Below are 144,179 nucleotides of genomic sequence, written 5' to 3' on the forward strand. Positions count from 1 at the left end.
TCAATTACATCTTATGTTATTCCCTAATATAAGTTTAACCTCTTGAATAATTGAGTCACGACTGTGGCATGACAAACTCAATATTCTAAGTCAAGTCTAACCCAACATTTCGTACAATTGAATCAGTCTCCAACGGCCCACGGCTGTAGCACGTACCGATCTTTAGATTCTAATTAAATGTACACATCTCTATGTAATAGGCAAGTATTTCTTATTTCGAAATCAAAGCCCTCAGCTGTAGCATGAAACGACAATAATTTAAAAATAAGAACCACTTTTTACCATGTTGGAAGGCTATGACCGACACAAGCCCGTTGTGTCATTGGCCAATTACTACTTGATATTATTTAATTTTAGTGGGATTATATTACGTTACAATCATAATCATATTATAAAGAGATTCTTCCTTTTAAATTAAATATTTCAAATCAATAATCGATAATCAGATGATTCCCAGATCGGGTGGAGCATTGTCAAGAGGCGTCACTTAATAACCCTTTCTTATAGATAGAAATCTGTTGTTGACAGAATCATCCTTTCTCTCAATATTGAAAATCATATTCAATTACGTGTTTCATAAACACAAGAATCTCATGATCGTATTCATAATATTTATTGTTAAGTCAAGAAACGATTCCTATTCTAGATTTTCTAGAGCACGCCTTATATTGATTTAAGTTCACCTAAATCTATCATCGCATGGTAAACATAGGCATATAACTCATATATAAAATTAAATAAACAAGTAAATGTAAAGTGCAATAAAGTAAATGTGTTTGGTTATGGCCCCATCCTATGTGATCTTTATCAAGCTCATGATAAAGATCAAGGTCAATCTAATATCGTGATTGAAATAAATACAACTACTTATTACATAAGTCTTCTTCTTTGTTTAGACTTCTTGTATGCCTCGTCTTCTTCTTTGTATCACCTCCATTGGATAGCCTTCTTGAGTCTTCAATTACATTACATGATTGAAAGTAAAACTAATCTAATGAACTTACAAGAATAACTCGAGTTACATTCGAGATTTATGATTACAAAGATTGACGACATGCAAGTCGTATTTGAAACCAAAACCAAAACCAAAACCATTACACTAAGGTCGAAAGGCCATAACCATCCACCATGCTCATAAAACATATATAAGCATGTTAAAACACATAATCTGATCTTAACATATCATATTATCCATGATCTAATCATAAAAAGAAAATATGACAAAAATCAGAAAAATCAGAAAAACAAGAATCACTGTTTACGGGCAGTAAACAACATCAAACGCCTTACAGACGAGTCGTTGATAGCTTTTGCTATCAGTTTTGTTCAGACGCTCGTTTACCTATGGAATAGGGTATTCGTTTGCGTAAATCGGACACCAGACCCAGATTTCAGCAAATCTGCAGCATCCAATTCAGAATCCGTATCTAATATGATTCTCATAATTAGAACAAACATAAATCATGTATATATCAATATATATACAGATTACATAATCATCTTATGATTATACAACTTACATGAATATCATATATTCAAAACCATACATATATAAGCATATTATATCAACATCAAATCATGGCGAATCACGTACATGCTCATATATCGAAAACAGTTAAACACATAAACGAATTAAAAACTTTTTGCAAGTAGCTCTGATGCCATTGAAGGGTTTTTAGCACATAAACGCAGCGAAAACGTAAATTTAATCTTAAAAAAAACTGAAACCCTCTGCAGGATCCATGCAAAAAAATAATATTTAATTCGTAGTTCAGTATGTTTACCTTAAGAAGCTTTACGTTAATGGAAAGGTGGAGGTCTTTAATAGCGATCCAAGAATGATGAACGGAGATCCTTAGCAGCTGCTCCTCAAGTGTGAAGCACTCCACCGGTATCCACCAAGAAAACGATGTAATGAAGGAGGAGGAGATGGAGAGAATTAGGGTTTTGTAAATCTTTTTGGTTGAGGCAAAAATAGGGTTTATAATAGTATATTTATAGGCAAAATTTTCAGCTGAAAATTTTCCCATAAAATATTATTATTATTAACCCTTTATTATTCTCACTAATAATTAAAACACCTTTTAATTATTAATCCTTTTTCTAAACTCTTTAGAAATAATTCTCTCACTTGATTTAATTTCCAAAAATTAAATTCTTAATTAATAATATTAAGAACCTTTTCTTAATTAATTTATAATCAATTAAATCTCATTTAATCAATTATTAAATTTTCCAATTAATTATTTATTTCATAAATAAATAATTATCAGCCATTATTAATTAATTCCTCCACCATTAAATCATTCTCTTTTATGGTGTGACCCTGTAGGTTCAATATTAAGCCGGTAGTAGAAATAAATAATAATAAAACTATTTTATCATTATTTATATAAATTCTCTAATTCATTAAATATGATTAATTAATTAATCATATTTATTCTACATCGTGAGGGATACTTCTCAGCATATCGCGACTATCCGGATAATACGAATTCACTGCTTAGAATACCAAGAACCTATTCATTGAGTAGTTACCGTACAATTAATTCCTTTTACCCTGCAATGTCACGATTAAATACTGTAAGGCATATGTCATAGCCTATTTGTTTATTCGAGGATTTAACTCAACTGAAATAAGAATGTAACAAGTAAATAGTGGATCTACTGTTAAAGAGATCTCATAAAGTAACATTTGTCAAAGGATTCAGAAACAAGGTTCATCTACAGACTTGATGAATTAATTCACTGGAAGAAGTTCAAGAAATTGTTCAAGCCTCAGTGATATAAATCAAGATTGTGGATTTAATCAAGTGACAGAGATCTCGTCAGGGTATCAATTAATTACAGGGATTTAATCTGAAATCAAAGTCAAGACATGAAGAAACGTCACGGAAGTTAGTCACTCATGAACCAGACAGTACATCGAGTGTCAACATTGAAGTGGTGGAATTGATTCATAATATTCAGTGATTTTCAGAAGATATTCAGAAGAATGGTTGCTGCTCAAGATTAATATTAATTCTCTATTATTTAATTAAGTCATATAATTTAATTAAGAAAATAAATTATATCTGCAAAGATTAATTTATTTATTAATTGAATTAATTGATTAATTAATTCATAATTAATATTAAGGATTTTCAGAATTTAAATTGGATTAAAATCTATTTAAATTCAACAAGATAATCTGATTGTACTAATATGACAATCGGTATGACAATCAATAGTCATACCGAAAGTCATGCTAGTACAAATATTTGTCTTGCCGAAAGTTACACTGGAAGAGGATTGTCTTGCTAGTACAAACAATAGTCATATCGAAAGTCTCTCCAGTTCAACAGATTGTCTTGCTAGTACAATTGGATTGTCTCACCTATTGTCACTCCAGTTCATTCAAGTCTGTTGATTAGTTTAAAAAGAAGAGAAGCAGTAGAAGTCATACTATCTATTTTTCAAAAAAACAGAAGTCAAGAACACAGCAAAAAGAAAAGAAGCAGAAGCAATACTTCATTTTCTCTGCTAATTCAAGATCATCCATTTCTAGTTTGTAAAATTAAATCCAATCAACTAGAAATCATTCTCTTGTTCTTGTGTAACTATCTAGCGGATCAAAATCCCTAGAACTTAATCTCAAATTGCGTTTAGCATTTGAATCTTTTTATTACAAAATAGAAAAAATTCATGTCGAATTTATTCTAGATTTGTGATAATTAATTTGAGATTAATTCCTTGTAATCGATACAGTTGTTGTAACACCTTTCAAGTTTAATAATATTCTTATTTAACTTGAATTTTGTTTCACTTTTTTATTCCGCATTTAATTTGATTATTCGGTACTGTTTGTATTCAACCCCCCCTTCTACAAACACATTGGGACCTAACAATTGGTATCTGAGCCTTCTGATTAACGAACAAATCAAGATCCTAGACTTTTGTGATTTTTCAATTCTTGAATTTTTATTTATTCAAAAATTCATAATGACTTCACAAAAAGTTGGAACCGTTAAAATTCCACTATTTGATAAAGAAAATTATATCATGTGGAAGAAGAAGATGCTCTTGTTTTTACAAGTTGCAAATCCCAAATATCTGAACTTGTTAAAGAAGGGTCCAACAACTCCAATGGTTATTAAACCAGAGGTGATAGTAGATGCTGTTGTGATTACCAAAGCTAGAACCTATCCAAAAGAGCCTGAAGATTTTACTCCTGCTGAAAAGGAAGAAGCCTCCCTGGATGCCAGCCTTCAATTAATATTAATTGATTCCCTTGATCCCTTGATGAACAGACATGTGATGAACTGTAAAAATTCCAAACACTTGTGGGAAACTATTGAGGTGATTAATGAAGGCACAGAGGAAGTTAGGGAGAACAAGTTGGAGATCCTAACCTCTGAGTATGAACACTTTAAATCCAATCCAGGAGAAGGAATTACTGAAGTGTTTGAGAGGTACAATGCGTTGATCAACAACCTGAACATAAATGGAAAATATTATTCAATCAGGGAGGTCAACAAAAAGTTCCCTTTAACACTGCCAACTCATCTTGAACATAGAATCACGGCCATTAGAGAAACTAGAGATCCGAGTGAGATTTCTTTGGATAGACTCTATGGTGTGTTAAAAACCTATGAGTTGGAGCAGATTCAGCAGAAGGAAGTCTACGGGAAAGATAGAATGGTCAGCACATCTACTGCTTTTGTAGCTGAAGGTCAACAACAACAACAATCTCAACAGTCGGAAAGAATGGTATAGTATTCCAAGGCTGAGGAAAATATATTAGTAGCAGAATATGATCCTCCTACTACAAATCAATCCAGTGATGATTTTTATTCCTTGGAAGAGCTGGAGCAATTGGAAGATGAGTCAATGGCCCAAATTGTCAAGAGATTCTCCAATGTCAGATTCAAGAGAAATCTCAAGTTCAAGTACAAGTCCAACTACAACAAATTCCACAAAGGTGGATCTTCATCCTCTAACACCAACAGTGGTGGATACAAAACAGGGATGGTTGATCGGAGCACCATCAGATGCTATAACTGCAATGAGTTGGGACACTTTGCCACAAAATGTAGGAAGCCAAAACAAGTAAGGAAGAACTTATGATTCAAATCAGAAGAGTAACTCTGAAAGGGCTTATCTGGAAAAGGGAAGAAGCTTGGATGATACTGACAGTGAAGATGAAGAAGAAGGGAATCTTGCTCTTATGGCTATTGATGGAAAAGCTTCATCGTCAAGAAAAGAGGTAAAATATATTGATGCTGAATTAGTTTATCATCTAGGAGGTAACTTAGATTGTGCTCATCGTGATAATGAACTGTTAAGTTTACAGATCAAAGACCTTGAGAAAGAGGTCAATGAATTAAGACTTGTGCACATTAATCAAGACAAGTTAAAAGAACAAGTGTCTTTTCTAGAGAATAGAGTTGACTGTTATAGAAAACTCGAAACTATTCTTAAAGACAAGATCACCGGTCTTGAGACTTAGGTTAGAGCCTACTTCAATTCTTGTTCGAAGGCTAAAGAGTTCTACAGTAAGCAAGCTGTTAATCAAACATCTGGAATAGGTTATGATTACAATGTTGCTATTGGAGAATTAGGCATAAACTCTCCTCCTCATGTCTGTGCTAAAGGGAGGGAAGTACCACATGTGCTTAAGGGTGTTGATGAACCCCTCTATAAAGCATCAATTGCTGAACCATTTGATGCGACCTCTTCTGTTATTCAAGAAGAAATACGTGCTGAAGATCTTGCTAATGAGAAGGTTGTTTCCAAGTCGAGTGTGTCGAAAGTTCCAGTCAAAGTTGTGAAAGCAACTGAGACTAACTCAGACACACATGAGTTGGATAACAAAAATTTCATGTCTACCATGCATAAATTGCCTGTTGTTAATATCTCTCATAAAGCATGTGGTGTTTCTAATTGTATGTCTTGTGCTTTTAATATGATGTATGCTTATTTTAATGGTAAGCATGTTTCTAATGATAAGACTACTCCTCGTCAGCATGTGAATAACAAGAAGCATGATAGGTCTAAGACTGCTAGTCCTTCTAAGGCTAGAAAGGAGACATTTGTGCCTAAGCCTAAACAGAAAATTGTTAAGGCTGCTTACAAGGTCAAATGTTCAGTCATTGAGGATGTTGAGACCATTAAAATTAAAAATGTTGTTTTGCCTGACAAACGGTATGCCGGGCCCAACCAAGTTTGGGTTCCGAAGAAGGTCTAATCCATTTGAAGTGCATGGCAGTATACATGTGTAACCGGTAGTGTGGATTCTTGACAAGTGGATCATCAAGACATATGACCGGAGATAGAGCCCTGCTATCAAATATGGATTGAGAAAGCTGGCCCCCTGGTTACCTTTGGAGATAACAGCAAAGGTTTATCTGAGGGATATGGCTGTTTGTAAGCTGGTAATGTTATCATTGAACTCAAACTTCTTTCTACATTAGTGATTTCTTATTTCATGTAAAATTCTTTGAAATCACTATTTTACATCATTTCTCTCTAAAGATTAAATGTATAATTTTCATTCATTATAGATCTTAAGTACATTTTATCTCTATATTGCCATATGTTCTATGATACAGGTTCAGTCTCCAATGACTTTCTTTCATTGACAGTCATGAGGTTGAAAACCCATAATTTCTATCCCAGACTGTAAAGACAAACACAGAAATAGAACCAACCATCACTCTCTTACCACTAAATGTAGTATGAATGAGCGTGAGGGAGATAGTGCCTTAGTGCACCACATAAGGAAGGTTCTGAAGTCAACCCAGTAGCCCTGTCTTCTACATAGATAAGTAGTATTTAAACCGAGACAACTGCTAGCCCCCATACATCTTCTCAAAAAGATGTAATGGCTGAAAAGGCTAAAAAAAATTACTAGATTCATCCTCTAAACATGGTGCGTCTATTGAAATTTGCCTGTCGGCCAGGGTATCCGATGTAGTGTCACCACTTCAAACATAAACAATTCTTGATGCACAAGGAAATGTTACACACATAAAGGATGAGTTGACATGAACAAGAGTTTCGACCATTTTAAGGTCAGATTCGATTGTTCAAGGTTCGTTAATGGACCAATTGCCTTTACAGGTGTTAGGAGGGGATACTGATCCAAAAGCCATATGTAAGTGGTCAGTGTCTACCTCCCCAGGCTTAAATCCCCTGGATGCATCTGCGGATAGTGGATCTAACATAGGTGCAGATCGGTAACTTGTTGACAATGATTCAGATATTACCTGATGAGTCACAAGGAAATGTCTTCACAGACATTAGAAGGGAACTTTGATCTTTATGCTAAATTCGTTGGATCATTGTTTACCTTCCCAGAATTCAAATCTGGAACCCTAAAAGGGAAACTAACAACGTGTAGATTATGACTCAGATTCATCTGACGAGTTTAACAAGGATGGGGATTTGTGAACTCCCATTGCACCACCTGTGACCTCCTTAAGGATGACTAAGGTGATTTTTCTTGCAGGTACAGCTGAATGTTGGAGCTATGAGAGAAGAGTGATACACTTGTGAAAATGAGTGTAAACACGAGTAGAGAAAAGAGTAAAACACATGTGAGGTACACTAAACAGAATCACACACTCACAGTGAGGAAGAAAGAGAAACTACTTGTTATTTCTTTTCCAACCAAGTGAAATATGAGAACTCCTTCAGACGACGACATACATTCCTTCTTTAAGGGGGAGATAAAAGTTTAAGTAATAGTTTGGAGGATTCCTCAACTAAGGGGGAGAAATAGCAGGGAGGAAGAAAAAGATCCTACATATGTACACTACACCACACCATTGTTGTTTGTAACTACGGATCCTATTGTACGAGAGAGGTGGTAAACACAAGGTGATTTTCTAGTAAGGGAAGAAGCTGTTAGGGGAGTACTATTGGTTTTTATCTGCGGATCCTATTGTACGGGAGAGGTGGTAAACGAAGGTAATTTTCTTTAATCAGTTGATTCTCATAGGGGGAGAAGCAAGAGAGATATGGGCTTCTCAACAGGAAATGTGATTGTACAAATAAAGATGAAACTACTTGAAGATATGTTCAGTCTAGAGGAACATCTATTTGGAATCTGGAAAAGGTTAAATGTTATCCAAAACTTTTCTGCTATTTACTTTATATTTCTGGTTATATATTTTTTCTTATTTGTTAGTTGAGTTATCCTCTAGAAACAGGCATATTCTAGATTATTACCTATTTTTTTATTAATTTTAATTTTTATTTGAGGTATTTGAAATTCAAGTTAGTAATAGATGTTGCGATATTATAAACTTATTTTTGTGTTATATTCATAGAAAATTCCCAGCGTGACTATATTATTGTCGACTTACCGGTAAAGATTTAATAAAACATAACATATTATTTATGTTGTATTAGTTTCTTGTACTCTATTGATATAAATTTTGTTCAAGATACGTGCATGGTGTAAATGCGATTATATTATTGTCAAATTGTTACTAAATATTTGATACTGCATGGTAAGTTTTTTGTATTGTATTGTTCATAATTTTCCGTAAAACAAGATGCGACAATTACATTATTTATGTTTTAAGCAATTATTTGATATTTCATAATTTTAACGAATAATCATACTACATATTAAATAATTTTAAAAAATATTACTCAAAATAATTTTGTAAGTGTATTTTAAATTAGGCAGTGATGATTTCTTTTCATCAGTCACTTAAACCAAAATTAATTTGATATGAAATTGTGTCATGTCATTTAAAAATTTAATATAATAAAATTATGTTATATTTCATTATCTCTAATTTTTAATTATATTTTATTACTTTTTAAATGATGCATATAACTTAAAATGACATATGTATAAATATATGGGTAGGTGTATGTTTATATATATGTCTAATTATTTTAAAGTTTGACTATCAATGAGTACTAAATATGAGATAAATAGGATAAAAGTTTCATATATAGGATATGAGTTAAATGTAATTATAGTGCTTGGAGTGTATAATATTCATTTTATCTTGATTAAATTGTCTCACTCAACCCCCACTTCCTCTATTATATATATAATAGATTTATATTTCACCTAATAATAACAATAATAGGATTATCATTGATCCATTATCATAACAACTAGGTTTGTAAATTGATCGGCACTATCCGGTATCTCGGCTTGTATCGGTTCAAAAATATGATACATGTTTCATATCTGTTTTTATATGATCCAAATCTCGAGGAAAAATCATACCTGAATAAAATATGATCCCGGATACAAGCACTTATGTACCCGCTCAATCATTTCTCCTATTTTTTCTTTAAAGTGATCTTACCCGAATATGATCAGTGGTCCGTATTTGGTTAAAACCCGAATATGAACTATAATTTTAACTCATTAAATTTCTAAGTAAATATCAATTTTATACTTTCTTAATACCTTATATAAATGTAATTTATTATAAAATATGATTTATCTACCCTTAAAATGAAAAAAAGTATAATGGCACATATGTAGTACATCATATATTTAATTTTTAATTTTTTTATTATTTAGTATATTTATAATATTATATTTATTTTAGAATAAATAATTATTATATAATAAAAATTAAAAATATTTTATATTATTAGTAGATCATCATTTGACCTAGATCTGATGGATCACAAACTATACGGTTTAAAAAAGAAAATATGATACTGGCTCATCTCCGGTTTGGATCCGAACATCTAATACTCGGGATCGTCTTTTATCCGAATAAAATAATACCGGAGAAAAATATGAACGCTATAAAAATAAAATGATTCGAAACTTGAGCAAACAAATACCCGATATTGTCCCCGATCATTTTACACTCCAAGTAGCTACCTACAAACATAAAGTCTTAAATTCAAATATAGGCCCTTTAATTAGGGCCAACCAAAGTTCAAAGGTTAAATGGACATTATTACGTAAACCGCAGGGACATCAAGCTCGGGATTTTCAGAAAAAAAAGAAGAAAAATGAATCCAACTCTAGCTCCAGGTCCGTCTGTTATTACTTTCTTAAACTTCGTAAGCATGTAAACAATAAAATCAATACACTTCTGACTAGTGCTGCATATGGGTTGAGCAAACTGATCAAATCGACCCAACCCAATTCTTTTTTAACCTGAAAAACCCAACCCAACATAAACTGAATAATAGATGAGTTGTTACTTGGTCAACCCAATATAAATGGGTTGGATACGGGTTACAAATATTTTTACCCTAACCCAACCAAACCCGATTCATTAATACATCACCCATAATTATATATATTTTTTAAGTTTGAAATGTATTTACACATCTTCTCATATATTTTCATGTAACTACTACAACATCTTAAATGGATTTTATATCATCGTTTTTTCTGATCTACAATATCTTATAATGATTCTTAATTAATATGATAGAATTTTTTTTGTTCAATTTATAGTTGCATATTCATTGTTGTTTACATATATATGGTTACTTTCTTTGGGTGTGTCTATGATTTACGATATGATATGCATTACTAAAATTATAATATTAATCAAAATTAAAAAAAGTACTATAATTCTAAGTTATACATATTTTATTTTTCTTTAAATTTTCAAAATGAGCCGATAATATATAGTATTGAAACTTTTTTTATAAGATCATTCAACTCATCCAAACCAACCCAACCCAATCCAAACCGATGTATGACGTGTATGGTTGGATTACGAACTTATATTTTACAGATTGGGTTAAAAAATTTCAAATCAATTTAATTGGGTCGGGTTGTAAAATTGCCTCCACCCGGTCTAACCGGACCCATGTGCAGCCCTACTTCTGACAAGCTTTTAACATGAATAACATAAGAATTATTGTACACTTGCGTGCAAAACACGAGCTAGCTATACAAATTATTTATTAAATAATTTGTTAATTTGATTAATTATTGTTAATTAAGAGTATAAATTAAAATGCATTGTCAAATTTACTATTATTTATAGACGTAAAATTTTTGGAAAAGTATAATTATTATTGGACAGAACGAAAAAGCAGCATTACTTTTGTGTTATTAGTATGTTTTAGTTATATTCTGGCTGGGCACCTTTAAAATTCTACTAATATATCCCGTGCAATGCACGGTTTTTTTAACATTATATATTATAAATTATATTAAATAAATTATAATTTTAATATATTGCTGACTTGATTCGAACTTTATACTTCTTAAACAATACTAATTATTCAGACTAAATCTAACGATTGTCGTCGATTTGATTTAACGGCTTGGATTAAGTGATGAGAGGAGTAACAACAAATTTTTTAATATTTATCTTTAATATAATAATATAAATTCTGTCATGATTATTTTTAGGGCATTTTATAGATTCAGGATGCATCAGAATGTACGGTCTACTTGTAGATTTATAGATTTTACCCAGTGAAAAAGGGCATTTTCATTAGTTCTACGAGGAATAAACAAAAATTCAAAAAACATAAAACAAAAATTGGAATCCAAATGTTAGGTGCATGCACAACTTTGATAACTCTATCATCTCTATGATTCCCTTTTCTACCTACCTTTATTTTATGATTCATCATCAGAGCACTGATTCTTTAACCTTTTCTCCCTTTATGTTTTGTTCAACACCATTATATTTACTTTTGCTAGTGAGAACACTATTCCTCAAGGAACTACAATGAAAGAGCCAACCAAAAAGTTACCATAATTTGTTTTTAGTATACCAAACAGTAATTGGCTATCCTACCTAAATTGGTGCCATAATTTATAGATGGTATGTTGTCATCACTTCTTTTTACATTAATACCAAGCCAAGTCTCTCCCTAGTTTTCTCTGTTAGAAAAATGTGGATAATAGTCCCACATTATGAAGTCAATTTGAGTCATAATTTGACTGGACGAATGTTGCTTGCACGTAAGGAGTGACATTTGGACTGTGTTCTTCTCCGAAAGAGTTTTCCGAGACAATTTGAATCACTCAAAATGACTACAGATGGATGAGATATGATCATCCAAAGTTAGTGGAAATTTGTGGAAAAAATAAAAGTTCCACATTGATTTTGCAAAGGAGCATACATAGTTTTAGATAGCAAAATACTTATATAGTGTTCAAATGTGTTACTTATTTATTGCTCCAACACCTACGTTCGCGTGCAGGGGTGCAAAATTTGGGCTTTCGAGGGAAAATATGAGGCTTGTGAAACCTTCGAGTTTACTCGCGTGTGCGACATGCGGACATGAATGTAGTAGAAAATTGGCTCGAATAATCACGAACTAGTTTTGCTAAATTTAATTTCCACTGGGCTTGGGCTTTTAATTTCCACTAATTAATTAATGCGTTTATTTAATCATGCGTGGAGCAGCGCACATGTTACCTCAAGGCTATATAATATCGTATCAGGCTTAATGTTATTCATCCATTCGATATACAACACACAGCCGTCTCCTAAACACAAATCCTACATCTGTTCCGGTGATAGTTTCTTGCTCTGTTCTAGTTCGTCAAAGGTACTGGTCGCATAACATCACCGTCTTCTCGTTTTATCATGGGAGGCTAACGACTCGCAGATACAGTGAGGGTCGTAATAGTTTTAGGAGACAGTTATACGACTGGACTCGATAACTTCTCCATAATATCCTTTTTGTTGGTTTCCGTTATTCGCACATTCTTAATTTATATGTATTAATCGCAGATTATGATAACAATCTTAAAGCTATTATTATTTATTATCTGTGAATACATCTGTCTCTGCCCGTTTGTTGAGTAACAGAACTATAGAGAATAACACTGTGAACAATACGATGAACACGACGGCTGATCCCAATGCACAGATCGCTGCATCTGATGGGGGTCACTAGAAGGTGCCTAACCCTAATGCACAGATCGCAGTATCTGATGGGGGTCAGACACCTATTGGACATGTGCCTGTGGGATACACTATCATTGGACATTTTAGTGTGCCTTTGGGATAAACGTTGGCATGATTCGTTCTTTCGATTGTACATGCGGTGCCTACTGGTGTACATACACCTGTAGTACAGACGCACGTACTGAATATCACATCCACAGTGCCTGTTGCACCTGTTATGCCAAATGTGCCTGCTGCACACACTAATAAACCTGAGGAGTTCAACGGAATGAACTTCAAACATTGGCATTAAAAGATGCACTTTTATCTGACCACGTTGCACCTGGATCACTTCCTCAAGGAAGAGGTACCATTGCTCACTAGTGAGAGCAACATGCAGACTCTGTATGTTGTGTATGCTTGGAAGCACTCCGACTACATATGTCGCAATTATGTGCTAAATTATTTGGCTGACTCGTTGTATAACGTGTATAGCTTGAAGCCAACAACTAAGGCCTTATGAGAGTCACTTGACCATAAGTATAAAACCGAGGACGTTGGGGAAAAAATGGATTATTGGCTGCTTTATTGACTATAAAATGGCAGATTCTGAGACTGCGGTCAGTCAAATGCAAGATTTGCAAGTGATCATTCATGAAATTCATGCTGAGGGAATGGTCATTAGTGAACCTTTCCAAGTTTCTACTGTGATTGAAATGCTGCCACCTGCATGGAAAATGTTCAAGAACTACCTTAAGCACAAGCGAAAGGAGATGACCATGGAGGATCTGATTCTCAAATTTGTATTGAAGAAGAGAATAAAGGATCTAAGAAGAAAATGAATGTTGCTACTGAGAAGGAAAACATGGTAGAATATGTTGAAAGTTCCAAGGCCAAGAAGACCACTTCTGGTAAAGGGAAAAAACTGGTACCCAAGGGAGGAATTTCGAAGTCGAAATTTTGAGGGAAGTGCTACAATTGTGATAAAGTAGGTCAAAAGTCTTTTGATTGCAAGAAGCCAAAAAAGGCCAACAAGAAGAAACAAACAAATATGGTCGATCATGTTAGGAAATAAATAACACACAGGGGGGTGAATGTGTTTTACTGTTTTTGAGCTTTTCTTGGATCTTTTATGGCTGAACAAAGTAAATTAAATCTTGTAGTAAAAATGTGTTCATGCAGAAATTAAGCTTGCTGAAAAAAAAGAACACAAATCTTCAAAACTCACTTAATTTTATATTAAAATTAAGAATGTTTTGCTATAAAAATTTTAGGCTCTTTGTTGAGAAAGAGCTTAGCTTCTTCTTGAGAGAGTTACAAGATTTTCTATCTAAAATTATCACTCCTGACTAAAGGACCAGTGTTAACTTTATAACTCAATTAACTGCTAGTTTACACCGTGTACAATAAGATATGCTATTAACTTTACTAAACTGTTACTTGTCATTTCTATTTATAGAAAAGTAAATCTTCCAATTCTTGCTTAGCATATATTCAGCATCCTGTGATTATCTCGATATTCCTTTGTCAGTTAATCTTCACCATTGATCTTGCACATTCTTCAAGATGCTTTTTGTAGACTTGTCAATCCAGCTGTTTGGATTGTTTGTTGATTGTTAATCTTGGATATTGAACTGATCTGCAATTCTGTAATTTAAGATTTTACCTCGAGATCTCCATTTGGTCTATAGAGAACTTGACATCTCGATAAGTATATTGGCTTATCGAGATCTCTAATGCTCCATAGTAAATTTGACTTGTAGAGGTCTCTGAGTTCTCTATAAGAAAATTTAGCTTGTAGAGATCTCTAGTCTTCATATCTTCACTTTGACTTATCGATATCTCTGAGTTCTCTAATGGTTTATTGACTTATCGATAACTCAGAGTTTTCTAGTCAAATTTAACTTGTCAACAACTCAAAGTTCTCTAGTGAAATTTGGCTTATCTATATCTCTGAGTTCTCTAGTGGAATTTGACTTATCGATAACTCAGAGTTCTCTAATGAATGTTGACTTGTTGATAACTCTGAGTTCTTTAGTGAAGAAATGACTTGTCGATATCTTCAATCTCCATGTCTTCAATTTGGCTTATCAATATCTCTGTGAGTTCTCTAGTGCCTTTCTTGACTTCTCGATAAGTCATTTTGAGTTCTCGAATGACTTCTCTATAACACTAAATATGAGACTAGTAGAGATCTTGACTTTGAATGTTTTTCCTAAAACAGATTTATTCAACTCCAAGCTTCTTCATAATTCTTCTTAGGCATGATCTTTTTGATCTTCTTCCAGATAGAATTCTTAAGCTTGACACTGTTTATAGAAAAAGATTTCAGTCTGCTCTTTTGACATTTTTACAGACTATAAGTGTTACAAGTACAAAATACAAATTAAGATAACAATACAACTTACTTAGGGTTGACAAATTGTCTTAGTCTTTTTAAAGTACAGGCATGTCTTGCACAACAATCTCCCCCAATTTGTGAGAAGATTACTTAACACAAATTCATGCCTGTTAACAAGACTAACCCCAAGTTTAAAATGGTGAAATTTAAATTGATACACAAAGCTTGATCAAATTACAACTCTTTATACATTAGGAAATTTATAGAGTTTAATGGTTACAAGTGTCAGTTAAAGACAGTTTTTGTATCAGCTTCTTCTCTTTGTAGATCCTTTAGGAAATCAAGAATTTTAAGTTCTTCTATAATAGGTGTCCCACTTAGATCTTCTATGAATTCCTGTCTTGCCGCTTTTGAGTAACCTTTGCCCAGTAAATCAATCCTGAATCTTAAAAATTGACCAGCTTTAATATTGAGAAATTTTCCATCTCTGGAGATTCTACTCATTCTTTTTGCTTTCAACTCTTCAGATCTTTTTATGTACATCTCTATTTCTTCATCAGACTTCCTCCTTCTCTCTTCAGCTTCAGCCTCATCTCTTTTCTTTGTTTCCTCCCTTTCAATCAACCATTCAGCTAGAACTGATCTCCATGCTCTTGTAGAAGTATCCTTGTCTTTTAGCAAACTTATCACACTCTTAATTTCTGAGGTTGAAAGAGAGTCCATTAATCTACTACTAAGAAAGGTGAATGAACCATCTTCATAGAAAATTATGACTTCCCTAAGAGATACAATCCAAACTCTGACTATTTCCTCAGCAAGTTGTTGAAAATGGTCTTCATCTGAGATGCACCACTTTAGTGGTAGAAAGTCAGATTGCTTGAAACAGTTCTAGATGGCCCTTTCAGTGACTTACACTTTCTTCGTAGGCTTGAGTTTCTTAGGCTTTCTCCCAACAGATTTGTTCTTGAATTTTAGTGAAGGTTTGGCTAAAGGTAGGTTTGTCATTTTCTTAAGATTTTTCTGGCTTGTGGTGATTGGAATTTTTATAAGGGAGTTGGTTGTTTATTTGTACAGAAACTTTGGCTTTGAGATTTGAGGTGGTTTGATGTTTGAGATAGTTTATGTTTTAGGTTGAGCTGAGGTTTGGGCTGGTTGTGTTTGGATTTTTAGGGTTTGGTATGTTTCTGAGCTATCATGAGCCTTTTTAGTTCTCCTCTCACTTCCCTTTTTCTTCTCATCATTTTTCTTCTCCTCCTGCTTCTTGTCTTTGCTGCCAGTTGCCGTGGATTGACTTGGATTTGAGCCAGAAGGTTTTTGATCATCTTTCTGCTCATCATCATCCTCATATTTCCTTAGATTGTACTTAATAGCTGGCAACATGTTGTCATAATATCTCAGGTATCTTTCCAAGATTTTTATCATCTCAACATCTTCATCTTTCTTGTTCTTCTTGATCTTCAAATCAGATTGTAGAGTCATGAGCAACCTTAAATTTGTTCCTGACACAATGCTTAGGAATATAGAGATGCTTGACTTGCTTGGTGGATGGGCAGACATAAACAATTTCCTTGTTTGGAGATAGATAGGCTTCTGTAAAAGCTGCTACCTGTAACTTTTTAAGCTCATGTAAAAGTTGAGTGTCTTCAGGAATTACTTGGTGGACTTTGTCAATCATAACATCCAATTCAGATGCCCTCAATGTCTGAAGGCATTCCAAGGTACCCTGAAGACATCTGTCTACCCCACCATCATTGATGTTCATCACAATTCTCTTCTATAGAAAGTTGTCAATCTTCACCACCACTGCTCTTACAAAATTTCTATTTTTGCCTAAAGTTTTCTTATAACTCTCGTAGTTTTGTTGGAGAGGCACTTTTAGTGCTTCTAGAAGATCATTGAATTCATGATCTTGGTTAGGTCCTTCTACAGCTCTCAGTAGTCTTTCTTTGCCCACATCAACTTGATTATGTGAACTTTGTCCCTCTTGAACAGACTTTTGAGATTTTGGAGCATTCCTGGATTGTGCAATTCTAGCCTCAATCTCCTCCTTAGTCTTGGAAACAGGCATGAGAAGAGGAGATGGAATTTCTGGTCTAATCTGTTCAAGTAAGGCAGGCAGTGCAATGTTGAGCTTCCCCATGATGGCACCCAAGGAAACTGAGTTGCAGACCCAAGGCAACTGAGTTTTGCATCTGAAGATGCCTATGAGAGTCCACCAGGGTCTGGATGTCAGTCTGTTGGCTCTTGACTAGAGAAGTAAAGGCCTGGACTTGTTGAGTGAGAGAAGAATTGGAGTCTTGCAATGTTGTTACTTGACCTTCTAGAGACTGAATCTGTAGATTTGTTAAAGTAGATGCAGGTTGATGGGAGCTTGATGTAGAGACAACAGTAAATGACCCCAATGTAGCTTGCACAAATTTATGAATCTCATCCATGACCAAAGAAGAAGGAGTGTATCTTGCATTGTGCATCTGATCCAACTTCAACCTTGTGTCATTAGATTTAGTGATATGAGTCTGAACTTGATTGTGCAAGGCAACAAAGGAATCCTTGAGTTGTGTCATGCTTTTATCTACACCACTGAGATCATATCTAGAAATTTGGTCTGAGAAGTGTTTGAATTGATTTTTGATCTCAATTTGAGAGGGAATGAGTTCATCCATCTTTTCCCTCACCATCTTCGTGATCATGTCTTCATGACCAGTCAATTTGACTTCAAGAGCTTTACCAAAAAGGTGAAAAGCCTTTAGTTGAGCTTTATGCACTTCTGTGACTGCATCATATACTTCTTATGGAGTCAAGGCCTTTGCATTGCTTCCAAGAATAGTAACATACTCTTCCCTGAATATGACCAATACTTGATCCATCTCCAACACAAAGTCTTGAGATAGCCATGCATCCACATTGTCATCTTGTTCTTCATCATTTACAATCTTCTCCTTCTATTTCTCCACATCTTCACTGTAGGTGAGCATGATGGCCTGATAGTCCTGATTGTTCATATCATAGGTGAGTAGAGGTTGAGAGATGTTTGCCAATCCAGAAATCTGCTCCACTAATAGATCATCTACAGATGTGGGTTGAGAGAAAGATTCTTGAAGCCAGTTGGTGAGAATGTGAGGTTCTTGGGTTGTGAGGTTGATAGCTCAGAAACACTTGTGACTGAAGTCATAGTTTGACTCATAGATTGCTTTGTGGTGTTGGCTAGTTATTGTTCCTCACTAAGTGTGAGAACCTCCAATTGAATTGGAGGGGATTTAGGTAGCTCCCCCTCAGGAGTACTACCCCAAACCTTTCAGTCTGTGAAGACTATTTTGTACATGAAGGTGCATTAGAAGCATCCATGGGGTCTTCAGTAAAAACTGATAAAACCCCCATGGTTTTGATGGTGTCATTAAGGTCTACCCCAACATGTAGCCTCTCACCATCTAAATTTGGTGTCTGGGTGGTGAGCAAAGCTTCTTGAGCTAAGTCACTTGATTTTTGTTGCACTTGAGAAGTGGATTCAAGTGGAATTGAAATAGAAGAAATATTAGTTATAAGAATTTGTTGCTCAGTTGTGACTGTTGGCAGCTCCCCCTGAATGAATGAGGGAGCTTCAAGAGATGTGTCCTCATAGTGTGTGCCTTCCTTATTTCTCCTACCATACACTTGAATTACTTCTTGTGCAGGCTGTGCAGACTCACTACTGGTTGCTTTTACAACTGTATCCTGTTGGGAGGATACAGAGGAGGCTAGAGTGGTCAGCTCAGTTTGCTTACTCCTTTTGGATCTTTTGACCAGAGGTGACTCTTTTTAAGGTATATCCTCACCATTCTCAGTTACTACAGTCAAGGTTGCCCCTTTTCTCTTCTTTTTACTCACCTCATCCTTTTGAAAAGATGAGGTGGTTGGTTTCCTAGCTTCTAAAGATTTTGAAGAAATGGTTGCAGCTTGGGAAGATCCCTGTGGGTGTTTCTGTGTTTGTACTTCCACAAGTTCAGGGATTATAGCTTTGCTAGATTGATTACCAATACTTCTCATGCCTGGCATAGAATAAGGATAAGCCTTAAATCTTTCAATCATGAAAGGTGTTAACTTAAGATTTAATGGAACCTTTTTCTTAGTAAGAAGTGATCCAAATAGAATTTTTGATACTTGCTTACAATTTCCAATTAGTGTCCCATTTACACCTTCTATTATATATATGTCATTTACTTTATAATTTAAAGCTGACTTAATAAATCTAGGCAGAAAGATCCCCTTACCTCTTGATTCCAATGGCATTGTCAACCTGGTGCTCAGCTCCTCTAATATGTAGTGTCCTACATTTATCTTTTTATTATGAGCCATGGAGTAGACCAGCTTCTGGACAACACTGGATATGTTGTCAAATCCTGACTTCCTGCAAGTGATGCCTTTATTACAGAGTCAAATAGGAATGACCATTCCCTCCTCAGATATTTCTTGTTCATGCTGGCCATATTAATCCTCTCAGAATAATTTATGAAGTCCCTGAACTCATGCAGCTCATCCTGAGTTGGAGCCTCCACCAGATTGTCAGTAGGAATGCCCAAAGCCTTGTTGACATCATCCTCAAGAATCTCCACTTGATGTCCCTTAATTGTGCAGTTTATCACTATAGTTGCAGTTTGATTCTCATGCACAACTGTCCCGTTGTTGCTGTGTTCCAGAAATTACCTAACACATCTAAATACAACACAGGATTAGCAGTTAGAGCACCTACAAAGTAGGTCTCAGAAAGAAACTTAACAAAGCACTGAAAAACTTCAGGTGCTTGATTTGCATCCAGAAATGCAAGAAAGTTGGTTTCCTTGGGGAGAAAGGGTACAAGATTGTTGGCTGCCATTGATATGAGTATGAAGTTTAGTGGGTAAAAGAGATTTGTGAGAAAGAAGGAAAAACTAGAGAGAAATCGGTTTTGGATTGAAAGCTAGGTCACTTAAGATCTTGAAAGTTGTAAGTAGGTGTATGCATCGAGAAGCCTGGGTATTTATAGTAAAAGCAAATGACTTGTCGAGAATTTGAAAATAGACGTTTGGAATTTGCCTATCGAGAAGTCATTTATAAGAATTGAAATACATATCGAGAAGTCATTTTAAATTACTCTTATAGAGAACTAAAAATTGACTTATCAAGATATCAAATAAATACCCAGTTTGTCCAAAAATGGATTGAATTAATTCCAACATTTATTTGAATAAATTCAAAATAAAATTAGAGTAAATTTTCCAAAAGTATTTTACCAAAATAATTATTCTTAAATTATTTCAGTTTTGAGTTATTGATAAGTCAAAAATTGTACTTATAGAGAACTCTATGAATTAACACTACTAGAGAACTCTACAAGGACTTATCGATAAGTCATTTTTAAGCCTATCAAGAAGTCACTCGAGAAGTCAGTAAATTGACTTGTCGAGAACTCACTCGAGATGTCCTAAAATGACTTGTCGAGAAGTCAATTAGACTTATCGAGAACTCAGTTCTCTATAACTTTTGATTTCTGTAATTCTGCCTTGTGTTAATTTTACATATTAAGAATGTAAATTAACAACTGAGCAGTTTACTTAGAATTTGAAAAATTCCAAGTTGAATTTTGAATTTTGAAAAATAAATATGCAGAGATTTCTAAAATATTTATAATTCATATTCCAGTTAATTTCCAATCAAATCAAATTAATTTTGACTCACTGGAAATTAATCTACTGCAACACATTAGCTGAGTTCTTGCCTTAGGATGAAGAATTTAGCATTACAATTTCACCTACAAGTCTAGTGACAGTTGCTTCATCCAAAGGTTTAGTAAAAATGTCAAATAATTATTTTTCTGTTGGAACAAAAATGAGCTCAATGGTACCATTTGTAGCATGTTCTTTAATAAAATGGTACCTTACATCAATGTGCTTTGTTCTAGAATGATTAACTGGATTTGCCACTATAGATATAGCACTAGTATTGTCACACATGATAGGAATTTTGTGTAACACTAGGCCATAGTCCATTAGCTAATTTCTAATCCAAAGCACTTGAGCACAATAACTTCTTGTAGCTATGTATTCAGCCTCAACTGTGGAAGTTGATACCGATTGTTATCTCTTGCTATACCATGATACAAGTCTTTGTCCAAGAAATTGATAGCTTCCACTAGTACTCTTCCTGTCAACCCTGCATCCAGCAAAGTCTGCATCTGTGTAACCAACAGCTTCAAAACCAGTTCCCTTAGGATATCATAATCCCAAGTTTGGAGTTCCCTTCAAATATCTGAAAATCCTCTTTACAACCATCAAATGTGATTCTTTTGGATTTGCTTGAAATCTTGTACATAGACATGTTGCAAATATGATGTCTGGTCTACTTGTTGTTAAATAAAGCAATGATCCAATAATCCCTCTATAGGTTGAGATATCTACACTCTTGCCCTTTTTATCTTTATCCTACTTTGTTGCAGTAGACATAGGTGTAGATGCAGGGGAACAGTCAACCATACCAAACTTTTTCAATAGATCCTTGACATACTTAGTTTGGCTGATGAAGATATCATCACTTCTTTGACTGACTTGAAGTCCAAGAAATTAACTAAATTCCCCCATCATACTCATTTCATATTCACTTTGCATAAGCTTGGAGAATTTTTGGCAAAGCTTCTCATTAGTAGAACCAAAGATGATATCACCCACATAGATCTGAACTAGGATCATATCTTCACCATATTTCTTGTAAAAGAGAGTCTTATCTATGGTACCTCTAGTAAAACCATGCTTTAGGAGGAATTCTAACAGTGTGTCATACCAAGCTCTAGGTGCCTGTTTTAGTCCACAAAGAGCTTTGAGTAACTTGTACACAAAATTTGGAAATTCTGGATCTTCAAAGTCAGGTGGCTGTTGCACATAAACTTCTTCTTCTAATTCACCATTCAAGAAGGCACTCTTGACATCCATTTGATACACTTTAAAATTTGAATGTGTAGCAAATGCTAGAAAAATTCTTATTGCTTCAAGTCTTGTAACTGAAGCAAAAGTTTCATCATAATCAATTTCTTCTTCTTGTGAGTAGCCTTTTGCAACCAACCTTGCTTTGTTTCTGGTAACTATACCATTTTCATCCATCTTGTTTCTAAATACCTATTTTGTTCCAATTATGCTTCTATTCTTTGGTGCAGGAACCAATTTCCAAACTTTTTTTCTTTCAAACTGATTCAGCTCTTCCAATCAGGATCCAGTAAAGCTTCATCAATTTTCTAAGGCTCTACTTGAGACAGAAAACATGCATGTAGGCACTCATTAGCAGTTGCACTTCTAGTCCTCACACCAGCCGTAGGATCACTAATAATTGCTTCTCTAGTGTGACTTCTATCCCACTTCCTTGTATGAGTTTGTTGACTTGTTCCTTCATTATTTTCTTCATTATGGGTATGACCGCTAGATCCTTCTTCTCTTTCTCCCCCTGAGTTCGTGCTATCAAATTCAGGTGTTTGGGATGAGCTTCCACTTCCATGATTTTCTTGTTGAGTAGTCTCTTCATTTAACATCTGTTGTGCATCAACTTCATCTTCCCCATCAGAATCACTATCGATGTTGAGGTTTTCGAATGCAAGGGCTTCAACTTCATTATCATCAAGGCACTTCAAGTCTGGACACTTGTCATCATCAAAAGTCACATCTGTGCTTTCCATTATCTTCTTTTGATCAATCACATAAACTTTATAGGCTGTTCTTTCAAGTGAATATCCCAGAAAAATTGCTTCAAAGACTTTTGAGTCAAATTTTCCCACATATTCAGTGTTGTCTTTCAAAATGTAACACTTGCTTCCAAACACATGAAGATGCTTCATAATAGGCTTTTTTTAGACAGAATTGAGTAAGGTGATTTACCATGTGCCTTTTTAATGAGATATCTGTTCTGAGTGTAACATGCAGTGTTAACAGCCTCTTCCCAGAAACTTATTGGCAACTTGGCATCTGGCAACATTGTTCTAGCAGCTTCAACTAATGTTCTATTCTTCCTTTCTACAACTCCATTTTGTTGAGGTGTTCTAGCAGCTGAAATTTTTTGAACAATGCCTTTACTTTTGCAGAATTCACTCAATGTTGCATTTCTGAATTTTGTTCCATTATCACTTCTCAATCTTTTTACACAGTTGTAATCTTCAGCCTATTTTTCTATCTTCTTGATGTGCTCAATAATGATGTGTGAAGTTTTATCTTTAGAGGGCATGAACTCTACCCAAGTGTATTTTGAGAAATCATACACCATCACAAGTGCATATTTGTTCCTTGAAATAGATAAGACATTTACTGGTCTAAACAAGTCCTTGTGATTTAGTTGCAAAGGAGAACTTATAGAATTCATAGTTTTTTACTTGTGTCTTGATCTTTTCATTTTTTCTTTCTGACAAGCTTCACAAACTTCAACTTGAGCAAACTCCAGTTGAGGCATATCTCTTACTAACTCCTTTTTGACCAATGTGTTAATTGCCTTGAAATTCAAGTGAGATAGCTTTATATGCCATAGCTTGCTTTGTTCTTCTGATGCCTTGGTATAGAAGCAACAAATACCATCCTTATTTTTTGAGTCAAAATCTGCAACAAACAAGCTTCCTTTCCTTGCTCCTTTCAAAGCAACTTCACCAGTTTTCTTGCTGATAAAAGTACATTCTTCTTTGTTGAATAAAACTTCAAAGCCTTTTTCTGCAAATTGGCTAACACTGAGAAGATTCATTTCAAGACCAGCTACCAGTACTACATCATCAATGACAACATATTCAGAAATAATCTTGCCATATCCCATTATGAATCTTTTGCTGTTGTCTCTAAAGGTCACCAAAGGGTCAGATTTCTCCTCAAACTGTGATAACAGAGCTTTATCACCTGTCCTATGCCTGGAACATCCACTGTCTATGATCCAGATGACTTTCTTCACTTTGCCCTGCACACAATGAGTTTTAAGTGTGTTTAACAACCCAAGCAGTGTTGGGTACTTTCTTCTGTTAACTGATTTAGCAGAAGTAGAATGAGTAGTTTCAGATAAAATAGAGTTCATTGACTATTGATCATTTTCCCTTTCTGTTGTAGATTCAATTCTTGTTTCCTTGAGGTCTACTCTCAGTTTGTGGCAACTTTTCATCACTTTTAAGTTAAAAGGAATGCAGTCAAACTTGTCACAGAAGGAGCAGGGATCACTTACATTTGCTTCATTGTATTTTCAGGCTCCTTCAGTTGGCTTGCTAACTGCCTTTTTACAAAGGTGAGTTAGGTGATTCACAGAGCCACATTTTTCACATTTCTTTCTTGGAGCATGTGCAACATAAGCAAAATTGTTGCTTTTGTTTATCCCTATTTTCCCATTTCTATTTTTTTTTTCTTTCTTGCATCTTCATTTTTGGTTTCTTTAACAGGTGTCTTGAGACTTTGTTTGTCCATGAGCTTCTCTTCAGTATTGGAAGACTGAGTTGATTCTGCAATTTTCTTCTCTTTGTCCTCATCAGCAATTTCTTGCTTGATAATCAATTCTTCTTCACTGAAGTTGACTTCACATGCTTTGAATATAGGTGCATTAACCTCTTTCAAAAAGGTTGGAGTATATTCAGTTTTTTTTGCTTTCCCTTTGTCACCTACAGTCTTATTTTTGTCATTCAAAGCATCATAGTCAAGGCCAATAACAATGTTTGCACATGGCTTATTTTCTCATGGTATTGTCCAACCAGTTCAGATGCATTTTTGAAAGATTTCAGCTTCATTACATTCTTTTCCAGCTTCTCCCTTAGCACTGCTTTAATTTCACTTGCACACTTAAGCTTGTTCTTTAGATATGCATTTTCTTATTTTAAAGCTTCAATTTCCACCAATAATAATTCAGTTTCTTGCTTCTCACTTTCAAGCTTCTCATTTATCTTTGTTAATATGCTAACTTCTTCATTAGCAGCAACCATGCTTGTGTGGATGTAAAACATTTATGTGCTCATCTTCTCTACAGTTTCCTTATATTGATTCACATTTAAATCAATTGTGGTAAGAGTTGGTACCTGTGATTTAGATGAGGATGATTCTCCTTGCTCCAAGGCCATGAGTGCATAATTTCCAAATTCTTCATCTTCATCATTTTCAGAGTCATCTCAACTTTTACCCTCTGCAATATAAGCTTTGCTTTGCTGTTTCTTCAGAAGAGCTTCATACTTTTCTTCAAGTTCAAGATAAGCTTTATCCTTCTTTGCTTTCTTGGGTTTCCTGCATTCTGTAGAAAAATGGCCCAACTCATCACAGTTGTAGCACCTTATCTTAGATCTGTCAACAAATCATGTTTTGTCGCCAGTTTTGCTTTCAGAAGTGTACTTCCCTTTTCCTTTCCAGCTGCTGTCTTTGTTGAAAGATTGTCATTTACCCTTGAAGTATCTTGGCTTCTTTACTCTAATGTTAGAGAATTTTCTAGCCAGATAGGCCATTGACTGATCTAGCTCATCTAGTTCATTAAGAGTGTAGAACTCATCTTCTTCTAATTTCAGAATGACTTGTTCATGTGAATTATTTGTTCTTTGCTCACTAGTTGAGGCCACTGGAGTTTGAGATCTTGGCTCATCAATAGGTGTTTGTCTTTCATGGACAATTAAGGCACTTGAGCCATCTACAACATGTCTTTGACCAGATCTCAATGATTTCCTTTGAATCATTTCTAGTTCATATGTTTTGAGAATTCCATATAGAACTTCCAGTGTTATTCTGCTCAGATCTCTCCCTTCCCTGATTGCTGAGATTTTCTGTTTCAAATGATCAGGGTGAGTAAGCAAGAACTTCAGGTTCACTTCTTCAGCTTTATAGTATTTGTGATGAAGCTGCAAATCATTTATAAGCTTGTTAAATCTTTTAAACACATAAGTTATACTTTCCTTTGGCTTGGCCATGAAACCCTCATACTGTGAAATCAGTATCCTTCTTTGATTAGATCTAACTTCCTCAGTTCCCTCACGGAGTATCTCAATCTTTTCCCATATTTTCTTGGCAGTGTCACAGTTGACAGTGTTGTTATGCATCATATTGTCAAGTGACTCAATCAATATCAGTTGCAAGCCACTATCCAGGGAAACTTTCTCTTTTTCAGGCTCAAATTACTCAGAAGGATCTTTTGGAGCATAATGAGCTGGAATGACCATATCACCATCTGTTGATTTTTTAACTCTAACTATAGGAGTGAATGGCCCATTCTTGAGGATCTGAATGTAGAGTGGATTGGCCATCTTGATAAACAACATCATTTTCTTTTTCTAAAGAGTGTAGTTAGCTTTGTCAAAGGTAGGAATTTTGATGCTACTAATTTTCAGTGTATTCATTCTTCCAAGATTTTGAATCTGTTTACTTTTAGATTTTGCTCTGATACCACTTGTTAGAAAATGAATAATACAGCGGGGGTGGTGAATGTGTTTTACTATTTTTGAGCTTTTCTTGAATCTTTTATAGTTGACCAAAGTAAATTAAATCTTGTAGTAAAAATGCGTTCATGCAGAAGTTAAGCTTGCAGAAAATAAAGAACACAAATCTTCAAAACTCACTTAATTTTATATTAAAATTAAGAATGTTTTGCTAAAAAATTTCTAGGCTCTTTGTTGATAAAGAGCTTAGCTTCTTCTTGAGAGAGTTACAAGATTTTCTATCTAAAATTGTCACTCCTGACTAAAGGACCAGTGTTAACTTTATAACTCAGTTAACTGCTGGTTTACACAGTGTACAATTAGACATGCTATTAACTTTACTAAACCGTCACTTGTCATTTCTATTTATAAAAAAGTAAATCTTCAAATTCTGGCTTAACATATCTTTAGCATCATGTAATTATCTTGATCTTCCTTTATCAGTTAATCTTCACCATTGATCTTGCACATTTTTCAAGCTGCTTTTTGTAGACTTGTCAATCCAGCTGTTTGGATTGTTTGTTGATTTTTAATCTTGGATATTGAACTGATCTGCAATTATGTACTTTGAGATTTTACCTCGAGATCTCCATTTGGTCTATAGAGAACTTGACATCTCGATAAGTATATTGGCTTATCGAGATCTCTAATGCTCCATAGTAAATTTGACTTGTAGAGGTCTCTGAGGTCTCTATAAGAAAATTTGGCTTGTAGAGATCTCTAGTCTTCATATCTTCACTTTAATTTATCGATATCTCTGAGTCCTCTAATGGTTTATTGAGTTATCGATAACTCAGAGTTCTCTAGTCAAATTTGACTTGTCGACAACTCATAGTTCTCTAGTGAATTTTGGCTTATCAATATCTCTGAGTTCTCTAGTGAAATTTGACTTATCGATAACTCAGAGTTCTCTAATAAATGTTGACTTGTCGATAACTTTGAGTTCTCTATTGAAGAAATGACTTGTCGATATCTCCAAGCTCCATGTCTTTAATTTGGCTTTTTGATATCTATGTGAGATTTCTATTGCCTTTCCTGACTTCTCGATAAGTCATTTTGAGTTCTCGAATGACTTCTCTATAACACTAAATCTGTGACTAGTAGAGATCTTGACTTAGAATGTTTTTCCTAAAACAGATTTATTCAACTCCAAGCTTCTTCATAATTCTTCTGAGGCATGATCTTCTTGATCTTCTTCTAGATAGAATTCTTGACACTGTTTATAGAAAAAGACTCTAGTCTGCTCTTTTGAAATTTTTACAGACTATAAGTGTTATAAGTACAAAATACAAATTAAGATAACAATACAACTTACTTAGGGTTGACAAATTGTCTTAGTCTTGTTAAGGTACATGCATGTCTTGCATAACAGATCATATCTCCAAGAAGATGGGTGACATAGACCTCTGTGCTATGGTCTTTGAAGAGAACCTGGTCGGCTCTAATCCGCGTGAGTGGTGGATTGATACTTGTGCTACTAGGCATGTTTGCTCAGACAAGGAAATTTTCTCTAGCCTTAAAGTTTTTGATGGTGGTGAGAAGCTTTACATGGGGAATTCAGCGACTTCTACCATTGAAGGTGAAGTGTTAGATATATTTGATAATGTCATGGCTAATATAATTTATGTTTAGATTTCAGATCTTACTTAACAGGACAAATCAGTACTTAACTGTTGATCAGTACTTATACCGGAAGGCAGGACTTAAGGATATCAGTACTTATATTATCAGGAGATAATCATCAGAAGTTAGATATCAGAACTTAAGTGCTGAAGGACGATCAGATAAGGAAAGTAGCTGATTAAAGGAAAGAAGATCGAGATAAACATAAGAAGAGATATGCATGAAGAAGGAGTTCCGTGAAGAATGGAATACTTGGAAGAAAAGATATCTGATTGATATATTTTAGGAAGTAGAATTATATTCCATATCAATTAGCGATTATCTTGTAACTGTGTAGTATATAAACACAGACATAGGGTTTACACTAAAAGTGTTATAATAATTGAGCATATTATTCATTGTAACCCTAGCAGCTCTCGTGATATTTGTTCATCACTGAGAGGTAACAGTTCCATACTGTAACAGAGTTTATTGTTTCAATAAAGTTTGTTTTCTGATTACTTAATATATTAAAGTTCGATTTGATTGTATTTTACACTGTATTCACCCCTTCTACAGTGTGTGTGATCTAACAAGTGGTATCAGAGCCGATCTGTTAACACACATACAGTTAAAGATCCAAACACAATCATGTCTGACACAGAAACTCCAACTAAGCCTACCAAAATTGAAGAACCTCCAAAGACACAAATTCAAAGTCGATATGAGACTATCAGAGTTCCCATACTGAGACCATCTGAATATCCCATATGGAAGGTAAGGATGACCATGTTCCTGGAAGCAACAGATCCAGAATACCTTGATAGAATCAAGGAAGGACCTCACAAACCAACCAAGCTCGCTGTTGCAGTTGCAGGTGAAGCAGCAAAGACCGTACCAAAGGAGAAGAGTGATTATACTGCTGAAGATATAGCATCAATTGCTAAGGATGCTAAGGTACGACACTTACTGCATAGTGCCATTAATAATGTAATGTCAAACAGAGTAATCAACTGCAAGACTGCTAAGGAGATATGGGATGCCCTGGAAACAAGGTGTCAGGGAACTGACACAATTAAGAAGAACAGAAAGACAATACTCACTCAAGAGTATGAACATTTTGACTCAAAGACTAATGAGTCATTGAATGATTTATATGATAGATTTGTCAAACTTTTGAATGATTTGTCATTGGTTGATAAAGAGTATGATCTTGAAGATTCAAACCTTAAATTCCTGTTAGCTCTTCCTGAATGCTGAGATTTGAAGGCAACGACAATAAGAGACAACTACAATCTTGATGAAACAACTCTTGATGAAATCTATGGAATGCTCAAGACTCATGAACTTGAGATGGAACAAAGAAGCAAGAGGAAAGGAGGAAAGTCAAGGACAGTTGCTCTTAAGGCTGAAGAAGAATCCCCCAAAGCAGCTTCCTCAAGGAAAGACAAGGGTAAAGCTCTTTTCATAAAGTCTGAAACTGAGTCATCAAGTTCTGAAAGTAATGATGACTCAGATTCTGAAAGCTTGCCTGAGACTGATGCTGATGAGGAGATGATGAAGCTGTGTGCTCTTATGGTGAAAGGAATCACAAATATTGCATACAGGAAGTTCAGGAAGGGAAAGAAGTTTTCCAGGAAAGGCATAAGTTCTGATAAGAAGAATTTCAGAAGATCTAAAGGCAAAGGAGGAAAGTCTGACAGAGGAGATTATACCAATGTTAAATGCTATAACTGTGGTGAGAAAGGCCACATATCTCCTGATTGCAAGAAGGCAAAGGGTGACAAAGGCAAGGCTCTTGTCACAAAGCAGAAAAGCTGGACAGACTCCTCAGACTCTGAAAGTGAGGAGAACTATGCATTGATGGCAAATGCTGATAAAGAAAGTGCTGAGAGCAGTTCTGAAGCTGCTGAAACAAAGGTACCTCAGACTACTTATGCTTTTCATACTGATGATATTAATGAGTTGAGAAGATATCTTAAAACCATGTTTGTTAGTTATCGAGATCAAACTTTAACATGTGAAAGATTAACTTCTAAAAATCTTGCTTTTAAGAAAAGAAATGATTTCTTAAAAAAAGAGTTAGTCATGTTCCATCAAACTCAGAAGGATAGAGATGATGCTTTTTATGTTAGGGATGAAGTGCTAAAAATGAATGAATCTCTAAAAACTGAGTTAGAAAAGGAAAGAGAGATTATCAGGACTTGGACTAACTCTGGCAAAACAACTCAAAATTTGCTAAGTAGTGGAAACTAGAAAGAGGGCTTAGGTTATGGAGAAGATAAGAATGATAAAGGAACTGAAGAAATTAAGCCTGTTGTTAAGCAAAAGCCAAAGTTAAAACCTGTTAAGTTTGTAACTGTAAAGCCTAAAAATGAGAAATCAGAAGTTAAAGAGGAATTAACTTCTGACAAACTAAAACAGGAAAAGACAGCTGAAGTGAACATAGGCTTAATGACAAAGAAGCAGCTTAAGCATAAGCTGAAAGATGTTAAGAATGCAAACAAGGTAAAATCACCTAGGAAAAATAGGAATGGAAAGGATGGTGTGAATAAAAGCAATGATTATAAACCTGTTCCTGATGCTCCTAGGAAAACATGTCATAACTGTGGAAGTTCTAACCATCTGGCTTCTTTTTGCAGGAAGAATAAAAATATTAACTCCTTACCTTCCAAATCAGGAGTTAAGAGTCATTCTGTTAGATACAAACCACAGAATCCTTGTTTTCATTGTGGTAGTTTATGGCATTCCATTTATACTTGTAAGGAATATCATAGTTTGTACTATGATTATTATCAAATAAAACCTTCTTTGAAGAAAGTTTCCATTATTCCTTCTAGTGTAAATTCTGATTCAAAGTCTGATAGTGTAAGTTCTGATAAGAAAAATGTTAACATAAACTCTGATGCTAAATCCGCTGCAAATGTTAACAAACTTAATAAGGCCAAAGGATCCAAGCAAGTCTGGGTCCTTAAAACTAATAATTAGTGGTCTTTGTGATTGCAGGGCAACAGGAAAAATATTCTAGTTCTGGACAGTGGATGTTCAGGACATATGACTGGAAATAAGGCCCTGCTATCAGACTTTGTGGAGAAAGCTGGCCCAAGTGTTTCTTATGCAGATGGCAACATTGGAAAAACATTGGGATATGGCAATATCAATCTTGGAAATGTCATAATTAAAGAAATAGCTCTGGTCTCAGGACTTAAACACAATCTACTGAGTATAAGTCAAATATGTGACAGAGGTTATCATGTTGATTTCTTTGAAGAACACTGTGAAATTGTGAGTAAATCTAAAGGCAAACTTGTTCTGAAAGGATACAGGCGTGGTAACATTTATGAAGCTAAGCTTTCAACAAGTACTGATGGTTCTGCAATCTGTCTGATGAGTAGAGCATCAATTGAAGAAAGCTGGAATTGGCACAAGAAACTCTCTCATTTAAATTTCAACAATATAAATGAACTGGTCAAGAAAAATCTTGTGAGAGGACTGCCAAAGTCAGTATTTGCTCCTGATGGCCTTTGTGATTCATGTCAGAAGGCCAAACAAAGAAAATCTTCATTCAAGAGCAAGACTGAATCATCAATTCTTGAGCCTTATCATCTACTACATGTTGATCTATTTGGTCTAGTAAATGTCATGTTTATTGCAAAGAAGAAGTATGCGTTGGTCATAGTGGATGAGTTCACCAGATACACATGGGTGTATTTCTTGCACACAAAAAGTGAAACTACATCTATCTTGATTGATCATGTCAAATATTTGGATAAAATGGACAAAGATTCTGTGAAAATTTTAAGGAGTGATAATGGCACTGAGTTCAAGAATTTAATAATGGAAGAGTTCTGCAAAAACCATGGAATAAAGCAGGAATTTTCTGCTCCTGGAACTCCACAGCAAAATGGAGTTGTTGAAAGGAAGAATAGAACTCTCATTGAAGCTGCACATACAATGCTTGAAGAAGCAAAGCTTCCAACCTATTTCTGGGCTGAAGCTGTGCAAACTGCTTGTTTTACTCAAAATGCAACACTTATTAACAAGCATGGAAAAACACCATATGAGATGGTGAAGAAAAAGAAGCCAAATCTGAAATACTTTCATGTATTTGGATGCAAGTGTTTTGTTCTCAAGACTCATCCTGAACAGCTATCCAAGTTTGATTTAAAAGCAAATGAAGGAATCTTTGTTGGATATCCACTTTCCACAAAAGCCTTCAGAGTCTATAATTTGAGAACAAAAGTGGTCATGGAATCCATCGATGTCTCTTTTGATGACAAGAAGATTACTGGTCTTGAAGATTTTATTGACCATGATCAGCTGAGATTTGAAAATGAAGACTCAAACTCTGATACTGAAAATCCTGATAGTCTAAGTCCTGATACTGTAAATTCTGATGGATTAAACTCTGATGTTATTGAAACTGTGGTGACTACGTCAAAGGAAGATGCACCTATACAGGAGGAGCATATTCAAGATCCTACCACATCTCAAGAAACATCAGAACATACATCTGGCTCTTCAAGTTCTGATTCGTCAAGTTCTGATAAACCAAGTTCCGATAGTGCTGAAAATCTAAATACTGAAGAATCCAACTCATAGAGCATAGTTTCAGGGGGAGCATCAGAAAATGAAAATGAAGACTGCATGGATCATGGGGGAGCATCCAGTTCTAGAGAAAACTTTTCATCTGCAAGGAAGTGGACAAAATCACATACACCTGATTTGATAATTGGAAATCCTAATGCAGGTGTCAGAACTAGAACAGGTACTTCAAATGAATGTCTCTACAATTCTTTTCTCTCTCAGACTGAGCCAAAGAAAGTGGAAGAAGCTCTTCAAGATGCTGATTGGGTGCAAGCAATGCAGGAAGAGTTAAATGAATTTGAAAGAAACAAAGTCTGGACCCAAGTGCCAAGACCAAAGAATAGATCTGTTGTTGGTACAAAGTGGGTATTCAGAAACAAAACTGACAGTGATGGCATAATTACAAGGAATAAGGCAAGGCTGGTTGCAAAAGGATATTCTCAACAGGAGGGAATTGATTATGATGAAACATTTGCACCAGTTGCTAGGTTAGAAGCCATAAGGATATTTTTGGCTTATGCTGCTCACAAAAAGTTTACTGTCTTTCAAATGGATGTGAAAAGTGCTTTTCTCAATGGAGAATTGGAGGAGGAGGTATATGTTGAACAACCTCCAGGCTTTGTAGATCCCAAACATTCAGATTATGTCTACAGGCTTGATAAAGCACTTTATGGATTTAAGCAAGCTCCTAGAGCATGGTATGAGACTTTAGCTCAGTTTCTTCTAGAAAGTGGATTCAACAGAGGAACAATAGACAAAACACTGTTCTACCTCAACCATGGAAAGGACTTACTTCTGGTCCAGATTTATGTTGATGATATCATTTTTGGGTCTACAAATGACAAACTTTGCAAGAAGTTTGCCACACTAATGCAGTCAAAATATCAGATGAGTATGATGGGGAACTTAGCTATTTTCTGGGCCTTCAAGTCAAGCAGAATGAAGAAGGCACTTTTATTTGTCAAACAAAGTACACTAGAAACTTGCTGAAGAAATTTGGAATACAAGATTGTTCAAGTGCATCCACTCCCATGGCCACTGCAACAAAACTGGATAAGGATACTGGTAAATCAGTAGATATTACTGACTACAGAGGTATGATTGGCTCTCTACTCTATCTAACTGCTAGTAGGCCTGATATCATGTATGCTACCTGTCTTTGTGCAAGATTTCAAGCAGATCCAAGAGAACCTCACTTAACAGCTGTGAAAAGAATCTTTAAGTATCTTAAAGGAACAGCTGATCTAGGATTGTGGTATTCTAGAAAATCAGATTTTAAACTAATAGGCTACTCAGATGCAGATTTTGCAGGTTGCAAAATTGACAGGAAAAACACAAGTGGAAGCTGCCAATTCCTTGGAGGCAGATTGGTTTCTTGGTTCAGCAAGAAACAAAAGTCAATTTCCACATCAACTGCTGAAGCAGAGTATATTGCTGCAGGAAGCTGTTGTGCACAGATTCTTTGGATGAAGAATCAGTTACTGGATTATGGGTTAACATATTTCAAAATCCCTATTTACTGTGATAATCAAAGTGCTATTGCTATTGCAGGTAATCCAGTTCAACACTCTATGACAAAGCACATCAGCATCAGGTACCACTTCATAAGGGAACATGTGGATGAAGGTACAGTGGAATTGCACTTTATTCCAACAGATCAACAACTAGCAGATATCTTCACAAAACCACTGTGTGAAGCCACTTTTACAAGATTGGTAAATAAACTTGGAATGATTTCAGGTTCTTTCTCTAAATCTGCTTAGTCTTGTTCTGTATTATCAGACTTTATGATCAGTATTTACAGAATTTAATCTCTTTGTGTATTCTGTGATTAATTGACAAATGTTTTTAAGTACTGACTGCTGTCTGATATATGGTTCTAAACTCTGATAAGTGATATGTCTGTCTAAGTAACCATTCAATCCTATGAGGATAACTGTGCTAGATACTGACTTACTAGTCTTCAATAAACAAATGATCCCATGTAAGAAGTAATTATTTCTGTGGAAATCTTATGACACTAGCAAATTCTGATAATTGAGCTTAGTTAAGTTTACTTTGTTTATCTTATTACTAAGTCATAAATTAGAATAATGTTACTCATCTATTAAGTTCTGATACTAGTAAAACTGCTGAATGTACTAAGTGCTGATAAACCTCACTTATAAAAAGAAAAATCAAAAGGTTCAAAGAATAAAATCAGGTACTCCTTTGAGATCTAGAGTAAAAATGTGGAAGGGAAGACCCAAGTGCATTGCTGGTATTAAGTAAATATGCATTAGAAAAGCAAAATATTTTTACTTGGTGACTTTTCACACTCTATGATTACTGGAGAAATACTCTGATAATAGCATAAATTCTGATAAGCAGTCGTGACTCACTTACATTGAGGAGCCACTGTAAAATAGAATTTAAAAAGATGCATAAAATTAGCACAAAACAGTTGAGGTGGACTCAAGCATGAACTCATTCATCAGTAGGTTTCAGGATAATGACAGCTCTTTAGCAAAATTTTAGTTATGCCTTATTTCTAAGATATACTGAAGTGAATCAGACTTTACTCTTTGTCTGCTATTTAGCTTGATGCACACACTAATCACTCCATCTGAATGATGAAAATTACTGTGGTGGTCTATGTTGTTTTAGATAAACAGTCATTGTGTCATTTTGCACTAACTCTGAGGCCAAGTTCTGGTTGCATATTCTGACGATTAAGTTCTGAAGAGTATAACTCAGCACTTGTATGAGGATTTACTTAGATAGGCATTCCTTTTTCGAGTTAAGAAATTATGTTCTGATGACTGTTAAGTTCTGAAATAAGTCTAAGTTCTGATATTACAGTCTAAATTCTTTACTTGACTTATCTGTGGATAAAATTTGATAACAGTCTCGGTACAAACTAGAACATGTGAAGTGGAAGATTAATGGTCACTATGGTTAGGATTCATGGTACTCGTACTTAAACAGTCAACTTTTACTTGTGTCTTGTGCGCATTCAACCATGTTTTCTCTTTCCAATGAATGTTATTCTTTTTCCAAGTCTGGGGAAACGAGGTAGAATTAATTCTACCCATCAGCATTAAATACTTTTACGTCTCCTGGCATTCTCTTGCCTATATAAGCAGCCACTTCACATCAGCTTTCCCATCACACTCTTTCTCACAAACTTACCTTCATACTTTTTCTTTCAAAAACACAATGGTCAGATACAACATGTTTTTGAACTACCAAAACTTCAATATGGAGCTAAGCTGTGCCGACTGGCAGCAGGAATGGCACGTCACGGCCATTCCTGAGGAGATATTGGACTCTGTCCCACAGGAGGTACTGACCCAACTCCTATTCTTCTATATGGACTACCATCGCCATCTAGAGCGATTGGAGGAGGAAAGGCTGGAAGCTCTCCGCCAGCAAGAGCGAATCATCCGACTCGCCATTCTGTTTGTCGAGAGTAGGAAGAAGAAGAAATGATTTAATCTTGTCTTCTTCCTGTTTTTCTTCATCATCAGCTTTGTCAGGCTTCTTAGCTAGGACTAAAGCTGTTGATGTAAGGTTTAGTAGCTTAGGGAAATCTTGTATAAGTACTGATGTAATTTCCATTTCATGAATGTATTCTCTTGATATATTAATGAAATCTGTTTTTATTTCAAGATTTTGTCTCTAAGTTATTTTGTAATGTATTGATAAATCCTGATTGATATTCTGATGACCATATAAATTCTGTTTTATTTTAAGTTCTGACTTTCCTTTATCAGTACTTAATCATATGATTTATCTTGGTCATTTTCACTTGATTTCTTTTCAGAATATTAATGATGCAGTGAAAAATAATTAAATCAGTGGGAACGGTTTCAATTTTGAATTAAAATGGTTTCACCTTGATTAATGGAATATCTGGGTAAATGGAACGGTTTTTCCTTGACAACAGGCAAGTGGTTTTTCCTTGAAAACAGGCAAGTGGGCAAGTAATGATTACTATTTTCTCGCGCCCAGTAACTATCCGTTATTACTGCATGTCTGACAGGTGTCCAACGGTAACATTTTTTTTAGAGTATAAGTACGACAGAGAAAGGATTTCTTTAATCTTTTATTTCCTTCATACTTTTTCTCTCTACTTGCTTTTACTCTCTCTTTCTCTCACGTTGGTTTTTCATACAGACATTTTATCAAACACCTAACAGGCACTTTTAAATCTCAATTTTTCACATGGCACCTAAGGTTTTAATCATTGATGGAGCTAAGTTTGTTCCAAACAACTATGCTGCAATTCTTGATCATGCTGAAGTTCCATCTGAATTGCATTTTGTGCAAGATCTTCTTGCACACAGTGAGATTGGGTATGCACTTACCCAACCTTCAGTCTTTTTGAGCCAACAAGTTCTGACGTTTTGGCGGACTGGGCACTTTGATGATGGTGGTAAACAAGGCACTCCCAGTATTATTTTCGAAGTGGGTGATTCATCTTATGCAGTTACTCCTGGTACAATACGCAGGGCTCTACATCTCCCAGAAGATTGTACTTTTTCAACTCCAGAGGAATCATCACTTCAGGAGTTAATGGCTGATTTGGGATATGAAAAGAGTTTGGCAAAGCTTGGGCAGTTAAAAAGGGCTAATATCAGAAGAGAATGGAGTTTCTTCTTCAACTGCATCACCAAAGCTTTTGGGAACAAATGTTCGAATTTTGATGCTATCCCAATTCTGAGTCAGCACATAGGGTATGCTATTATCCATCAAACTCATTTTGATTTTGCAACTGGTATAATTGGTTTTATTGGGGATAGGATGACAGAGGATATGAATGTTGTCTATTTTCCTAGATTCTGTCAACTTATATATATTTTTTGTACTGATGAACCTCAATTAGTCAGTTCCTCAACCCCACCTTTTAGAGTTGCAAAACGATACTTTAATGACCTGGTAAATGCTGACACTAAGAAATCAGTGGTTAGACCATTACAGATTCCTCAGTCTGTAAAAAAGATCTTAGTTAATGCTGATCCTCATACTTATAGATCTGTTTACTCTGATGTTCAACCAACCACAAACACCCAAAAACCATCATCCTCAACACCTACCACTCATACTACTCAACCTACCCTCAGGACATATCTCAAATCCTATCTCTCCACTTCACAGACTGTTCAATCCTCATCCTCCAAGCCAAAGAGGACAAAGACTGTTCCTCAAATACCTCAAAAGAGAAGGAGGACTGTACTGAGAGATGAATCTGATACTGAGGAACAGGTTCCTTCTTCAGAACCTGTTGTAGGTGAAGCTGAGAAAGAGACTTCTCAGAAGGATTCTGGAATTGGGGGATCTAGGCTTCTCAAAAGGCTTAGAAGAATGACAGTTCCTGAAACTCCCAAGGAATCCAAATCAACAAAGAGATACAAGAAACAGAGGGCAAAAAGGCCAGTTTCAGATGATGAAGAGGAAGCAGCTAAGGAAGGGGATCAGGAATCTCTGATCTCACAAGCCAAGGAATTTGCTCCAGTCACTTTTTCTCCATCAACTCCATCTCAGGAAGCTGTTTCTGAAAAGGCTAACACACCTTCTGTGTCTCCTGTTGATCCAGGCACAAGTGCTGATATTGATGTTCAAAACTTGGTTGTGCCTGAAGTAATTCTTTTAGAAGCTCCAACAACAAATAATCCTTCCACAACACCTATTACTGATGCTGTTCAAACTCTAGAGTTATCAACAACACCTTCTCTGCATCAAGATGCTGATGATCAGAATTTAGGTGAGCATCAGGATATGGCTGTTGATCAAAACTTAGCACAAGATCAGCAATTAGAGGATGTGGAAGCCTCCATTGCTACTCACACTGTTGTGTTATCAGAAGATACTGATTCTTTAAGTTCTGATGCTGCAAATGCTGGAGATACTGGTGATGCTGCTCCAACTGCAGATGCTGATACAGCAGGTCCTTCAGGACATGCTTCTCAACAGACTATTCTAAAGTCTGAACTAGTTAAGAAGTTTATTACCAGAGAAGCAACAGTACCTTGGAGTGAAACTCCTGCAGGTCAGGAGTGGACTAAGGAATGGAACTCAGTTTCATGTGTTCCAACTGAAAAGCATCTTGCTGAGCACTTGACTAAAGCTGATGAAATGTTAAATTCTGATGATTTCAAAACCCAGCTTAGAGTCACTGCATTGAGTACTAAACATCTACAAGGTCTTCATTCAACTACTCATGCAGAGCTACACAAGATTCAGGAGAACTTTATCAAACAGGAACAAGTTTGGAAAATTGATAAGAAAAAGTTCTTCCAACCTACCATTGACAGGATTGCTTATATTGAGAAGACTCAAGATCATCAACAAACTCAGATTGATGAAATTCTGAAAAATCAACCTTCTCAGCAATCACAACTAACTGACATCCAATCCTCAGTGGAATTGCTTATCTCTCTTCTACTACCTGCTGATGCCAAAAAGGGGGAGAAAGTAATTAAGTCCAAATGCAAGACTGACAAGACACTGACAGGAAAGGATAATGAAAAAGATGATCAAGGAAACTCTGGAATGGGTAGAGGTCATAGTCAAGGTAGAGGATTCACATCAAGACAAGCTAGTCACAGGACAAGTTCTGATACTGGGAAGAGAATAAGTTCTGCTACTTGTAAAAGGATAAGTTCTGATGAACTTTTAGATCTTGATGAGGAAATGTCAAGACAGTTATTTCTTCAGGAAAATCCAGGAATGGACTTGGAGAGTTTAATGAAAGAAGAAGCCAGGCTTAAATCAGAGAAAGTTACATCTAAATCTGAAGCTTCTGGCCACTTCCAAAACTCAAAGGCATTGTGATCAAAGAAAGGACACTTACTGAAGCAACATTGGCTAGATCACAACCGCAGATAGATCCAAGATCCAAGGGTAAAGAAAAAGTTGGTGAACCTATCAAGGTTTATGTGCCTCCTGAGGATGAAGAAATTACTGATGAAAAGGATGATCTTGCTCTGACTTCAAGAAAAGTTCTTAAAACAACCTCTGACATGGCTCAAGTTGTTCAGAGTCAAGAAATTGTAAGTTCTGATATTCAGAAGAAGCAAGTAACCTCTGACATAGCTCAAGTTAACTTGATATCAGAAGATGGACCAAAGACACTCCTACCAGGATTCACTAGCAAAACAGACTCAACCTTTGAAGACTACTGCAAGTGGTTTTGAAGTAAGAGTAGTTACTGGAAAGGAAGCTAGAGATAAGACTGGATTGGGAAGTGCTGATGAAAGAAGAATACATAACACTACCAATGATCCAACTTCCTTGAGTGAACCAGGTATTGGAGCAACTCCTGAGAGATTGAATCAACTGGAATCTGTACAGATGGTTTACCATACCTACTTGAAAGAATACATCATGTTGTATTTCATGACAGATGGTAGGGTTTATCATATAAGACAAAATGCTATTCCATTGAAGTATTTTGAAGAATTGGAGCATGTACTTTTCTTACTTCAAGTGGATGACATAATAACAGGAACTGCTGCAAGCTACTTAAAAGAACAGATTCAGAGACAAAAAAGGCTTTATTCTGTTAAGTCTGACAGCACATATGTTCCAAAGTACAGAGATCACAATGGTGATATTGTTGATATGAAGCCTAATACTGCACAGATCAGAACATATCTTGGTATTAAGGGACTTGAATTCAATCTGGAGTCTGACAAAGCCTATGTCATAAGACTAGATCAGGAGTTGAGAAAAGCAAAGATCAATGATCTCAGAGCTGCAATCTTTCAAACTGGTGAAGATACTGCAGAGCTTAAAGATGCCAAAAGGAGAATGATTGAAGAACTCAGATATGCTGAGAAATGTTTGTTGAAGAACTATCTCAGAACAACTCCTGACATCAGAGAGATCAGATGATGAAGCCAAGTTGAAGATCTACAACTGCTTAAATTCTGATATTTGTACAGACTGAAGTTGTTATCAGAAGTTGAATATTGGTAAAGCTTTAAGGACTGTAAGTTGTAGCAATCTAGTCTAATTCTCATGCATTTGTACTTAATGTTTTTGACATCATCAAATATCTGTTAAACTTGTATATTATGCTAATTTACAAGTTGGGGGAGATTGTTAGATATATTTGATAATGTCATGGCTAATATAATTTATGTTTAGATTTCAGATCTTACTTAACAGGACAAATCAGTACTTAACTGTTGATCAGTACTTATACTGGAAGTCAGGACTTAAGGATATCAGTACTTATATTATCAGGAGATAATCATCAGAAGTTAGATATTAGAACTTAAGTGCTGAAGGACGATCAGATAAGGAAAGTAGCTGATTAAAGGAAAGAAGATCGAGATAAACATAAGAAGAGATATGCATGAAGATGGAGTTCCGTGAAGAATGGAATACTTGGAAGAAAAGATATCTGATTGATATATTTTAGGAAGCAGAATTATATTCCATATCAATTAGCGATTATCTTGTAACTGTGTAGTATATAAACACAGACATAGGGTTTACACTAAAAGTGTTATAATAATCGAGCATATTATTCATTGTAACCCTAGCAGCTCTCGTGATATTTATTCATCACTGAGAGGTAACAGTTCCATACTATAACAGAGTTTATTGTTTCAATAAAATTTGTTTTCTGATTACTTAATATATTAAAGTTCGATTTGATTGTATTTTATACTGTATTCACCCCCTCTACAGTGTGTGTGACCTAACATGAAGGCACGGTGATTTTTAAGATGACCTCTTGGAAGAATCTGACTTTGATGAATGTACTGTATGTGCCTCATATTCGTAAGAACCTTGTGTCTGGTTCTTTGTTGAATAAGAACGAATTTCGTATTATAATTGAGTCAGATAAAGTTATTTTGTCTAAGAGTGGTATGTTTGTAGGCAAGGGCTATGTAACCAATGGGCTTTTTAAGCTCAATGTTATGTCCATTAAGAACGATAATGAAATGAAGAATTCTTCTGCTTACTTACTTGAGTCTCCTAATTTATGGAATGCTGGATTATAACATGTTAATTATGACACTTTACGAAGGTTAAATGTAAAAGGATACAAACCAAAATTAACAATTGATTCAAAACATAAGTATCAGACTTGTGTTAAGGCAAAATTAACAAGATCATCATTGAAACGTGTGGAAAGAAACACCAAAGTGCTAGACCTAATACATAGCGATATATGTGATTTAAAATTCGCTCCAACAAGAGGAGAAAACAAGTATTTTATTAAATTCATAGATGAATATACAAAATACTGCTATGTATATTTACTGAAAATCTAAGACGAAGCTATAGATAAATTTAAAATTTTATAGAGAAGAAGTTGAGACACAACAAACTGAGAAAATTTAAAAGATTCGAAGTGATCGTGGAGGTGAATATGTTGAAAGCTTTTGGGAATTCTGTTCACAACATGATATAATCAATAAGGTCACTGCACCATATTCCCCTCATTCAAATGGAGTGGCTGAGAGGAAGAATCGCACTCTAAAATAGATGATGAATATGATGTTTTTAAGCTCTGGACTTCCGCAGTCGATGTGGAACCATCTTAAGCGAGAATAATATTTTAAATCTTACTATGCGCAAGAATAAGGATGCAAGTCCTTACGAAAAGTTAAAGAAAAAGAAACCAAGTTACCAACACCTGAAAGTATGGGGATGCCTGACACATGTCTGATCCCTACACCTAAGAAGGTGAAGATTGGTCCAAAGACTGTGGATTGTATCTTCATCGGATATTCACCACATAGCACTGCATATCGGTTTCTCGTATATGATTCCGAAATTCCTGACATTTAGAAGAATACGATTATGAAATCTAGGAATGCCTCATTCTTTGAGACAACGTTTCCTTATAATCAAGGAAACGAACCTCCTACAACGTCTAAACGAGCTCGAGTCTATAGATGACAATAATGAGAGTGAAGAAAGTGAAGATGCGAGTGTGGGGTAGTGAAAAGGAGCAAAAGATAACGTACAAAGAAATCCTATGGGTCTGGCTTTATGACCTATTTTCTCGAGGAAGGTGACCCAAAAACCTATAAGAAAGCGATTACCTCACCTGATGGCCCCATGTGGAAAGAGGCCATTAAAAATGAAGTTGATTCAATTCTGCAGAATAATACTTGGGAATTAGTTGATTTGCCAAATGGTTACAAACTGTTAGGAAGCAAGTGGATTTTCAAGAAGAAGATGAAAAATGATGGTACTATCGACAAGTACAAGTAAAGACTTGTAATTAAAGGATACAAGTTGATTACTTTGACATATATTCTCTAGTAACGATAATAACGTCTATAAGGATGATGTTGCTACCGCTGCAATGCGAAATTAGCAGTACATCAAATGGATGTGAAAACAGCTGTCCTAAATGGAGATATAGATGAAGACATCTATATGGAACAACCTGAAGGCTTCGTTTTCCCTGGACAAGAGATGAAAGTCTGTAGACTAGTGAAGTCACTGTATGGCTTGAAGCAAGCGCTATGAAATGGCATGAGAAATTTAATGAGGTCGTGCTGGCCAATGGCTTCAAGATCAATGAATGTGATAGTTGTTCCTATTACAAGGATAACGAAAGTAGTTATGTCAAGAAAAATGACAATGGTTATGTCATGATGACATTGTATGTAGACGATCTACTTATTGCCGGAAGCAATGATAAAGTGATCATCTATAATAGACATGTCGAAGGAAAAATTTGACAAGAAAGATATGGGACTAGCAAACGTGATTGTAGGAATCCAAATTTCTAAAATATCAGAAGGACTCGCATTGAGTCAAACTCATTATGTTGACAAGATCCTTGAGAAGTTTCTTAAGGATAACTTTGAGAAAGCTAGGACACCTGTGGATATGACTTTACATATATCCAAGAACAAAGGTGTAGCCGTTTCCCAGTTGGAATACTCGAGGATAATTGGGAGTCTGATGTACCTAATGAGTTGTACAAGACCAGACATTGCATACTCAATCAGCAAGTTGAGTAGATTTATGAGTAATCCGGGAGCTGATCACTGGAAAGCGATCATAAAGGTACAGAGGTACTTGAGAGGAACTCGAGACTATGAATTACACTATGGAAGATATTCAGTAGTATTAGAGGGATATACTGACGCGAATTGGATATCTAGCAAGAAGGCTCTAAAGTCTACGAGTGGCTATGTGTTTACACTAGCAGGCACGAAAATTTCATGGAAATCCATAAAGCAAACTGTGATAACTCATCCCACGATGGAAGATGAGTTTGTGGCACTAGATAAATGCGCCAAAGAGGCTGAATTGTTGGGTTTCGAGCACATAAACGCAACGGAATCAGTAATTAAAAATGTAAAAAATCATAATTTTGAAACCCATCGCAGGATCCATGCGAAAAACATATATTTAATTCGTAGATCAGATTGTTTACCTTCAGAAGCTTTACCAATTGGTTGACTAATGGAGATCCAAAGCTTGTTCAATCACCACGCATCCCGCTCTCACGTTCTACGCTCTATCGGTATCCACACGAATGCTTGAACTCAAGGATTGGATGTGTAAAAGCACAAACCCGTTTCTTCTTGCTCTCTCCATCTTCTCTCTTGGTGGCTAGCGTTTTAGTAAAAGTCTTGCACGCAAAATCAGCCACACAAGAGATATTATATACAGAGTAGAAATACGAATTATAACTCTTAACTAATTAGGAGTTATTATTAATTCGAAATTCCTATTTGTATTATAATTAAGTCTCAATTATTTAACAAATAAATTTTATAATTAATATTAGTATATTCGAATATCAAAATTTATCTAATTAATTAAGTCATACTTAATTAATATTATAAATAATTCAAATTACTTTAATATAATTTAAATCCAATTTAAATTAAATAATCCTTCAAGCATTCTTAGTGTGTGACCCTATAGGTTATTATTACGTTGGCAACGAATTTTAAATCTAATTTAAAATCATAAATAATGAGCGGTATCTAGTAATACATCATTGCTACCCAAGTAATAATAATTGAATCGGTGATCGATTAAACCTTTTGTGAATAATGTACAATATAATATAATCCTTTTAACTAAATATTATAGATTAAACTAGAGGCATGTAATGTGTCATCCTCATCATAGTTTAATCCAAGTTTCCTTGATCAATGAGTAGACTATCATATCAAATCAAAATTTGAGCGTGGCCACGCATTTCATAGTCTAGCTCACACAAGAGGCCAATAATATCACTCCTAAAATAGGAAGGTTAAATCCCATCTAGATCATTCATATTTCTCATATTATTCATAATATACCCAATGTCCACTTTTATCATTACCCGGTCAAGAATAACTTTTAATATAATCAATGTATATTAATTCTCGTTTAGAAATATAATGACTTCAGGTCTAAGGACCGTTACATCTTTATCACTGTGAGAATTACTTATGACACAATAGACATGTAGAATCTCACATTGGGTCTGTCCAGCATCATGTACATATACATCTGCCTATATTTTTGACTTTAGTATCATCATGCCTATGATCAATGAGATGTGATCATTAGTCAACAAACACAACAGTCTTAGTGCATTATTATTGTCCCTTAATAATAATACTCGACTAGGGACCTTTAGGAATATTGATACTATGCTCATAATCTCATTTCTAAGTCACGTACTTAGAGATATAGAATTACATATCATATTCCAAGGACATTTATTAATCTAACATTTATATCGCAGTAAATTAAGAATTAATAAATTATAAAGGGAATAATCGATAGAACATAAATATTCATAATCCAAATGTCTTTAACTAAAACATTATAGTGTTGTCTCTAGGGCACAAATAATAACAATCTCCCACTTGCATTAGAGCCAATCACCCATGTATCTAATACTAATGAAACTAGTATGACCATCGTGCTTCTACTGCAATAAAGCCTTAGTCAGTGGGTACACAACATTATCATTACTATGCATTTTACATTTATATCACCTTGCGAAAAACATATATTTAATTCATAGACCAGAATGTTTACCTTAAGAAGCTTTACCAATTGGTTGACTAATGGATATCCAAAGCTTGTTCAATCACCACGCATCCCGCTCTCGCGATCTATGCTTTATCGGAATCCACACGAATGCTTGAACTCAAGAATTGGATGTATACTAGCACAAACCCGTTTCTTCTTGCTTTCTCCATCTTTTCTCTTGGTGGCTAGGGTTTTAGTAAAAGTCTTGCACGCAAAATCAGCCACACAAGAGATATTATATAGAGAGTAGAAAAATGAATTATAACTCTTAACTAATTAGGATTTATTATTAATTCAAAATTCCTATTTATATTATAATTAAGTCTCAATTATTTAATAAATAAATTTCATAATTAATATTAGTAAATTCGAATATCAATATTTATCTAATTAATTAAGTCATACTTAATTAATATTATAAATAATTTGAATTACTTTAATATAATTTAAATCCAATTTAAATTAAATAATTCTTCAAGTATTCTTAGTGTGTGACCCTATAGGTTATTATTACGTTGGCAATAAATTTTAAATCTAGCTTAAAATCGTAAACAATGAGCGGCATCTAGTAATATATCATTGCTACCTAAGTATTAATAATTGAATCGGTGATTGATTTAAACCTTTTGTGAATAATGTGCAATGTAATATAATCCTTTTAACAAAATATTATAGATTAAACTAGAGGCATGTAATGTGTCATCCTCATCATAGTTTAATCCAAGTTTCCTTGATCAATGAGTAGACTATCATATCAAATAAACATTTAAGCGTGGCCACGCATTTCATAGTCTAGCTCACACAAGAGGCCAATAATATCACTCCTAAAATAGGACGGTTAAATCTCATCTAGATCATTCATATTTCTTATACGATTCATAATATGCTCAATGTCCACTTTTATCATTACCCGTCAAGAATAACTTTTAATGGAACAATGTATATTAATTCTCGTATAGAAATATAATGACTTCAGGTTTAAGGACCATTACATCATTATCACTATGAGAATTACTTATGACACAACAGACATGTAGAATCTCACATTGGGTCTGTCCAGCACCATGTACATATACATCTGCCTGTGTTTTTGACTTTAATATCATCATACCTATGATCAATGAGATGTGATCATTAGTCAACAAACATACTAGTCTTAATGCATTATTATTGTCCTTTAATAAAAATAATCGACTAGGGACCTTTAGGAATATTGATACTATTCTCATAATCTCATATCTAAGTCGCGTACTTAGAGATATAGAATTTCATATCATATTCCAAGGACATTTATTAATCTAACATTTATATCGTAGTAAATTAAGAATTAATAAATTATAAAGGGAATAATCGATAGAATATAAATATTAATAATCCAAATGTCTTTAACTAAAACATCATGGTGTTGTCTCTTGGGCACAAACACTAACATGAATATCTATGCCAATTTTTAGAGAATATTCCAATGGCCAAAGCCTGTGACTGCAATAGGAATACACTGTGACAGTCAATCCGCTATTCGTAGAGCATAGAACACGATGTATAAAGGAAAGTCTCGTCACATATGACGACGACATAGTTCCATTAGACAATTGATCTTAACTAGAATTATCACTACTGACTATATAACGTCAAATGATAATATCACGGATCCGCTAACCAAAGGGTTGTCAAGAGAAGTGGTTGAGAAATTATCGAGAGGGATGGGCCTTAAGCCTATTGCTTAACAGCGTCATGGTGGACAACTAGAGATTCCAAGAACTTGGTTCAATGGGCCAACTAAATCATGATGACCAAATCACTGTGGGGAAAACCCCTGGTCTGTTCCTATGATGAGGAAACAGTATGACCCGTATGGTACAAAGTTAAGCTTTTGAGCTTTTAATGATCTTTTGGCGAATGCATGGAGTTCAGGAGTGAATGCATGGACTTCAGTTGAGTAAACGCGGGTTACTCTATAAGATATAGATCACCTATGTGGGATAAAAGTGGGGTCGCTTCAAAGTAGAATTACGAGGAAAAATTATTTAGACACTTCTGCAGAACCATGGACGATGTTTCATGGCCAAAATGCACATACTCATGAGAACTGAACGAGTCAGATAAGATATAGTAATAAGTATATCATCGTTTACACAAACGGTCGAACAGTTCAAGGACAAACACGTCTACTGTATACCAGTAAAGTCGGAATGCTTATTCGAGCAAGGTTCAAGGAGCATTCTCTACCTATCGTATGCTATATCTGATCGAAGAAACTATCACCAAGTCAAACTCTGTGTCTGTCTATCTGGTGTGTAGTACTGAAACGTCAATCTCATCCATGTGGGGGATTGTTGAAAAATGTGGGTAGTAGTCCCACATTGTCATGTCAATTTGAGCTATAATTTGAGTGGACGAATGTTGCGTGCACGTAACGAGTGACACTTGGAATGCGTTCTCCTCCGAGAAAACTTTCCGAGGTACTTTGAATCACTTAACATGACTAAGAGATGGATGAGAATGATCATCCAAAGTTAGTCTCTTTGTAGTGGAAATTTGTGAAAAAAATGAAAGTCCCACATTGATTTTGCAAAGGAGCCTACATAGCTTTATATAGCAAAACACTTATATAGTGTTCAAATGTGTTACTTATGTATTGCTCAAACACCTACGTGCGCACGTAGGGGGAATCTTGGGCTTTCGAGGGCCAATCTGAGGCTTGCGAAGCCTTCGAGCTTGCCCGCGTGTGCGACATACGAACGCGAATGTAGCGGAAAATTGGACCGAATAATCACGGACTAGTTTTGCTAAATTTAATTTCCACCGGGCTTGGATTTTTAAATTATAATTCATTTTGAATATGGATTATTATAATTGATTTGACGTAATAATAATCTGATTCAATTTTGGATTTGATTTATTAACCAAATGATTAATTAACGTGTTTAATTAATCACACGTGGAGTAGCCACGCGTTTCCTCGAGCCTATATAATATCGTATGGTTATTCATTCATTCGATATACAACACACAGGCGCCTCCTAAACACAAACCCTGCATCTGTTCTGGAGATAGTTTCTTGCTCTGTTCTAGTGCGTCGAAGGTGTTATTCGCTTAACATCGCATATACGGTGAGGGCCGTAATAATTTTAAGGAGACATTTATATGACTGAACTCGAGATCTTTTCCTTCGTATCTTTTTGTTGGTTTCTGTTATTCGCACACTCTTATTTTATACGTATTAATCACGGACTGTGATAACATTTTTTTCCGTAAATACTCCAGTACTACTGTTTACACACACGCACACATAACTTAACCCTCATGCAACTTGTTCTTGATATCTAAAAACCCTTTTGTTCAATAGTCTGATTCATTTGCACTTCATTTAGCCCATAGGTACAAGTAGATTGTACAGAAATCACCTTTGTTTGGTTTTAAATGCCCTGCTTACCTTTCAAGGCATCGATAAAAGGCCATTAGTTGTTGCCCGTTTCCTTGTATCTCGATCTATAATCATTGAATTTATTTATTAACAAAACTTCAAAAATGGAAGAGGAATTTATGGGGATGATGGGGAGTACCAGTGGTGGAATTGGTAGTATAGGTGACAAATTTTCAGGGGAGCAACAACTAAGGGAGGAGATAGCAAATCATCCATTATATGAACAAGTTTTAGCAGCCCATGTTTCATGTCTCAGAGTGGCAACGCCAATTGATCAGTTGCCAAATATTGATGCTCAGCTCAATCAATCACGTCATATTCTTCAATCTTCTCTATTACAACATATTACTAATAACCATCCCAATGAGATCGACAACTTCTTGGTAAGATGTTCTTCTCAGAATACGATCGAATAGTAAGATTTTTTCCACATCATGTTGTTAAATGTCTGGTAGTGATTAAATTTGGATGTGTGTTATTGCTACAGGCACAGTATTTGTTAGCTTTGTGTTCATTCAAAGAACAATTGCAGCAACATGTCAGAGTTCATGCTGTTGAAGCTGTCAACGCCTGCCGACAAATTGAACATGACTTGCAATCTTTAACTGGTACACTTTTCTTCTGCCGATCCTAATTAATTTTTGTGATACCATTAAATGATTTTAAACATTTAGAGCAAAATTAGGATTCAAATTCGAGTTACACGTCCTTTGTAAATATTAGAATTGGATTGAATAGTGAAATAGCCAGCTTTAATGAGCGTCCCCTGTCACTAAACTATTAATAACTCTTCTATGATCATTCTGTGAGTTTTTGAATGCAATAATTCTATCTCAATCAGTCTAATCAAATTCAGCAACCGAATACACCTAAAAGTTTGATCTCATTGGAATCGACTCAGACTAAATAAAACTTGAGCCAACTTGAACTCGAACTTGAGCCGTGTAGTTTATATGGATATGGATGGTTAATTGATGCGTTCGGAAGGAAAGATAAGCCGGAAACTAAGAAAGTATAGAAGGGAAAGTTTGTGTGAACTGCAGTACAAAGGGAGGTGGGTGCAATTGGCCTACCCAAGAAAATTTAGTTGATGGTTGTGAGAGCGGGTGGGGCGTTGGGTGTTAGTTAGGTCTATAACTCAGGGAACAAAGTCACCACATCATTAACCATTAAGTACACCAACTGATATAGTGTCAGTTTAGGGTTCATAAAAAAATGTAATTTATGATTTAAATTTAGTTGAAAAATATCGTATAAGTGATATGAGTATCGTAAATAAATTAAAATTTGAAAACTTGGAAAAAAGCATAAAAGCCGGACTATATAAATTCAAACACAATGCTATTATCATATATCAATATTCATCAACGAGATGCGTAATTAATAGTTATCGGGTTTTAAAATAATGATAGAATAATAAAAAACTGAATGAGCTCAATAGTAAATAGCTTGCGGAGAATGTGAGAATGAGAAGTATATGGTCATGTACTTTCTATATATTAACATATATGGAGTGATGAGCTCATTTAGTAATATTACGCAAACAGTCGGTGTAAATTGAAATGGGTTTTGAACGGGAATGAGCGTACTCAAATTTAGAGTTACAAATGAACAAAGTCGTTCTTGAACAAAACTCGGGATTGACTCGTTTAAGTGAACATGGCTCGGCTTGTTTTTTTAAACGAGTCTATTATGTACAAAAAAATAAGATCGGTTAATTAAACAAGCCGAGCCGAATTTTTTATATGTTCGGCTCAGACTCGACTCATTTAGCTCGAACTCGGCTCAGACTCGGCTCGAACTCGATAACTTGGCTCGGCTAGGATAATTTTTTTAAATATAACATATAATAAATATTTACTAATCACTTTTATAAAGATTTTAAATTTTTTTAATTAAAATTTAATATTAATTTTAAAGTAAAATGATTAATATAATAAAAATCTAATACATATTTTAAAAATAAATAATTTAATTAATTTCATACATATCACTAGAGGTTGATTATTTTAACAAATAATTTCTAATTAAACTTAACCCTAAATTTCACCTCACACTTTTATTAGAGGGGCCTATGATAAAATTGACCAAAATTACAATTTCAAATAAATTAAATTAGTGAGTTATTAAAATAAATTATAACATTATAATATTTTTAAGAAAAACATAAAATAATTTTTAATAATTATATTTCTCAACCACTCAAAGGGGCTTGCTTCCTTTATTTTATTTTATATGTCGTTTCTAATCTAAACCAATTTAACTAGAAATATCAAAATTTACTAAATATTTGACAATCGACATCAACAATTTAAAAGTAATATATGATTTTTAAAGTTATGAATGTCTCATTAATTTAAAATAAAAATGATTTTGTTTTTAAAACTTGACTTATGAAAAAAATTGATAAAATTATATGGATTATGAAATAAGTGTAGAGTGTGCCGATATAATTATAAGATGAAATTAGTATTTGATCACCATATAACTTATATATTTATAAATTATACCTTAAGCTTAGTCGATTAAAAAATATATATGAACTATTAGTGAATAACTCGGCTCGAGTTCGGCTCGACTCGGTTATTCGTGAGCAAACTCGTGTCCGACTAGGCTCAAACGAGCTGATCGTGAACATTTTTTTCGGCTCGATTTTATAGACTCCACTCGGCTCAGTTTGATTCGTTTTAAAAGAAATTATGCTCGACTCGGCTCATACAGAACTCAATTAGGTTCTGTTCGTTTGCAACTCTACTTAAATGGTTGCCCAAATAGGCCCATATTGCCTGTATTTTCTATTTGATAATTGAGCTCTTTATGATTAATGTATTATTGTGAAGATTTACTTGCACGTTTTTGCTACAATCAAGTTTCCTCCATCTAGCTTATTAATCTATTAAAGATCACAATTATTGTATTTGTGTAATTTGTGATTGATCACAATCACTACACCCTAAATATGATGGTTTGAGGACGGCAACTGATGGTAGAGAAACAGGGTCGTTAAGAACGTATCTCGACCGGTTAACAGAGCTGATTAAGCATTATCTCGACCGGTTAACAGAGCTGATTAAGCATTAAGCAACATTGCAAGTGAATCTTAATAGAGATCTCTTTTTTTTGCTAAATAAAAGAGATCTCTTTTTAACAAAATTTTCTACTACGTAATTTTTAGAATAATAATAATAAAAGGATATTAGAAAAAAAGGATTAAAATTGGATTGAGATTAGGATTTTAAATTTAATTGGACTAATGGACCTAAAATTTGAATTAGAATTAATAGTTTGAAAGTGCGGGTTGTTATCTGAATTTACTTTTTTTGACCCTCTAAACGATGTTATCTTGAAAAACATTAACACGAAAGTTGTAAAGAACGAAAAGATCTTTCCGAAAAATCCAGAATCAACGAATTCCGATTTACGATTAATTTTATACGAATTTTACAAGATTGCTGATTTTTGAGAGAAAAGCTCCTACGAATTTTAATAATAAAGACGAGGAAAACGAATAAGATATATTTATAACGATACAAAACCCTATATCTTAACCTTATCCATATTAGAATCTGATCCAAATTTTAAGCACATTAATCTAATTAAATTTTAAATCTTAATTATAATCCAATTTTAATCTTTTTTTCTCATATCCTACTATTATTATTGTTCTAAAAGTTACCGGATATTACATCTACTAACGTCTTAAAATTTTTAACATAGTTGATTAAGCATTAAGCAACATTGCAAATAAATCTTAGAAGATATCTCTTTTTGTTACTCCTACGTGAGATTATGACTGGTGAATGGTAATGTGATTGTGCTTCTTAGTGAGGGAATTACGATGCTTGTGACTCGTGAGAAAACTTTTAAGAATTAACGATTCATAAACGGTATTACAAACAAAGTAGTGGTTTTGCGTACGAGCACAAGACACGGGCAGTTCACCCTTTACAAGACCTAACTATCTGTCTGAAATTTATAGCAGCTTAAAAAAATTCTACTAGTACACATGGATTTGCAATTAATATGAATCTGTTAATGAGATAACAGTCAGAGCTGTTCTAATTATCAATCAAATTTGAACTGAATCCTGAAGAATTATCCGCAAACTGAAAACAAGTAATTTCGCAAATTCTAAGGGTCTGCTTATGTACGAGCTTATAAGTTACTTATAGCTAATAAGTTCGTAAGTACTTATTTCGGATTGTTTGTCGATCCAATTTATAAGTCGAATTTATAACTTATAACTTATAAGCTGATAAGTTAAATGTTAGTAACGATATACGTTCTCTCAACTTATTTTGATTTTTCACGTTTTTATTAATTTTAGTTTTTAAATATATGTTTTTAAATGTTAAGTTAATTTAAAATTCATGAATTAAGATAATAATATTTAAAAATGATTTATTTTAGTTCATTTAAGTAAAAAAAAAAATTTACTTATAAGGAAAATTAACCAAACACTTAGATAACTTATAAGTATTCATTTACTTATTAATTTTCAGTCATTTATTAATTTTAAGTCATAAATTACTTATTTTGAGATTTCCCAAACGACACTTGGACACTAATAGTGGAGACGAATTGTGGCTACAATAAAATATCTTTAGTTCCTACTAATCTTCTGTAGACAACAGCAATATATGTTTCCTACATGTAGCTTTCTTTGCATCCTACAGTTTCTGGTGATGACACTTGACACCGTTGGCTTATAAAGGTTGGCGGAAAAATTGATGCTATTAACATACCCGTATACCACTCCTATGCATACAACACAACAAACAAATTCATGGATGCCTTTCATACAGTAAAGTTAAAAAGTAATTTCAGAACAGAGGTAAGATGTCACTGCAACTTAAGTTCAATTGACCCATCTTAATTTATATGGTTATTATTTGAATTTCAAAAACAAAGTTATCTATGGAAAAAATTAAATTCAAATCAAATCATGCATGATTTGCTCCAATCTGTTACTATATTTACACATCCAATTGGTTTTTTGAAATTCAAATTTCTTTAATTATCTTCATATCAATATAAGGACCTAAGATGTCACATTGGTTTTTTGAAATTCAAATATCTTTAATTATCTTCATATTAATATAAGGACCTAAGATGTCACTGCAGCTTTCTCTTTGATCATTCTCATCCTGCTATAGCTTGAACCATTACCTCAGTCATGTTTGCATTTCATGTCAAAGATGGTTCTTTTCCATCCTTACAAATTGTGCTATAAAGGAACCACATCCATGTTCCAATTCTATGAAGTAACCACAAACGAATCCGCGATAGATTCTTGTACCTGTCAAGTAAAAGGGACCACAACCATGGATTTAGTCCTATACCTGTTTGGTGACTTGGTGAATCCAGGCTGTTGGCAAACTGAACACCGATAAATTTTGACATTTCTCACTTTTTAATTTCCAAAATTTATTGATAGAACAATAAGCAGTAAGAATTCAAGATAGATTCCAAAATTGTAGTACACAAATATGTAACTTAAAGAGGCCGCTAGTAAACTAATGCCTATGAAAAATAAAATGGTCCAAAATCTTGATTTTTTTATATAAATCCAAAGTTTTCTCCAACTTTATATACACAAACAGCTTTGTCCATGCACTTGCAAACCAAAGATCAAAAAGCAAGATATAATATCTATAAATCATATGCTGCTTATGAACACATAGGATTAAGCTTTTACATACAACTCACTACGAACATCAGTATATGTGGCGCCCTCCAAACCCGGTTCAGAAGTTTGGGGTCCACACACATACACCTTATTTATAACCTGCTTATAACAATAATAAAGATAATAATAATATCCAGTGACCCTACTTACCAACTACCATGGATCGCAACAGGTTAAAGTATGCACGCAAGCCAAACACACTAATATATTACATACCGATCAAATCCCATCTATTCAAACTCGAAACTGAGTATTAAACATTATTACAAATTTATACAAACTCAAATTATTCAAAAGAAGCCTGCTAGCTGAACTCGATCAACCATAACCCCTAGCTTTCGTGCTGGACCGGGGATCCTTGCTACCAACTGGTTCCTTTTTAACTGGAAAGAATATAAACAACATCGCACAAATGAGCTAACTAGCTCAGCAAGTCACAATGACAAAACTGAGAATAATGATCATCAGGTGAATATGGTTATGAAATCAAGTGAACAATGGATTATGGTTTAGAATTAAATATTATACTTTTATTTTAAAAACCAAGGTTAGGCTGCTGATCAGTCACGCACTAACCCCGAGCAAAGCACACAACATTGCTCTAACTACTGGATCCAAGGCACACATTGGCCTAATTTGACCATTATATGGTCTGACCACGAATCTGGTCCACAATTTTATAAAAACAATCCAATTCTAACATAATAACAGAATAAGCAATAATAGAAATAAACAGAATCATTAACAACATTGGATGCTCCATAATGAAATGGTTTTAGGATTCATAAGAATCAATATGGCAGCTTCAAGGCTTAGTTGTTGGGTAATGAAAGAATTGAATAACAAAGGAATTAGTGTTTTAAGGTTTCAAGGATTTTGCCTTCCAAAGCATAGGATGCAATGGTTTGAGTCTGTGGGTAATTCGATTCAGTGTTCGGTATTTAGTTTGTATGTATTTGTGGAGTAGTATCGTATATTTGAGGTTCATATTTGGGTATGCAATAATCAATGGCTTAGAAAGAATAAGGTTCATGGCTCAAGATCAAAACTGGAATCAGGGTTTAGGTTTCTGCGCTTCAAAGCACTTGCAAGATTAACAAAACTATCAAGTACTATAATATCACGAGAAAGTTCAGAACACTTGCCTGGTATTAGCTTACTATCCTGCACTCGCTTCCAATCTCAACCGTCTTACTTCTCAACTACCTGTTTCCCTTTCCTACGTCTTGCCTCTTCTGCTCACATATCATAAACATCTATCAATAATCAACTCATACGATTCTATTCAACACATACTTCTATCTACCCTTCGTTTCACCCAAATCCGATTAACGGATTGAAGGTTACGCAATAATCAAGTAAACACCGAATATATACACCGATAGTCAATCAGCAAGTCACGTATAACACATAATATATCACGTAATCAATGATATATCATTTATAAAGAAGTCTCGGGTTATAAATAAGCTTTTGGTTATTTAAAATAATTTTTAAAATATTTTTTGGAATTAAAACGGGTCGTTGGATCAATTTCGGGTAAATAAACAGGGTTCGATTAGCCAATTCTGGCTTCGAAACAATTTTATAATAATTATCGAGCCTTGAAAATAATTTAGAATAATATTTTAAAGCTCGAAACTATTTTTTGGAATTTTTACATCATTTTTAAATAATTAAATCTAATTATTTAATTAATTAAAATCAATTAATAATTAATTAAATCAATTAATCAATTAATTTTTGAATTAATTGACCAATTAATCAAATAAAAATTAACTGAAATTTATTAACTAATTAATTCAGATTTATTTTTGAATTAAAAATAATTTTCGGAATTAAAATACAATTTTTTTTAGAATTTTCAGAAATTAAAAATGAATTTTTATAATAAAAATAAATAGGAAATATGATTTTTAAACATTTTTAAAACAGGAATCCAATTTTTGCAAAGTCTTGAAACTTCAGGGACCTAACTTCATCATCTCCAAAAGTACAGGGGCCTGTTTGCAATTTTGCAAACTCCCACCGTCGACTCGCCGGAGTGTGGCCGGAGAACACGATTCCGGCCACCTCAGGCCACCAAACTGTCCAGAATTAATCTACAGGTTACCAGCAACTTATACATACAATCAAAATTCAATAATCATCCCTGTCCTGGCCGGAAAATGGCCAAGAACATCGCCGGTTTCCGGCGAACATCGTAAAACTTAAAAACACAACTCCCTTCAATTCACTAATCCTCTGTTAACGAGCTATATACCAATCGATTGCAAATTTCATAAGGAACACAATCCCCTATAAATCAACAGCTAATAACCCCTGAATCAAAAACCCCCAAATTTCAATTGAAAACATTCATACGGGTTATAAACCCTAATTTTGAAATTCGAAAATCAAACTCAAATTTGAACATGTTATTGAACTCCAAATCAGACGTATAATATATCAAAATCATCAGGAAAACAAGCTCTACAACATGCAATCATCAAATCATACAAACAACCATCCGAACAAAAATTCATATTTTTAATCAAAATAATTCGAAAATAATTAAAAATATATAAAATCAACCTTTGATTCTGCAGTAAAATAGGTTATGGAATCTGATAGAGCTCTTCAAGACCTTCAAATCTGGTACTCGAGCTTTTCAAACAAAGATCAATAACACCTTCAAAAGTTGGTTTGATTCTTGGAACAGTTTATGAATATATGATTTTTCTCTGTAAAATTATATAATTATCTGTCTGTAAATGATTTTGATACGAAATAAAATACGGTAAAAGGCTATTTCCCGTTGGATCATTTCGGATATAAAACGGTATGTTTATTTATAAAAACTGATCCAAACGGTATCTGTTTTGGGGCAATTATCCAAATCAATACAATTTGTACTGCGGTCTTGGTCTCAGCACCTGGTTACACGTACTACGAAGTGATAATTGTGGTAGTTTAATAAAAAGCTCCAGTTTATCGAAAATACGAGTTTTATTGATTTACCGAAACGAATATTGTATCGAAAATGTTACGCCGGGACCCGCGCAGGACAAACCGTACGCCGGATCGAAAAAGTCGAAACATGGAAAATGCTGGGAATATTACAATTAGGTTAGGAAGGAGTTCTCGGAAGAGTTTTGGGTTCCAAAACTGTAACAACGGGTGACGTCGATTGGTTCCTGTTTTTATAAAATAAATTTTAAATACCCGGAAAAAGATTTTATAAATTTCATATGATTCTTTTAAATTCATGAATCAACATAAAAATAATTAGGAAGATATGACAATTATCTATATTTTATTTTGGACATATAAAAATTAAAATACTCAATTAATATTATTTTTGAATATCCAAATACAGATAACACTTAACAATTAATTCACAGAATAGATACTGGACACGTATAATAATTATTTAATAGCAAAATAATTAGACGATATATCCCGGATATTACATCCTTCTCCCCTTAAAAGGATTCTGTCCTCAGAATCTCTTAAGAAAATAAATGAGGGTACTTTTCTCTCATATCACTTTCTAATTCCCAGGTTGACTCTTCAACCTTTGGGTTTCTCCACAATACTCTTACTAACTTTACCACTTTATTTCTCAATACTTTCTCTCTCTCCTCTAGAATCTCTATCGGACTTTCTACATATGACAAATCCGCCTGAGCTCTATTGGTTCATATTCTATTACATGCCTGGAGTCTGGATTGTACTTCTTAAGCATTGATACATGAAAAACATTGTGAATGTGCTCCATGTGCGGTGGTAACGCCAACTCGTAAGCTACTTTGCCAACGCACTTTAGGATCTCAAAAGGTCCAACATATCTTGGACTTAACTTCCCTTTCTTCCCAAATCTTGTTAGTCCTTTCCACGGTGATACTTTCAGTAATACCAAGCTTCCTTCTTCAAATTCCATGTCTTTCCTTGACTGGTCTACGTATTTCCTCTGACGATCTTGTGCGGCTATCAATCTCTTCTGGATAATTTCAACAACTTCCTTTGTCTGCTGTACCAGTTCAGGTCCAAATATCTTGCGTTCTCCTACTTCATCCCAATATACTGGAGATCTGCATTTGCGTCCATAAAGGGCTTCATAGGGTGGCATACCAATACCTGCGTGATAACTGTTGTTATAAGCAAACTCTACCAGGGGTAAATGCTCGTCCCAATTTCCTTTGAAATCAATAGCACAAACGCGTAACATGTCCTCGATTGTCTAGATCGTTCTTTCACTTTGGCCGTCCGTCTGGGGGTGATAGGCCGTACTCATATTCAGTCTTGTTCCCAAACATTCTTGAAAACTCTTCCAAAATCTCGAGTTAAATCTTGGATCTCGATCAGATACGATAGACACAGGAACTCCATGACGAACTACGATTTCCTTCAGGTACATATGGACTAACTTGTCGAGCGAAAAATCTTTCATTTAAAGGCAGAAAATGAGCTGACTTGGTAAGTCTATCCACTATAATCCAAATGGCATCATGATTAGCCCTTGTCCTTGGTAATCCAACTATAAAATCCATGGCAATATGTTCCCACTTCCACTCTGGAATCTCCAATGGTTGTAGCAATCCGCTTGGTCTCTGATGCTCTGCTTTAACTCTCTGACAGGTAAAACATTTGCTAACCCATTCCGCAATTTCCCTCTTCATGTCTGGCCACCAATAATTTTCCTTTAAATCTCTATACATATTGGTACTTCCCGGATGGATGGAATATCTTGAACTATGCGCTTCTTGCAAAATTTCATTCTTCAGCTCCGTTACTGGTGGAATCCAAATTCTATAAGAAAACCTCAAAATACCTTGATCATCCTTTTGTGTGCATAATTCTTCACCTACCAAACGATTTATATCTTGGTCCATTACATCTTCCTGGCATTTCTTTATGTTCTCCAGCAACTCCGGCTGGAAAGTTATACTGTACACTTTCACTTCTTCAGGCTTGCAAACTCTAATCTCCAATTCCAATCTCCGAAATTCCTTATATATCTCTTCATGTACTGATAACTCATTTAACCTTTCCTTCCGACTTAACGCGTCCGCTACAACGTTAGCTTTACCGTGATGATAATTAATCGAGCAATCATAATCTTTGATCAATTCTAACCATCTCCTTTGCCTCATATTAAGTTCCTTCTGGGTGAATATATACTTCAAACTTTTGTGATCCGTATAAATCTCACACTTCTCTCCATAAAGGTAATGTCTCCAGATCTTTAAAGCAAACACTATGGCTGCTAGCTCCACATCATGAGTAGGATACTTCTGTTCGTATGGTTTCAATTGCCTTAACGCATACGCAATCACCTTGTCGTGTTGCATTAGAACACATCATAATCCTTTGTGAGAAGCATCGCTATAAATTACAAAATTCCCTTGATCGTCTAGAAGTGACAAAACAGGTGCCGTGATTAATCGTCGCTTCAACTCCTGAAAACTTTCTTCGCACTTGTCGTTCCATATAAACTTTTCATTCTTCCGTGTAAGCTTTGTCAATGGTGTTGCAATTCTTGAGAAATTCTGGACGAATCGTCGATAATATCCTGCCAATCCCAAGAAACTTCTTACCTCGGTGGGTGTTCTCGGTCTCTCCCAATTCGTAATTGCCTCGATCTTTGCCGGATCCACTTTGATCCCTTTATTACTAACTATGTGTCCTAAGAACTGAACTTCCTGTAGCCAAAACTCACACTTCGAGAATTTAGCATATAACTTCTTTTTCCTTAAAATCTCCAAAGCTGTCCTTAAATGTTCCGCATGATCATCTTCCATCTTTGAATATATCAAAATATCGTCTATAAATACAATAACGAACTTGTCCAAATATTCCTTGAAAATTCTGTTAATCAGGTCCATAAATGTTGCCGGGGCATTGGTCAATCCAAAAGACATTACTAAAAATTCATAATGTTCGTACCTTGTTCGGAAAGCTGTCTTTGGTATATCTTCTGGCTTGATCTTCAGTTGATGATATCCCCATCTTAAATCAATTTTGGAGAAATACTTGGCTCCCTTCAATTGGTCAAACAAATCGTCGATTCTAGGTAACGGATACTTGTTCTTGATTGTAAGCTTATTGAGCTCCCTATAGTCAATGCACAGTCTCATGCTTCCATCTTTCTTCTTGACAAATAATACCGGTGCTCCCCACGGGGATACACTGGGTCTGATTACTCCTTTCTCTAACAACTCCTGTAATTGCTTCGCTAGCTCTTTCATCTCAACAGGCGCCATTCTGTACGGGGCCTTGGATACTGGTTCTGTTCCAGGTGCTAAGTCGATCGCAAATTCAATTTCTCTATCTGGAGGAAGTCCTGGTAATTCATCGGGAAACACATCTAGAAATTCATTCACTACTGGAATATCTTCAAGTTTTGCTGGCTCATGATTTCTGTCAATCACATATGCTACGAAATGCTCGCATCCTTGCCGTAATAACTTCTTAGCTTGAATCATTGTTAAGAACTTCTTTACTTGCTTCTGGCCCTTGAACGTTACTATTCTTTCGTCCGGTGTCTTCACCATTACCTTCTTATCTCGACAATCTATCTGGGCATCGTGCTTAGATAACCAATCCATTCCTAATATAACATCAAACTCCCCTAACTTAAATGGTATCAAATCTACGCAAAACTTACTACCAGAAATCTCAATCTCACAATTCCCACAAACTTGGTTAACAGATACACGTTCTTGATTTGCTAATTCCACAGTCATTATTTCATTTAAACACTCAACTGGACAATTTAACTTGCTAACAAAATCTTGTGAAACAAACGATCGGGTTGCTCCCGAATCTATTAACACTTTGGCACATAAAGAATTCACATTAAGCGTACCTGCCACGACATTCGTATCCTGGATAGCATCCTTCACAAACATATCAAAAACTCTAGCCCTTGGAGTCTCATTCACTATTGGGGTAGATCCCATAATCTTTAATGCATTACTGACTGGGGCTAGTGTCTTGCAATCCCTGGCCATATGTCCTGGCTTTCCATATTTGAAGCACGTAAATCCAATGGCCGGAACCTTCACTGCTGGATTCCGGATAGGCTGATCCTTATTTGCTAGTTCTCTTGCTGGCTGATTTCGGCACTCCCTCGAATAGTGCCCTTTCTGGTTGCATTTAAAACAAACTACATTCAACTTATTACAAACTCCCCCATACTTCTTTCCACATACTTGATAATCTGGAAAAGTTAATCTCAATTGATTCGGCTGATTCGCATTAACTGGACAGTTGCCCTAGCCTCCGTCGCTTGCATTTTGTCTCCTGAAATTAAAATTCCTCCCAGGCTGAAACTTGCCCTTCTTAAAATTTGGAAACTTCCCTAGTTGTGACTGGCCCTCATTCCCTTCAAATTTCCTCTTCTTGCTTTCCTTTTCCTTCTGGAACATCTCACTCTCTGTCTCTGCAATCATAGCCTTCTGTACCACTCCTGCATAGGTATCCAATTTAAAAATGGCTACCTTCCCTCTGATCCATGGTTTCAAACCTTGCTGGAATCTTTTAGCCTTCTTCTTGTCAGTATCCACATACGACGGCACATACCTTGACAATTCTTCAAACTTACTCTCATAATCTGTTACCGACATGTTCCCTTGCTTTAATTCTAAAAACTTCAGCTCCATTTGATCTTGGACAAACTGAGGAAAATACTTTTCTAAAAACAATTCCTTAAACCTCTCCCAAGTAATAACATTTGTACCTTCCAATATCTTCACCATCTCCCACCAATAGGTGGCCTCATTCTTCAAATAGTAACTTGCAAACTCAACCTTCTGTTCTTCCTTTACTTTTACTAAGGCAAATGCCTTCTCTATTTCCTTTAACCAAACATTTGCTTCAATCGGCTCTAGGAAACCCTTGAATTCTGGTGGGTTTACTGCCTGAAAAGTTTTGAAAGTTACTTGGGGATTGGTCTGTCTTTGTTGTTGTTGTGCCAGGTGAACTGTTTGTTGGGCCAAGATTTGAAGAATCTGGGCTATTGCTGGGTCTATGGGTCCTGGGTTCACATTTGGGTTCGTATCATCTTGGTTGTTATTTTTGTTGGTTTCTTCATTCTGGGTGTTGGTGCGGGTATTTCTTCTAGGAGGCATTTTCTGTAAAGAATCAAACAACTTATTCAGCTTTTGAATAAAATCTTTGTATAAAAGAAAAGTTTTGTAAAACAGAAATATCTCTTTTTGAAAATAGTTGTAACTAAGTAAATTGCATGCTTCTTTACAGAATATAAGCAATTATGGAAAACAGGGTACATGGTATTACAGGGTATAACTGGTGCAATAAATAAGGTAAAGTAAAACAGGTACAATAAAGGAAATGACAGCAATGGAAAGAAAAAGGTACTGATATATATAGATCAAAAGTTTTGGGTGGTACAAGCGTAAAGACGCTTCGAAAGTAAAAGAAAAAGGGTACAACAACCTACTCACTAGTCAACATAGCTAGTCTATAAACACAACTCAAAAGCTTACTGATACACACTACACACTACTGTACATACTACACAACCATACAACACTGCTCAACATCTCTATCTCTGGATCTCTGACTCATGGTAGGTCTGGACCTCCAATCTCCTCAAGCTCTTCTAGAACCCACTTAGCCCACTCCACTACGAAATTAGGGGTAATTTCCTCATGTGTAGCCTCAACAATCCTCACTGCAGATGTCCTACGAAATGCCTGTAGCCTCTCTCTGAGTCACCTCTCACCACTCCCAACCTCTCTGGTACGCATAATATGTAGTAACTCCTGAATCTGACCCTGAAGGAACCGCTGCTCCATAAGGCAGGCCTCAAACTGATGATATGTGACAGGACAAGAAGAGAACTGGAAAGATACTCCTGACTGAATGACCAGTAAAGCCTGAATCAGCAGGTGGGGGTCCTCTAACAGGGGGCCTCATGCCTCGGGGTGGAATAGCCTGCAGTGGTACGGGCTGCAACACAGGTGGAGGTAGAATAGCCAATACTGGTAGAATAACAGGACGTGGATCCGATGATGGCGCTCTAACTGAAAGCTCTGACTGATCAGCTGATACGGGAATAAATGAGTTGGCCATCGCTGCTATCTGAAATTATATCGTAATATAAGAATCTCGAACCATAACGCGAATTATACTAATACCGGTTATATCGTAACACTCAACCTCTCGACGTTCTATCATTCTATTCCTTACTTACTAATCCTAACCCTCTACCCATTCCCGTCAACCTAAGCTTGTGTCAGTGACTTATAACCTGTAGCTCCGATACCAAACCTGTGGCGCCCTCCAAACCCGGGTCAGAAGTTTGGGGTCCACACACACACACCTTATTTATAACCTGCTTATAGCAATAATAAAGATAATAATAATATGCAGTGACCCTACTTACCAACTACCATGGATCACAACAGGTTAAAGTATGCACGCAAGCCAAACACACTAATATATTACATACCGATCAAATCCCATATATTCAAACTCGAAACTGAGTATTAAACATTATTACAAACTTTTACAAACTCAAATTATTCAAAAGAAGCCTGCTAGCTTAACTCGATCAACCATAACCCCTAGCTCTCGCGCTAGACCGGGGATCCTTGCTACCAACTGGTTCCTTTTTAACTGAAAAGAATATAAACAATATCGCACAAATGAGCTAACTAGCTCAGCAAGTCACAATGACAAAACTGAGAATAATGATCATCAGGTGAATATGGTTATAAAATCAAGTGAACAATGGATTATGGTTTAGAATTGGATATTATACTTTTATTTTAAAAACCAAGGTTAGGCTGCTGATCAGTCACGCACTAACCCCGAGCAAAGCATACAGCATTGCTCTAACTACTGGATCCAAGGCACACATTGGCCTAATTTGACAATTATATGGTCTGACCACGAATCTGGTCCACAATTTTATAAAAACAATCCAATTCTAACAAAATAACAGAATAAGCAATAATAGAAATAAAAAGAATCATTAACAACATTGGATGCTCCATAATGAAATGGTTTCAGGATTCATGAGAATCAATATGGCAGCTTCAAGGCTTAGTTGTTGAGTAATGAAAGAATTGAATAACAAAGGAATCAGTGTTTCAAGGTTTCAAGGATTTTGCCTTCCAAAGCATAGGATGCAATGGTTTCAGTGTGTGGGTAATTCGATTCAGTGTTCGGTATTTAGTTTGTATGTATTTGTGGAGTAGTATCGTATATTTGAGGTTCATATTTGGGTATGCAATAATCAATGGCTTAGAAAGAATAAGGTTCCTGGCTCAAGATCAAAACAGGAATCATGGTTTAGGTTTCTGTGCTTCAAAGCACTTGCAAGATCAACAAAACTATCAAGTACTATAATATCTCGAGAAAGTTCAGAACACTTGCCTGGTATTAGCTTACTATCCTGCACTCGCTTCCAATCTCAACTGTCTTACTTCTCAACTACCTGTTTCCCTTTCCTATGTCTTGCCTCTTCTGCTCACATATCATAAGCATCTATCAATAATCAACTCATACGATTCTATTCAACACATACTTCTATCTACCCTTCGTTTCACCCAAATCCGATTAACGGATTGAAGGTTACGCAATAATCAAGTAAACACCGAATATATAGACCGATAGTCAATCAGCATGTCACGTATAACACATAATACATCACGTAATCAATGATATATCATTTATAAAGAAGTCTCGGGTCATAAATAAGCTTTTGATTATTTAAAATGATTTTTAAAACATTTTTCGGAATTAAAACGGGTCGTTGGATCAATTTCGGGTAAATAAACAGGGTTCGATTAGCCAATTCCGGCTTCAAAACAATTTTATAATAATTATCGAGCCTTGAAAATAATTTCGAATAATATTTTAAAGCTCGAAACTATTTTTCGGAATTTTTACATCATTTTTAAATAATTAAATCTAATTAAATAATTAAGTAAAATCAATTAATAATTAATTAAATCAATTAATCAATTAATTTTTGAATAAATTGACCAATTAATCAATTAAAAATTAACTGAAATTAATAAACTATTTAATTCAGATTTATTTTTGAATTAAAAATAATATTCGGAATTAAAATACAAATTTTTTTTAGAATTTTCAGAAATTAAAAATGAATTTTTATAATAAAAATAAATAGAAAATATGATTTTTAAATATTTTTAAAACAGGAATCCAATTTTTGCAAAGTCTGGAAACTTCAGGGACCTAACTTCATCATCTCCAAAAGTACTGGGGCTTGTTTGCAATTTTGCAAACTCCCACCGTCGACTCGCCGGAGTGTGGCCGGAGAACACGATTCCGGCCACCTCAGGCCACCAAACTGTCCAGAATTAATCTACAGGTTACCAGCAACTTATACATGCAATCAAAATTCAATAATCATCCCTGTCCTGGCCGGAAAATGGCCAAGAACATCGCCGGTTTTCGGCGAACATCGTAAAACTTAAAAACACAACTCCCTTCAATTCACTAATCCTCTGTTAACGAGCTATATACCAATCGATTGCAAATTTCATAAGGAACACAATCCACTATAAATCAACAGCTAATAACCCCTGAATCAAAAAACCCCCAAATTTCAATTGAAAACATTCATACGGATTATAAACCCTAATTTTGAAATTCGAAAATCAAACTCAAATTTGAACATGTTATTGAACTCAAAATCAAACGTATAATATCTCAAAATCATCAGGAAAACAAGCTCTACAACATGCAATCATCAAATCATACAAACAACCATCCGAACAAAAATTCATATTTTTGATCAAAATAATTCAAAAATAATTAAAAATATATAAAATCAACCTTTGATTCTGCAGTAAAATAGGTTATGGAATCTGATAGAGCTCTTCAAGACCTTCAAATCTGGTACTCGAGCTTTTCAAACAAAGATCAATAACACCTTCAAAAGTTGGTTTGATTCTTGGAACAGTTTATGAATATATGATTTTTCTCTGTAAAATTATATAATTATCTGTCTGCAAATGATTTTGATACGAAATAAAATACGGTAAAAGGCTATTTATATTTACGGAAAATTAGTATCCCGTTGGATCATTCCGGATATAAAACGGTACATTTATTTATAAAAACTGATCCAAACGGTATCGGTTTTCGGGATAATTCTCCAAATCAGTACAATTTGTACTGCGGTCTTGGTCTCAGCGCCTGGTTACACGTACTACAAAGTGATAATTATGGTAGTTTAATAAAAAGCTCCTGTTTATCGAAAATACGAGTTTTATTGATTTACCGAAATGAATATTGTATCGAAAATATTGCGCCGGGACCCGTGCAGGACAAACCGTACGCCGGATCGAAAAAGTCAAAACATGGAAAATGCTCGGAATATTACAATTAGGTTAGGAAGGAGTTCTCGGAAGAGTTTCGGGTTCCAAAAACATAACAACGGGTGACGTCAGTTGGTTTCCGTTTTTATAAAATAGATTTTAAATACCCGAAAAAAGATTTTATAAATTTCATATGATTCTTATAAATTCATAAATCAACATAAAAATAATTAGGAAGATATGACAATTATCTATATTTTATTTTGGATATATAAAAATTAAAATACTCAATTAATATTATTTTTGAATATCCAAATACAGATAACACTTAACAATTAATTCACAGAATAGATACTGGACACGTATAATAATTATTTAATAGCAAAATAATTACACGATATATCCCGGATATTACAGTATACATGATATTGGTATACTTCTACCATATGGGCTACAATATACAGCAGTCCCCATGTGTGTACTTAGCAGAAAAGCCTATATGAAAACTTACCTCTTGGCCCTCCAGATGGGAGCAGCTCTTTTGTTGAAACTGGCTGCCCGACCTGCTATGTATCTGCAAAGGTAAATGCAAGTGAAAGCGAGAGAGCTGCAGATGCATCTTCCTCCGACGTAATAACTGTCCTACTAGGAGGCTGATCCTGGTCATGGTTTTCTGTTTGTGTGTATGCCCCTAAAGCAAGATTAAGATTTGGGAACTTATCTTTACGGGGTTCCTCATCCACTGACAATGTTGTCTTTCCAAGTAAGGAACTACTACCAAAATCATTGTCCTTCACATGATTAGGATCTACTGGGGAAAAGTACCTTTCAGGATTTGCTGGTGTCCAGCTGAGCAATATCTCATTAAAACCCTAATCATATCTCTTCTTCATAAAACTGGATGTTGAATATGGTATCTGTGAATCATTCTCTTGAAGAACTTGTACGATCACTTAAGCCATACAAATCACTGAAGTCCAATTTTTATTTTTGATTATTATCTTTGTTATCAAATCTTCATTTTTGGTTAATCCCATGAAAAGCTAGATTTGAGCCAATAAAAGTGGCTTCTGATTCTGATACTGGATGATCAAATCATTTTCTGTGAGATAAAGGACGGTTGTGGAGTTTCTCGGTAGAGTTGTACTTGAGAATCTCACCGCCACCCTCTCCGTCATAGCTTCCGCTTCCAATTGTCCCTCAAATTTAAAAATTTTCCGAATCTGTTGCTCTTCATTATTCACTTCCCCAGCACATTGTGGAAGTCAAAGAAAGCATATCAAATCTGGTACTTTGGTGACCCGTCTTCTTTTCATCAGAAGTATTAGAATAGCTAAATCTACTGGCAACTTGGACTGATAATTTGGGTTCTTTGACCACTTTGCAATCCTGATCGACTGGTCCTTCCTACAGGAAGAAGAAACATCATTAAGAGACCTCCAAACTCCAATCTTCATTCATATCGAATTTAAATATCTCCAGATTATTAAGAGATTATTCACAAAAACTGATTACATTGTGACTCATTAACATTCATAACCACCTTTTCAGAAGACTTGGGAGTCAAGATTCAAGCTTTCTACCCTCATCAAACCATCACTATTAAAAAGTAAAGTTGTACATTAGCTTAGCTTATTTTTATCCTATGGACTGACTTTATCTGATAGCAAGCTTTAGTCCATCATGATAAACCTGCCTGATGGGATGAAAAATGTCAAATGTCAGAACTTGACAAGTCCCACCACAAAGCTACAAATGAATAAGGGAGAGAAACAAACCTTGTAGCGAACAACTAAAAGATGAATCTTTCCACAAAATCACCTTAAAATTATGTATAAGTCTTGACCAGCTTTTATAAAAAGTGTTAAGCAAAACAGTAAAAACAATAATGTTCATTCAAACATGAAGTTCAACATATCCCAAAAATGAAATTCTGTAATCTTTTAGAACATGGGATACTTGATACAACAACAGAGACATACATCTCCCTGTGTAGATCGTCAAAGTAATTATCTCCGAATTCATATCCTTATAAGCATTAACCAAATGAGCTAATAAATGTATTTTTTGTTTCCCTTCAGATCTCAGGTTTTGCTTGCAGCTCGTAACTAATGTTTACTTTATTGGCTAAAACTTGTGATACAACTACAATTATTTTCTGTTTAAATCTTGACAAAGAATAGCTTGCCTTGTCCAACACCTTTAACACTATGATGTATTCACATTTCTTGTTTATTAGCGACTCTGACAGTGTTTTAAATGTCAAACCAAAAATTACTTCTAGGAAAGCTCCTTCAATATGACATGAACCAAATGCACCTGGACTTATAGCTAATTGAACTTTAATCGGAGAATGTAGATAACGCTCTGATTACTACCAAGCTCTACCAAATTACCTGATTCCTATACTAAACTAATTATAATTTGATTAACTCTTATTATTACAAAAGGTATGTACATCTTTCAATAGAAATAATTAGGAGCAATTAATTTTATGTCAAGTAGTATATCCTGAAACACAAAAACACTTATTTTAATAACATAGATACAAAATAGAAAAGGTTTGATCTAGATGGGAAATCAGACTAATTTAACGGTTTGACATATCTCATATGCACACTATATTTTTACCTTGCCTATAAGTTATACTTGTGTAGCTAATGCAGAAGTTGAATCCTTCTTTTCTTAGAAAATATTTTCCACCAGTATGCCTCATAGAAGTAACATTTCTTCCACTCCAAAAGTCTAAAAGCCAACAATTCAGCCGAGTCAGCATATGACAACTTCTAATACAGTCTTTTGGTAATTGAACTTACCCCATTTCTTGAAGTGATGTCCACCTTTACAACCGTAAGCAAAGCACTATATTAAAATCAACTTTTATACCTTAAAAAGTTAGAGAAAGACTTGATAAAACATCATTTATTGACTCAATGCCTTTATCCAAAGTCTAAGAAGTCACCTGATCCTCCCTCAAGAAAAGAGAGAAACTACTGATTTGGAGATATAGACTGAACCAAAATAGAAGAGCAAATGAGATTGTCAAGATAAATTTTAGAGAATAAATCATTGTTAAATTAATATAAAATGCACGTATCTGAAAACTAAAATACAGTGGCACCATAAAAAACACCATGTAAAAGTCTTGAGGGGTAATCATTGCTATATTAACATAAAAACACACCTATTTCCAACTGATTCCAATGACATCGTCAAGAACACATGTCACAGTCCTAAGGGGTAGTATCCAAAATAAATACTAACAGATAAAATTATGATAATAATTATGTTACTTTTATATAAAATGATCATAAGTGAACCCATTACAAATGCAATACAACCTAAATTATTAAACTATTCATTCAAAAAATAGTAAAACTGACTTAAATAAACTGATTGCCTCCTGAGACTGAGAGAATAACCTTCAAGTGCATATCTGCCTTTTATTTTCATCTTTGCTCAGTTGGTTGCATTAAGTGTAGTGCTAAGTTCACCTTGAAGATCACTCATTTAGCCAGGAATTAAAGAAGTGCTGAGAAGAGGAACTTAAAATATTACCTGCATAAAAATAAAGAAAGAAGTTGTACAGGAAGAAAAAAATACTTTATTAATATAACATAATAAAAAGTACTTTCTTAGTAAAACACTAAGTAACACATGCACTTTGATTCTTTTAAGAGTTCACTTATCATGAATTCAAATGAATTTCAAAGAGATAATAGATATAAGATATTTTCACTAATATACTCTCTCAATCAGTATAATATCCAATATAACTCCAATCATTGCTCAAAGCAAGTAATGTCTGCACACAGTGTTCATCCTGGAATCAAATATGTTAAATTTGTATTTTCTAATAATTATAGCTCAATTTGGATGAGACAAATTAGAAGGTTTAAACTTTTATGTACCATCTTCTCAACTAAAAAAATCGAACCTCAATTTCAAACCAAGGCTTCCCCTAAGAAGTCCTGCATTTCAAAATATTTATAATTTAGAAAAGAAACAGAATAGGAAAATAGAAAAGAGTCTTACTTAGCTTAGCAAAGTAATACACATATTATTCTGAATAGTAAAGTCACATTCTGAATACCACGTGGGTGGAAATAGTAAAGCCACATTTCAATTACCACATCTGCTAAAAAGTGATACACATACTTAAAATTCATTGCAATAAGACACTTCAATTTTGTATAACAATATATTATGGGCAGTTACATTATCTCACTACATGAATTTACAAACTATTTGTGCAAATCTGATCAGATGGAAACATACCGCTTTGGCAACATTAAGCCAATGAAAGAAACACAAGAAAGCATCGTCTTGTGATGAAAGACCGTGATTCCAGAATGTTATATTTTAAAATTTCACATTCGTCTCCCAACTAGCTGAATCTTCCTCAAACTTATCAGAAGCTTTTCTCTTGCCTAGCTTCTTCTTTACAATGACAAATCCTGTAAGTAAAAGGATGAAACAGATAGGCGAACATAATATAATCTTAAACATTAACTATAGTATACAGAATTTCAAAACCTATTAAAGATTTCCTCAAAACTTGCAATTGCCTATGCATGTTCAAAACGCATAAGTACATAATTAAGCTGTGAGCAGAGGCATAACTATCAATTGTCAAGGGGTACCGGCAACGTACCCTTGTAATGAATATAAACATGGAATTAAACTTCACACAGAAGCGTCTCGTTGACTCCCTAACATCTCATTATTTGGAAAGAAAAGAAGATTAATCGATATTTACATTACAAATACATTACATGACTTCTTAATACTGTCTGATTTAGCAAAATACACATGTGAATCACACTTGGAGCCGTTGGTAAATATTAGCAAGTAATAAACCAACAACGTATCATTTAAGTCATGCATAGATAAATACGCAATAAGTAAAGATTAACACAATTAATATATGGCTATGAAATGCAACATGGAGATATAATCTTTTTTTTATTATATATTGGTATTCACTAACTCTGAAACTGCACGCAGGAAAGTAAATAAGATATAAAAATATGTATTTCTGCTCCATCCAATATCGCAAACCAAATATAAATATCTATACGCCAAGTCTAAAAATCTGAGAATTTAATATATGCTTGCATCTAGCAAGGACCAGAGTTAATAAAGTAAAGAGGTTAAAAGTCAATACACCTCATCACTGAAGTTACTGAAGGTCAACAAATGATCAATAAAGAGTAATCACAAAAACTTAGAGTATGTATGAATTGTTGGAGATATCCAACATACACAGGAAATGTAATCTCCATTACAAAGAAAGAATGATACATTTATATTTCCTATTCTTTTTTCTCAGACTTTATCGTTCCGTTTTAGAAGAAGTGACCACAATCCATATAAGTGAGTGCAAACACAAACCCAAAATCTTGAAATCAAATCTAAGAAACAATTATACCTAATTCGTTAAATCTTTCATGATCAAGAATAGTTGTAGACTCAATCCTTGCCATGGTGGCTAATTCTGTTAAACAAACTCAATGCAACATTATATCAAACCAAAATAGGTAATAGATAGAATAGTTTTACAAAAAATAGACATAACAACAGACAAAAATCTTGAGCTATTATCCTCAAAACTTTACATACGAAACCAACCCATCAAATGAACTGGTTGTAGAAAAAATATAAATTAACTAAATTCATAAGATGAGACTCACTAATTAACGCATAAAAATGGAGGAACAGTTTAGATATACTAACCAACAATTCGTTCAAACTAAAGTAGGCGATGAAAAAATTATATTATCTTCCTGGACACTATAATACAATAGTTACGTGTAAAATTGAGTTGAGCAATGAATTGTACATTAAGATAATTTTAGAAAATATAAATCTACAAATATAAAACAAAGTCACTGGTAAACAACAAATATAAAATACTAATATACATTAAAACACGTACAAATAGTTAACAAAATCCTAAAGTAATTTAATCAAACACCTGGACTACGAACCGTGTGTACTCCTAAAATAAAGTAATTTACGTGATTTTTCTTTATTTAAGATTCATCATTCTGGAAAAAAAAGAGAGGATTAAATTAGATCATTTGAGAATAGTCTAATAAATATAAGTATATTTGTGAATCAAATACATGATATGCGAGTGTTGGTATAGATTTATGAACCTGTTATATTGCACAAATGAAAGCTGATTAAGATTCACAGAACACATAACCTGCAAAAATAATTAGAGAAGAGTGAGATTTCAAGAAGAAAGAGAGAAAAATGAGAATATAAAACTAATGGTATTATGCATTTGAAATTATGATCCAATTTAGGACGATTTGTAAATGCTCATAAATTTGAAATCATGAATTTTGAATTTGGCATGATATTAGTAAATTGCTTGATTAATTGCTTAAATAGTGGATCTGGAATAAGTAGAGTAGTGTGCACACTTGGTTAGTAAATGGGTTATTGGTGGATAATCCATGGATCTCTACTTTTATATGTAAAATGGGTCATGGGTAAATTTTTTTACCCATTGGGTAAATTAAGGAGTAGTCATTAAGATTAGGTCATGCTTGCAAATAATGAGAGAGAATAAGGAAACCAATAATTAACATTGAATTAGTGTTGTAACAGATGTGAGAAAATCATACAAATCTTTCCTTAGATAAGATTTTTAAATTTTAAAATTCAAAAAATTTCCATGTTTAGTGTGTCGATGGGTAAAAATATGGATAAACTTATATGGATATATCCATGGATATATAGATTTTATACTTAATATGGGTCATGGATAAATTTATTTACCCATTGAGTAAATTTTGTGGATATATCCATGGATCTAGTGATTTTATACTTAATATGGGTTATGGGTAATTTCTTTTACCCATTTAGAAAATGGGTAAATTAAAGAGTACACTTTAAGAATATATAGATATTATAAATCATTAAAAATTTAGTAGCAGGTGATTGGTAGTTGTGAAATTACTTAATTATCATTAATTAATTATTCTAATTGGTCAGTTAGTCGATCCATCAATTACAATTTTAATTGATATTGGAGCCAACTTACTCTATCAATTTAAATTTTATTTAATATCCAACTCTATATTATTATTAATTGATATTAAAGTGAACTTATTCTACCAATTTTAAATTCTAATTCATATTTAGTTCTATATTAGTCTAATTAGTTGAATTTAGTTGATATAACGTATCACGGGTTAAGACAAAATATTAAATTCTACTAATTCGGCTAAAACTTTATACTATTGTATTGAACTAGGATAAACATAATAATATATACTAGTCATCCAAGATAATTAAAATAAAATTCAATCAACTAAAACAAAATCATATATATTAATTAGCCGGAGTAAAACAAAATTATCGTATTGATCCAGACATAAAAAAATTAAATTAAACTAAATTTATTTAGTTGAATTTGGTCATAGTAATGGGTCTCGGGCTAAAATAAAATAATATAAAACGGTATAAATTTAATTAATATTAGATTAAGTATAAACATAATTAACTTTTAACTTTTAACTAAACATAATAATTATTATTTTAAAACATACATAAAATGATTAATAAAATTATATCTAATAAGTACTATTGTCTTTTTCAAATAACTCTTATAATTTATCGATTAAGTAATAAACTCTCTAAAATATTACTTTTGTTAAGGTTATAACATAATAGAGACATTGTATTTTTATTCCCAAAAAACTATAAAATCGCTATAATAATATTTTTTTTAAAAAAACTATGAACATATATGTGTATTAATATATAAGTTAAATGCAACTTGTGTACCTCAAGTTTGTCATTGGTGCAACTTGTGTACCTCAACTATGAAAACTGCAGAATGTGCATGCGGACTTATAAAATTTGTGCATAACGTGTACAAACGTTAAGACAGCTGTTAAGATCGTTAACATGCTATACAAAAAGAGTGAAAACAAGCGACCTTTCTGCACTGTGTCAATACATAATAAGGTTTTTTGGAATGTTAACCATATGCCCTCCAGCCACACAATCTAATACCAGCACAACTAATCCTTTAAAATTGGTTGCAGCAGCTGCGGCCACGGCAGCAGCTGCGACCGCAATATGAAAGTATCCGGCTTCTCTTCGTAGGGCATTCTCCATTCTCCCCCGTTTGGTGTACAATCGATAGTAAATTCTCATCAGCTACTGCTTGTTGGAGTTTTCTATGGTCACAACAACATTCCTGTTGTGGTCCAGATGAAGCCAGCGGAGTAGAAACAGCTAGCGGAGCAGAAACAATCAGCTGGCGAGTACTTCTCTTTAATGAAATCCCCACGACTATGTAAATATATATAAGATTAAGTTATATATGAAAGAAAAAAATAATACTTTACCAGGAACCAGTAATTTACATTCATGCTGGCACCCTGAGAAGAAATAATAAAAGATACACTATGTTGTTGGAGCTTAGACTTATCTTCCATAGAGAATGGAGTGTCCTTTACGAACTAGCAACCTACAATTTTAGGAAAGTTGAATGGGGGAAATGATCTACAGGCGGATGGGTTGGACATGAAGTATAGGCGGTTAAGTATGTGCCCCTTTGTGCACAAGCTCTTCTTTTAATCTGACAGGTTGATAATGCTTTCGTGGTACTAAATGATCGTGATTAAGTAGCAAGGTGACGATGTATAATGGGAGAAAAGTCCCCAGCGATGTGCATAATAGATATTTAAATAAAGATTAGCAGCAAAATTGATGAATAAGTCATCTTCCTTCCATATACTTTGCAAAGTTTTTGTTTATTCTTATATCGTTAATTATTACTACCATGAAAGATGAAGAAGTTTAGATTTGACACATATATTGTTAGGTCTGTAATACAACTGTAGAGGGGAGTGAATACAGTTTATGCAATCAATTCGATAAAACTCAACAGAATCAATAGTTTTATATTAATCAGATAAAAACTATTACAAAAGTACTCTCTTAACGGATGAACAATTATCCTCAAGAGCTTCTAGGTTATCTGAGAGATATATCATTCGTAACACCTATAGTGTAAACCTAATATGTGCTTATATAGTGCACAATTACACAATCAATAAGGAATCCTATTCTATTACAATAAGGAAACCTAATACATATCTATGTATGATTGTTCTGTTAAGTAAAGTCTTTCACCGCCTTGAATTTTGTAATCTCTTTCCTTCTTTGATGTCTACTAATATGATAAGTACTGATCATCAAATGCTGATCATAAAATACTGATAGACAAGTACTGATGACGTCACCTTCGGTAAATCCTGATATCAAATACTGATAATAAATTCAGATAGTTTATATACTGATATCATCAATTCTCTTAACAATGTCCCCAAACTTGTGCATTATGTAATTATGTACTAGTTCTAATTGATGATGTCAAAAAATATCTAAATGCAAAAATCAAATATATATAATCTTACAATCAGTGATTATCAGACTTTATCTTCAATTCTAAACTCTAACATAGTCTTCAGCTTCTTCAAGGAACTTTGTCAATAGATTGTCTTCCATAACATCCAAGTACCATAGCATCCTCTCATTAATATCTTTTAGCTCATCAGTAGATTTATCATTTTGGTAGATGGCTGCCCTGAGGTCATGTAGCTTTGAATTTCCAAGTGATAGATCATCGAGTTCCAGAAATCTAATTGTCTTTCCATCAGGATTAAAAGTAAAAACTTCCCTTTCCAGAGACATAATCACTTTACCTCCTCCAATAGGCATATCAACAATATATTTTATTTCATCAATGTACTTTGGAATGTAGTTTGACTTGTAAGTCAATCCTCTCTGCTTCAACTGTATTGGGTTCTTTAAAAATGTAGACAATCTGGAAGTTACAGAGTTGTGTACTTTGAGAATTGTAGCAACAAATTCCAACTCCTGTCATGATTTATCTTTCATCTGTTCTCGTGTCAACCTCAACTTCTTCCCAGACTCCAGAAAATATATCATCTTTTCTCCAACATGATCAATAACAATTTATACTGATATAATCTTCTGCAACTCTTCAAGCATCACATTATCTCCAATTTCTATCAGATTTCCATGCTTCCTTAGAATCAAAGCATCAGCTATAAATGGATCAACACTTAACCTACCCAGACCACTTGTAATTCCAGGTTTTCTAGCATGAGAACTCCCACAGTAAATGTTCTTTAATATTTTAGAGGAATCTCTTCTAGGTGCAGGCTTCTTGCTTCCCCATAACAACTTCATTTTCTCTTCAGAAGTAAGCTTTGACACATCAGAGTTTATGTTGTCAGAATTAGGATTTGTTGTGTCAGCTTGAATTGGGTTTAAAGTATCAATAACTTGAGTAGTATCAGAGGTTGTAATTGGTTGAACATCAGCATTTGTCTCCTCATTAACTTGAGCATTGTCAGAGGTTAATTTCATTTTTTCATCCCAATTGGCTCCATGAATCTTTCTTCTTTTCTGAGCTTGATTGACTTCTTCTTCATCTCTTTCTTCAGTATCAAAAGCTTGACCTACTGTATAGACCAGATCTATCAGTATTTGAGGTTTAGATGCCTTAGATACTGACTTCCTCTTAACAACTTTTGCTTTAGGCTTTCGCTTGGACTTCTCTCTTATCTTCTCTTTCCCCTTATGTGTCATGTCAGCATTTAAATTAGCTTGGGACCTAAGAGGCCTTTCAGCATCTGCTTGACTCACCTCCCTTATGACTATCTCTTTGGATCGTCTGTTTAATGGATAATCTTCATAAGGTAATTGATAGATAGTAGCATCAGTATTTTCCGTCTTCATGGATTTAAATTCTTCCTCCAATTGCCTAAGTTGTTCAAGATCAACTCCAAGATTTTCTTTCTCAAAGATTCCTCTACTCAACTCAGAATCAAATGCTTGAATCTTTGGGTCTTTTTAGAAAAGAGTTGTCTTCTTAACTTTAACTTTCAGAGTCTGTAAATACTGACTTGCTTCTGCACCAGCTTCTATCTCCAGAATTCCTTAGTCATCATCAGCATTTGTGACTTTCAGAGGTTGTTGAGTTGTAGTAGTAGTCACAGTCAGTTCTCTTGATTAAATTCTCCTTTAACTCTTCTTACTTCCTCCACCTTGTCTAGATTGAGACCTAGTGACCTTTGATGAACCACTAGTCCCAACTAGCTCTTCACCTCCTTCTCCTTATAAATTCCTTCTTTTTCGACTTCCATCAGGATTTTCATCATCAACATATTTCATTGTTAGCTGTTTGTATTTAGATTTAGTAACTTTCTCCCCCGTTTTGGCATCATCACCAAGCAAAAGGAAAAGAATTAGCTCCATTGAATTTTGTACCTCGGTAAGTTGCTCATACATCTGTTTCAGATTTGCCTCCAATTTAGCCTGATTGGCTTCAGTTTGAGATTGTCTGTCAACAATAGGTGCAACCTGAATCTGAATTTGCTTATTTGTAGTTAGATTTGTAGAAATAAAAGAATCTTTGAGTTGATTGATTTGAGAAGTGGTAGATTCTTAAGCAGTATGTAAAGATCTGACCAAAAGAGTAGAAGCTTTGAAATGATGTAACACATCAGGATTTGGAATGGTCTTTTCAGTTGTTTAGAGATGATTGACATCACTGATCTTGGATATAGGATATTCACCATCCTTCCATTTTGCATTCCAGACCTCATCAAAGAATTCCTGCTTGTCTTTGTCATTTCTCTCCTTCAACTTCTGTTGCCTTACATGGGTGGGCATTTCTTCAGGGAAGAATAGTTCATCTAGATTCTACTCAGGATCTATAATAACATTAAGATTTGAATTTTCAATTTCTTCACCATCATTATATTCTATCTCATGAACAGATCCTTTATCAGCAACTGGTTCTGGAATTATCTGCTGAACTTCAACTCCAGCTTCATCATTTAAGATATAATCAAATATTGGTGTTATATGTGATCCAGCTGCCTTAAAAATTGCCATGTCATCGGAATTTAACTCCACATGTGGAGTGCTGTGGTGACCCTACAATGAATGGATCTTCTGGAATGGAATGTTGTGCTTCTATATCTTCAGCAACAACAGGAAGAGTAATAGGTGATGGATTGATAGAGTGAGTGGACTATAGGAAACTATCAGTACTTAGACCTGTAAGGAGATTATCAGCACTTGGTATATCAGAGTTTAACTGAGGGTCTACAGACTGTTGTTCAGCAACTGTTTCTTTTGTACTCTGTGCACCTGCAAAATATAACAAGAAACACGTAATCTCTATATTCTTTTAAAGTAGTCTCACAACTCTTCACACCACACAGCTCATAACTTTTAGTAGTTAGAGTTTCCTCAAAAGGATCACTAAATCCTAACTCTCATCTACCTCTTCTTTTGCCAGGAAGGATCCTCCATCTCTGTTTTTACTCTAAATCATTTCATACAACTCATAGAAAAGGCTCAGATAAATTTGTCCTACAGAAATAAGAGGTGACTAAAGAAAGGTTGTCTATGATCATGCAACTAGAGGTAGTCCTTAAATAAAGGTCCAAAAATATAATCATACCAACAGGATTTATAACATGATAGATAAATGCTGATAAAAAAAAACTAGTATTAAAATAAATGCTGATAAAGTGAAATAAGTATTTATACCTTGTGATTCTGAAGACTCAGCTTCTTTGAAGACATCCAGTGGTGGTACTAATAAGATATCAGTAGATGGTGGTGATGTATGAATTCTGCCTTAAGTATCTATCACCAATATCACAACATTAGGAATTAAGCCTTTATTGTAACTTTGATGCAATGGTTCTTGTGGGGCTGTAGATTCAGGAGTTGCTGGATGACTTTGACATTCAGGTTCTTGTGTACTCCTCTCCTTAGATTAAATTTCAAACTCCTGGGTTTTTCCATGTTGAAAACCAGCTCTTTGCTTTGAAGTGTGCTTCTTAATAGAATGAAAAATGTCTTTAACTCTTGAAACTTCAGCCGATATCCTTGCAGTTTCTGCATCATGCCATTGTTGAATGGACTTTGCAGCAAGAGGCTCAATTACTTCAATATCTCCTACACTACTTTGAAGTGCAGGTTCTTGTGTGATTGGATCAGTATTTGCTTCTATATCCCTTTGAGATACAAGTTCTTACGTGCTTGATCCAGGAAAAAAGACCTTCCCTCTATAGCCTCTTGACACTTTTCTCTACTTGCTCATGAGTAATCTCTATTACTCTTTTCCTTGGTTGCTTCATTGGAGAATCAGACAGTTTTATGGGTGCATCAGCATTTGTCAGAATTTTAGGATTTATTGGAGTAGATGCACTCTGTGTCTCCTCAGCAATTTCTTTCTTTATCTTGATCAAGTTCTGAGCATAGTAGGCTTTGGCTAGCTTCCTTTTCTTTGGCCTTGGGCTTGTACCAGTTTTATCAGTACTTCTAGCACTTTGAACAACATCAGTAGTTGTTCCCTCATCAGTTGATAGAACAACTGGTCTTGGAGAAGAATCCGGATTTAAGCTTGGAAATTTTGAAGATAAGGTGGCATTATCCTCATCATAATATGATTCTAATCCTGCAAGCACAAGCTTCCTCCTGACATATTCTTAAGGTTTAGAAGATTGAGGAACTTGCGTTGCATCAGCTTTTGATTTGGCTACATCAGTACTTATAGCGACTGATTTCCTACCTTTCTGGGGTTTCTCAATTGGAGCCTCAACCCTGGCAGCCAACTTCAGTTTCTTTCTCTTTATAATTGGTGTCTTTTGAGAATCACCTGAGGTGGTTTGTGTTTTTGTTTGTGTTTGTGTTTGAGTTGTTGTGTTGAGGTGAGCTACAGGGGGGTTCTCAATGGTGATTTTCTGCAGCTTAGCATTCTACTTATTAGGCAAACCATAAGTCACATGGAGCCTTGCAATGAGCAAGTTCCTATCAACTACTAACAACCTCAAAGGAACTAAATCCTCTCTCTTTTCATCTTGTGAGATGAGATTAGAAAAAGCCCTTTTGGTAAGCTTAAATACTGACACAGTTTGATTAATGGGGATAGGGATATCAGGAAAACAAATGTTGAAAATTAACTGACATAATCTAGCATAATATATAGTATTCCTATCAGAAGTTAATCTATCACCTATAAATGATAAAACTACTCTACCAAAATCATAATTTGTACCATGAATTAGAGATTACCCTATCTGTTGTGTCATAATGGGAAGAGCATCAAAGTTGGAAGATTTGTTGTTGAAGGCCTTTGTGATGCAATCGAAAAAGAAACTCCATTCCTTCCTGAGCCCATTCCTCTTCAACTGACCAAGGTTCTTCAAATCCTTGTCATAGCCTATCTCTGTAAAAAACCTCCTCATTTCAGCATCTCCCACAAAAATAGTGTAGAAGTTATGATCAACCAACTATAATGCATCCCTTATAGTTTGAGAAGTTACAACCTTTGTCTTGTTGTCAAACTCAAATACTAGATTTGGATTCCCATTGGCATCTCCATCATCATAAACACTAGATCACCAGATGGCTAGTACCTGGTCACCTGAGAATGTCGATGGAGATGTGGGAGCAAATTCAATCTCACTGGATCTCAAAAAGTCCTGAAATATATGAAAATCAACATTGACACTGTTGTTGTCTAGTATAACCGAGTAACTGTTTGTAACAAAATTGGCACCTCCATAACTGAAAGGTTTAAAAGTAGCTGGTGAAGTCATCACGAATTTGCAAGGAAAAATTTCAAAAAGAGATCAGGGTTTCAGAATTTACGGGTGAGAGAGAGAAAGAATTAGCAGAGAAGAAGATAACAGAGATTAGATAAAGTGTTAATTTGAAATCAAAAACTGATTTTGTTTAACACATCACTCCACTAACTCAGAAATGTTTCAATTTACTGGGACACATGGCAGTCTGCTATTGATTGTAAAAACAATCATGTAAACGTAAAATAAAGACAGTTACTGCGCGCATGATTTCCCAGAATAATGTCTTGTGAATACTCAAACATTTTTCATATCTTCACGCCATCAGTAAACAACTTTAATCATGCAAAAATTACCCACTTGCATATTACTTTACTTCTTTAATTAAAAACCTAATTAAAACAATATTTGAATAAATTCAAAAATTATCATCAGAATATAATGGTCAATCAGAGTTTGACCAACATCAATATTTAATCAACTACTATCAGGATTTATCAGTCAACACAAGTTTGACCAATATCAGAACTTATAATCAACTACTAGCAAGATTTATCAATTACACAAGTTTGACCAATATCAGAGTTTATACAGATAATCAAAGTTTAACATACAGTTACTGGCTGGGATTGATAGATACTAATTACATTCTTTCATGGCATCATAGTTTAACACTATAATAAGTATTTAACAAGTATTGATACATATTAATAATAATAAGATACCACACTCTAATTATCAATAGTTATTCCAAATTATCGGAGTTTGAGATATGTCCTGATTTCATTACCAATTCATTCACCAATCTTGTAAAGATAGCTTCACAGAGAGGCTTGGTGAATATATCTTCTAATTGCTGATCTGTTGAAACAAAGTTCAATTCCACTGTACCTTCCATCACATGCTCCCTTATGAAATGGTACCTAATACTAATGTGTTTAGTCATTGAATGTTGTACTAGATTTCCTGTCATTGCAATAGCACTTTGATATTCACAATATATAGGAATTTTAGAATACTCTAACCCATAATCCAGTAACTGATTCTTCATCCATAGAATTTGAGCACAACATCTTCCTGCAATAATATATTCAGCTTTTGTAGTTGATGTGGAAATTGACTTTTGTTTTTTGCTAAACCTAGAAACCAACATGCCATCAAGAAATCAGCATCTGAGTATCCAATAAGCTTAAAGTCTGAATCTCTAGGATACCATAATCCAAGATTCATGGTGCCTTTGAGATACTTCAAAATTCTTTACATAGCTAACCGATATGGTTCCCTTAGATCAGCTTGGAACCTTGCATAGAGACCAATATCATACTTGATATCAGGTCTACTAGCAGTCAAATATATGAGTGAGCCAATCATACCTCTGTAGTTAGTTATATCTACTGATGAACCAGTATTTAAATATAACTTGGTTGCAGTAGCCATTGGATTTTTTGTAGTTGAATTATCTTGCATTTCAAATCTTTTGAGCAAATTCCTGGTGTATTTGGATTGATTTATGAAGATTCCTTCTTCCGTCTGTTTTACTTGTTAACCCAGAAAGTAACTCAATTCTCCCATCATACTCATTTGATATCTTGACTGCATTAACTTTACAAACCTCTTACAGAGTTTACCATGGTATTTATAAAATAAAGTTTTGTTAATTCTACCTCTTGTGAAACCACTTTCTAATAAAAACAGAGAAAGTGTTTCATACCAGACCCTTGGAGCTTGTTTTAGTCTATAGAGTGTTTATCCAGTTTATAGACATGATCTGGATATTTTAGATCAATGAACCTTGGAGGCTGTTCAACATAAACTTCCTCTTCAAGTTTACCATTCTATTAAGCATTTTTCACATCCATTTGGAACACTTTAAACTTCATGTGAGCAACATAGGCTAGAAAAATTCTGATTTCCACAAGTCGTGCAATTGGAGCAAAAGTCTGATTAAAATCAATGCCTTCTTGCTGATAATAGCCCTTTGCAACCAGTCTTGCTTTATTTCTTGTTATGATTCCCTCACTATCAGTTTTGTTTATGAACACCTACTTTGTACCGACGACTGATCTGTTCTTTGGTCTTGGCACAAGAGTCCATACTTTGTTCCTTTCAAATTCATTAAGTTCTTCTTGCATTATTGTAACCAGTCAACATCTTGAAGAGCTTCTTCCACTTTTATTGGTTCCGTTTGGGATAGAAAAGAATGGTAGAGACATTCATTTTGAGTGGCTTTTCTGGTTCTTACACCACTATCAGGATTTCCAATAATTATGTCAGGTGTGTATGACTTAGACCATTTTATTGCAGATGGGAGTTGACTCCTTGAAGCAAAACCTCCCCTTGATCCATGAACTTTCTAGTATCTCTTTGACTTGTACCACTATCATCTCCTGATGCTCCCCTTGAATCAGTATTTCCAGTGCTATCAGTATTTGATCCATCAATATTTAAGGAATTAGAGTCTAATGAATTATTTAATGATGTTCCTCGAGTTGAATCACTTATAGAAGACTCTTGATGTGAATCATATTGCTCCCCCTCAACATGTGATTCAATATTTGCAGAATTTCCACTTACATGTGGATCATTAGAGTTTTGAGTGATATCAGGATTTTCTGTATTAGGATTTGTCAGTATATTAGGATTTAACTGTTCATCATATGGTACTTCATTTTCAAATCTCAACTCATCATGGTCATCTGCATCTTCTAGACCTGTGATTTTCTTGTCACCAAAAGATACATGTATAGACTCCATGAATGTCTTTATTCTCAAATTATACAATCTGAAAGCTTTTGTTGACAATGGATAGCCAACAAAAATGCCTTCATCAGCTTTTAGATCAAATTTAGTAAGCTGTTTTGGATCAATTTTGAGAACAAAACACTTGCAGCAAAAAATATGAAAGTATTTCAAATTTGGCTTCTTTCCCTTCACCATCTCGAATGGTGTTTTTCCATGATTGTTGATCAATGTTACATTTTATGTGAAGCAAGCAGTTTGCACAGACTCAGCCCAGAAGTAGGTAGGCAGTATTGCTTCCTCTAGCATGGTTCTTGCAGCTTCTATGATAGTTCTATTTTTTCTTTCAACAACTTCATTTTGTTGTGGAGTTCCAGGGGCAAAAAATTCTTTTTTTATCCCCTTATATTTGCAGAACTCTTTCATAGTATTGTTCTTGAATTCAATTCCATTATCACTTCTAATGATCATCACTTTGTATGTTGATCCTTTTTTAGTTATTTCACAAGAGCAAGTAGGATGGATGGAGATTCATCCTTGGTGTGCATAAAATATACCCATTTTTATCTTGTGTATTTATCAACAATTACAAGTGCATACCTCTTCTTGGTAATTGACATTACATTGACTGGACCAAAGAGATCGATATGAAGTAGATGATATGGTTCAAGAATAGAGGATTCAGTCTTACTCTTGAAAGATGTTATCCTTTGCTTTTCGTTCCGGGAAGAGTCATATAAGCTATCATGAGTAAATACTGCATTAGGAAATCCTCTTACAAGATCTTTTCTCACAAATTCATTGATGTTGTTGAAATTGAGATGAAAAAGTCTTTCATGCCAGTTCGAGCTGTCTTCCACAGATGCTCTACTTAGTAGACAAACTTATGATCCATTATTATTTATGGAGACCATGACTTCATATAATTTCCATGTATTACACCAGTCATCGCAATATTTCCATCAGACTTACTGATAATTGCACAATGTTCTTCATAGAAATTCACATTGTAACCTCTGTCATAGATCTGACTCATACTGATCAAATTATGCTTGAGTCCTGCAACCAGAGCTATATTTTCTATGATGATATTCCCAAGTTTGATTTTTCCATATCCCAAGATATTTCCTAAGTTGTCATCTCCATAAGAAACATTTGGGCCAACCTTCTCCTTAAACTCTGATAACAGGGATTTATAACCAGTCATGTGTTCTGAACATCCACTATCCAAGACTAGAGAATTTACTCTGTTACCCTGTAATCAACATATAAATCAATTAGTGTTTTTAAGGATCCAGACTTTCTTGGATCCTTTGGCCTCTTAAGTTTGTTAACATATTCAGTAGAAGAGCTCATAGCAGAGTTTATGTTAACATTATTATTATCACTATTTACACATGCAGAGTCAGTTTTTGCTTTATTTAAAGAGGGTTTCAGTTCATAATAATTAAAATATAAAATGTGATACTCTTTACATGTATAAATAGAGTGCCACTATTAAGTGGTATTTATGTCCACTTAGAACGCTTCGTAAAGGCTCGAATTGGTGTTTTGTACTCAAGTTGTTTGTGTTTTTGATGTGTTTTTATAGTGTTTTGCATTTCAGGGCATAATTGGAAGCAAGAATGGTTTTAAATTATTTTTATTTTAGAAGAGGGTTAGGATGGAGCCTCGGTTGATTGCGCGGAAGAAGCCATCAATTGCAGTCAAGAAAAGAAGAAAAATCAAGTTTTTCCAGAAGGTCAGGGCGACCGCGCTACACTTGGGAGTGGCCGTGCCATACTCAGAGCGGCCGCACTGTACTTGAGGGTGGCCGCGCTGGGTCGTTTTCCAGAATCCTGATTCTTCTCTGATTTTGAGATTTTGAAGCCTAGCTCGATTCTGAAGCCTATATAACTCCTAAATAAGACGTATTTCATAACGAAGAGTAAGGAGATAACAACAAGAAGACCTAATAGCACAATTCAAAAAAGTAGAAGATGATCTTGTTTTTACTTGAGATTCTTTGCTTAAGTTGTAATCTTGGATGCTTATTGTAACACCCCCAGATCCGGGGTCGGGGATCCGAGTCGTCACGGTCTTTCATTCCACAATACCACTTCACTTACTTAATAAAAATAACCTTATGCTGTGACCCCACACTAACACACACCACAACCCGTTATAGTCTCAGAGATGAACATCAAAAAAATATAACCACAAGTAATTATATTCCACAATTATCTGCCAATACACCTTAAAAGGTTTTCTGAATAGATTTACATTTTATTTGCCATTATTACAATTCATATTATACATAAGTCTGGTACATCAAAAGTTGAAAGCCTAGCCTATTGGTAGTTCCTACCTCAGCTACAGCAGCATCAACGCTTCCAGAAGACTGCCGAACGTTTTCTAACCTCTTGCGAATCGGGAGCTTGGTCCGGTTCATCTTGTCTATCTGATGTTGTGTGATGAAAGAAGAAAGCAAGGGTGAGCAGCAAGCCCACCAAAATAATATGCATAATTATTTACAGTATATGAGTCTACTCATAATACTCATGAAAGTCTTGGTCAAAAGAAATGAACCAAGTTGATAACTTAATGCGATGAAGTCGCAAAATATTCAGTATATATATATACATATATACTTTTCAAAATATTGGAAGTCCTCTTCCATGCATAATATACACAAAGTCCCAGTGTATAAAAATATCGTTGCAAGGTGATCTCATATATCTAACCTTGTCTCAACGTTTTTCTGAAAATCTTTGTCATTCATAAGACAATTATTAATTAGATATAAGTTTAAAGGATGAAGTTACCAAATACTTCACTACACTTATATCATTCCCAAATACTACTTGAACTACCACCGTTCAAGTTATAATCAATTTCAAAAGTTCATCCCACTGATGAGACCACAAGATAAGACTTGAATAGATTCAATCTTTGAAATATTATTGAATGAAAAAGTTATGAGATACTTTATTTAGCCCCGATATATATATCCACATATATATATCCCTTTAAACATTTCCTGGAACCTCTGTTATGCAAAGTATGAACAGAGTTTGAAACATCCAATGAATTTTGGAAAGGAAAAGAATTTTGGCATAAACCCGATATCTCGCTGATCAGGCAAAGATACCAATAAGTAACCTTTTCTACTAGTAGATGGACGAATTCCCCACTGGTCATCACCCTGGTCATAATTAAGACCTATGCTGGACTGCCACTCAGCCACCTATGCATTTGATGGACTCCCACTGAGCCACTTACACAATAATAGACCGTACCTCGGCCTGTCGCTTATGCCGACTCAATGAGAGGGGCTTACTTCCCGAACTTTGGGCAAGTAATCAATTCATTTACCAAATCTGCAACCTTGTTGCGAATATAAAATACACCACAGAGCCGGATTTCCCAGGTTTTGAGCGGGTATTTAAATCCCCTTTAAAAAGGAAGATCTTAAATATAAAAATGAGTTTTGGGATCCGCTCTGACTTTTAAAAACCATTTTGAAGACTCGAAAACACTTTAAAGAGTGTTTGGAGTAAGGCTGATTTAATGAAGTAAATCAGTCCCCAGAATATTAGAAAATATCTGAATATTATTAATTAAATAATATTCCCATGAAGAATAGTCTTTATAAAAATAATTGAAGTAGAAGTATTAAAATTTATACTTGAAACGAGTATTAAATAACCAAAGATATACTTATATGAAAGTATTATCTTTATTTGAATAATCGAAAATAAGTTTGATTATTAACACCTTATTCTTTAATAAAATAAAGAATATATTTCAGCAAATAATCGGAGTCATAGATCCTCAAATGAATATTCAATTAATATTCAATAAATAATATAAACTGAGTCATAAGCCTTCGAATGAATATTCAAATAATATTCAATAAATAATATAAAAGAGTCATAAGCCCTCGAATGAATATTCAAATAATATTCAAATAAATAAATAAAAGGAGTCATACGCCTTCGAATAATATTCGAAATAATATTCAATAATAAAATAAAGTTAAAGTTATCGAATAAACCTTATTCGATTAATAGTTTGGAAAAACTATAACCATATATATATATATAAATATATATATATATATATATATATATCCATATCCATATAAACTCTACTCGGGATCCTCGACTCCCGGTTTTAGAAAATATTTTCACCTTTGGGTCCCTATACTAAGGGTGTATGCAAAATACCGCTATCCTCTAGCATAGGTATTATCAACTGAACCAACAGATATATATTCCAAGAATATGAAACAGGCATGCATACATACTATATCACATGCTACAATATATCGCATCATTTGCTAATTATCCAACATGCATCTATCGCAAGATAATGCAAATACATATATTCATCACAACAACAGTATAACGGATAGAATACTTGCCTGAGCGACTTGGGGGTGAGAAAGGCTCGGGACGAGTCTGATAACCTATAAACAACAAGTACGTTGGAATTAAACCAAAATCACTTGTAAACCTATACCTTAACTAACTTAGACTCTAACGCTTGTTTTGCGCTCACTGGTTTGCTTAAGTCACTCGGGTACCCTCGGCTCCGCCATTTTTAATAATTTAACCTTTACGAGTATAGGGACCCAAAGGTGTTTCATGCATTAATTAACCCTTTTTGGTCTTTAACCTACATTTCAAAGTAAGGCGAGGGAAAAAGTTTCGTTCGCGAAACGCCGTTACTTGAAACGGTCGTTTCTCCTAAACCGTAAATCGGAATCGAACGAACTACATATCAAAACGAAGCTCGTAATATGAGCTATCTAAACATGGCAGTGGTCACAATCTAGCAGGGGGTTCTCGGGTCCTAATGCTATGCACAAAAACAGTCCAAAGAAAATCGGACATTACGACGGCTATGTTTACGCGATTACCAATATTTATACCACTCCAATTCTTTACCAATTCACTACAAACCACCCAACCATCATCAATACATCAAACACAACTTATATCAAGGCAAAGTCAGTCCATAATCTCAAGGTTTTCCAACTTATTCAACCACAAACATGATCTACTAATCCATAACTTAAGATTCATTAACCATTAACCAAGATTCATATCCAAAATCACCACAAATCCAACCCAACTATCTAACATACATGGATCTTGCTATACATACATGGATATTTCTATATAGACATTAATCCATCCATAAACTCATCAAAACTCAAAGTTCAAACTATAAGTTAAAGGTGAAAGTTGTTTATACCTCCTTGAAGCTTCCTAACACAACCCAAGAGCTTTGAATGCCTAAAAGAACCTTGATCCTTGCTTGTATAACCTTAATCTTTCATAAAAATCCAAGAAAACTAAAGTTATTTCTTGAAGGTTACTATTCACCATCTTTTTCCTTGATTTATAGAAAAAGATTGGCTTGGAATTAGAAGCTTAAACTTATAGGAAGTATGTAACTTAACTAGGAGAAGCTAGGATAATTACCTTGCTAAATAATAAGTGGTGGAGCTTGGATCTTCAAATTTTAAGAAATGGGCCGAGAGCTAGCTTGGGAAGAATGATATTTTTGTGTTTTGTTTGATGAAAATGAAATGATTTGCTTGGTTGGTTGATTTTTGTGTTGTTTTTTGGTTAATGACTTAATTAACCTTTTATTTGTGTGGTTATAAACCAACCACACCTCCTCCTTCCCTATGTCATGCTTGTGTCACCTTGCACATGTCATTATGCTCCCACTTGTCCACACCTTGTGGTTTGATGATGTCACAATCCCTGGCTTCTTGTACAAGCTTGTCTCTTGGTCACTTATTTGTTTTACGGTTCGCTTATCTTTCGTTCTCGTTTATCGTTTGAGGGATCATACCCGGGATCTTATTACTTAGGTTCCCTTAACCTTTCTCAATATATTATATTCCTTTTATGATCCTCTCTTATAATCCTTTAATTTAAATCCTTTTTATCCTGTTACCTTATACTCAATTCTCTCCGTATATTGTGGATTTCCGGGAAAAATCAAAGTGTTCGGAATTGGATTCTGACGATCTTTACATACACTTATATACCACATAGAGTACTAATAATATCCCATAAGATCAATAACAGAACCCCTACATAGCGTGGCATGAAAAGTTTTCTCATTCAGCAAAAACACTATTCATAAGGGTTTCAAAAATTCCCAAAAATTGGGGTTATTACAGTCTCCCCTCCTTAAAAGGATTCCGTCCCGGAATCAGATTGAAAATGAATAGGGATACCTTCCTAGCATTGCACCTTCTAACTCTTAAGTAAATTTTTCCACATTGTGGTCCTACCACCAAACTCTGCCTAGTTTAATAATCCTTCTCCTAAGCACTTGTTCTTTTTCACTCTATAACCCTTCCTGGTTGCTCCATATAGGTTACGTCGGGTTGCATATCTATGCGCTCATATGCCTCTATTTATCTGGCATCTAAATTACACTTCCTTAACATTGATACGTGAAACACGTTACGACCTGCTACATGTTCGGGGTTAGGGCTAGCTCATATGCTAACTTCCCAAACGTCTTAATATATCCAAGGGTCCAACAAATTGTAGACTTAGCTTTCCTTCCTTTCCGAACCTCATCAATCCCTTCCAAGGGATACCTATAACATTATAGGTCCCCTATTTCATACTCTTTGTCCTTTCGTGTCAAATCAACATACTTATCATGTCTATCTTGGGCTACTACCAGCCGTCCTCTGATTAGATCTATCATACCCTTGGTCCTTTAGACTACTGCGGGTCCGAGCATCTTGCGCTCTACAACTTCATCCTAACATAAGGGAGATCGACATTGTCTTCCTTCAAGGATCTCATAAGGCGACATCTCGATAATGACATATGATCTATTGTCGTAAGATAACTCAATCCGAATTAAGTGATCATTCCAAATTCTTTCAAGTCTATTACACAGACTCTCATCATAGCTTCCAATCATTAGAGCTCTTGCTTCTCAATACCCATTCTTTTCCAGTTCGTAATCGCTATCACCTTTCGTTCCTAATATTATACTGGTTATACTTTTGCTCGTTAGCGTTCTATAACCTTTTAATAACCACGTCAACCTTAGTATCACGAATGTGTTCCCATTCCGCATACTACCACCACTTCATTACTCCTTTTTCAGTTGTTTCTATTTTCCGGAATTTGATCAATCAAATAGAAGTAAAGGAATTTGTTGAGAGATCACTATGATCACGAACACTTGTCCTATTGCATAGTTAGTACAGAAGGTGGCCAGCCTTTAGTACTTGACAAGCAATTAAACAATAGATGGTATCCTACTAGGCTTCTATCACACAGATAGATAGTCATTCGGCAATACCTCCCCTTCTGGAAGGGTTGTCCTTCTCAGATTACATGAAATGAAAAGAAGAGAAAAGAACGAATTGAAGAGAATTGTATATTCATAAAAATTTTATTGCCATAAAATATCTGGCTTGGAATCTACCTCTGAACTATAGAGGTTTGTCATAGAAGAACAAAATATATATGTATTTATATCCGCATCAAGTATTATAGCATCGCATTTCACGTGCCTAAATATTTTCGCTATCCCGTCCATCATTCTATGGACCCATGCTCTTCCTCGAGCTTATACACAATTACCTTTGAAACTCCCTCGACATCGAAAATCGAATCTGGGATCTCATTCTAGACATCATCGTTACTAGAATTCTATGCTTGCACCGCAACCTTCCTCGTATAATAATACGACTATCTATTGATAAGAAAGAATAATTATTCACCAGGTAGATACTCTACTTAATTAGTCTATCAATGATAACTTATACACTACCACGACCCGATTAGTGGTACTCAATCTCAACACCCATTCCAATACAACTCTCACGGTTGTAATCAGCTCACTACTCGCAGAATCATTGCTGCCTTACTATGGTCCACCACTGACCCACTGTCATCATTCACTTTCCATAAAATCTTAACAGCTAACCATACGGAGTCCATACATGTCGTATCAAATCCTTCTAAGGAGGTAACATAATCACCATTTCTGATTCATGAAGAACACTCCTAATCCTGACATACATACCTGACATGAAGCAGATAAAATTTGCAGAAGAGTTTCGCTCAAAGCAACGATAGCATGTTAATACCATTCTAAATCATATGCCTTAAATAGAAGACTTACTCAAAGGTTCGTCTAGTCCTTTTGGAAACATGGTCCTGGCTTATCCCAAGATAGGACCTCCTAAGATAGATAGCCCGTTCATGGCGATTACACGAATTAAACCTTTACCAACTACTATTACGGTTGGGTATTGCACAGTCATCAGAAGGAATGTCAATCTTCCAAACCATAATTCAACCTTCACATTTTTTTTTTTAACCATCATCACTGTATTCTTTTGGCACACGCGCCTATAATTATCCACTTACCTTTAAAGTGTCGGCCACCTCTTTGGCCTTTCCTGATAGTACAATTTCCTTATAGTCAATGTCATTTTAACCACCTCCAAATAATTTTCTACCTCATTTCAATCACAGCTTATGTGAAGATGTTTTCCTTAAAATCTGATGAGTAAAAAAAAATATCACCATTTTTCCATAAGTTATTGCCTCAATCTTTAGAGGTTAATCACTGTCACGACTGACTCTCAATCATACTTAGAACATCTTTTATCCTAGGCCCTAATTGCCCTGACAATTTCAACCTTTACTGGTTCGATCCATACTTTCTCGTGGTTTAACACGTGCCCCACTTGGCAACATCATAATTACGTCATATTTCCTTTATCATCATTTCTATTCTTGAGAATTTTGGATATTACCTTTCTCCTTGTAAAACCTCTAAGGTTATTCTTAAATTCTTCATTCGGTACTCCCTAGGTACAGGGTATATCAAAATACCATTTACTAATACTAGAACCATAGTCTATATACTTCTGAAAAAATTTCTCCATTGATCCTTAAAGGTTGTTAATACCTTAATCCTTCCCAATTCATACTGTCAAACTCATACTATCCCTACTAAGGGTGAAATGCCAACCTTTATGCATTCCCCTTAGGATTCATTTTAAGTTACCGATGTTCTATCCTTAATTCCACCTTTAAAAGGTACCTGCATCCTTCCATGGATAAATCAAGTCATATATCCTTGATAGATTATCTTATTCAACATTCCCCATCTCGATAGTCTATACCTCACTTCATAATAGCATCCTTATTCAAATTGAGGTCAATCCATATGGCCTCCAAAAGATAACAATGGTCATCCGCTTGTCTTGCCTAATTTGGTAACGATAACAAGGATGTTCTGGAAGATATTGGTCGTGTTCAACGTGAACTTCTTCTTAATAATTCCTTATTTACTTTTGTTGTTTATCTCAACAGTCATCTCAATGTTGGGATATCGTTCATACCTGGCGTCTCCCTTCCTGGGTATCAAGCCACCGGTCTTACACTTCACATTCTTGAAGGTTACTTCCTTCATCCAATTTTCCTAATTTCTTACTTCCTTGTCTCCTCAGTCTATCCGCGTCTCATATTTAACCTTCGAACTATCTCAAGTTTTCCTCAATCCTCCCAACTTAAAGGGGATAAAATATACATAACTCTTATGCCTTCAACCATCAATTTAACTCATGGTGAATCACCCTTATCCTGACGATCACATACTTTTCTATTTCTATTACTACGAGTTCTTAGGGTTTCCTCATACCCAACTCCCTTATCGTTCCTCAAACTCTATTGCTGTTATATTCTTTTCCACTTCAATTTCCTTTTATTTTCCTTTCTCTTATCATTATTTCATGAACGAACACAACATAAGCATTGATTTCAAACATCCCGTCATTCTGGATTCGTGTCCTCAGAACGAATCTTGATAACTTTTATAACTTAGATTCATAATTCATCATACTCATCCACTTTTGTTCTAGCTCCAAAGCTTTTACACTATCTCCATAACCTTGGGAATTACTTTCCCGAAAACAATTGACTGAACTTAAATCAGTTTATTCTATCCTCTGGCTCCGTGCCTTTCTTGGTCTTTCACCAGCAGGTGGCCTCTCTCTTAGGAGGGTAAGTGATAAAAATAGTCTTTTGTGATTCGTCAATCATTTAGAATCTCAACTGATTCCTCTATTTCCTTTAGTCAGGCTATTGCCTCGACTGGGTCAACCTGTTCCTTGGAACTCTGAGAGCTTAACGACTTAAAGGTCATGAAGAATTTCCTACCGCATTGTTTCCTCAAGGTGGTGGTTGGGGATAATAGTCTAAGTTCTTTTAAGACAGGTCCATGAATTTCCGTATAGGAGTACCGTCTTGGGTCTCCTTATCTCGCTCGACTTTTGTTTCCTCAGTCTAAATGTTTCTTCCTACTCCCCATACTTGGAGTCATCTTTTAATTTAAAATCTTCATTTTCCACTTTATTATTTTCCGGGTTCTTTATATCTTAATTGCGACCTCCCTGATTATCACGTTCAGGGTTTGCTCTAAATCTTATTCCTCAAACTAGCTTTCATCTAAGATTTCATCTTTAGGCTCTTGAACATTTGGAACCCAATTTCTATAGGAATGCCTCATTATTCCTTTATCATCTTTCTCGGTATTAATCTCATATCTATTTGTTGGCTCTCTGCCTTCATTCATCACTTTTACTGGCACAATATTTTCTTTTCCAATAATTCGGGCTGTATTGCAATCTCAAACAGCTTTTCGGTACCGGCTCCGGTTACCTTCACTTCTATTTCCATTTTCTCAAAATCTCTTATAAACTCCCCAAAAGACATTATCATCTTGAGTCTCTCCTTTTTACTAAGGGCATCAGCCACCACATTGGCTTTCCCCCGAATGATAAAGAATCTCATAATCGTAATCCTTGATTAGCTCTAACCGCCTCCTCTGGCGTATGTTGAGCTCTTTCTACGCAAAAATGTACTAGAGCTCCTATGGTTTGTGTAAATCTTGCACTTCTCTCCATACAAGTAGTGCCTCCAATCTTTAGGGAAAAACTATTGCCACGAGCCCAAGCTCATGGGTGGGGATATCGAATTTTATACTTCCTTAATTGTCTTGACGCAGACGCGATTATCTTGCTGTGCTATATAAGAAGCACCCTAATTCCTTATGCGAAGCGTCACTTACAAATCACAAAATCTCATTTTTCATCCGGCAACGCCAACATATGGGCCGCCACCAACCTTTGCTTCAGTTGTTAAAATCTTTTCTCGTATTTCTCTGTCCATTCGAACTTCTCAGTCTTACGAGTAAGCCGCGTTAAAGGGGCTACTATCTTTACAACTTGAACGAACCTCCGGTAGTGACCGGCCAATCCTACCTCTGGTAGTTTCCCTAACCATGGTCATCAATTCCTCAGTGGTCCTTTATTCATTCTTGTCAGGATCCTCCATGGGATCCTCCTCAATAACTATCCCTTCTAGGACAACATCATCAACCGCTGCATCCTCACTATCAACATCATCCGGTCCTGCATTAGGACACTCTATCGGATCCGCAATCCGATCTCCAATTAGTAATAAAATATCATCGCGATGTTGCTCCTCAACCTCAGGGTTCGGAGTCCCGCTACCATATACGATAACGAACTACGCTCCTATCACGATATTTATAAGGGTTCCCATAAGGGTTTTAACTGTCAGTGCTACGTTAGGTAGCCCGACTATGAACTTGGCAAGAGTTCTTATTATCTTAGTTAACTTATTATCTTAACGTCCCATCATCTCTGAGGTTTATAACGCTTAGCTCTGATACCATTTCTGTAACACCCCCAGATCCGGGGTCGGGGATCCGAGTTGTCACGGTCTTTCATTCCACAATACCACTTCACTTACTTAATAAAAATAACCTTATGCTGTGACCCCACACTAACACACACCACAACCCGTTATAGTCTCAGAGATGAACATCAAAAAAATATAACCACAAGTAATTATATTCCACAATTATCTGCCAATACACCTTAAAAGGTTTTCTGAATAGATTTACATTTTATTTGCCATTATTACAATTCATATTATACATAAGTCTGGTACATCAAAAGTTGAAAGCCTAGCCTATTGGTAGTTCCTACCTCAGCTACAGCAGCATCAACGCTTCCAGAAGACTGCCGAACGTTTTCTAACCTCTTGCGAATCGGGAGCTTGGTCCGGTTCATCTTGTCTATCTGATGTTGTGTGATGAAAGAAGAAAGCAAGGGTGAGCAGCAAGCCCACCAAAATAATATGCATAATTATTTACAGTATATGAGTCTACTCATAATACTCATGAAAGTCTTGGTCAAAAGAAATGAACCAAGTTGATAACTTAATGCGATGAAGTCGCAAAATATTCAGTATATATATACATATATACTTTTCAAAATATTGGAAGTCCTCTTCCATGCATAATATACACAAAGTCCCAGTGTATAAAAATATCGTTGCAAGGTGATCTCATATATCTAACCTTGTCTCAACGTTTTTCTGAAAATCTTTGTCATTCATAAGACAATTATTAATTAGATATAAGTTTAAAGGATGAAGTTACCAAATACTTCACTACACTTATATCATTCCCAAATACTACTTGAACTACCACCGTTCAAGTTATAATCAATTTCAAAAGTTCATCCCACTGATGAGACCACAAGATAAGACTTGAATAGATTCAATCTTTGAAATATTATTGAATGAAAAAGTTATGAGATACTTTATTTAGCCCCGATATATATATATCCACATATATATATCCCTTTAAACATTTCCTGGAACCTCTGTTATGCAAAGTATGAACAGAGTTTGAAACATCCAATGAATTTTGGAAAGGAAAAGAATTTTGGCATAAACCCGATATCTCGCTGATCAGGCAAAGATACCAATAAGTAACCTTTTCTACTAGTAGATGGACGAATTCCCCACTGGTCATCACCCTGGTCATAATTAAGACCTATGCTGGACTGCCACTCAGCCACCTATGCATTTGATGGACTCCCACTGAGCCACTTACACAATAATAGACCGTACCTCGGCCTGTCGCTTATGCCGACTCAATGAGAGGGGCTTACTTCCCGAACTTTGGGCAAGTAATCAATTCATTTACCAAATCTGCAACCTTGTTGCGAATATAAAATACACCACAGAGCCGGATTTCCCAGGTTTTGAGCGGGTATTTAAATCCCCTTTAAAAAGGAAGATCTTAAATATAAAAATGAGTTTTGGGATCCGCTCTGACTTTTAAAAACCATTTTGAAGACTCGAAAACACTTTAAAGAGTGTTTGGAGTAAGGCTGATTTAATGAAGTAAATCAGTCCCCAGAATATTAGAAAATATCTGAATATTATTAATTAAATAATATTCCCATGAAGAATAGTCTTTATAAAAATAATTGAAGTAGAAGTATTAAAATTTATACTTGAAACGAGTATTAAATAACCAAAGATATACTTATATGAAAGTATTATCTTTATTTGAATAATCGAAAATAAGTTTGATTATTAACACCTTATTCTTTAATAAAATAAAGAATATATTTCAGCAAATAATCGGAGTCATAGATCCTCAAATGAATATTCAATTAATATTCAATAAATAATATAAACTGAGTCATAAGCCTTCGAATGAATATTCAAATAATATTCAATAAATAATATAAAAGAGTCATAAGCCCTCGAATGAATATTCAAATAATATTCAAATAAATAAATAAAAGGAGTCATACGCCTTCGAATAATATTCGAAATAATATTCAATAATAAAATAAAGTTAAAGTTATCGAATAAACCTTATTCGATTAATAGTTTGGAAAAACTATAACCATATATATATATATAAATATATATATATATATATATATCCATATCCATATAAACTCTACTCGGGATCCTCGACTCCCGGTTTTAGAAAATATTTTCACCTTTGGGTCCCTATACTAAGGGTGTATGCAAAATACCGCTATCCTCTAGCATAGGTATTATCAACTGAACCAACAGATATATATTCCAAGAATATGAAACAGGCATGCATACATACTATATCACATGCTACAATATATCGCATCATTTGCTAATTATCCAACATGCATCTATCGCAAGATAATGCAAATACATATATTCATCACAACAACAGTATAACGGATAGAATACTTGCCTGAGCGACTTGGGGGTGAGAAAGGCTCGGGACGAGTCTGATAACCTATAAACAACAAGTACGTTGGAATTAAACCAAAATCACTTGTAAACCTATACTTTAACTAACTTAGACTCTAACGCTTGTTTTGCGCTCACTGGTTTGCTTAAGTCACTCGGGTACCCTCGGCTCCGCCATTTTTAATAATTTAACCTTTACGAGTTTTAAAGCGATTCCTTCGCGAATGACTTACCAACTGCCTAACACACTTACCATAAATGTTTCATGCATTAATTAACCCTTTTTGGTCTTTAACCTACATTTCAAAGTAAGGCGAGGGAAAAAGTTTCGTTCGCGAAACGCCGTTACTTGAAACGGTCGTTTCTCCTAAACCGTAAATCGGAATCGAACGAACTACATATCAAAACGAAGCTCGTAATATGAGCTATCTAAACATGGCAGTGGTCACAATCTAGCAGGGGGTTCTCGGGTCCTAATGCTATGCACAAAAACAGTCCAAAGAAAATCGGACATTACGACGGCTATGTTTACGCGATTACCAATATTTATACCACTCCAATTCTTTACCAATTCACTACAAACCACCCAACCATCATCAATACATCAAACACAACTTATATCAAGGCAAAGTCAGTCCATAATCTCAAGGTTTTCCAACTTATTCAACCACAAACATGATCTACTAATCCATAACTTAAGATTCATTAACCATTAACCAAGATTCATATCCAAAATCACCACAAATCCAACCCAACTATCTAACATACATGGATCTTGCTATACATACATGGATATTTCTATATAGACATTAATCCATCCATAAACTCATCAAAACTCAAAGTTCAAACTATAAGTTAAAGGTGAAAGTTGTTTATACCTCCTTGAAGCTTCCTAACACAACCCAAGAGCTTTGAATGCCTAAAAGAACCTTGATCCTTGCTTGTATAACCTTAATCTTTCATAAAAATCCAAGAAAACTAAAGTTATTTCTTGAAGGTTACTATTCACCATCTTTTTCCTTGATTTATAGAAAAAGATTGGCTTGGAATTAGAAGCTTAAACTTATAGGAAGTATGTAACTTAACTAGGAGAAGCTAGGATAATTACCTTGCTAAATAATAAGTGGTGGAGCTTGGATCTTCAAATTTTAAGAAATGGGCCGAGAGCTAGCTTGGGAAGAATGATATTTTTGTGTTTTGTTTGATGAAAATGAAATGATTTGCTTGGTTGGTTGATTTTTGTGTTGTTTTTTGGTTAATGACTTAATTAACCTTTTATTTGTGTGGTTATAAACCAACCACACCTCCTCCTTCCCTATGTCATGCTTGTGTCACCTTGCACATGTCATTATGCTCCCACTTGTCCACACCTTGTGGTTTGATGATGTCACAATCCCTGGCTTCTTGTACAAGCTTGTCTCTTGGTCACTTATTTGTTTTACGGTTCGCTTATCTTTCGTTCTCGTTTATCGTTTGAGGGATCATACCCGGGATCTTATTACTTAGGTTCCCTTAACCTTTCTCAATATATTATATTCCTTTTATGATCCTCTCTTATAATCCTTTAATTTAAATCCTTTTTATCCTGTTACCTTATACTCAATTCTCTCCGTATATTGTGGATTTCCGGGAAAAATCAAAGTGTTCGGAATTGGATTCTGACGATCTTTACATACACTTATATACCACATAGAGTACTAATAATATCCCATAAGATCAATAACAGAACCCCTACATAGCGTGGCATGAAAAGTTTTCTCATTCAGCAAAAACACTATTCATAAGGGTTTCAAAAATTCCCAAAAATTGGGGTTATTACAGTCTCCCCTCCTTAAAAGGATTCCGTCCCGGAATCAGATTGAAAATGAATAGGGATACCTTCCTAGCATTGCACCTTCTAACTCTTAAGTAAATTTTTCCACATTGTGGTCCTACCACCAAACTCTGCCTAGTTTAATAATCCTTCTCCTAAGCACTTGTTCTTTTTCACTCTATAACCCTTCCTGGTTGCTCCATATAGGTTACGTCGGGTTGCATATCTATGCGCTCATATGCCTCTATTTATCTGGCATCTAAATTACACTTCCTTAACATTGATACGTGAAACACGTTACGACCTGCTACATGTTCGGGGTTAGGGCTAGCTCATATGCTAACTTCCCAAACGTCTTAATATATCCAAGGGTCCAACAAATTGTAGACTTAGCTTTCCTTCCTTTCCGAACCTCATCAATCCCTTCCAAGGGATACCTATAACATTATAGGTCCCCTATTTCATACTCTTTGTCCTTTCGTGTCAAATCAACATACTTATCATGTCTATCTTGGGCTACTACCAGCCGTCCTCTGATTAGATCTATCATACCCTTGGTCCTTTAGACTACTGCGGGTCCGAGCATCTTGCGCTCTACAACTTCATCCTAACATAAGGGAGATCGACATTGTCTTCCTTCAAGGATCTCATAAGGCGACATCTCGATAATGACATATGATCTATTGTCGTAAGATAACTCAATCCGAATTAAGTGATCATTCCAAATTCTTTCAAGTCTATTACACAGACTCTCATCATAGCTTCCAATCATTAGAGCTCTTGCTTCTCAATACCCATTCTTTTCCAGTTCGTAATCGCTATCACCTTTCGTTCCTAATATTATACTGGTTATACTTTTGCTCGTTAGCGTTCTATAACCTTTTAATAACCACGTCAACCTTAGTATCACGAATGTGTTCCCATTCCGCATACTACCACCACTTCATTACTCCTTTTTCAGTTGTTTCTATTTTCCGGAATTTGATCAATCAAATAGAAGTAAAGGAATTTGTTGAGAGATCACTATGATCACGAACACTTGTCCTATTGCATAGTTAGTACAGAAGGTGGCCAGCCTTTAGTACTTGACAAGCAATTAAACAATAGATGGTATCCTACTAGGCTTCTATCACACAGATAGATAGTCATTCGGCAATACCTCCCCTTCTGGAAGGGTTGTCCTTCTCAGATTACATGAAATGAAAAGAAGAGAAAAGAACGAATTGAAGAGAATTGTATATTCATAAAAATTTTATTGCCATAAAATATCTGGCTTGGAATCTACCTCTGAACTATAGAGGTTTGTCATAGAAGAACAAAATATATATGTATTTATATCCGCATCAAGTATTATAGCATCGCATTTCACGTGCCTAAATATTTTCGCTATCCCGTCCATCATTCTATGGACCCATGCTCTTCCTCGAGCTTATACACAATTACCTTTGAAACTCCCTCGACATCGAAAATCGAATCTGGGATCTCATTCTAGACATCATCGTTACTAGAATTCTATGCTTGCACCGCAACCTTCCTCGTATAATAATACGACTATCTATTGATAAGAAAGAATAATTATTCACCAGGTAGATACTCTACTTAATTAGTCTATCAATGATAACTTATACACTACCACGACCCGATTAGTGGTACTCAATCTCAACACCCATTCCAATACAACTCTCACGGTTGTAATCAGCTCACTACTCGCAGAATCATTGCTGCCTTACTATGGTCCACCACTGACCCACTGTCATCATTCACTTTCCATAAAATCTTAACAGCTAACCATACGGAGTCCATACATGTCGTATCAAATCCTTCTAAGGAGGTAACATAATCACCATTTCTGATTCATGAAGAACACTCCTAATCCTGACATACATACCTGACATGAAGCAGATAAAATTTGCAGAAGAGTTTCGCTCAAAGCAACGATAGCATGTTAATACCATTCTAAATCATATGCCTTAAATAGAAGACTTACTCAAAGGTTCGTCTAGTCCTTTTGGAAACATGGTCCTGGCTTATCCCAAGATAGGACCTCCTAAGATAGATAGCCCGTTCATGGCGATTACACGAATTAAACCTTTACCAACTACTATTACGGTTGGGTATTGCACAGTCATCAGAAGGAATGTCAATCTTCCAAACCATAATTCAACCTTCACATTTTTTTTTTTAACCATCATCACTGTATTCTTTTGGCACACGCGCCTATAATTATCCACTTACCTTTAAAGTGTCGGCCACCTCTTTGGCCTTTCCTGATAGTACAATTTCCTTATAGTCAATGTCATTTTAACCACCTCCAAATAATTTTCTACCTCATTTCAATCACAGCTTATGTGAAGATGTTTTCCTTAAAATCTGATGAGTAAAAAAAAATATCACCATTTTTCCATAAGTTATTGCCTCAATCTTTAGAGGTTAATCACTGTCACGACTGACTCTCAATCATACTTAGAACATCTTTTATCCTAGGCCCTAATTGCCCTGACAATTTCAACCTTTACTGGTTCGATCCATACTTTCTCGTGGTTTAACACGTGCCCCACTTGGCAACATCATAATTACGTCATATTTCCTTTATCATCATTTCTATTCTTGAGAATTTTGGATATTACCTTTCTCCTTGTAAAACCTCTAAGGTTATTCTTAAATTCTTCATTCGGTACTCCCTAGGTACAGGGTATATCAAAATACCATTTACTAATACTAGAACCATAGTCTATATACTTCTGAAAAAATTTCTCCATTGATCCTTAAAGGTTGTTAATACCTTAATCCTTCCCAATTCATACTGTCAAACTCATACTATCCCTACTAAGGGTGAAATGCCAACCTTTATGCATTCCCCTTAGGATTCATTTTAAGTTACCGATGTTCTATCCTTAATTCCACCTTTAAAAGGTACCTGCATCCTTCCATGGATAAATCAAGTCATATATCCTTGATAGATTATCTTATTCAACATTCCCCATCTCGATAGTCTATACCTCACTTCATAATAGCATCCTTATTCAAATTGAGGTCAATCCATATGGCCTCCAAAAGATAACAATGGTCATCCGCTTGTCTTGCCTAATTTGGTAACGATAACAAGGATGTTCTGGAAGATATTGGTCGTGTTCAACGTGAACTTCTTCTTAATAATTCCTTATTTACTTTTGTTGTTTATCTCAACAGTCATCTCAATGTTGGGATATCGTTCATACCTGGCGTCTCCCTTCCTGGGTATCAAGCCACCGGTCTTACACTTCACATTCTTGAAGGTTACTTCCTTCATCCAATTTTCCTAATTTCTTACTTCCTTGTCTCCTCAGTCTATCCGCGTCTCATATTTAACCTTCGAACTATCTCAAGTTTTCCTCAATCCTCCCAACTTAAAGGGGATAAAATATACATAACTCTTATGCCTTCAACCATCAATTTAACTCATGGTGAATCACCCTTATCCTGACGATCACATACTTTTCTATTTCTATTACTACGAGTTCTTAGGGTTTCCTCATACCCAACTCCCTTATCGTTCCTCAAACTCTATTGCTGTTATATTCTTTTCCACTTCAATTTCCTTTTATTTTCCTTTCTCTTATCATTATTTCATGAACGAACACAACATAAGCATTGATTTCAAACATCCCGTCATTCTGGATTCGTGTCCTCAGAACGAATCTTGATAACTTTTATAACTTAGATTCATAATTCATCATACTCATCCACTTTTGTTCTAGCTCCAAAGCTTTTACACTATCTCCATAACCTTGGGAATTACTTTCCCGAAAACAATTGACTGAACTTAAATCAGTTTATTCTATCCTCTGGCTCCGTGCCTTTCTTGGTCTTTCACCAGCAGGTGGCCTCTCTCTTAGGAGGGTAAGTGATAAAAATAGTCTTTTGTGATTCGTCAATCATTTAGAATCTCAACTGATTCCTCTATTTCCTTTAGTCAGGCTATTGCCTCGACTGGGTCAACCTGTTCCTTGGAACTCTGAGAGCTTAACGACTTAAAGGTCATGAAGAATTTCCTACCGCATTGTTTCCTCAAGGTGGTGGTTGGGGATAATAGTCTAAGTTCTTTTAAGACAGGTCCATGAATTTCCGTATAGGAGTACCGTCTTGGGTCTCCTTATCTCGCTCGACTTTTGTTTCCTCAGTCTAAATGTTTCTTCCTACTCCCCATACTTGGAGTCATCTTTTAATTTAAAATCTTCATTTTCCACTTTATTATTTTCCGGGTTCTTTATATCTTAATTGCGACCTCCCTGATTATCACGTTCAGGGTTTGCTCTAAATCTTATTCCTCAAACTAGCTTTCATCTAAGATTTCATCTTTAGGCTCTTGAACATTTGGAACCCAATTTCTATAGGAATGCCTCATTATTCCTTTATCATCTTTCTCGGTATTAATCTCATATCTATTTGTTGGCTCTCTGCCTTCATTCATCACTTTTACTGGCACAATATTTTCTTTTCCAATAATTCGGGCTGTATTGCAATCTCAAACAGCTTTTCGGTACCGGCTCCGGTTACCTTCACTTCTATTTCCATTTTCTCAAAATCTCTTATAAACTCCCCAAAAGACATTATCATCTTGAGTCTCTCCTTTTTACTAAGGGCATCAGCCACCACATTGGCTTTCCCCCGAATGATAAAGAATCTCATAATCGTAATCCTTGATTAGCTCTAACCGCCTCCTCTGGCGTATGTTGAGCTCTTTCTACGCAAAAATGTACTAGAGCTCCTATGGTTTGTGTAAATCTTGCACTTCTCTCCATACAAGTAGTGCCTCCAATCTTTAGGGAAAAACTATTGCCACGAGCCCAAGCTCATGGGTGGGGATATCGAATTTTATACTTCCTTAATTGTCTTGACGCAGACGCGATTATCTTGCTGTGCTATATAAGAAGCACCCTAATTCCTTATGCGAAGCGTCACTTACAAATCACAAAATCTCATTTTTCATCCGGCAACGCCAACATATGGGCCGCCACCAACCTTTGCTTCAGTTGTTAAAATCTTTTCTCGTATTTCTCTGTCCATTCGAACTTCTCAGTCTTACGAGTAAGCCGCGTTAAAGGGGCTACTATCTTTACAACTTGAACGAACCTCCGGTAGTGACCGGCCAATCCTACCTCTGGTAGTTTCCCTAACCATGGTCATCAATTCCTCAGTGGTCCTTTATTCATTCTTGTCAGGATCCTCCATGGGATCCTCCTCAATAACTATCCCTTCTAGGACAACATCATCAACCGCTGCATCCTCACTATCAACATCATCCGGTCCTGCATTAGGACACTCTATCGGATCCGCAATCCGATCTCCAATTAGTAATAAAATATCATCGCGATGTTGCTCCTCAACCTCAGGGTTCGGAGTCCCGCTACCATATACGATAACGAACTACGCTCCTATCACGATATTTATAAGGGTTCCCATAAGGGTTTTAACTGTCAGTGCTACGTTAGGTAGCCCGACTATGAACTTGGCAAGAGTTCTTATTATCTTAGTTAACTTATTATCTTAACGTCCCATCATCTCTGAGGTTTATAACGCTTAGCTCTGATACCATTTCTGTAACACCCCCAGATCCGGGGTCGGGGATCCGAGTCGTCACGGTCTTTCATTCCACAATACCACTTCACTTACTTAATAAAAATAACCTTATGCTGTGACCCCACACTAACACACACCACAACCCGTTATAGTCTCAGAGATGAACATCAAAAAAATATAACCACAAGTAATTATATTCCACAATTATCTGCCAATACACCTTAAAAGGTTTTCTGAATAGATTTACATTTTATTTGCCATTATTACAATTCATATTATACATAAGTCTGGTACATCAAAAGTTGAAAGCCTAGCCTATTGGTAGTTCCTACCTCAGCTACAGCAGCATCAACGCTTCCAGAAGACTGCCGAACGTTTTCTAACCTCTTGCGAATCGGGAGCTTGGTCCGGTTCATCTTGTCTATCTGATGTTGTGTGATGAAAGAAGAAAGCAAGGGTGAGCAGCAAGCCCACCAAAATAATATGCATAATTATTTACAGTATATGAGTCTACTCATAATACTCATGAAAGTCTTGGTCAAAAGAAATGAACCAAGTTGATAACTTAATGCGATGAAGTCGCAAAATATTCAGTATATATATATACATATATACTTTTCAAAATATTGGAAGTCCTCTTCCATGCATAATATACACAAAGTCCCAGTGTATAAAAATATCGTTGCAAGGTGATCTCATATATCTAACCTTGTCTCAACGTTTTTCTGAAAATCTTTGTCATTCATAAGACAATTATTAATTAGATATAAGTTTAAAGGATGAAGTTACCAAATACTTCACTACACTTATATCATTCCCAAATACTACTTGAACTACCACCGTTCAAGTTATAATCAATTTCAAAAGTTCATCCCACTGATGAGACCACAAGATAAGACTTGAATAGATTCAATCTTTGAAATATTATTGAATGAAAAAGTTATGAGATACTTTATTTAGCCCCGATATATATATCCACATATATATATCCCTTTAAACATTTCCTGGAACCTCTGTTATGCAAAGTATGAACAGAGTTTGAAACATCCAATGAATTTTGGAAAGGAAAAGAATTTTGGCATAAACCCGATATCTCGCTGATCAGGCAAAGATACCAATAAGTAACCTTTTCTACTAGTAGATGGACGAATTCCCCACTGGTCATCACCCTGGTCATAATTAAGACCTATGCTGGACTGCCACTCAGCCACCTATGCATTTGATGGACTCCCACTGAGCCACTTACACAATAATAGACCGTACCTCGGCCTGTCGCTTATGCCGACTCAATGAGAGGGGCTTACTTCCCGAACTTTGGGCAAGTAATCAATTCATTTACCAAATCTGCAACCTTGTTGCGAATATAAAATACACCACAGAGCCGGATTTCCCAGGTTTTGAGCGGGTATTTAAATCCCCTTTAAAAAGGAAGATCTTAAATATAAAAATGAGTTTTGGGATCCGCTCTGACTTTTAAAAACCATTTTGAAGACTCGAAAACACTTTAAAGAGTGTTTGGAGTAAGGCTGATTTAATGAAGTAAATCAGTCCCCAGAATATTAGAAAATATCTGAATATTATTAATTAAATAATATTCCCATGAAGAATAGTCTTTATAAAAATAATTGAAGTAGAAGTATTAAAATTTATACTTGAAACGAGTATTAAATAACCAAAGATATACTTATATGAAAGTATTATCTTTATTTGAATAATCGAAAATAAGTTTGATTATTAACACCTTATTCTTTAATAAAATAAAGAATATATTTCAGCAAATAATCGGAGTCATAGATCCTCAAATGAATATTCAATTAATATTCAATAAATAATATAAACTGAGTCATAAGCCTTCGAATGAATATTCAAATAATATTCAATAAATAATATAAAAGAGTCATAAGCCCTCGAATGAATATTCAAATAATATTCAAATAAATAAATAAAAGGAGTCATACGCCTTCGAATAATATTCGAAATAATATTCAATAATAAAATAAAGTTAAAGTTATCGAATAAACCTTATTCGATTAATAGTTTGGAAAAACTATAACCATATATATATATATAAATATATATATATATATATATATATATATATATATATCCATATCCATATAAACTCTACTCGGGATCCTCGACTCCCGGTTTTAGAAAATATTTTCACCTTTGGGTCCCTATACTAAGGGTGTATGCAAAATACCGCTATCCTCTAGCATAGGTATTATCAACTGAACCAACAGATATATATTCCAAGAATATGAAACAGGCATGCATACATACTATATCACATGCTACAATATATCGCATCATTTGCTAATTATCCAACATGCATCTATCGCAAGATAATGCAAATACATATATTCATCACAACAACAGTATAACGGATAGAATACTTGCCTGAGCGACTTGGGGGTGAGAAAGGCTCGGGACGAGTCTGATAACCTATAAACAACAAGTACGTTGGAATTAAACCAAAATCACTTGTAAACCTATACTTTAACTAACTTAGACTCTAACGCTTGTTTTGCGCTCACTGGTTTGCTTAAGTCACTCGGGTACCCTCGGCTCCGCCATTTTTAATAATTTAACCTTTACGAGTTTTAAAGCGATTCCTTCGCGAATGACTTACCAACTGCCTAACACACTTACCATAAATGTTTCATGCATTAATTAACCCTTTTTGGTCTTTAACCTACATTTCAAAGTAAGGCGAGGGAAAAAGTTTCGTTCGCGAAACGCCGTTACTTGAAACGGTCGTTTCTCCTAAACCGTAAATCGGAATCGAACGAACTACATATCAAAACGAAGCTCGTAATATGAGCTATCTAAACATGGCAGTGGTCACAATCTAGCAGGGGGTTCTCGGGTCCTAATGCTATGCACAAAAACAGTCCAAAGAAAATCGGACATTACGACGGCTATGTTTACGCGATTACCAATATTTATACCACTCCAATTCTTTACCAATTCACTACAAACCACCCAACCATCATCAATACATCAAACACAACTTATATCAAGGCAAAGTCAGTCCATAATCTCAAGGTTTTCCAACTTATTCAACCACAAACATGATCTACTAATCCATAACTTAAGATTCATTAACCATTAACCAAGATTCATATCCAAAATCACCACAAATCCAACCCAACTATCTAACATACATGGATCTTGCTATACATACATGGATATTTCTATATAGACATTAATCCATCCATAAACTCATCAAAACTCAAAGTTCAAACTATAAGTTAAAGGTGAAAGTTGTTTATACCTCCTTGAAGCTTCCTAACACAACCCAAGAGCTTTGAATGCCTAAAAGAACCTTGATCCTTGCTTGTATAACCTTAATCTTTCATAAAAATCCAAGAAAACTAAAGTTATTTCTTGAAGGTTACTATTCACCATCTTTTTCCTTGATTTATAGAAAAAGATTGGCTTGGAATTAGAAGCTTAAACTTATAGGAAGTATGTAACTTAACTAGGAGAAGCTAGGATAATTACCTTGCTAAATAATAAGTGGTGGAGCTTGGATCTTCAAATTTTAAGAAATGGGCCGAGAGCTAGCTTGGGAAGAATGATATTTTTGTGTTTTGTTTGATGAAAATGAAATGATTTGCTTGGTTGGTTGATTTTTGTGTTGTTTTTTGGTTAATGACTTAATTAACCTTTTATTTGTGTGGTTATAAACCAACCACACCTCCTCCTTCCCTATGTCATGCTTGTGTCACCTTGCACATGTCATTATGCTCCCACTTGTCCACACCTTGTGGTTTGATGATGTCACAATCCCTGGCTTCTTGTACAAGCTTGTCTCTTGGTCACTTATTTGTTTTACGGTTCGCTTATCTTTCGTTCTCGTTTATCGTTTGAGGGATCATACCCGGGATCTTATTACTTAGGTTCCCTTAACCTTTCTCAATATATTATATTCCTTTTATGATCCTCTCTTATAATCCTTTAATTTAAATCCTTTTTATCCTGTTACCTTATACTCAATTCTCTCCGTATATTGTGGATTTCCGGGAAAAATCAAAGTGTTCGGAATTGGATTCTGACGATCTTTACATACACTTATATACCACATAGAGTACTAATAATATCCCATAAGATCAATAACAGAACCCCTACATAGCGTGGCATGAAAAGTTTTCTCATTCAGCAAAAACACTATTCATAAGGGTTTCAAAAATTCCCAAAAATTGGGGTTATTACACTTATTTTCTTTATTTTTTGAACCTAATACTCTTGTTAACGTAATTTGCTATATTTTATTCAGTTATTTCAGACCTAATTTATCTTATTTTATTTACCATGCTTTCATTGGAACCCATGGTGATGATGAGTTCGGTTATGAACTAATGGTTATCGTAGGGTTCTAATGGATTTACTTATGGATTTCTATAGTTAATTGTTTCGATATCTTGGTGTGTGGTGATTGTATGATATCCTAGTATTGGTTGTGCTTATTCATTTTATGTGCGTCGTGAACATATAAGATAGCGTGTTAATCTCTATTAAAGTGAAAGTGAATATAGAGGTTTAAAACTTGCCATGCTAGCATGGATTCATGTATAATTGTTATGCATGATTCATATGTAATTTTAACCATCTTACTTTCCCTACGTAATCAAGATAGATAACTTGTGCATTAAACCTTTATGTTGTCAAATTCTATAGAAATATAGGATCTCAACTTATTTGGTGTTTATTCAGCTTCTATCTCTTTTATGGATGTCTGGTAGTAGGGTATTCGTACAACGAAAGTTGGCGTTTACTAGTTTCGTGTTATCTGATTAGTTGTCATCACCATTGCATGCTAAGGTTAAGAACAATGACTTTGAATGAAGTAGTAATTGTGGTGCCCTCCAAACCCGGGTCAGAAGTTTGGGGTCCACACACGCACGGTTTACAACCTGCTTATAACAATAATAAAGATAATAATAATATATATACAGTGACCCTACTTACCAACTACCACGGATCGCAACAGGTTAAAGTATGCACACATGCCAAACACACTAATATATTACAAACCGTTCAAATCCCAACTATTCCAAACTCAAACTGAATATTAAACATATTACAAACTTTTACAAATTTACATTATTCCAAAAGAAGCCTACTAGCTCAGGTTTAACAGCCCTAATCCCTAGCTCTCGCACTGGACTGGGGATCCTTGCTACCAACTGGTTCCTTTTTAACTGGAAAGAGTATAAACAACATCGCACAAATGAGCTAACTAGCTCAGCAAGTCATAATGACAAAACTGAGAATAATGATCATCAAGTGAATATGGTTATGATATCAAGTGAACAATGGATTATGATTTAGAATTGGATATTATACTTTTAATTTAAAAACCAAGGTTAGGCTGCTGATCAGTCACGCACTAACCCCGAGCAAAGCACACAACATTGCTCTAACTACTGGATCCAAGGCACACATTGGCCTAACTTGACCATTATATGGTCTGACCACAAATCTGGTCCATAATTTTATAAAAACAATCCAATTCTAACATAATAACAAAATTAAACAATATTAAGCAATAATCAGAATCATTAACAACAGTGAGTGTTTAACAATGAAAAGGGTTTCAACCCTTGTGTGGATCAACAAGGTGATGAAAGAATCAGATAACAAAGGAATCAACATTTCAGGGTTTCCAAAGATTTGGGCTTTCAAAGCATAGGATACAATGGTTGAGTATACAAGTAATTCAGTTCAGTGTTTGGGATTTTGTTTACATGTAATTGTGGAGTAGTATCGTATGCTTGAGATTCGTGTTTGGGTACACAACAATCAATGGTCTAGAAAGAATAAGGTTTATGGCTCAAGAACAATAACTGGAATCAGGGTTGGGTTTCAATGCTTTAAAGCACTTGCAATATCAACAAGACTATCAAGTACTACAATATCTCGAGAAAGTTCAGAACAAGACTATCAAGTACTACAATATCTCGAGAAAGTTCAGAACATTTGCCTGGTGTTAGCTTACTACACAGCACTCGCTTCCAATCACAATCGTCTTACTCCTCAACTACATGCTTCCCTTTCCTACATCTTGCCTCTTCTGCTCACATATTATAAGCATCTATCAATCATCAACTCATAGGATTCTATTCAACATATACTTCTATCTACCCTTCGTTTTACCCAAATCCGATTAACGGATTGAAACTTATGCAGTAATCAAGTAAACATCGAATGTATAGACCGATAGTCAATCAACAAGTCACATATAACACATAATACATCACATAATCAATGACAAATCATTTATGAAGAAGTCTCGGGTTATAAATAGGCTTTCGGGTATTTAAAATAATTTTTAAAACATTTTTCGGAATTAAAACGGGTTCGGTTGGCCAATTCTGGCTCCGAAATAATTTTAGAATAATTATCGAGCCTTGATAATAATTTAGAATAATATTTTAAAGCTCGAAACTATTTTCGGAATTTTTAAATCATTTTTAAATAATTAAATTTAATTAAATAATTAATTAAAATCAATTAATAATTAATTAAATCAATTAATCAATTAATTTTCGAATTAATTGACCAATTAATCAATTAAAAATTAACTGAAATTAATTAACTAATTAATTCAGATTTATTTTTGAATTAAAAATAATTTTCGGAATTAAAATACTAATTTTTTTAGAATTTTCAGAAATTAAAAATGATTTTTTATAATAAAAAAGGAATAAAAAATATGATTTTTTAAACATTTTATAAACAGGAATCCTATTTTTGAAAACTTTGCAAACTACAGGGACTAAACTTCACCATTTTCAAAACTACAGTGACTAAACTGCAATTTTGCAGTTCCAGTCGCCGGAAAATCGGGGGTGGCCGGAGAAGACGATCCCGGCGTCCTCACCCCACCAACACCTCCAGATCAACACTACACAACACCAAGAACTTGTTCATGCAATCAAAACATTCTAATCATCCCTGTTCTGGCCAGAAATTGGCCAAGAACATCGCCGGTTTCCGGCGAACATCGTAAATCTTTAAAACACAACTCCCTTTGTTCAAGCATCCTCTGTTAACGAGCTATATATCAATCGATTGCAAATTTTATAAGGAACACAACCCACTATAAATCAACAGCTAATAACCCCTGAATCAAAAACCCCCAAATTTCAATTGAAAACATTCATACGGGTTATAAACCCTAATTTTGAAATTCTAAAATTAAACCCACTTTTGAGCATGTTATTGAACTCCAAATCAGACGTATGACATATGAAAATCATCAGGAAAACAAGCTCTATAACATGCAATCATCAAATCATACAAATAAAAATTCATATTTTTAATAAAATAAATTTGAAAATAAATAAATTTTCAGAAAATAAACCTTTGATTCTGCAGGTATATGGATTACAGATTCTGATAGAGCTCTTCAAGACCTTCTAATCCAGTACTCGAGCTTTTCAAACAAAGATCAATAACACCTTCAAAAGTTGATTTGATTCTTGGAACAGTTTATGAATATATGATTTTTCTCTGTAAAATTATATATTAATCTGTCTGCAAATGATTTTGATACGAAATAAAATACGGTAAAAGGCTATTTTTATTTACGGAAAATTAGTATCCCGTTGGATCATTCCGGATATAAAACGGTACGTTTATTTGTAAAAACAGATCCAAATGGTATCGGTTTTCGGGATAATTATCCAAATCAGTATAATTTATACTGCAGTCTTGGTCTGAGCGCCTGGTTACGCGTACTACGAAGTGATAATTGGGATAGTTTAATAAAAAGCTCCCGTTTATCAAAAATACGGGGTTTTATTGATTTACCGAAACAAATACTGTATCGAAAATATTGCGCCGGGACCCGCGCAGAACAAACCGTATGCCAGATCGAAAAAGTCGAAACATGGAATATGCTCAGAATATTATAATTAGGTTAGGAAGGAGTTCTCGGAAGAGTTTCGGGTTCCAAAAACGTAACCACGGGTGACGTCGGTTGGTTCCCGTTTTTATAAAATAGATTTTAATTAACCGGAAAAAGATTTTAGAAATTTCATATGATTCTTATAAATCCATAAATCAACATAAAAATAATTAAGAAGATATGACAATTATTTATATTTTATTTTGGACATATAAAAATTAAAATACTCAATTAATATTATTTTTGAATATCCAAGTACAGATAACACTTAACAATTAACTCATAAAATAGATACTGAACACACATAATAATTATTTAATATCAAAAATAATTACACGATATATCCCGGATATTACAGTAATGAAGTTAGAATCCCATGTTTGTCTGATATAAGTAATTCAACCTCAATTCTCTTAGTTAATGCTATTTAGTATAATCTCTTAGTGTAATCAAAACCCAATTTTTTATTTGTCTTAGCATTGAATGATAGCCATATCATTGTTGCATAAGTGCATAAATAGAACTTAACCTAAACCAGTCTCTATGGGAATGAACTAGAAAGAATTCTATATTATTTGCGAACGCGTATACTTGCGTATAATTTTAGCGCATATTTTCGTCCTAACAAGTTTTTGGCACCGCTGCCGGGGACTCGGTGTTAATTTTTAGTTTATGTGCTTGACATCAGTGGTCGCTAAAGTTCACTGACTCAGATATTTTACTTACTTGTTTGCTTGGTTGTGTTCCAGGTACTCTAGAGAGCGTTTATGCTAACGCGTGCTCAATCTCACAAGATAACACTTAATAAAGCGGAGGAAAAAGTTGAAGTAGAAGAAGTTTTTGAAGAAGTTGAGAAAGTTGAAAAACAAGTTGTCATGGCAATGGGAGAACCATCAGCGAATTTGAAAGCATTGAAGGATTACTCTCAGCCGAAGATCAATGATATTCAGTCCAATATTATCAGACCATCCATCACGGCTAATACTTTTGAAATCAAATCTAGCACGATTCAGATGGTGCAGAACTCAGTCCAGTTTTGGGGTTCTCCAACGGAAGATCCCAATATGCACATCAGAGATTTCATCGAGATCTGTGACACGTTCAAATTCAACAATATTTCTGAAGATGCTATAAAGCTGAGGCTTTTCCCATTCTCTCTGAGGGATAAAGCTAAGTGTTGGTTGCATTCTCTACCACCAGGCTCTACTACTACTTGGGAAGATCTTGCTCAGATATTTCTTACTAAATTCTTCCCTATGGCAAAGACATCTACAATCAGGAATGCTCTGACTCAATTTGTACAACAATCGAGAGAATCTTTGTGTGAAGCTTGGGAGCTCTATAAGGAGATTCTTAGGAAGTGTCCTCGTCATGGGATTCCTGACTGGATGATTATCAACTGCTTTTATAATGGTTTGGGAGCACAGTCTAGACCCATGCTTGATGCAACATCAGGTGGAGCCTTATGGGCTAAAAGCTACGATGAAGCTTATGAGTTGATTGAACTGATGGCTGCTAATGAATACCAGAACTCAACTCGGAGACTTCCTCAAGGCAAGGTAGCAAGAGTTCTGGAGGTGGATACAGCTATTGCTATAGCTGCTCAACTTAAGGCTTTGACAATAAAGGTGGATTCTTTGGCTAATTATGGAGTTGATCAGATCACAAGTGTCTGTGAGCTTTGTGTTGGTGCGCATGGGATACAACAACTCCAACTTCAGCAACTTCCACATGGAAATACAAGTCAATCTAATGAAAAATCTGAATTGGAGGAGTTGAGGCTCATGTGCAAGAGTCAAGCAGTTTCCATCAAAACTCTGGAGAATCAAATTGGGCAGATTGTGAATGCCTTAATGAGTCGACAACCTAGTGCACTCCCTAGTGACATAAAAGTTCCAGGAAAGAAGGAAGCTAAGGATCAGGTTAAAGTAATTATATTAAGGTCTGGGAAGGTTGCAAGCCCTGAAAAATCTCAAGTTTCAGAAGATGAAGTCGTGGCTGAAGAAGATGTGCAGAAGTGGAACCAAGGAAGAAAACTGTGGAACACACTCCTCCTGAGGGTAATACATGGGAGAAACATGTCTATCCTCCACCTCCTTTTCTTAAGAGGCTGCAGAAGAAAAAGTTGGATAAGAAATTTTCTAAGTTTCTAGAGGTGTTCAAGAAACTTCATATCAACATACCTTTCGCTGAAGCTCTTGAACAGATTCCTAGCTATACAAAGTTTATGAAAGGTATTTTCTCTAGGAAAATGAAACTTAATGACTTAGATACCATTGCTCTTACGAAGGAATGCAGTGCAGTGCTGCAACAGAAGTTGCCTCCGAAGCTTAAATATCCGGGAAACTTCACTATTCCTTGCACCACCGGAAACTTATCGTTCAACAACTGTTTATGTGATTTGGGAGATAGCCTCATTCTGATGCCTTTGTCTATCTTCAAGAAGTTGGATTTACCTGATCCAAATCCTACATATATGTCCTTGCAGTCGGCCGATCGTTCTATTACATATCCATGAGGCATTGTGGACGATTTCTGGGTCAAGATGGACAAACTCATCTTTCCTGCTGACTTTGTAATTCTTGATTTCGAGGAGGATAAGATTCCCATAATCTTGGGAAGACCATTTTTGGCTAATGGCCGAACCTTGATTAACGTGCAATAGGGTGAGCTTACTATGTGAGTACTGGATCAGGATATGACTTTTAATGTTTTCAATGCCATGAAATTTCCTACTGATAAAGAGGAGTGTTTAAAGGTGGAATTGGTCGATTCTGTGGTTACTTCAGAACTTGATCAAATGCTAAGGTCTAATGCCTTAGAGAAAGCCTTGATGGGGAATTCAGATAGTGAAGATGATGAAGGTGATGAGCAGATGCAGTATTTGAATGCTTCTCCTTAGAATCGAAGACTGGATATGCCTTTTGAATCTCTTGGATTAGAAGAGCTGAAAAATTCTCCAAATCATCTCAAGCCATCTATTGAGGAAGCTCCTATACTCGAGCTTAAACCTTTGCTTGAACACTTGATGTATGCATTTTTAGGTGATGCATCTACTTTTCCTGTTATTATTTCATCTCACCTTTCAAGTAGTGCTGAAGAAAATCTCTTGAGAATTCTTAGAGAGTTCAAGTCGATATTGGATGAACTATAGCAGATATTAAGGGAATCAGCCCTTCTTATTGTATGCATAAAATTCGGCTAGAGGAAGGAAGCAAGCCGACTATTGAGCAGTAGAGAAGGCTAAATACGATCATGAAGGAGGTTGTGAAGAAGGAAATTCTTAAGTGGCGAGACGCAAACATCATTTATCCTATTTCTGACAGTTCTTGGGTGAGCCCAGTTCAGTGTGTGCCGAAGAAAGAGGCATCACTGTGGTTGCTAATGAAAAGAATAAGCTCATTCCTACTCGAACAGTCACGGGGTTGAGAGTTTGCATGGATTATAGGAAACTGATCTTGGCCATGAGGGAAGATCACTTCCCTCTTCTTTTTATTGATCAGATGTTTGACAGGTTGGCTGGGCATGAATATTATTATCTTCTGGATGGCTATCCCGGCTATAATCAGATTTGCATCACTCCAGAAGATCAGGAAAAGACTACCTTCACGTGTATGTTTGGTAATTTTGACTTCAGAAGAGTTTCTTTTGGGTTATGTGGTGCACCGACCACATTTCAGAGATGTATGATAGCCATTATCTCGGACATGATTGGTCAGAATATGGAGGTGTTCATGGATGATTTTTCTGTGTTCGGGGATTCTTTCGATGAGTACATGCAAAATCTTGGCGCAGTTCTTAAAAGGTGGTTGAGACCAATCTGGTTCTCAACTGGGAGAAATGTCATTTTATGGTGCAACATGGCATCATTCTTGGGTACAACGTATCTAATAAAGGTCTTAGGGTGGAAAAATCCAAGGTGGGGGTCATTGAAAACCTTCCTCTACCAAATTCTGTTAAGGGAATCCGCAGTTTTCTTGGTCATGCAGTTTTCTATCGGTGGTTCATCAAGGACTTGAAGAAGGACTTGAAGCCTAGATTGATTCAATGGGTTCTTTTACTTCAGGAGTTTGATTTGGAGATCAAGGACAGGAAAGGTACCGAGAATCAAGTTGCAGACCATTTTTTTCGGTTAGAAGATCCAAGTACAGCATCACATGACAAGACATTGATAAATGAGTCTTTTCCTGATGAGCAGTTATTTAGGGTGCAGGAAGAAGAACCGTGGTTCGCAGATACTGTGAACTACCTTGTGAGTAACATTATACCCCCGGACTTATCTTCTGATCAAAAGAATAAGTTTCTTCATGAGGTGAAGTGATACTTGTGGGATGAACCATTTTTATTTCGGCAAGGAGCTGACCAAATCATCAGGAGATGTATTCCGTACAGCAAGACGGAGGGTATCTTGTGAGACTGCCATTCTACTATTTGTAGAGGCCACTATGGTGGAGAAAAGACAACAGCTCGCATCCTTCAAGCAGGATTCTTCTGGCCTACATTGTTTAAGGATGCGCATCAGTTTGTTTTAAAGTGTGATTGCTGCCAGCGTGTTGGTAATATGTCCAAGAGGGATGAGATGCCTCTTAATGTGCTTCTCGAGGTTGAGGTCTTCGATTTTTAGGGAATTGACTTCATGGGGCCATTTGTCTCATCATGCAACAATCAGTATATCTTGTTGGCAGTAGATTATGTCTCAAACTGGGTGGAAGTTAAAGCTTTTCTGATAAATGATGCGAAGGTAGTGCTCAATTTTATTCATAAGCAGATATTCATAAGATATGGGACTCCAAGAGTCATAATCAGTGATGAGGGATCGCATTTCTGCAATCGCAAGTTCACTCCTATGATGAAGAGATATAATGTGAATCATCGCTTTGCTACAGCCTACCATCCTCAGACCAATGGTCAAGATGAGGTATCTAACAAAGAGATCAAACGAACTCTAGAGAAAGTTGTATGTCCATCAAGAAAGGATTGGTATTTGAAGCTAAATGAAGCTGTTTGGGCTTATCGAACAACATTCAAGACTCCGCTAGGCATGTCACCATTTCAATTGGTTTATGGTAAAGGATGTCATTTTCCTGTGGAGCTAAAGCACAAGGCATTTTGGGCTTTGAAGAAATTAAACCTTGATATGGATGCAGCTGGTAAGAAAAGGATACTTCAATTGAATGAACTTGATGAGTTTCGACTTCAAGCATATGAGAACAACAAAATGTATAAGGAGAAAGTCAAGAGGTGGAATGATAGGGGTCTAGCGCTCAAATCGTTTGTGCCGGGGCAACATGTTCTTTTGTTCAACTCTCGTCTCCGTCTTTTTCCTGAAAAATTGAAGTCAAGGTGCTCAGGGCCGTTTGTTGTCAAAACCGTGTTTCAACATGGAGCGGTGGAAATTTTTGAGAATGATCCAGGCCAAGCATTCAAGGTAAATGGGCAGCGTCTGAAGCATTACAATGGAGATACGGCAAATTATGAGGTGGTTAATGCCATTTTATTATCAACTTGATCTCGGAATCTATGTCAAGCTAGAGACGTACACTAGGCGCTTCTTGGGAGGCAACCCAAGCTTATGTATATTAGTAGAAGATAAAAAGGAAGAAAATACCAGAAGAAAACACAAAAAACAGAAAAAACAGAAAAACAGGGCATTTTCCAGAAGCACGGTGCGCCCGCGCTGGGAAGCTGGGCGGCTGCGCTGAAACTACAGGAGCACGACGCGCCCGTGCTGGGAAGCGGGGCGGCCGTGCTGAAAGAACAGAAACATGGCGCGCCCGTGCTTCCAGGCGGGGTGGCCGCGCTGATCCGTTGGAGAAAATAAAGAAGAGAAAATCCGAAAATTTCAAACAATTACAATACCCCAGCCGAATTTCCCTCCTTCCACTACCCTAATTCCTTCTCCTAATCAATTCTAAACACTACCCATTATCCCCACTAACCCATAATCATATCCCACTTCTATTCTGAACCTAATTCTACTTTTATATATACATACACCTCCATATAATCATCTCCAATACTTCACATATTCTCAAAACCTAAATCTCTCTATGCACCTCTCTTTTCTCAATTTATCAAATCCAATGGCACCAAAGAGAGCACACATTCAAGTTAGCAGCAGCACTAACCCCGCCACTACCGATTCTTCGAGTGTTGGGAGTACGAGACCATGATTTGTTACTCAGGAGGCTGAAACGGAGTACACAAGAGTGTTATCAAAGACGATAGCGAAATAGAGGGGTTTTCTACCTTCGGGTAAGGATGGTAAGCTTCTCAAGATGATCTTATAGATGGGATGTGTTTCATTTTGTGAGGCACCCGATGTTGTGCCTATGAGTGTTTGTTATTCCCTAACAATACAACAAGAATTACAGAAGGGGGGTTGAATGTAATTCTGGCTACTTTTTCAAATATAAAGAAAGTTCTAACTTGATAAATATAATATTGTTTGATTAGCAATGGTGCGGAATAAAAGAATGATAGAAATCAAAATACTAAGTAATAAAAACACAAGCTTTTAAAACTTTCTGGTGGATCTGAAAGTATCCACCAGATATATATATATATATATATCAAATGAGAACCTTGTGAAGCTTTGAATAGCTCACAGCTACTTACAAGTTTGAACAACTAAACTACAGAGAAATGCTTACTGAATATAGCTTGATATATTTCTCTGAGAATATGCTTGCTTTATTAATTGTTCTACTTGCTACACTTGGTTTATATATATCACCAAGTTTACATGACAATAAGACAAGATAATAAAACAAAACATATCTAGTCCAACTCCATGCTGCTTCACTACTCTATTCCAGCATCTTTGAATATCTTCACAATTGTATGGAAATGGTAATGCTTCTTTGTTCTCAAATTCCTGCTTAACAGGCTGCTACATTCCTTTTGGAAACACCCAACGCATGTGACTGTCTTGTCACTGCCAACAACTATTTGAATTTGATCATCCGTCAGGGCTATGCTTGTCATCTGGCAGGAGCTTTGTTGATCATCCGTCGGGAGTCTTTGTGAACCATCCGTCGGGAGCCTTTTATGTCACTTGACTCCATTTCATTTATATAGAATTACAAGATATCTTATATTTATAATTAGTCACCCTATTTTGTATATTCACTAGTAGTCAACATGACTCATATACTCCTACAGAATCTACACAATGTTGCTTGCAAAAATGTGCTATAATTTTTATTTTTTTACATAAGCTACTCACTCGATGGATGTCAGTTTGTCATCCGTCGGGACTACAAAGTTCATTCGTCGGGACTATATTTGATCATCCGTTGAGTGCTACAAAATTCACTAAGCTAAATCTACTAAGGTGTTTTGTTAACTTATCATCAAGTTCACAACATATTCCTAACAATCTCCCCCAATTTATGTTTACTGGAATTGTAGCCATAAATTAAGAGAAACTTGATGATAATAAAACACCCTAAAAATATAGATTAAAATTAGTAGATAAAACTGATAAGTGCTACAATTCTTATTGAAAATTGAACAAAGCAAATTGTACAAAAAGTTCTCATAATTATTATCAAGGTGTTCCTCTAGTCTGAGTAGATATTTCTATTTCCTTGATTGTCTAAATTTCTTCCCAAGCTTCCTGTTGTTTTCTTCTATTTGATTCTGGAGTTGTCTATGGAATTCAAGTTCATCAGCTTCAGATAGATCCATCATTTCTTGCATTTCCAAGTCCAGCATTTCTTGCATTTCCAATAGAGTCTCATTGCTAGAGATACTCAATTGGCCATCCAGTCTGAAGAATCTTCTAACTCCCTTGTCATCTGTAATAACCCCAATTTTTGGAAATTTTTGAAACTCTTATGAATAGTGTTTTTGCTGAATGAGAAAACTGTTCATGCCACGCTATGTAGGGGTTCTGTTATTGATCTTATGGGATATTATTAGTACTCTATGTGGTATATAAGTGTATGTAAAGATCGTCAGAATCCAATTCTGAACACTTTGATTTTCCCGGAAATCCACTAAATACGGAGAGAATTGAGTATAAGGTAACAGGATAAAAAGGATTTAAATTAAAGGATTATAAGAGAGGATCATAAAAGGAATACAATATATTGAGAAAGGTTAAGGGAACCTAAGTAATAAGATCCCGGGTATGATCCCTCAAACGATAAACGAGAACGAAAGATAAGCGAACCGTAAAACAAATAAGTGACCAAGAGACAAGCTTGTACAAGAAGCCAGGGATTGTGACATCATCAAACCACAAGGTGTGGACAAGTGGGAGCATTATGACATGTGCAAGGTGACATAGGCATGACAAGAAAGGAAGGAGATGTGGTGACTTTTTAACCACACAAAATCAAGGGCAACTAGGTAATTTACTAAATCAAACACAAAAACCAAGCCAACCAAGCCAAGCAAAATCATTTTCATCAAAATCAAAAAGAAACCAAGGCATGGTTCATCATGCTCTCGGCTTTTACTATTGCAAATGGGCAAAAATTTCAAAAATTCAAGATCCAAGCTTCCTAAATTGGTGAGTAAATTCCCTAATCATCTTCATGCTTAGTTAGGGCTATATCATGAGTTTAAGCCATTAATTCCTTCTCAATCTTCTTCATTTAATCAAAGAAGAAGACTATGAATAGTGTTTTCAAGTTTTTAACTTGAAGTTTTTCTTGTTTTTCTTGAAGATCCAAGCTTTCCTAAGACTTCTCAAAGCTTCTTAAGGCTTTCTAGCTCCTCCCACCACTTCAAGGAAGGTATACCATCTCCAAACCCTAGATCCCTATGTATTATAAGATGATTTTAATTAGTAGGATGATATTGTAGCTTGTTGTTGTGATTTAGAGTTTGGGATTTGGAATGGTAGTGAAATGGAATGGTAAATGTTGTGGTTTTGATTAAAAGAACTTAAGTATGATTAAAGTTAAGCTTAGGCATAAGTATGAATGATTAAATTGAATTGGTTGGGGTTTTTATGATGTGATAAGGATGGATGTTGGTTGTATGTTGGATTTGAGGTTGGTTTGTGGTTGGTTTTGAATGGCTTAAAATTGGGAAATCGCGTAAACATAGCCGTCGTAACGTCCGATTTTCTTTGGACTGTTTTTGTGCATAGCATTAGGACCCGAGAACCCCCTGCTAGATTATGACCACTGCCATGTTTAGATAGCTCATGTTACGAGCTTCGTTTTGATATGTAGTTCGTTCGATTCCGATGCACGGTTTAGGAGAAACGACCGTTTCAAGTAACGGCGTTTCGTGAACGAAACTTTTCCCCTCGCCTTACTTTGAAACATAGGTTAAAGACCAAAAAGGGTTAATTAATGTATGAAACATTTATGGTAAGTGTTTTAGGCAGTTGGTAAGACACTCGCGAAGGAATCACTTTAAAACTCGTAAAGGTTAAATTATTAAAAATGGTGGAGCCGAGGGTACCCGAGTGACTTAAGCGAATCAGTGAGCGCAAAACAAGCGTTAGAGTCTAAGTTAGTTAAAGTATAGATTTACAAGTGATTTTGGTTTAATTCCAACTTACTTGTTGTTTATAGGTTACCAGACTCGTCCCGAGCCTTTTATCACCCCAAGTCGCTCAGGCAAGTATTCTATCCGTTATACTGTTGTTGTGATGTATACATTTGTATATGCATGATCTTGCGGTAAATGCATATTGGTTAATTAGCAAATGTTGCGATATATTGAAGCATGCTGATATGGTATATATATATGCATGCCTGTCTCATATTCTTGAGTTATATATCTGTTGGTTCAGTTGATAATACCTATGCTAGAGGATAGCGGTAACTTGCATATACCCTTAGTATAGGGACCCAAAGGTGAAAATATTTTCTAAAACCGGGAGTCGAGGATCCCGAGTAGATTTTGTATATATGGATATGGATATATATATATATATATTTATATATATATATATGGTTATAGTTTTCCAAACTATTAATCGAATAAGGTTTATTCGATAACTTTAACTTTATTTTATTTATTGAATATTATTTGAATATTCATTCGAGGGCTTATGACCCTTTTATTTATTTATCTGAATATTATTTGAATATTCATTCGAGGGCTTATGACTCTTTATATTATTTATTGAATATTATTTGAATATTCATTCGAGGGCTTATGACTCTTTATATTATTTATTGAATATTATTTGAATATTCATTCGAGGGCTTATGACTCAGTTTATATTATTTATTGAATATTTTTGAATATTCATTTGAGGATCTATGACTCCGATTATTTGCTGAGATATATTCTTTATTTTATTAAAGAATAAGGTGTAAATAATCAAACTTATTTTCGATTATTCAAATAAAGATAGTACTTTTATATAAGTATATCTTTGGTTATTTAATATCCATTTCAAGTATAAGTTTTAATACTTCTACTTCGATTATTTTTATAAGGATTATCTTTATGAGAATATTATTTAAATAATAATATTCAGGCATTTTTCTAAATATACTGGGGACTGATTTACTTCATTAAATCAGCTTTACTCCAAACACTCTTTAAAGTGTTTTCGAGTCTTCAAAATGATTTTTAAAAGTTAGAGCGGATCCCAAAACTCATTTTTATATTTAAGATCTTCCTTTTTAAGGGGATTTAAATACTCGCTCAAAACCTGGGGAATCCGGCCCTGTGGTGTATTTTATATTCGCAACAAGGTTGCTGTTTTGATAAATGAATTGATTACTTACCCAATATTCGGGAAGTAAAATTCTTGGAACAAGTTAATCCATTAACAGGCATCGCCTGGGAAATATCGGTGAGTTTTCCTTTCCAACTAGATACGACTTCTTGGTGAAGCCGTATCAACAAGTTTCTACTTGGGGAAAGGGGGAACGAGCTTTACGTTTCAGAGTCATGGATTTCATCTGAACTAGGAGTGGCATAAGTGGCCGAGTAGCGCCGGCCCAGCCTTATTATATTGGCCCAAATGGCCTGGAAGTTCCGCTAAGGCGGTCCATTCCTTAGGAGTTCAGTGTTCGGTTGACAAGTAAATCCGACAGGTTCTCCTCTACATGTAGAAAATGGTGGGGTTGCACTACTACGACTGATCATCGTAAGTGGTCTTCCTGGCGCGGCAAACTCCCGTAATGAGTTCATCATCCAATTGGATATTTCTGCAACACTACCCAGAGCATTTCGATAGAAAGGCTACGGTTGGGCGATTGTTGAGTGTTGGCAGGGTCAAGTTTTCAAAATGATGTTTGCATCAAATGAAGTATCTCGTAACTTCATTTTATTTTGATGATATTTTAAAGATTTAATCTATTCAAATCTTGTCTTGTAGTCTCATCTATGTGATGAACTGTTGAAAGCTCATTATACTTTGAACAGTGGTAGTTCAAGTAGCTTTATAAATGATATAAGTATAGTGAAGTATTTGGTAACTTCATCCCTTGTTTTTACTTATATCTAGTAAGTAATTATCTTACTCATGATAAAAGATTCTAGTAAGTATCCATTTAGATACTTATATTATTATTATCACTACATATTATCTTGCGAGCTGTAAGGCTCACTCTTGCTTTATTTCTTCATCACACAACAACAGTTAGGAAAGATGGCCAGACTCCAGCAGACCCAGCGCAAGCGCGTGGGAAGCATCCCGCGTCTTCCCGATGATGTTGTGGCTGCTATAGCTGTAGAGGTAGATCTATTGGTAGATCAGACATTCTATTTTTGAGAATCAAATTATGTATAATTATAACTTGTGGCAGATAATGGCAATTAACTGTAAATTTATCAAGTAATCATTTTGGGTTGTAATAACTTTTAAATTGTGGATTCAAAGACTTGTACTTATTTAAATTTCATCTCTGAGACTATAACGGGTTGTGGTGTGTGTTAGTGTGGGGTCACAGCATAAGGTTATTATTATTAATTAAGTGAAGTGATATTGTGGAAAGAAAGACCGTGATGACCCGGATCCCCGACCCCGGATCTGGGGGTGTTACAGAAGTGGTATCAGAGCTAAGCGTTATAAACCTCAGAGATGATGGGACGTTAAGATAATAAGTTCACTAAGATAATAAGAACTCTTGCCAAGTTCATAGTCGGGCTACCTAACGTAGTACTGACAGTTAAAACCCTTATGGGAACCCTTATAAATATCGTGATAGGAGCGTAGTTCGTTATCGTATATGGTAGCGGGACTCCGAACCCTGAGGTTGAGGAGCAACATCGCGATGATATTTTATTACTAATTGGAGATCGGATTGTGGATCCGATAGAGTGTCCTAATGTAGGACCGGATGATGTTGATATTGAGGATTTAGCGGTTGAGGATGTTGTCCTAGAAGGGATAGTTGTTGAGGAGGATCCCATGGAGGATCCTGACAGGATTAGATAAAGGACCACTGATGAATTGATGACCATGGTTTGGTCGACTACCAGAGGTAGGATTGGCCGGTCACTACCGGAGGTTCGTTCAAGTTGTAAAGATAGTAGCCCCTTTAACGCGGCTTACTCGTAAGACTGAGAAGTTCGAATGGACAGAGAAATGCGAGAACAACTTTCAAGAACTGAAGCAGAGGTTGGTGATGGCCCTTATGCTGGCATTGCCGGATGGAAAAAAAAAAGATTTTGTGAAGTATAGTGACGCTTCGCACAAGGGTTTAGGGTGCGTGCTTATGCAGCACGGTAAGGTAATCGCGTACATGTCAAGACAATTAAGGTAATATGAAATTCGATATCCCCGCTCATGAGCTTAGGCTCGTGGCAATAGTTTTATCCTAAGGATTGGAGGCACTAATTGTATGGAGAGAAGTGCGAGAATTACCTAAGCCATAAGTGCTCTAGTACATTTTCACGTAGAAAGAGCTCAACGTATGCCAGAGGAGGCAGTTAGAGCTAATCAAGAATAATGATTGGGAGATTCTTTATCATTCGGGGAAAGCCAATATGGTGGCTGATGCCCTTAGTAAAAAGGAGAGACTCAAGATGATAATGTCTTTTGGAGAGTTTATAAGAGATTTTGAGAAAATGAAAATAGAAGTGAAGGTAACCGGAGCCGGTACCGAAAAGCTGTTTGAGATTGCAATACAGCCCGAATTATTGGAAAAGATCATATTGTGCCAGAAAAAGTTATGAATGAAGGCAGAGAGCCAACAATTAGATAAAAGATTAATATCGAGAAAGATGATAAGGGAATAATGAGGTATTCTTATAGAATTTGGGTTCCGAAAGTTCAAGAGCGTAAGGATGAGAACTTAGATGAGAGCCATAGTTTGAGGAATAAGATTTAGAGCAAACCCTGAACGTGATAATCAGGGAGGTTGCAATTAAGATATAAAGAACCCGGAATATAATAAAGTGGAAAATGAAGATTTTAAATTAAAAGATGACTCCAATTATGGGGAGTAGGAAGAAATATTTAGACTAAGAAAGCAAAAGTCGAGCGAGATAAGGAGACCCGAGACGGTACTCCTATACGGAAATTCATGAACCTGTCTAAACAGAACTTATATTTTATTCCCAACCACCACTTTGAGGAAACAATGTGGTGTGAAATTCTTTCATGACCTTTAAATCGCTAAGCTCTCAGAGTTCCAAGGAACAGGCTGACCCAGCCGAGGCAAGAACCTGGCTAAAGGAAATATAGGAATCATTTGAGATTCAAAATGATTGATGAACCACAAAAGACCGTTTTTGTCACTTACCCTCCTAAGAGAGAGACCACCCATTGGTGAAAGACCAAGAAAGGCACGGAGCCAGAGGTTAGAATAAACTGATTTAAGTTCAGTCAATTGTTTTCGGGAAAGTAATTCCCAAAGATAAGGAGATAGTGTAAAAGCTTTAGAGCCAGAACAAAGACAGACGAGTATGATGAATTATGAGTCTAAGCTGTAAAAGTTGTTAAGATTCGTTCTGAAGACGCGAATCCAGAATGACGGGATATTTGAAATCAATGCTTATGTTGTGTTGGTTCATGAAATAATGATAAGAGAAAGGAAAATAAAAAGGAATTGAGGTGGAAAGGAATATAAAGGCAACAGAGTTTGAGGAATGATAAGGGAGTTGGGTATGAGGAAACCCTAAAGACTCATATTAATAGAAATAGAAAAGTATATGATCGTCAGGATGAGGGTGATTCACCATGAGTTAAAGTTGACGGTTGAAGGCATAAGAGGTGCATATATTTTATCCCCTTTAAGTTGGGAGGATTCGAGGAAACATTGAGATAGTTCGAAGGATAAACAATGAGACGCGGATAGACTGAGGAGACAAGAAAGTAAGAAATTAAGAAAATTGGATGAAGGAAGTGACCTTCAAGAATGTGAAGTGTAAAACCGGTGGCTTGATACCCAGGAAGGGAGACGCCAGGTATGAAAGATATCCCTACATTGAGATGACTGTTGAGATAAACAACAAAAGTAAATAAGGATTTATTAAGAAGAAGTTCACGTTGAACACGACCAATATCTTCCAGATCATCCATGTGATCATTACCAAATCAGGAAAGAAAAGCGGATAACCATTTTTTATCTTTTGGAGGCCATGTGGATTGACCTTAACTTGAATAAGGATGCTATTGTGAAATTCGGTATAGACTATCGAGGTGGAACTGATTGAATAAGATACCCTTATCAGGGATATATGACTTTATTTATCCATGGAAGGATGCTTGTACCTTTTTAAAGGTGGAATTAAGGATAGAACAGCGGTAACTTAAAACGAATCCTAGGGGAATGCATAAAGGTTGGCATTTCACCCTTAATAGGGATAGTATGAGTTTTGACAGTATGAATTGGAAAGGATTAAGGTAATAATAACCTTTAAGGATCAGTGGAGAAATTTTTCAGAAGTAAATAGACAATGGTTCTAGTATTAGTAAATGGTATTTTGATATGCCCTGTATATAGGGAATACAGGAGGAACGATTGAAGGATAACCTTAGAGGTTTTATAAGGAAAAAGGTAATATTCAAAATTCTCAAGAATAGAAATGTGGATAAAGGAAATATGACGTAATTATAATGATGCCAAGTGGGGCACGTGTAAACCACGAGAAAGTATGGATCGAACCAGTAATGGTCGAAATTGTTCAGGGCAATTAGGACTTAAGAAAAAAAAAATGTTCTAAGTATGATTGAGAGTCAGTCTTGACAGTGATTAGCCTCTAAAGAATGAGGCAATAACTTATGGAAAAATGGTGATATTTTTTTCCCATCTGATTTTAAGGAAAACATCTTCACTCAAGCAGTGATCGGAAATAAGGTAGAAAATTTATTTGGAGGTGGTTAAAATGACATTGACTGTAAGGAAATTTTACTATCAGGAAAGGCCAAAGAGGTGGCCGACACTTTAAAGGTAAGTGGATAATTATAGGCGCGTGTGCCAAAAGAATACAGTGATGATGGTTAAAACTGTGAAGGTTGTATTATGGTTTGGAAGATTGACATTCCTTCTGATGACTGTGCAATACCCAACCGTAATAGTAGTTGGTAAAGGTTTAATTCGTGTAATCGCCATGAACGGGCTATCTATCTTAGAAGGTCCTATCTTGATAATAATCCAGGACCATGTTTCAAAAAGGACTAGATGAACCCTTGAGTTAATTCTTCTATTTAGGGCGTATGATTAAGAATGGTATTAACCTACTATCGTTGCTTTGATTGAAACTCTTCTGCACTTTTATCTGCTTCATGTCATGAAAGTACGTCAGAGCTTGGAGTGTTCTTCATGAATTGTGATTGGTGGTTATGTTAACTCCTTAGGAGAATTAGATACGAGATGTATGGACTCCGTATGGTTAGTTATTAAGACTTCATGGAAAATGAATGACTACAGTAGGTCAGTGGTGGATCATAATAAGGCAGCAATGATTCTGCGAGTAATGAGCTGATTACAACCATGAGAGTTGTATTGGAATGGGTGTTGAGATTGAGTACCACTAATCGGGTAGTGGTAGTGTATAAGTTATCATTGATAGACTAATTAAGTAGAGTATCTACCTAGTGAATTATTATTCTTTCTTATCAATAGAGAGTCGTATTATTATACGAGGAAGGTTGCGGTGCAAGCATATAATTCAAGTAACGATGATGTCTAGAATGAGATCCCAGATTCGATTTTCGATGTCGAGGGAGTTTCAAAGGTAATTGTGTATAAGCTCGAGGAAGAGCATGGGTCCATAGAATGATGGACGGGATAGCGAAAATATTTAGGCACGTGAAATGCGATGCTATAATACTTGATGTTGATATAAATACATATATGTTTTGTTCTTCTATGACAAACCTCTATAGTTCAGAGGTAGATTCCAAGCCAGATATTTTATGGCAATAAAATTTTTTTTATGAATATACAATTCTCTTCAATTCGTTCTTTTCTCTTCTTTTCATTTCATGTAAGCTGAGAAGAACAACCCTTCCAGAAGGGGAGGTATTGCCGAATGACTATCTATCTGTGTGATAGAAGTCGAGTAGGATACCAGCTATTGTTTAATTGCTTGTCAAGTACTAAAGGCTGGCCACCTTCTGTACTAACTATGCGATATAACAAGTGTTCATGATCATAGTGATCTCTCAACAAATTCCTTTACTTCTATTTGATTGATCAAATTTTGGGAAATGGAAACAACTGAAAAAGGAGTAATAAAGTTATGGTGGTATTCAGAATGGGAACACATTCGTAATACTAAGGTTGACGTGGTTATTAAAAGGTTATAGAACGCTAACGAGCAAAAGAATAACTAGTATAATATTAGGAACGGAAGATAGTAGTGACTACGAACTGGGAAAAAGGATGGCTAGTGAGAAGCAAAAGCTCTAATGCTAAAAGCTATAATGAGAGTCGGTGCAATAGACTTGAAAGAAATTGGAATGATCACTTAACACGGGTTGAGCTTTCTTACGACAATAGATCATATGTCAGTATCGAGGTGTCACCTTATGAGATCCTTGAGGGAAGACAATGTCGATCTCCCTTATGTTAGGATGAAGTTGTAGAGCGCAAGATGCTCGGACCCGCAGTAGTCCAAAGGACCAAGGATATGATAGATCTAATCAGAGGACGGCTGGTAGTAGCCCAAGATGGACATGATAAGTATGTTGATTTGACACGAAAGGATAAAGAGTATGAAATAGGGGACCTAGTAATGTTATAGGTATCCCTTGGAAAGGATTGATGAGGTTCGGAAAGAAAGGAAAGCTAAGTCTACAATTTGTTGGACCCTTGGATATATTAAGACGTTTGGGAAGTTAGCATATGAGCTAGCCCTAACCCCGAACATGTAGCAGGTCGTAACGTGTTTCACGTATCAATGTTAAGGAAGTGTAATTCAGATGCCAGATAAATAGAGGCATATGAGCGCATAGATATGCAACCCGACGTAACCTATATGGAGCAACCAGGAAGGGTTATAGAGTGAAAAGGAACAAGTGCTTAGGAGAAGGATTATCAAACTAGGCAGAGTTGGTGGTAGAACCACAATGTGGGAAAATTGACTTGAGAGTTAGAAAGTGCAATACTAAGAAAGTATCCCTATTTATTTCTATCTGATTCCGGGACAGAATCCTTTTAAGGAGGGGAGACTGTAATAACCCCAATTTTTGGAAATTTTTGAAACTCTTATGAATAGTGTTTTTGCTGAATGAGAAAACTGTTCATGCCACGCTATGTAGGGGTTCTGTTATTGATCTTATGGGATATTATTAGTACTCTATGTGGTATATAAGTGTATGTAAAGATCGTCAGAATCCAATTCTGAACACTTTGATTTTCCCGGAAATCCACTAAATACGGAGAGAATTGAGTATAAGGTAACAGGATAAAAAGGATTTAAATTAAAGGATTATAAGAGAGGATCATAAAAGGAATACAATATATTGAGAAAGGTTAAGGGAACCTAAGTAATAAGATCCCGGGTATGATCCCTCAAACGATAAACGAGAACGAAAGATAAGCGAACCGTAAAACAAATAAGTGACCAAGAGACAAGCTTGTACAAGAAGCCAGGGATTGTGACATCATCAAACCACAAGGTGTGGACAAGTGGGAGCATTATGACATGTGCAAGGTGACATAGGCATGACAAGAAAGGAAGGAGATGTGGTGACTTTTTAACCACACAAAATCAAGGGCAACTAGGTAATTTACTAAATCAAACACAAAAACCAAGCCAACCAAGCCAAGCAAAATCATTTTCATCAAAATCAAAAAGAAACCAAGGCATGGTTCATCATGCTCTCGGCTTTTACTATTGCAAATGGGCAAAAATTTCAAAAATTCAAGATCCAAGCTTCCTAAATTGGTGAGTAAATTCCCTAATCATCTTCATGCTTAGTTAGGGCTATATCATGAGTTTAAGCCATTAATTCCTTCTCAATCTTCTTCATTTAATCAAAGAAGAAGACTATGAATAGTGTTTTCAAGTTTTTAACTTGAAGTTTTTCTTGTTTTTCTTGAAGATCCAAGCTTTCCTAAGACTTCTCAAAGCTTCTTAAGGCTTTCTAGCTCCTCCCACCACTTCAAGGAAGGTATACCATCTCCAAACCCTAGATCCCTATGTATTATAAGATGATTTTAATTAGTAGGATGATATTGTAGCTTGTTGTTGTGATTTAGAGTTTGGGATTTGGAATGGTAGTGAAATGGAATGGTAAATGTTGTGGTTTTGATTAAAAGAACTTAAGTATGATTAAAGTTAAGCTTAGGCATAAGTATGAATGATTAAATTGAATTGGTTGGGGTTTTTATGATGTGATAAGGATGGATGTTGGTTGTATGTTGGATTTGAGGTTGGTTTGTGGTTGGTTTTGAATGGCTTAAAATTGGGAAATCGCGTAAACATAGCCGTCGTAACGTCCGATTTTCTTTGGACTGTTTTTGTGCATAGCATTAGGACCCGAGAACCCCCTGCTAGATTATGACCACTGCCATGTTTAGATAGCTCATGTTACGAGCTTCGTTTTGATATGTAGTTCGTTCGATTCCGATGCACGGTTTAGGAGAAACGACCGTTTCAAGTAACGGCGTTTCGTGAACGAAACTTTTCCCCTCGCCTTACTTTGAAACATAGGTTAAAGACCAAAAAGGGTTAATTAATGTATGAAACATTTATGGTAAGTGTTTTAGGCAGTTGGTAAGACACTCGCGAAGGAATCACTTTAAAACTCGTAAAGGTTAAATTATTAAAAATGGTGGAGCCGAGGGTACCCGAGTGACTTAAGCGAATCAGTGAGCGCAAAACAAGCGTTAGAGTCTAAGTTAGTTAAAGTATAGATTTACAAGTGATTTTGGTTTAATTCCAACTTACTTGTTGTTTATAGGTTACCAGACTCGTCCCGAGCCTTTTATCACCCCAAGTCGCTCAGGCAAGTATTCTATCCGTTATACTGTTGTTGTGATGTATACATTTGTATATGCATGATCTTGCGGTAAATGCATATTGGTTAATTAGCAAATGTTGCGATATATTGAAGCATGCTGATATGGTATATATATATGCATGCCTGTCTCATATTCTTGAGTTATATATCTGTTGGTTCAGTTGATAATACCTATGCTAGAGGATAGCGGTAACTTGCATATACCCTTAGTATAGGGACCCAAAGGTGAAAATATTTTCTAAAACCGGGAGTCGAGGATCCCGAGTAGATTTTGTATATATGGATATGGATATATATATATATATATTTATATATATATATATGGTTATAGTTTTCCAAACTATTAATCGAATAAGGTTTATTCGATAACTTTAACTTTATTTTATTTATTGAATATTATTTGAATATTCATTCGAGGGCTTATGACCCTTTTATTTATTTATCTGAATATTATTTGAATATTCATTCGAGGGCTTATGACTCTTTATATTATTTATTGAATATTATTTGAATATTCATTCGAGGGCTTATGACTCTTTATATTATTTATTGAATATTATTTGAATATTCATTCGAGGGCTTATGACTCAGTTTATATTATTTATTGAATATTTTTGAATATTCATTTGAGGATCTATGACTCCGATTATTTGCTGAGATATATTCTTTATTTTATTAAAGAATAAGGTGTAAATAATCAAACTTATTTTCGATTATTCAAATAAAGATAGTACTTTTATATAAGTATATCTTTGGTTATTTAATATCCATTTCAAGTATAAGTTTTAATACTTCTACTTCGATTATTTTTATAAGGATTATCTTTATGAGAATATTATTTAAATAATAATATTCAGGCATTTTTCTAAATATACTGGGGACTGATTTACTTCATTAAATCAGCTTTACTCCAAACACTCTTTAAAGTGTTTTCGAGTCTTCAAAATGATTTTTAAAAGTTAGAGCGGATCCCAAAACTCATTTTTATATTTAAGATCTTCCTTTTTAAGGGGATTTAAATACTCGCTCAAAACCTGGGGAATCCGGCCCTGTGGTGTATTTTATATTCGCAACAAGGTTGCTGTTTTGATAAATGAATTGATTACTTACCCAATATTCGGGAAGTAAAATTCTTGGAACAAGTTAATCCATTAACAGGCATCGCCTGGGAAATATCGGTGAGTTTTCCTTTCCAACTAGATACGACTTCTTGGTGAAGCCGTATCAACAAGTTTCTACTTGGGGAAAGGGGGAACGAGCTTTACGTTTCAGAGTCATGGATTTCATCTGAACTAGGAGTGGCATAAGTGGCCGAGTAGCGCCGGCCCAGCCTTATTATATTGGCCCAAATGGCCTGGAAGTTCCGCTAAGGCGGTCCATTCCTTAGGAGTTCAGTGTTCGGTTGACAAGTAAATCCGACAGGTTCTCCTCTACATGTAGAAAATGGTGGGGTTGCACTACTACGACTGATCATCGTAAGTGGTCTTCCTGGCGCGGCAAACTCCCGTAATGAGTTCATCATCCAATTGGATATTTCTGCAACACTACCCAGAGCATTTCGATAGAAAGGCTACGGTTGGGCGATTGTTGAGTGTTGGCAGGGTCAAGTTTTCAAAATGATGTTTGCATCAAATGAAGTATCTCGTAACTTCATTTTATTTTGATGATATTTTAAAGATTTAATCTATTCAAATCTTGTCTTGTAGTCTCATCTATGTGATGAACTGTTGAAAGCTCATTATACTTTGAACAGTGGTAGTTCAAGTAGCTTTATAAATGATATAAGTATAGTGAAGTATTTGGTAACTTCATCCCTTGTTTTTACTTATATCTAGTAAGTAATTATCTTACTCATGATAAAAGATTCTAGTAAGTATCCATTTAGATACTTATATTATTATTATCACTACATATTATCTTGCGAGCTGTAAGGCTCACTCTTGCTTTATTTCTTCATCACACAACAACAGTTAGGAAAGATGGCCAGACTCCAGCAGACCCAGCGCAAGCGCGTGGGAAGCATCCCGCGTCTTCCCGATGATGTTGTGGCTGCTATAGCTGTAGAGGTAGATCTATTGGTAGATCAGACATTCTATTTTTGAGAATCAAATTATGTATAATTATAACTTGTGGCAGATAATGGCAATTAACTGTAAATTTATCAAGTAATCATTTTGGGTTGTAATAACTTTTAAATTGTGGATTCAAAGACTTGTACTTATTTAAATTTCATCTCTGAGACTATAACGGGTTGTGGTGTGTGTTAGTGTGGGGTCACAGCATAAGGTTATTATTATTAATTAAGTGAAGTGATATTGTGGAAAGAAAGACCGTGATGACCCGGATCCCCGACCCCGGATCTGGGGGTGTTACATCATCCATGAATTTCATCACCCAATAAGGCCTCAAATACACTCTTTTCCCAGTGAAAAGAATTGATAGAGTTTTTGGAAGTGCATCTTTGGCTCTATTACTCCTTAGCTCTTCAATCTTCTTCAGAACCAATCTCCTTGTAGTCACATTGAACCCAAAGTTCTTTTTAAAAGATGAGTAGATCTTTATTAGTACAGATTGGCTTTCTTCTAGAATCTTGTGAAGAGGCCATGTAATTTCTTTCCTTGCCTTGTACTTAAACACCAATCTTTCAGGAAGATGTCTGTGAGCATCAATTCCTTTTACTTCTACCAGTTCATCCAAGTAGAGGTTTAAATTTGAAAACTCCTTGATGTCACAGATGTATAATATATCTTCCTTGTTCACTACATATTTAGATTTGGTTAGGGTCTTGGTTCCGAGAGGTGCAAGCTTGTTTTTCTTGGTAGCTCTTATCTTTGTCTTGTTTGGATTGTTGAAGATAGGTAAGTTGAACTCAGGAATTGGCAGACTTTCCCTGTCTAAGTGCTCATCCTTGGGAATAATAGGCACACCATGAAAATTCTTGGTTAGATCCGGCTTGAATTCTTCATGTACCACTGAGGGCTTGGATGTATGAGTTGAAGTTGTATACTTTTTGGGAATGTAGTCTTCCATTTCTTCATCACTAAAGTCCAATTTTCTTTTGGAATGGAGCTTGTATCTGAATCTTCTTTTCTGTTTTGGTTCCTGTTCCATTTTTTGATCTTGAGGTTCAGCAATCACAGATGGTTGTGCAGAGATCTCAGTTGTAGTCTTCACAGCTTGAAGTTTGGCCAAGATATCAGCTTGTTCCTTCTTTTGCTTGAGCTTCTTAGCATCTAAGGCAACCTGCTTCTTTTCTTGCCTGATTCTTTCCTTCTCTTCCTTTTTAGCTTCTACAAATAGAGGGTGCCCAACCACCACACAGATTTCCTTACCATTTCTGTAGATTTTGGCAATTCTTCTTTTGAGTGCTGAATCAGTTGGATCTTTTCATCTGGCCTAGGTGTCTCAAACACAAGATCCATAAGATTTTTTTCTGAGAACTTTGAGTAGTTTCTTTTAGGCTTCAGAATCAGATTTGCCTTTGGTGATTTGATGCAAGAAGTTTGGCCTTTTTCCAAGTTGCCTAGACTCATTTCATGCACTGAGATGTGTTTGACTTGAGAATGGTGATGAAAAGTTTTGTCTAGCTTCTGTAGCTGACCAAATTTCTCCTGAATAGCTGCATCAATCTTCTTCCATTTCCCATGTAGTTCCTTCTCAACAGCTGCAACATCAAGCATCTTTGGATTTGTCTTTGAATCAAGTTTAGCAGCTGCTATTTGGATCAGATCAACGCTGTCCAATACTGGTGGCTTTGGCAGAGTAATTTCTGGAACAATTACTTGACTCATCTGAACATTTATCACATGCTCCCCCTCACTAGTTGGCTCTGCTTGACTGACTTGGATCATTGATTCTTTCTCCCCTTTTTTGTTATCATCAACTAGAGTGGAGGTGGACGTTTGTGCAGCCACCAGCTTTTGCAGCAACTGAGTTTTCTGTGCTTGATGAAAATAAATAGATGTTAGAGAGGCTTTCATTGCAGTCAGCCTTACATCCAAGGAATCCACTTTTGTGACAAGATCAGAATTCGTCCTAAGCTGTATCTTAATGTCAAGCATTGTTGCATCTGGAAGTTTAGCATCCAATCTTTCAGAGACATCCTTCTTTACTTGGTCAATCTCAGTTTTGATAGAAGTGACATGTTGGTTGTGTTGGAGAGCTTGAATCTGATGTAAGTGTAGAGAGTTGAGATGTGCCTGTAAGAGCTTCCTGGTGCTAGAATTTGTGGTGGATTGAAGAGCATTATGTGTCTCTTGAATTTGATGGATGAGAGTGGTCTTGAAATGTTGAACATCACATTCCTTGGAGAATACCCAGGAAGGCAGTCCAGATCTAAAGCTGGGGCCTTCTTCCCCCCTATGTCCATGAGCTCTCCACTGTCATTACCATCATCTCCAAAGAAATCTGCAGACTCACCAGTACCATAGTCAACATCATCACCATCTTTAGGTGGCATGGCTGTGATGACATCTTTAGCTCTTTGCATTGATTGAGTGGTATTCACCAAGTTCAGCATCTTCTCTGTATTTTAATTGCCCTGTCCAGCCAAAAGTTGATATGCTGGAACAAGATGAGTAAATGCGTCAGCATCCAAATAGATAGAATCTATGTCAGCTTGATCATGCTGAGATAGTCTCTCTCTGTCCGCATCATTGGCATTCATTGACTCACTAACAATGATGTCCAACCTTATTTCTCCTTTACCTGCATTTCTCTCATGATCTCTCTGTTCTTGCATCAAGGGCTCCCCTTGACTTCCCACCCTCATACCCTCACCTTCACCATCTAAGGCGGGACTCCTCTCACTCACTTTTGCCAAACCTGAAGAAATGCTCTGCATTGGTTCACTCCTTTCCTCTCATTTTTCCTGGGAGCAACCCAGCCTCTCACTCAATTCACTCCATGCCCTCAGTCCTAAGAGTGATTGTACTACTACTACGTCATCTGCACTTGTGATAATTGTTGGGATTTGAAGTTGTGTAGAGAGAATCGACGGATGAGGAACATCCATCGTGATAGTAGTTTGGCTAGCCGACGGATGACTGCTGTTAGGCACATCCGTCGGGATACAATCAGTACTCGACGGATGAATAATATCCATTGGGATAGAAGAAATGAATGAGTTTGGAGTGGAGACTATTGTAGACTCTGTGCAGATTGATGAAAATTTGGGCACAGATGTCTCAATAGACTCATAAAGAATTGGCAAGTGAGCCAACAAATCATCTAAAAGATGATGCTCAATTGCTTGGATTTTTGGCTTCTCCAAGAGAGTTGAAGATGGAGAATTTGGAAGTGATGTATGAATCATGTCTACATCTAGTGAGTGTGTTGGTGAATTTGGTATTTCAGGTGCTTCAATGATTAATGATTTTGGCTGTGACTCCATATTTATTGAAGCCACATCAATCTGACTTTGAGATTGTGCAGTGACTGAGTCTTTAGCTCTAGTTTGCATTGTGTTTGTTCCCTGTGCATCCCCAAGGGTTTTAGATCTTTTCTTTCTGGCATAAGTCTGTGGTGAACTTGTGTCCCTAACCCTCTTGGCCTATGCTCTTGGTTGGGAGCTTGTTTCAATAGTAACATACTTTTGGGAGGATGAAACTTGAATTGAGCTGATTTCCTTATTAACAACCACAGTTTGTTGGGAAACTGTGGTGTGGCTAGGCTTGGGTACACTAATCTCACCAGCCTTATCCTTAGGGTTTCTTTTATTTTCACCCTGTCCCTCACCTATCTCACTCTCCTTCACACTCCCCTATTTGTGTTTGGTAGTTTTTACAACTGGTTTCTTTTGAAAGAAACCAGAAGAAGCTTTCTTAGCTTTGGATTTTTAAATTATTGATTTGGTATCTTGGGTAGGCATCTGTTGGGTCATTGACACAGATGCCATAGCTACACTTAAAGGCAAAGAAATTTATGAGGTTGGAAGAGTGGAGACAGTGGTGCTTACCTCACTTACCTGAGGGCCCTCCATGATTGGAAAGTAGTAGAGGGGCACCTCTTTGTGGTGACTTGCTCTATTGTGATCTGCAATGATTCTCCTTTCTTGAACCCAACAATTCAGTTTGTTGGTTGGGTTCTCAACAATAATGTTCTCAATAAGATGGTTAGCAAGCATCATAAAGAATCTAGCATAATAGACACTTTTACCTCTCTTATTAAGTTCCCCTAACTTATAATCTAACTCAAACATGATCAAGTCACTGAAGTTAAAGTACTTAATAGTAACTAGCATATAAAGCATATTAAGCATGGAAATGTTAACAGAATCAAAATTACTCACTTTACCAGAAAATATCTTAGTTACCACATCACACAGATAGCTCCATTCTTTTCTAAGACCTAGCCTCCTAATCTCACTTAGCTTAGAGTTAGAAAGTGCATAGCCCATATAATTTAACATGGTAACTAAATTATCATCAGTGTATGGAACAGTAGTAGTGTTATCTGGAATTTTAAAGCATGCTTTGATAATGTCACTATTGATGCAGAACTGCTTACCTTTAAGAGAGAAAGTTATGGTTTTGTCAGAAGATGGATACATAGCAGTTGTCCATATCTCCTCCACAACTTCACAGTAGATTGTGGGTGATTCCAGCATAACATAACTGAGTTTACAGCTCTTCAAAAAGTTCATCATCTTGTGAAAGTCTCCAAATTATGGAATCTCCTTGCTCACAAGAGCTATAAAGTTGTTCTTTTCATAGATGAATCCAGACTGGACATGATTTTGACTACTGGTGCCATTGGTAGAGTATGGAAATTTGCAGAGAGATTATTTGCTTTTGAGAAGAAAGAAGTTAGAGCAATTGATTTGAGAATGATAAAAGAATAAAATAAGAATGAATTATGCTTTATACTATCTCAGAAATAAACTGTCAAAAATAATAAAGTGAAATAAAGTAACCAATCAAAATAGGCTAATATAGCCGTTTAAAAATAAATAACTGTCAAAATTCTGTCAATTATCCATCGTGTTATACTTACCAACTATAAGTATACCCGATGGATAATGTTCAGAGTTTTAACGGCTAAGATTGAGACAATTCGACGGATGAGAGTAAAACAATTATCCGTCGGGTTATAAAATAATCCAGAAAAGTAATTGATTTTATTAACAAATAATATTCTGACGGATGATCAAAATCGATGGATAATGAGCATCCGTCGGGATGCAAATTTTGACTTAACCAAAATTTCATCCTCAGTAGAAAAATCAATTAAGTTTCTGGCTGCATTATAACTTGAAAAAATATCTGAAATGATTCAAGAATAATTAAGCATACCTAACTCACTTACCAACCTTGAAAAGGCGGATTCATCAAGTGGCTTGGTAAAGATATCTGCAAGCTGCTTTTCACTTGGAATAAAATGAAGTTCCACAGTACCGTTCATCACATGTTCTCTAATGAAGTGGTACTTGATGTCTATGTGCTTTGTTCTTGACTGTTGTACTGGATTTTCAGTGATGGCAATTGCACTTGTGTTATCACAAAAAATGGGAATTCTGTCCACTTGTAGACCATAGTCCAACAATTTGTTTTTCATCCACAATATCTGTGCACGACAACTACCAACAACAATATATTCAGCTTCAGCTGTAGAAGTGGAAACTGAATTTTTCTTTTTACTGAACCAGGACACAAGCTTGTTCCCTAGAAATTGACAGGTTCCTGTTGTACTTTTTCTGTCTATTTTACAACCTGCATAATCTGCATCTTAATAACCAGTTAGATCAAAACCAGAATTTCTAGGGTACCAAATGCCAAGTTTTGGAGTTCCCTTGCGATCTCTGAAAATTCTCTTTATAGCTACTAAGTGAGATTCTCTAGGATCAGCCTAAAATCTAGCATATGGCTACTAGTTGTTAAATACGGAAGTGATCCAACCATGCCCCTATAGCTTGAAATATCCAAAGACTTTTCAGTAATGTTTAGCTCAAGTTTAGTTGCAGTGGCCATGAGAGTTTTTGTAGATGTGCAATCCATTAGATCAAACTTCTTTACAAGATCATAAATATATTTAGTTTGACTAATGAATATTCCATCACTAACTTGCTTAACTTGTAAACCAAGAAAGTAAGTTAGTTCTCCCGTCATGCTCATTTCATACTTACTTTGCATCAGTTTGGTAAACTTTTTGCAAAGTTTTTCATCTGTAGAGCCAAATATAATACATCTACATAAATTTGAACAAGTATACTAGAGCCATTAACATTTCTAAAGAATAAAGTTTTATCAACAGTACCTCTTGTGAAGTGATTTTCCAAAAGAAACTTTGATAAAGTGTCATACCAGGCTTTAGGTGCTTGCTTCAGTCCATAATGTGATTTCAAGATATAGTAGACATATTCTGGAAAATTTGGATCTTCAAAACCAGGAGGTTGACTGACATAGACTTCCTCCTCCAAATCTCTATTCAGAAAGGCACTTTTGACATCCATTTGATAGACCTTGAAATTAGCATGAGCTGCATAGGCTAAGAAAATTCTGATGGCTTCAAGTCTTGCAACAGGAGAAAAAGTTTCATCAAAATCTATTTCTTCTTGTTGATAGTTGCCCTTAGCAACCAATCTAGCTTTGTTCTTGACCACTATGCCATTTTCATCCATCTTATTTCTGAATACCCACTTAGTGTCAATTGGATTCTTTCCTTTAGGTTTGGATACTAGCTTTCATAACTTGTTCCTTTCAAATTGGTTTAGCTCCTCCTGCATAGCTAAAATCCAATCAGGATCCAACAAAGTTTCTTCTACCTTCTTTGGTTCTTCCTTAGAAATGAAGCTGCTAAACAGACATTCTTCTTGAGTTGCTCTTCTTGTTTGAACTCTAGAAGATGCATCACCAATGATGAGCTCAAAAGGGTGATCTTTAGGACATTTTCTTTGTTGAGGTAGATTAGCTGTAGATGAAGAGGCCTCATTGTTGTCTTGATGTGTGACTGAGTTTTGATTATTAGAAACTTCCCCTGAGTTTGTGAATCTTTGATTTGAGAAAGGGGTACTTTCGGTAGGTGATATGTTATGACTCTCAGCTTCTCTCATTGTTCTGACAGATGATGTACTTTGTATCTCGACGGATGAAGCTGATTGTCTCCCGACGGATAAGGCTGATTGTATAACGACTCGTATATTTTTATTATTATTTAGATGTGTAAATATGGAATAAATAATTACATAAAGTATTGGTGTGGGTTTCGTCAGCGGGTTATTACTCTTTCATTATGTGTATGTGATTGCTAGTGTATGGAATTGAATTGTGTGGTTAATTAATAGACTGTATGATTTGTTTCGCTGTTAAAGGTGGTATTATTGTAATTTTATTTTCATAAATATTTAGATTGTCTCTAAAATTGTTTTATGGTTTTATAATTATAATAATTATTTTTGAGATTTTATAAAATTTAGAAATCAATATTCCATCCATTATTTAGCCTTGTATGATTTTCTGATTTCATTTATTTGTAAAATCCGTATGTAATTCCAAATTTCTTCAAAAATTATGAAACTCATATTTATTTAAGTTTGGATTATTCCGAGAATTTCACCCGCGTGTTGATTCGTTTAATTGATAAAGGGGGTATAAATTATGTTTCAGAACTTATTTTAAAATTACGAAATTTATGTTTTTATAACTTCGGGATATTTGTAATATTTTAAGACTAATTTGGTAGGTTTCGGGTTAATTTTGATTCGTAGGTTTGTTCATTATTTTTGCAAAGCACGAACAAAATTTGGGGCTAAAGTTGAAAAAGGACACATGTCATGATTTTGTTAAATTATGGAAACGTGGCAGCTTCTTGAATTTATCAGATTTATAAAAAAAATAGAGGAGGCAGATAAACTCAATCGAGTTTACCCCCCTTTCCTCCTCCTCGAGCTCATCAACTCTTCAGTAAACTCTCTCTTACAAAATCTCTCCTCTCCTGTTTCTATTCTTCTGTTCCTTTTATTTCCTTGGCTCATCCCGTTCATTTTGGTAAGTCTGAACCGCCTATTCCTTTCTTTTCCGATCACCACCGTCCCTTGCTTTCCGGCGAGGCGGCTATGATGGCGCGTGTGACCCGTTTCTGTGTCCGTATGCGTGTGTGAGTGTGATTGTGTGTGTGTGTACTTGTGTGTGTGAATTCGGGTGTGTGTTTAACCCCCCTATTGTTTCCGGTGCTAAGTTGCAACTGTTGTTGCCGGATTTTCTGGCTTCCCGGCGGTGATTGTGTTCTTTTTCTGTTATATGCGCGTGAGGCGCAAGTGGGCAGTGTTCTTTGTTGTACTGGTTGAATTATTTTATTCGGTTATTGCTGATCGAATTTTTTTATTATTATTATTATTTCTGTAGGAATATTTGATTATGATTCGTGAAATAAAAATATATTTTATGCGGGAAAGAAATTAGTTATCGGTAGAATTCGCGTCAGAAACCCAAAATAAATGGGTACCCGCAGATTTTACCGCCGTCCGCAATGAATTTCGATGAGCGGACGGTGGACCGTGATGAATTAATTATGAGTCCTAATATTTTAAAATAAATAATTTAGTTCGTATATTATTGTAGTCAAAATAAAAAGTAATAGTAGTTAAATAATTCAGTTCGAGAATTATTTGGATTGATTTTTGGTTTGCAGGGTTGTGATTGGAATTGTAATTGTTAGTTGGGAATGGTGAAGTTGGATTGGGATTGTGATTGATTGGTTTGACGTTGAATTGTTTCGATGTGTAGTCCGATAAACAAAGGAGAAGCTGCCCGATTTTTGGAAAATCAAACCACGGAAATACGGGAGCGTATCCGGTAATTATCGGGACGTCGAGTGAATAT

The 144,179-nt window shown here is 35.4% G+C and overlaps 1 protein-coding gene and 1 non-coding gene across 6 annotated transcripts; one reads left to right on the forward strand and one right to left on the reverse strand.

Annotated features, from left to right (window-relative positions):
* The first annotated feature begins 49,065 nt into the window (after positions 1–49,065).
* LOC141706093 (homeobox protein knotted-1-like 7) lies at positions 49,066–114,895 on the forward strand. Of its 5 annotated transcripts, none has more exons than XM_074508924.1 (3): positions 49,066–49,588; positions 49,693–49,813; positions 114,764–114,895. In XM_074508924.1, the coding sequence occupies exons 1-3, from the start codon at positions 49,310–49,312 to the stop codon at positions 114,817–114,819; spliced, it is 456 nt and encodes a 151-aa protein (XP_074365025.1). In that variant the 5' UTR covers positions 49,066–49,309; the 3' UTR covers positions 114,820–114,895. The 5 variants fall into 5 exon arrangements, with proteins under 5 accessions (XP_074365025.1, XP_074365024.1, XP_074365027.1 ...); XM_074508923.1 differs by lacking the exon at positions 114,764–114,895 and adding an exon at positions 113,483–113,706; XM_074508926.1 differs by lacking the exon at positions 114,764–114,895 and adding an exon at positions 86,196–86,786 and having other exon boundaries at positions 49,067–49,588.
* A 390-nt stretch (positions 114,896–115,285) lies between these two features.
* On the reverse strand, positions 115,286–115,392 carry LOC141710340 (small nucleolar RNA R71). The gene has a single exon (XR_012570866.1). It is a non-coding gene; the product is annotated as a small nucleolar RNA R71 (small nucleolar RNA).
* Positions 115,393–144,179: the final 28,787 nt, after the last annotated feature.

This window comes from Apium graveolens, chromosome 2, assembly GCF_009905375.1.
Source record: "Apium graveolens cultivar Ventura chromosome 2, ASM990537v1, whole genome shotgun sequence".
Taxonomy (NCBI): Eukaryota; Viridiplantae; Streptophyta; class Magnoliopsida; order Apiales; family Apiaceae; genus Apium; species Apium graveolens.

Bases quoted from the DNA above. Each gene is read 5' to 3' on its own strand.
- LOC141706093 (XM_074508923.1), top strand. From the start codon at position 49,310: ATGGAAGAGGAATTTATGGGGATGATGGGGAGTACCAGTGGTGGAATT. The intron at 49,589-49,692 runs GTAAGATGTTCT...TTATTGCTACAG, and splicing joins ATGAGATCGACAACTTCTTG to GCACAGTATTTGTTAGCTTT. The intron at 49,814-113,482 runs GTACACTTTTCT...TTGATTCTGCAG, and splicing joins TGACTTGCAATCTTTAACTG to GTATATGGATTACAGATTCT.